This window comes from Phodopus roborovskii, unplaced genomic scaffold, assembly GCF_943737965.1.
Source record: "Phodopus roborovskii unplaced genomic scaffold, PHOROB, whole genome shotgun sequence".
NCBI lineage: Eukaryota > Metazoa > Chordata > Mammalia > Rodentia > Cricetidae > Phodopus > Phodopus roborovskii.
The window spans coordinates 3,201,094-3,342,307 of NW_026125554.1; the positions used below are offsets into that span (position 1 = coordinate 3,201,094).

Below are 141,214 nucleotides of genomic sequence, written 5' to 3' on the forward strand. Positions count from 1 at the left end.
TTGCACTCTCACCAGCAGTGGAGGAGTGTTCCCCTTTTTCCACATTCTCTCCAGCATAAACTGTCCTTAGTGTTTTTGATTTTAGCCATTCTGACAGAAGCAAGATGGTATCTAAGGGTTGTTTTAATTTGCATTTGTAGGAGTCATTGTTAATGAGAACAAAGGCTTTAAGGATGAGAATGTCTTGGAACTGGATATAAGTGATGGCTGTGCAGTGGTTCTACCCAATGCCACTGTCCACTTTAAAACAGTTAATAGGCCAAAAAATGGTAACGTTTTAACTCAAAATTCCGGGAGTAAGGAACTACTAAGTACACACAGTCATTCAGCTGTAGTCCCAAGTCTATGAGCCACCCTTTCAACAGTGCCAAATGGCTTAGTAAGAAACTGTGAAGGTGGGCCAGGTGTGGGTGGCACACACCTTTAATCCCACAGGAGGCAGAGGCAGGGGGATTTCTGTGAGTTCCAGGTTAGCCTAGTCTACCAAGTCAGTTCCAAGACAGGCTCCAAAGCTACAGAGAAACACTGAAAAAAACAACACAAGACTCATCAATTCACATACAACAAATCACTGTTTAACTTTTGTTGCAGATAGGAGTAATATTAACTCCTCACCATTAATGAGAAAGCCTACTCTATTCTGTCAACCCCAAGAGAAGGTATTATTTTTTAAATAATTGGTGTTTTGCCTGCATGTATGTCTATGTGAGGCTTTTGGATTCCCTGGAACTGGAGTTACAGTTGTGAGCTGCCATATAGGTGCTGGGAATTGAAGCCAGGTCTTCTGGAAGAAAAGTCAATGCTCTTAATTGCTGAGCCATCTCTCTAGCTCCTTAATTTTTTTTTTTTTTTTTTTTTTTTAAGTTTTTCGAGACAGAGTTTCTGTGGGCAAACCAGGTTTACCTCAAATTCAGAAATCTGCTTCTGCCTTCCAAGTTCTGGGATTAAATGTGTGTGCCACACAGTCCCCCTGTCCCTGAGTTACCCCATTTTTCAACCCATATAATTATTCCTCATTTTGACGAGTTTACTTATCTCCACGCACAAGAATAAAACAATCCATGTAGCTTGACATTGAGTGGGGGAACACACACTGAAAATTAATGTTTCTCAATGGCAGGCTGCCTGCCTACCTAAAAAATTCTTAAGTACTGCTGTACTAGAGGCAGAGGCAGGTGAAATCTCTTGAGGTCAGCCTGGCTTACACAGTTCCAGGGCAGCCAGGACTACATAGAGAAGACTGGTCTTAAAAACTTCGTAGTCTATTTTTCACACTGCTGTTCAATTGTCAACTTTCTTTTTTTCTTGGTAGCCCCAATACTTTGAAGGCTGAGGCAGGGGAGCTGCATAGCATAGGGAGACTGTCAAAAACAAAGCTGGAGAGATGGCTCACCAGGTAAGGGGGCTGGCTGCCAAACCCGATGACATGAGTTGGATCCTTGGGATCCATGACACTGTGGAAGGGAGGTTCCCCACAAGTTGTCCTCTGAACTCCATGTGCACACCATGTTATGTTCATGTGCTCGCACACTGTTAGAAAAGAATTCTGCTTGCCATAGAGCCCTACGTTCCACTCCCAGGATAACATTCAGTTTGCTTCTACACAGCAGCAATGGACAGAAGTTGTTTCAGTGGCATCACTTTATTGCTTATTAAGTTTTGACATTGATATTCCCATCACAGTTCATCTTATATCCCAGTAATGCTCCTTGACAGAAGTGCTGATGGAATTGTTGCAGTATTTTATTGCCTCTTTTATTGTAATTTCCCACTGGTTCATGTTTCCAAGATATGAACTGTGTATAGTCAAGGACAGGCACAGCATTCTAATTTCAAAAGAGAAAAATCATCATTCTGATCCTATCAACCTGGTACATGCTACCTTAAGACATGCTAAGCCTTCCTTTCTCAGATTCAGAACTGCCAAAGGAATACTACTTGCTTAAAATGGAAACATCTTCACTAACTGTATGAGTTTTTTACAGATAGATCCCATCTAAGGAAATTTATTATGTTTCCCATTGATGGAGTAATTTCATGTTTTCTTCCTAAATACTAAATAGGTAGAGATGGAATTAAGGGGAAAAAAGCTGTAAAATCCCACATTAGTGGAGAGGTGGAACACAAAGAGGTAAAACACAAAACTAATTAGCAAGCACTGAACGCGGAGAACCAATGCCCTTGGCAGTGTCATCATTCTAGAGGTTTAGGCGGGTATGCTTCCTATGGAACAGCACGAAGGGCTTTTCCAGACCTCTCAGACCTCATGCACAGGCCAAGGTCATTGCAGTGACAGGACAGATGTCCAGTGCTAACAGGATGCTGCCATGTCTGGTAAGGAACATACAATACAGTGTATTATAAAAACCAAAGCCCAGCATGGATGTATATACATGGTCCCAGTGCTCCAGAGGCTGAGACATGAGGATTAAATTGAGGTCAGAGTGAGGAAGCAACATGCTATCTCAATGCCAAGCTCCAAAAAAAAAAAAAAAAAAAAAGTCTGCTCATAGGCAGGACCATTTCCTGGACAGACAGATGTCGAGAGTGCACAATCTCAGCTCTCATCCACATGGATGATTGAACCATATGTCCCACACCACAAGGGAATCCCTCCTAAAACAAACAAACAAAAAAAGAACTACAAAACCCACAACCCCTCCAAAAAAATTAAGCAAGTTATATTCTTTATCAAGCTGTTTTCCAAGCAAACAACAACAAAAATCTCGACAAAACAAAACCCCACATTCTGTCAGTTGCTGTATTTAACAAGTATCAAGAAGGTCTTTTATTATTGTAACTGCAGTGCACAAACAGCCATCAAAGGCCACTTGGGAAAATGATTTACCTCTTTTTGTATTCTAACAGAGGTGGGAAGCCATCCACTGTATAGCATCAGCCCTTGAGGTATATTGGGAAGGAAATGGCTGAGTCTTTCCACCCAGTAACACACACCCTAGTACTGCCCATAAATCAGAGATAACACACACCCTGAAACAGGGAAGAAAAGGTCATTCTGTGGGAGTATCCTTAGAGTCTGCATCAGCTGGTCCCACTTCATCGTCCATGATCCCTGGGATAGCTGTAACAGGTATGGTGCTCTCTGTTTCTGCTGCTGGCAAAAAGGCCTCACTTCTGGCCTTGTCTTCAGTGTTCCCATTTTCAGATGCTGTTTCACAGGTTTGCTCTTCCAGCGGCTTTTCAGTGTGGGGGTCACACCTGGTCTCCACAGCACCTTCCACTTCATCTAGGACTTCATTACGCTCTGTAGCTGGTTCTCCTTCCCCCTCTACAGCTCTCACCGCTGCTGTGATCACCTCTGCTAAGACTTCTGCAGCTATCTCCTCTGGTGTCTCTTCTTTCTCCTCTCCTCCTACATTTTCATCTCCTTCTGTCTCAAGATCACCTGTCTCATTGGCAAAAGGATCCTCACCCTGGACAAAGAGGAAACACAAATCAGTGCTAGAGACAGAGAGGCCCAGTATGTGAGGAGCTCTTGTTTTTAGGAACAGAGGTTGCAAAGCAACATACTATAGCAGTACTGTAGCTTTCAGCTCTCAAAGCTTACACATTCAGAGTTCTATTGCTTCTATTATTGAGAATTTCACACATATAGAAGTACTTTATTTACACTATTTTCTTTTTCCTTGCTCCAACTCCCCCCCCATGTTTCCCTCTCTCTGCCCTCAAATTCATGTCCTCTTATTTGTTAATCGTCACACACATTCTGTCCTCACACATGCTAAACAAGTATACCACCACTAGTGCTACCCAGACTCTATTGCACTGTTTTCAGCTTGTTATTATGGCCCTGGCTGGTCTCTAATTCAGTAATCTTCTTGCATCTGGCTCCTGAGTGCTAGGCATCATAGGTGGGTGCCACCACATAACCTTCTTTATTACTTTTGACTTCTGCACCCAGTCTGGTGCTTTCTACAAAACACATCACCAGCATCTGCCTAGTACTTTACAGCTAGACAATCATGGCTTTTTGGGGGTGAATCTGAGCAGCAATGATTGAGCCATCTCCTAACAGCACCACAAGGTCACAGACTGGCAGGTACCAAGTCTCTAGAACCCCCCCCCATTGTCACAGATCCAGCTCTCATGTATTTTTAATATTCATTTTCCCCCCAAAATTCAGAAATTTTAGCCTGGTATGTGGCACATGACTTTAATCCTAGCACTCAGGAGGCAGAGGCAGGTGGATCTCTACGAATTCGAGGCTAGCCTGGTCTACAGAGTGAGTTCCAGGACAGCCAGGGCTGTTATAAAAAGAGGAACCTTGTCTTGGAAACAAACATATATATAAAAATTCAGAAATGCTAAACACTTTAGTCTGGCTATATTCCATACAAATCACTCCCAAGGCTTTTCTGGCTCACTAGATTCACAAATACAAACCTTGAGGTATTTTTCCAGCATCTTCACTATATGTTTGTTGTTCAAAACACTCTTAGCCACATGGAGACTTGTTTTCTTGAACTGCTCAGCAGCCAACTGTAAAAAGGCAACCGAAAAGCTTTTTATAATAGCCAAGAAAAACCAGGACTAGCCAGCATGTGTGATGGTTAATTTAATTGTCACTTGACAAAACCCAATCACCTGAATTAGAGTGGCAATGCTGTACTGTCTAGATCAAACTGGCTTGAGTCACCCCTGAGTTTGTAAGGAGAGGGAGCTAGCTGAGTAACAAGCATGCATGGACTATAGATGTGACAATCGACTTCCTTGAAATGACGCATTATAACCTGGAATTGTAAACCCTTTCTTCACTAAGTTGCTTTTGGTCAGGGTATTTTTTTTTTTTTTTTAATTCTTCTCTTATATATTACATACAGGCTGAAGTTTCCCCTTCCTTCCCTCTCCCAGATCCACACCCTCCCTCTGCCCTCCCTCAGAAAAGAGCAGGCCTTCCAGCAACATCAATCAAACAGGGCACAATACCAAGCACATACCATCATATCAAGGCTGGCCAAGGTAACTCGGTAGAAGGAAAAGGATCTCATAAATAGGTAAAAAAGTCAGTGACTGCCCCCACTCCCACTGTTATGTGTCCCACAAGAACACCGAGCTACTCAGCCACAACATATATGCAGAGGACCTAGGTCAGACTCCTACAGGCTCCCTGATCTCTGTGAGGCCCCATGAGTCATGGTCAATTGATTCTGTGGGACATGTTAGAGTATTTTATCACAGTAAGAAATGAAAACTAGGACACTATGCCAAGCTGTCATGACATGCAACAGCCATCTTTCTTCATTTTGGAGGAATACTCAAAAAGCCAAATATGAAAGAAAATACCAGAGAGCCCCTGTGCAACTTAAGTAGAAAAGTTGTACTCTAAGACAAAAATAGCTATGACACTAAGACCATGCATTGTATGCAGAGGTTAAGACTAAGGAGGGAGCACTTAGGCATGGTAGTGCATACCTTTAGCTTCAAGGATAGTCTGATCTACATGGCAAGTAGGCTGTCCTGTAGGACAGCCAACCTTATTTAGTGAGACCCTGCCACAGAAGGTAAGTTGTGTGGACTACACAGGGGAAAACGGCAAATCCTCTATCTATCTATCATCATCATCATCGTAGCCCTCATAGTAAATCTCAGCAGTACTGACTGCCAAGCATTGGTGCACATGTTTGAGCTCAGGATCTACAAAGTTAGATCTCAAACAACAACAACAACAAAAACAGCTGTTGATGGACCACTTGACTGCTTTGGGGCTTATTTTTTCATATACTAGCCCCTTGCCTATAGACTACTGTTCTGCTGATCTCTGAAAGCCCTAAGAGGAACTGGAGAGATGGCTTGGTTGGTTCTTAGCACCCATACAGCAGCTCACAACTGGAGTCTCTGCAGTTCAGGGATCTGGAGCTTTTCTGACATTCACAGGCAACAGACACCCACATGGTACACAGATACACTAACAAGCAAAACAATCATACACTTAAAATAATAAATCATCGGGTGGTGGCAGTGGAAACCTTAATTTCAGCATTTGGGAGGCAGAGGCAGATGGATCTGAGTTTGAGGGCAGTCTGGTCTCCAAAGAATGTTAGTTCCAGGACAGACAGAGCAGTTACACAGAGAAACTCTGTCTTGAAAAATTGAAACCAGGGGGCTGGAGAGATGGCTCAGTGGTTAAGAACACTAGCTGGTCTTCTAGAGGCATTGAGTTCAATTCTCAGCAACCACACATGATGGCTCACACAACCATCTGTAATGAGATCTGGTGCCCTCTTCTGGCTCACAGGGATACATGTAGACAGAACACTACATATAATAAATACATCTAAAACAAAACACTATATATAATAAATACATTTAAAACAAAACAAAACAAAACAAAAAAAAAAAAAACAAAACCTCAAGCAGTAGGAGATGGGTAGGTAACCACTGGTACTGTAACGTGAATGGGATGCTAGCTACAGCAGCTGTATCACACAGCACAGATCAGATGTTCTGGACCAGCAGAGCCCTTCTTAACTGCAGGGAACTTCCTGGTCCTTTCAGATAACAAAACATTCAAATAGCCTATAAATTGAACTGTGCATCTGCATAGGATCTATGTGTATCCTCCCTATACTTTAGATAACTTATAAGCCTAACATAACTCTGTGCAAACAGCTATGATAAGGTATTAGTTGGGGAACATTAGAGAATTGCAGTGTGAGCTGGGTGGTGGTGGCGCACACCTTTAATTCCAGGAAGCATAGGCAGGTAGATCTACAGCTTGGTGTACAGAGCAAGTTGCTCCAAAGCTACATAGAGAAAACCTGTCTTGAAAAAACAAAACCAAACTAAAGAACCCAAATAACAAAATAAATAAGTAAATAAATAAAAAATTGCAGGGTGTTCAGTACAGTTGCAATTCTACAATATGTCTTCAATCCCCCACTGGTTCAATCTGTGATTGTGGAATTCACAGATAAAGGCTAACTCTATGATCAGATATTTTACAAAAGAAACAATAACAACAGCAAAACTGTGCTAACCCTGGGTCAAGCCTTCAGCCTCAGCCTCATCATAAAGCAAAAACCAAAACAGAACTAGAATCTAGGTTGGTTACCTAGGCCACTGGGTTCTGGATGGCTCTTAGCCTCACCCCACAGAAATCCAATTTTTCAGTAACTGAGAAACTTCAGTGTGATTTGTAGGCAACTGCTTCAATTCAGAATTTCAGCTACTATATATAGCCAACCCACCCCACCCACCGAATTTCTATGCCCCTCCCCCAGGAGAGGGGCAGGATGGGCTTGGAAGCATACACCCTCTAACCCTTGGAAGCAGAGGTAGGTGAACCTTTTGAGTTCCAGGTCAGCAGGGACTACCCAGTGAGAACATGTCTGAAACAAGAGAACAAGAGAGAATGAAAGTCTGTCTCTCAACTCAGCCTCCAAGTAGGTGGGAAGCCCAACTTGTATTTTCAGTAAGATGACAGGCTCACTGCAAGACCTGCTAGTGATGTGAGCATTCCTGGGATAACAGTAGGGTCTAACCTCATTCAACTGGCAGCAGAGGCATGGTCACTCCAGGAGCCAGCTTGCATCAAAAGTAGACTTACCCTCCGATTATGGTTATGGTCCACAGAGTGCAGATGCCGCTGGAGGAGCTGGTGCTGTGCAGGAATCAGCATGTCACAGGCCAAGCAGTGTGCGGCTTCAATCTTCTTGAAGAAATGTTCCTGGCCAATCCCTGGAATGGAACCCAAATATGCCGCTTTCTCCTTTTCAGCAAGGTCCACACTGTCTCCCTCTGCCACCCTCTACAGACATCATTAGGACAGAAGCTGGGGGGGGGGAGGGTTCATATATATATTCCCTAAGAGACATGTCCTCACTGTGAGGAGTGTCATCCATGGCTCATCCTTCCAGCTGAGTCTACATCAAGTAGAGAACAGCAGCTTGTTTCACATCACTCTGGTAAGCAGTTATTGAGCTGTGTTCTCATTTCACTGCACCTAGGGTTTCTTTCCACTAAGTGCTTTCCCCATAGGACATGGAAGTCCTGAGCTATCTTTGCATTTTTTTTTGTGTTTGAGTGTAGCTTTGGAGTCTGTCCTGGAATTCTCTGTAGATCAGACTGGCCTTGACTTCAGAGATCTGCCTACCTCTGCCTCCCTAGTGCTAGGATTAAAGGCATGTGCTGCCACTGCCCAGCTGTTTTATTAAAACAAAACAAACAAAAAACCCAAACTTGTATTTCATTTGCATGTATGTCTGTTCACCAGGTGTGCCTGGCACCCAAGGAAGCCAGAAGAGGGCATTGGATACCCTAGAATTGGAGTTCTAGACAGTTGTAAACTGCCATGCTAGTGCTGGGTATCAAATCCAGGACCTCTGGGAGACCAGCCAGTTTTCTGAAATGCCAAGGCTCTATTTTTCATGGTGTAGGGATTAAACAAGGCATGCTAGCTAAGTACTGTAACATATACAAGCTTCTGCACATCTTTTTATTCTTCAATCTATTTATGCGTACAGATATATGTATGCCTATGTACACAGAAGACAAAAGGAGGTACTGGAGCCATAGATGGTTGTGACTGTGGTAACTGGAGCTAAACCTGAGTCATCTGAAAAGAGCAACCAGCCCACATGGAGCCATGTTCTGCTCCTTTCAGAGCATCTAGAATAAATAACTTGGACACTGGGATGGCAACTGACCTTTGAATGGATCTGGTTTGGATTTAGGGCTTTCCTTCTCCAACAATTCCTGACGCCGCTTCTCAATTTTCTTATTCCTATTTATTATGTACTCCTGGAAGGATGGAGAGATGCCACCAAATGAAATGAGAACACACTATGCAGGGTACTTATTTCTCAACTACACAAAGGGCGAGAAGATGCCACTGTGGTAGCTCCACAGGCAAAACCTGTGACATAGGAACACATACAGTTTAAATTTGGGAAAAGAAATTGGATCATGTTTAAGCCTCTTATTCCCCTTAACCCTTGAAGGCCCCTAACACTTGCATTGCAGGGTTTTCTACCAACACTGCAGCATCCTTTACCTGGAGGAATTCCACTGTCTTGTCAGGCAGTTTAGTACTTATAAACCGCAATGTCTCTTTGTGAAATTTACTTTGCAGATGCTTTTGGATTTCTTCATCTTCAAAACTACGAAACTTGCATACAGAACAGGCAAACTGAATCCTAGAGAGGGAACAAAGAAGGCAGTGGGATCACCAGCTCGTTTCTGGGTACAGAAATGTAAAAGAAAAGGGATTCTTGTCTTTAAGGGAGACAAGAATGTCTTCCAGTCTGTCTCTCAGGTGTTAAGCCAATAAGCCCAGCTAGGAAATAACTTATTGAACTGTCTGAAGAGTGGGATACAGTCTTGCAAACATTTCCTGAAAATGACATCAATTGTTCGGGGATGAAAGAGAACTCTCTAAAGTGAATGAAAAGGCCTTTTGAGCGACTGAGAAACTACTAAAGAGCTGCGGGGCTGACATTTCCTGCTGCAATTCCATTCTCCTCTCTGACAATCTTTAGTTTTTCGAGACAGGATTTCTCTCTGTGTAGCTTTGGCTGTCCTCAAACTCACAGAGACCTGGCTGCCTCAGCCTCAAAAGTGCTGGGATTAAAGGTGTTTACCATCATGCATGGACCTCTCTGATGATCTTTAAAACCCTTGGTTATTAGGCCACAAACGCAATTTAGTTATTAAAGCATTTAACTGGTATGCACTGGGTTCTATCCCTAACATCACAAAAAACATCATCTCACCCTCTGACTGGCTTGAAAACAGACCCAAACCTTCTCATGACTTAGAAGTCTGCCTGCTTGTGTGTGTGGGTATACACACCTATCCGGATTCTAGAGGTCAGATGTTTTATCATTCTCCACATTATTCCTTTAAGACAGGGTCTCTCACTGAACCTCGAGAGCTATGCTACCAGCCAGCAAATCCCTGTGATCCTTCTGTCTCATCCCCCAGTGTTCAGGTTACAGAGGTACATGCCTATGCTTGGCTTTTCTTGTAGGTGCTGGGAATTTGAAGTTAGGTCCTCAAGCTTACATAGCAAATGCTCTTGTTTACACAACCATTATCACAGACCAAATGGCTTTTTAGACATTTCATTAATTGGGGGTGGGGGTGGGGCATGTGTTTTTGTAGGTCAGAGGACAATCTGTGAGAGTTGGCTCTCTCCTACCATGTGGATCCCAGGAATCAAACCCAGGTCTCCAGGTGTGCTACAATTGACTTTATCCACTGAATCATCACACCAGTCCAAAATCAAATGTTTTGATGAGCTTCTAGGAAAAGATGGCTTTGTGTTTTGCTCTTAGATTCCTAAGTTTGAAGTATTTTTCTCTCTTTTTATTTCTGAGACAAGGTTTCTCTCTGCAGTTTTATAGATCAGGCTGGCCTCGAACTCACAGAGATCTGTCTGCCTCTGCCTCCAGAGTGCTGGGATTAAAGGTGGGCGCCACCACCCAGCTGCTAGGCATTTCTCTACACAGGAAAATTATGATAGTACCCTCCTAAGATGAAGGGTTACAGTCATCTTCATAAGCATGCTGTGGCAGATATACACTCATATGAGGGGGGGAGAGAAGACACCTCTCTGCACAAACACATGCCCTACCCCATAATAAATAAATAATGTAAGAGGTCATTTGGTCTGGGGGAGAGATGGCTCTGTAGGTAAGACCACCTGCTACGTAAGGACAGCGATAAGAAGCCACACATACTAATATAGCCACTAGTGACTCTTGATTTCTAGCCAGTAGCTGTGTAATGAATCATGAGGGGCAGACTCATGGTGCATCAAGGCAGCATTTTACCATTCTTCTATTTTGAAACAAAATCTGGCCAGTAGAATTCCACACACATGTATTCTCACTCTACTGAATTTGAGAGATTGTCTAGCTTTGGACAGGGAACCTCCTCTTGCCACCTCTGTTGAATGAAGGTCACTTTCTGGGAGGCTGAATGTCAAGTCAGCAGACAGACTGGGCAGCCCTTGAGCCTACTGAGGAGGAAAAGAGCCCTCTGATGGGCATGTCTGAGCCCCACAGTTCTAGCCTCAGGTGAATTCTCTGAGCAAAACCAGACAGCTAACTATACCCATCTTTCACACACTTCTCTATGTTGTAGCCCCAATAACCTGGCTAAGACTTCTTGATGGATGTTACATCAAACCAAACTCCTGTGAATTACAGAGGGAGGACTGGGTGAGCTTGGAGAGGTTGGAAGTGCCCAGACTCAACTAATTACCTTCAGTGGAGGCGATCTTTAAGTAGCCAGTCAACCTGCCTCACTGGCCCCTTACCTGTCAGCTGCTCGGTCCCGCATCCGGTCTCTCCTCCTTTGCTTCTCCCGCCTCTTCTTCACATCCTCGTCCTCATCTTCCTTTTCTCCTGTAACAGAAAAGTGTCCTCGAGACACTGAGGAGCCTGCAGGTGAGGCCAGCTCCAGGGCCAAGTTAGATGCTGCAGCTTGGCAGCCACACCTTGTACCCAATTTCCATTTCTTTTGTGGCAGAGCCAGGGTACCCCAGAGGCTCCTGATGTACCAGGACCTTTGATGAGAACCCAGAGGAGTTGCCTCACTCCGTCTATGGCCTGATGGGCAGAGGCCCATCCCACTCATGGCCACTACTCTGTTCTGTCCTAGCCTACTGGTCCAATATAGCACTCTTGTTGTTGGGTCTTCTCCCAAGTCATTCAAAGAGCAGCAAATAACCCACAGAGGCAGCAGTTGGAAGGCCTCAAGAAATAAAGCAAGCTGCACTGCCACCCTCCATCCCACCTCTAGGTGGGCTGAGGTGACCATCCAGTTGGCCTCACCTGAACTAAGGACTCAGCAGGTCTGACAGTCCTTGCTGGTCCGATCTCTATCTTCCACTCACAAAAAAAACCTTGGACTTTCCCAGGGCTGAGTGGGAAGCAATCCTAAAAATAAAAATGGGAAGAGACCAATTGGTCCTCCCATCCATTCTTTGGGGCTGGCATAGCTCCCAGAAGAGCCCTGCGGCCAGCATCTCAGCACAAGAGCACACTGGATCCCTAGGCTCAGGGCCAGGGCTGGATGCTGAAAAAAGGTTGGATAAGCATCTGAACTGTAACCCCTACCCCTGATGCCAGTCCCGAGACTGTCCCACGAAGATGGCGACCGGCGTGCGCTGCTCAGAAGCCTCTCAAAAGGACGTGTGGGACTTTTGGCAAGAGGTCACTGCCTGAAACTATGACTGCTGTTTAATAGCAAAGTCATCCCGGTTGGGTAGCAGGACCTGTGCGCAACAAACATGTCACCTTTGCTTTAGCATTTACCCGGCTGCATGAGCTGAATGCTGGGGGTGATCCCACGCTGTGGACAAGACTTTAATTTGCAGGGTGGGGACATCTGAGGATTAGCTAACCTGAGAATCTTAAAGGAATCAAGGGCCTTCACCTTATAAGGGGTGAGGGCTAGCCTGTGATCCTTGAGGGTAACCAGCTAGGTCAGGCCCACAGAACAGGGAGAAAGACCAAGCGGCTGCAGGGTGAACTTAAGACCTTGCAGCACAGGGTGCTGGAAGTCACCCTAGTGGTATAACCTTGTTGGGTTCTTACGTCTCCTGCCCTAGAACTGATCTGTTCAGTGGTTAACTGTTTTGAGATCTGGCCCTGAGAGTACTTTACAGGCCACCCTTGCAACCTCAAGACCAACCACAGCAGGTATTTGCTCTCTGTCCAAACATACCAAAGTTGCCAGTATTTCTGGCAGAGGCCAGGGCACAGACTGAGGCTCACAACTGAGAAAAACAAACAAAAAAGCTCCCAAAAATAAAAAAACCTAGATGGCAGGGATAGTGAAGATGGGCCAGAATATGGGATTAGAGAAACACACTTTCCTACCATGGGCATCACAGACACCCAGAGATAGGCTCCCCAACTCCTACTACCCGTATCTGTATCCACTGAGGCAAATGAACTCCTTTCAGGCGAATCCTGTCCCAAACATTGGACCAAAACTTTGGGGGTGGTTGCCACAGTGTAGGCCCACTGCACAGCTGCAGCTCCTCTGCCATGAGCCAAGGAGCTCAGCAATGAGTGTGGGTCAGATAGAGGAAGGCTGTATGGGATACTAGGCAATGCCTACCTCTCTGCTTCCTGGAGTCCAAGAGGTCATCCTCCTGAAAAGAGGTACATGCAGTGTTAGGCAGTGAGGTGGGAAGTTCCAGAATTCTCTATAAACAGAAGAAGCTCTAATACCTAGTGTGTGGTCTCCTCAAAGACCTTGGCCTACCAGGGTGCTGGGAAATGAGGCAGTGTAAGGGAAACCTCTTGGGATCTCCTGCCACAAAGGTGAATTCTTTTCTATAATAAACAACTTGGTTCTCTTTAAAGTGACAGACCCTGCCTCTGGAGGAGTGGTGGTAACTGTAAATTCCACACAGCTCTGTGTCACGGAACAAGAGCTCACCCACTAGTAGAAGAAGCTCTAGTTTGTGGAATTTGAATTCCAGCACTGGCAATGAGCTTTTCTAAATTTCCAAGTATGTGTTTTACATTTTAACAAATTAGGGTAAATACAGACCCAAGGATTATTTAAGCAGAGCCAATGCCTTGGGCAGGCCTAAGAGATCTGTAGAGACTTCCAGCATCAACAGCTAAGTCAACTGAACAGGGAGCAAGCAAGATTCAGAAAAGCTTCAAAGTTGTTGGTAATACCAGGTGGGGAGTGGAAGAGCACTTGAAGGGCATTGTTTAAGCCCTGGATTCTATATCCTGCCACATGAAAGAGAAAAGCTATTGAAGACCCTGTTAGCCCACCTTCACCCCTTCTCCCCACCCGACCTCTAGAAATACCTAGAGGAAATGTCCTAACATATGCAGGGAATAAGAATATCCTCCTCAGGAATGTGGTGTGGCCTGAGAACTGGTCTCTGCTGCCACTCCCCAGTGACCGGCTATCAGGAAAACAAGCTGCAGACAGAGTCAGTGGCATCCTATAGAGTCCCACTGTAGATGGCTGATGGCTAGACTCAACATTATAAAGGGGAAGAAGATGACGATGACACACACCACACACACACACTAACTGTGAGGAATGGAGGAAGGGGAAAACTGTGGTTCATATGTAACCATCCTGTATGAGAGAATTAGACATACACACTGAGAACAGTTGTTCCAGGGTGCTCCCAAGAGGTATGTGGTTGTGTGGTTGAGTCTACCAAGACAGCTATTTTCACCTCTGTGAGGAGGGAAGAAAGATAAAGGACAGAAGAAACTCCAGACACAAAGAATTTATAAAGGTGAACTCACCCCCCTGAACTCTTCATCTCCTGACCGTAGGTCACCAGCTCCATCATCTGTCAGACACAGGGAGCAAGAGGATTAGCCCCTAGGTGGGTGTGCCCCAAACTCCCTAACTCACTAACCAGACTGACAACAGGGAATAAAGCTGTATTAGTCAAACAATGCAACCTCAAGTCCTAAGCAGGCAACTGACTCATTTTACACCCACCCGGCACAGTGACCCCCAGAGCATACCGTTTTCAGATAAATCTCCTTCACTGTCAGCACGAGCCAGTTTGGCATCAGGCTCTTCATACAATGGAAACTGCTTTCGCTTCCTGCCCATGTTGTCTGGTCCAAAGCGCTCAAACCCTCTTCTTCTGGGCTACAGATACAAGCATATGCCATATACATGCTGACCTGGGCCAGTAAGATGCCCCAGAAATGAATATCAGAGTTTGCAAGGAAAGAGAGCATAGGCAGGAAAAAGCCTTTGAAAATAGAGATACTATGTTTGGAGTTCAAAGCTAGTGTCACACTTGAAGAAGCCAGACATACACGTGTGATTCTAATGCTATGAAATATCCACACCAGGCCAACCCAGGAACAGAACAGATGAGTCGGTAGAGATGATCTAAAACCAAGTGGCAAAAAGTGGAATTGCACAATGAGGAGTAAGGGCATAACTTTTACATCCATAAAGCTGTTAGGAAGAAAAGGCAAGGCCTGAGAGAAGTTGGTGAACTTACCCAATCTCGTATCCTAGTCTGGGACCGGCCATATCCATAAGGCATGGTGCTACCAAAATTGCCCACCCCCTGCATGCCCATCACGTTGTAGTCAGGGGCCATGGACTGGGAGAAGAGGGAAGGAGGTGGCCTGTTGGTGGAGGGCCCACCTAGACCACGTCCACCCATGTAGTTCAGCTCATTCCAGGTAGCGGGTAGGGGCTCCGAGGAGGCTGAGGGCGGCATGAAGGGGTCACTACGCATGAAGGTGTTGGAGTTACTCCGATCCTGGAAACGGCCCTGGCCCTGGCCCCGGCCTCTCATGAAGCCATCAAGAGAGCCCCGTTCTGGTGTCGGGTCCCGACAGTCGTTGAATGTCCCACCAAAGCTACCATTTCGGTCAGCCCCCAAGTCAAAGTCATAATCATAGCTGTAGCTAGGGCGGTAGGGATTATGCTCAGGCAAACAGGGTCTGGAGTCATAGGGCTCATAGGGCTGGAAGCGGAAGGAACTGCAAAGGAAGTATACAGCCTGTTAGGAGCAGTCAGGAGACTTGCTAAGCCACCCAGGCCACCCAATCATCAGCTCTCAGCTTAACTTCACACTAAGCTGACCGACCTCTTTACATCCAAAACAAGAAACCAAATCACACACTATCCACGGAAGTACCCAGAAGGCAAAGTAGCCCAAGACCCTCACTCAAACACCGCTAACAAGAAAGATCATGAAGCCCTTGCCAGATGAAGTCAGAGTCGGGAAATAACTAAATTAAATCAGCCAACAGCTCAGCCTTCAAGTCCTATTGCAGAAATCACCTCCCCTGTCTAAGATACAGGAGCAGGGAAGACATCTTTCTAAGAGTTGGTACCCATCCACCTCACAGTTCCTGAAAGTGACTCCACCAGGAAAGGCTTAAGGTAATAATCACCTGTCTCGGTCCTGCATGCCCTCCCCACCGCTGCTGGTCCCACCCCTGCCTCCTTCTTTGGACAACATGTCCAAGCGTTGGTTGATCTTGGCAATGAGTGAGTCAGAATTGTCCGTGCAAGGCTCAGGGGCAAAAGAGGCTATTTGCATGGCAGAGTTCCCAGCTGCCAGGCCACTATCACTGGGCTTGGTGGCCTCCCATGAGGCAGGACCGTAACTATAAGGTGCTCCTGCAGAGACAGTGGCAGTGGTGGTCTGGGCGTTGTAGTAGTTGTAGTTGTCATAACCTATAAGAAGAAAGAAGAACCATGTCAGAACTTAGCACATGAGGCTGGTCATGACATTATTGTGTTCAGGATCACTCTCTGCCTGCCAAGAAAGGAAAAGTTCATCAACATCATACCATAACACACAAGTGATCAAGACCAGAGACAGGTGGCCACAGGTTGTGGTAGCAGGTTTTCTTTAAAAGACACTAGGATTTGTTCCCTAAGCAAAGCCAGAGGTGACTATGAGCCCTGAAGCAGCAATTCAGTGACAAAGACTTCTGAAAGCTGCTGTTTTTGCACTGTATCCATAATCCCTCCCCATCAGGTTCAAACTCCGCCCTCAGGACAGCCTAGCTCTGGTACCCCTCAGCACCCAGTATCCCCTCAACTCTTAGCCACCCACAGAGCTGTGTACACAGCCAGGACAGGGAACGGGGACCTGTAACTCAGTCCCTCTGGGTGGTTGCTCAGAGTTTCACTTACCCATCTCAAAACAGCCTTCAAGTCTTACCTTGCCAGCTGGCCATACTGCTCCCATATGCACCTTAGGAGAGACAACATAGATGCGCTTCAATATCAGACTTACAGAGAGCTGTCAATTCACCACACCACAAAACAGGATGTGACAGTGGTCGCAGTGGTCCTTGGCATGCTCATGTTTTACAGAATGGGGACAAAGCATTATCAACATTTCTTTCCCAGGTAAGCCTGACTTCTCCCCTGAAAGCTAGGGAGAGAAAGGGAAACAGCAGTCCCCAGGATGCTGACTTAAACTACAATGCCAACTGAGAGGTCAGTCTGGCCTGTACCTTACAATGAGAGTCCCCTATATAGGCTCAGTTCCCACCAGGAGCCAAAACCTAGTTACTGCTAATCATACCAAGAGGGCATAATGGAAAACTACATTCTCTGCTGAACAAGAGCATATTATGTAGTATGGGTGTCCTAGAGACCACCTCCGGGGACACAAGAAGATAAACAGAAAAGTGGCTTGCCTCCAATGGTGCTAGTGACATGTCCAAGGACTGGAAAAAAAAGAAGCTTTTGTCCCTTGCAATGGGGCTGAGTGTGCCCCAGGCTCTAGACTCAGAAAACAAGGATGAGCAAAAAGCCTTGGTCATATCTAGCCCACCATTTTTTTTTAGAAAGAGTTCTTGAATTAAAAACAGGTTTTATCCCTCTAAACGGTCACAGGAAAAGTACCCCCAAACAAAAAACATTCCATGACATACCAAATATAAAAGGAAACTTACTGAGACCCTTCCAGAATTTAAAAGAAAACTGAGCACTGAGAGGGTGGTGGAGTGATACAGGCAGAATTCTATTTACTAACCAGCCTTTGCTCTCCAAACTATTCTTCCTTTTAAAAAAAGGAATTAAGAAAAGGGCAGGCAATTTTACCCCAGTGAAGGCAGATGTTGGATTCTACTAAGGGGCATCCATGATTCAACCCACTAAACAGGAACCACTTACCCTGGGTGTTGGCAGGCGCAGCACTCCATGCCCCATAGCCTGCAAAGAGACCATGTGTCAAGATTCTATCCACCACCAAGAAGATGTGCGTTCTAAGAATCTCCAGAAAGTCTAAAGGGATTTCCCTTTTCAGAAGTTAGTGTCGCCTAGTGGTAGAGGCAGGCAGATCTCTGTTAGTTAAAGGCCAGCTTGGTCTACAAAGCCAGTTCTAGGATAACCAGGGCTACACAGAGAAACTCTTGTTTCAAAAAACAAAACAGAGTAAGTGCCAACTTACAACGAAGGAATGTAATGTAGTACCCCCTCCCATCCATCCCGGAAACTACAGACTGTCCAGCTTTACCTGGCTGAGCTGGGGTCAAAGCAGAAAAATGAATGAGGAAATCAAACTTGGGAGGACCTAGGACCAGCTACCAGCCCCAGGTCATAGTGCCCACCCTACTGGTTCAGCCACCACATTAAGTGGAAAAACAGCTCAGATTGCTGCCAGAAGTGCCACATAACCGAGAAACAAGCTGGGAACTTGGTGACAAACTATAGGGTTTGTTTCCATGTAACTAAACACTCAATGCCTCAGCCAGACCTCCAGTGTTCCTTGCCTACCAAGTCACCCCAACAGCACTCACCTGGGCAGGAGGGGGTTGTACTGTCTTGTGTTCTTGGAGCCTAGCACATAGCTTTCCAGACAGCCCCTGGCTGTCAAACCACCTCACTGTTATCTCCCATTCCAGGATATTCCTTATCCACCATTAACATAGTTCCTTCAATGTGCTGACAGAACATGTGCCCAGCAAGTTCTGCCATACCTAGTAGCTACAGAGCAGAGGGAGCTGAAGCGCCTACCAACTGGTCCTGAAGCCGTTTGCCTTCTCACCTCAGCAGACTATGGCTTCCTGTCCCTGACCCACCCTGTCAACCAAGCTGTCCTTTTAACAGTAAATGAACTACCTCTGGGCACAAACAGTGTCCCCGTTGAGACACTGGTCTTTGTAATTGCGGTCACACAGTCCTAGAGAGGACTTCAGGCTGCAAGTGCTTTAACAGAGCCTAGGTAGAAAGTGGGGGTCAAAGTAGGGTTGTGAGCCAGGCGGTGGTGGCACACACCTTTAGTCCCAGCACTCGGGAGGCGGATCTGTGTTCAAGACCAGCCTGGTCTACAGAGCTAGTTCCAGGGCAGCCTCCAAAGCCACAGAGAAACCGTCTCGAAAAAAATCAAAACAAAACAAAAAAAGCTGGGTTGTGCCAGATATCTGGTGGGCAAGGCTAAGAATAGAAGACCTAGCTAGGATCTGAAAGGCAACGAACGCTGGGTTGTACTTGAAGATACCAAGCACATGTGTTCATTACACCTCAGGCCTCTGCCAAGTCCAGTTCCAGGGACCTCAAGATCCTTCCTCTAGCAGCTGTAAGTTGCTAACAATTCCCTGAGCACACTTCGAGCCCCACTCCAAGTGTTCCAACTGTCTCCTGCAGGTAAATTTAGACCCAGGAGGATCTCTTGTAGACCAGCCTGCCTCTGCCTCCCAAGGGCTGGGATTTAAAGGCGTGCGCCATCAACGCCCGGCCCAGGAGGATCTCATTCTAGAGATTAAAAGCAGGTAGATCGAGAAATGAGGTCTATTGCAAAAAGATGCTGAAATTTAATTTAGGAAAGGTAACGTTCCCGCTTTCGCCATCGTCTTGGCCCCCCTCCCTCCAGCCACTGTAATTTTATAGTTCAAGAGTTCTAGTCCCTCAGTAAACTGACACTTGGAGAAGGTAGACTAATCTGTGGTCCAGGTCGAACAGTAGGTTTTGCACAAAACGCGCAATGTCCGGCTCTTGGAGGAGTTCACCTCCCAAGAGAAGCACAGATCGCGCACACTGAAGAGACCCAAGCAGATTATTCCGGGCTGAACGCCCGCAGCCCGCAAAGCTCCGGAAAACAAGCCCCGGGGCACGTGCTCTCGTCGATGGCCGGCTGTTGATGAATTCCCGAGACTCCGCCCGCTGCCAGCCGCCTCAGACCCAGCGACCTTAGCCGGCCCCCACCCCCGCTGCGCCGTACGCCTTAGGTCCGCCCCTGAGCCGCCATTTTGTGGCGTCTTCGGAAGAGAAGGCGGGACTGAGACAGCCGGGGTGGTCGGGTCTGGGCCGCGACGAGATCCCCTAGGCTTGCGTAGTGAAAACGACCCAAGGCGCCTTCAGAAACCCGGCATGGCATCGACCTCCGCGCCTCATCCCTCCCCCACCTCCCTAGTCCTACCGGCCAATCCACACGCAGCGCCCCGGGAACGAGTGCGCGAAGGCCCAATAAGCGGCGCGCGCGCGTCCCGGCCGACATTCCGCAGGACTGGGCTGCGGCAAGTGTCCCGGCCACGGCGCAGCAGCCTTCCGTGCGTGCAAATAGTCCGTACTAACCTCCATAGCCTTGCTCCATGTCTCCAACGCGAACCGCCAGCAGACCCTTTTCTTAGCTTTTATCAGAACGCATGCGTTCAACGTGCAGTCTGCTACTGGAAAACGAAGGATTTACGTCTCTCCTCCTGAACACTATCATTGGTTGGCTCTCAGCTGAGCCCGCCCCCACCGTCCCACCTAGCCTTCCGGGTTGCTAGGCTCAGGAGTTGTGCCTCAAGGGTAAGCTAGTGCGCAAGAGCGTCCAGATTCGCGCACGCGTGCGCTGGTTTAGCGCGTCTCCTCGTGCGCAAGCGCATTAAGTCTCTGGACACTTTCCAGGGTCCCGCCCTCACTTCTCAGTTAAAGCACAAATGAAGAGCTGGTGTTGGAAAGCACTTTATTATGCTGGGCTTCGGCCTCGGCCACGCGAGCCCTGCCCGTTCTTGGTACGGGTTATGGAGCACCCCCACCTCCCTCCTCGTCGTCGTCCACGTCGAGGCCAGGGATCCCCCGGATCTGGCACTGCAGCGCCCCGCCCAGCAAGGGTACTGCGCCCTCCTCCTCTGGAGGCGGTGGAGGCGGCGGCATTGCAGTCTCTGGGGCGGGCTCCAGGGGCACTGGTGGCTGCGAGGGCACAACCTCTGCAAGCCCTGTAGCTTCTCCTGGTGTCCCCTCTTCCAGAGCGCCAGCATCCACCTCATCTTGGTCCTTCTCCTCCTCCGGGCTGTCGGTGAAAGGATTCTCACCCTGTGGAGATAGATGGGGATTTAAAAAAGAGAGTTTGGATTCACAGGGAGTGTGGGGACTAGGTCCACGAAGAGGTCCGGGCTAGGGTAGCACCTTTGCCTTTTTGCCTCACCTTCAGATAGCGCTCCAACTTCTTGCTAATGAGCTTGTTGTTGAGAATACTGCGGGCCACCATGAGAGAGGACTTCTTGGATTGCTCCATCATGAGCTATGGGTAGGGCAAACAGGGCTGTTGAGGCTGCTTTGGGAGCTCAGCAAACCCAGTTGAGGCTCATATTCTCCGCTAACTAGACCTAGCAGCTGTAAATGCACCAGGGACATAACTGTCCAGTCACTGTACACGCATGTCAGGAACTAGGACTGATACGATCTTACTGAAATGCTCCATTCATCCACACCGTATTTATTGTTTGTGAAATCTGATTTGCTTACACAGAAACGACAGTAAGTGCTAGGCCTACTGGCATAAGCTGTTAACTCCAGCTACCCAAGGCCAAATGCAAGGCCTACTTGGACTACAGAGTTCAAAGAGTAAGTGGGCAACTTAGAAAACAAAAAGATGGCGGCGGCGGTGGGGTGAGGTAGACTGGAGAGATGGCTCAGGTTAGATTTCCAGCACCCATAACAGTGGCTAATAGTGATCTCTAACTCCAGTTCCAAGAATCTGGTAACCTCTTTTGGTCACCATAGGCAACCACGCTCTTGCATAGTGAGCATACATATATGCAGACAAAACACAGAAAACAATAAATAAAAAGTAAAAAAAGGGGGGGTAGGAGCTGGAGGAAATAGTTCAGTGATAGACTGCTTACTTAACATTCCTGCAGCCCTAGGTTCAATTCACATACATCCCCAATACAGGTGTGATAAAACCTAGTAAAAGTAAAATGTAAAAACCATAAAGGGGCTAGCAAGATGGCTCAATGGGTAGAAGCATATGTTACTAAGCCTGACAAATTGATGAATTCCCAGGTGCCACATGGTAATGAGAACCAACTCCTTCGAGTTGTCCTTTGACACACACACCCCCCACATAAATAACAAGGAGCAAATTGCCCTAGCACACAAAGAGGTTTTTTTTTGTGTGTGTGTGGGTTTCCTTCCTTCCTTCCTTCCTTCCTTCCTTCCTTCCTTCCTTCCTTTCTTTTTAAAGACAGGGTTTCTCTGTGTAGCCCTAGACATCCTGGAACTAGCTCTGTAGACCAGGCTGGCCTCAAATTCAGAGACATGCCTGACTTTTTCTCCTGAGTGCTGGGACTAAAAAGGTGTCCACCACCATGCCAAAGATGCCTGAACTATATAGTCAGTTCCAGGACAATTTAGGCTACATAAGACTCTGCATCAAAAACACAAAAACAAGGAATACAGACGAAGTTATATTTAAATGTTGTCCATCTTTTTTGTTTGTTTTTTTGTTTTTGTTTTTCCAGACAGGGTTTCTCTGTGTAGCTTTGGAGCCTGTCCTGGAACTCACTCTGTAGACCAGGCTGGCCTTGAACTCACAGGGATCCACCTGCCTTTGCCTTCTGGGACTAAAGGCCTGTGCAGCCACCACCTGGCATTGTGTAACCTTTTAACCCACAGGATTTGGACATAAAGAAACATAAAACAGTGAGGCTGAAAAGAGACACTTCTCTACTGGTGGATCAATTGGTTACAGATGTTGAAAAGCTGTTTGATCAACTATACAAGTACAAATTTGCCTCAGTAATTCCTATCCCAAAGTTTAAAAGCTAAAAATGTGCACATTTACTAGTTGTAGGGGTAAAGAATTGGGAAGCATTTATGTTCTTTAGTGGAGAAGTAGGTAAAACACTCTAAAACAACACCCTGCAGCTCCTCCTCCCACAGTCTGGGCCTTTGGTTTTGTTTTGTTGAGACAAGGGCTTGTTGTGGTAGTTTAGAATGTTTTGGTTTTAGGGGGCTTGTTTTGTTTACTTAGGATTATTTTTGCTTGTTTGAGACATTTTGTAGGCCAGGCTGGTCTGAGCTCACTATGTAGGTCATGCTGGTTTCTCTATGTTGTAGCAATTCTCTTGCCTCAGTCTCCCAAATGTTGGGAACATCTGAATATGCCTGGTTTATAAACTGGCTCTGTTTTTGATCCTCTTGGCCTTCTTAGTGCTGGAATTACAGATTTTCACTATCAGTCTAAGTCATTTTGTCTGGAAGACTTTTTACATCAATATGCTGGGTCATTTCTTCAGAGGTAGGAGTACAAACATGATTATTAAGTCAATGAAAGTGAATTGGTTTTCTTTTTCCATCATGTGTGTACCAGGGCTCAAACACAGGCTGCCAGGCTTGGCAACAAGTACCTGTACTCACTGAGCCACCTCAACAGCCCTCAGAGTTTTATTTATACATTTTATCTATTAGTAGACTGACTGTACCCAAGGAACAGGTTAAGGTTATACAACCAGAATACTAAAGTTCCACAGTAATTCTCACTGGTCAACACACTGTCCTATATTCAACCCCCATGTGTCCAGAAGTTGTAACATGGCTGTTTCCATAGTGATCAAACATGAGAAATACTTTTAAAAAATCCTGTACAACTTATATTTCTTTCAGACTGGAGCTTTTACTTCTAACCATATAAGTATCCCAAGTGATAGTGACTGATTATCTAGCACTTCCTGTAGCTTCTAGTCCAATGTGCCTCACACTTAATAGCACTAGCCTTAAAACGACTGACTATACAGCACTCAGGAGGAAAACAGCCTGACCTGCTCAGTGGGGATGCAAGTGTAATACCAGCTACTGCAGAAGCAGAGGCAGAAAGATGAGGTGAACCCAAAGGCATTGGTTGTTATGTTTTTGGTGTTATATAAAAAGAAAGCTTTGCTCTTCTAGTGCCCTGGCCACCAGCAACCCTATGTACTCTGATGTACACGCCAAAATTGTCTGTGAGTTTCCATAAGGTTAACTCTCCTTAGCTTCTAGATTGCTTGGCCTGCTCAGGAAGATTTATTTGAACAGTCAAGGTAAACATATGATCTAATTTTCTCTCTGATCGCCTGATCTTTTATTTTTCACATTTAAAATCTCTAGAATTCAATACTTGGTATGAAGCAGGGCTACAACTTTTCCACAAGTTTATAAAATACATTTAGTATTTTCCTACTAAACTGAAATATAGGTCTATAATCCTATTTTTTTTTTTTTTTTCAAGCTAAAGTTTCTCTGTGTAGTCCTGGCTGTTCTGGAACTTGCTCTATAGTCCAGGCTGGTCTCAGATCTGTCTGCCTCTGCCTCCAGAGTGGTAGGATTAAAGGTGTGTACCACCACTGCCCAGCCCAGTCCTCCTTTTTTTTTTTTTTTATTTAAATAAATTTAAAATCCGGGGCTAGGATGTAACTTGGTGAAACAATAGCGATAGTATGTGTAAGACAGTGGACTTGATTTCAGCACCACCCCCCACAGACACCCTCACACTTCCATAAGGGCTCTAGAGAACAAGCACAGCCTCACAGCTTCTAAAAGGCTTTAGACAAATAAGCACCCGCCCCACCTCCATAAGGGCTTCATAAGAGAACAAGTTTTCTTCTCAGTCATTTGGTGGCTAAACATAAGCCAACCTTAGCTTTTTATTCCATCTTTATTTATCCTTGAATCATTCATTATTTAACTATAAGGTTTTTTTCTCAGATCCAGAAAGAGGTTAGTATAATACCAGATTGGTTTTCTGAAACTCAAAGAGATTCATTCATCAGAACCTCCTGGTCTTACCTGCATGCACTAACACCAAGTTAAGCAAATGCTGAGTTCTGAGACACACTGAGCTCTTGCTAGACTCTGTCTAGCTTTTAATCACTGGCCAATGTCAGCTTTTTAAATGTTAATTTGTATTGGCTTTGCAGTAAGTTTTAATCTGTTTAGCAAGTTCCTGAACTCACAACTGTCCTTTGTCCAGTACTTTTGGCTGCTGTTAAACATGCCATTATTTTCTTAATATTCCAATTCCCACCCCCTTACCACATTCCACTAACTTTAAGATCACTTTGCTATTAATCTCATGGCTTCTCTAAGAATATTACCACAGGGCTGGTAAGATGGCTTCAATGGGCAAAGGTGCAGCCTGTCAAATCTAGGGACTTGAGTTCTATCCCTAGGACCCACAGGATGGAGGGAGAAGACTCCAAAGAAAGTTGTCCTGAGACTTCCTTATTCAAGTAGAACTAGTGCATATGCATGCCACCACACACAAATAAACAAACACTAACTGTAACTTTTGATTGCTGTTACATTGTGTACACTTTCCCTCCCAGTATTTTATTGAGAATGTTACTAGATTCTTACTGAGTCATCCCTGCAGTTCATACACATACACTTGCACGCCTGCGCACATGCTGCGCGTATGCACACACACACACACACACACACACACACACTCAAAGCACTCATGCACACACACAGAGTAACAGAAAGCCTAAAATTTAGAGTGAGTTCTAGCGCAGGAGTCTGAGGCCTCTAGATTCCAAGCTCTAATGACACTGATGAAAACTTAAAAACAAAACCTACCATTTGACATCTCTGGAAATGTTCCAAAGGACAAATAGTAGATGACAAAATGCTTAATAAGGAAAATACTTTGACCAGTGACAAAAACAATTGCATTTCTCTTCCTGCCCCTGCTACTGAGGCTTAGTTTTAGATGCAGAAATAATAGCTTAGTTGTCATATAAGAGCCAAGGCTTGCCTGAGGGCACAGTATGCCAAGTTTATAATGGCCTGGGCTGAGAGAGACTATAGCCAGTTCATGTCCTCTCATCTGTTTCTTTTTTTTTTTTTCTTAGTTTACATATCGATCCCAGTTCCCTCTCCTTCCCTCCCTCCCTCCCTCTCCTACCCTCCCATGTCCCACCTACCGTCCTGCCCCCCCCCACTCCACATGTAGGGTGATGCCTTACAGCAGGGGTCATCTAAATCTGTCAAGTCATTTGGAGTAGGGACCAGGCCCTCCCCCCTGCCTCTAGGTTAAGGCAGTTATCCCTCCATGGGGAATGTGCTCCCAAAGTCCTTTTGTGCACCAGGGATCCTCTCATCTGTTTCTAAAAGCTGAGGAATAGCACAAAGAGAAGTGCTTGTCTTCATCCTTCAGTCCTTGGCTAAAAATCTGCCTTGGGAGAGCCTACCCTTAGAACAGTGAACTCTCAGTAGGACGGTGCTGGCACACACCTTTGGTCTCAGCACTCAGGAAGCAGAGGCAGGCGTATCTCAGTGAGTTCAAGGCCAGCCTGGTCTACAAAGGTAGTTCCAGGAACAGGCTCCAATGCTACGCAGAGAAACTCTGTCTCGAAAATCCAGCCCCCCCAAAACAAAACAAACAAACAAACAACCCACCCCCAAGAACAATGAACTCTCAGTATCTCCCCAAAGGAATGGACTTCATCACAGAATGAAGTTCAAGATGAGGGGCTCTCTCAAACCAATGGAGAATGTGGAGAAAGGAGCCTGGAAGATTGGAGAGTGATATACATTCAACTAGAGGCTGGCTATGATGACACAAAGAACCAACACAAGAGTTAAGAACAGTCCCTGGATTGAGAATAAATCTCAAACAATAATCTCAGAAACTAACCCTGTAAGAAGCCCCAACTGGGGTAATGGGTACTGGGGCTGAAATCAGGGTGTCAATGCATGCTAGAGAGACACTCTACCACTAATTCATACCTCAGTCCAAGAGCCAGGATTTAACTGGCTCAGATTAGAGAGCAAGTTAAAATCTGGGGCACTGCTGAAAACAAGAGGAAGCAGCCAGAAATTAATGTAGTTCATTAACTGATATGACTAGAAAAGAGATAGGTGGCTTAAAACTACGCTAGGTGATTCAGTCATCTCAGGGTAGCAATAATACATCTACGGTTTTCTCCCTCATCAAATTCTCACTATAGGAATGAAAGACCTCACTAGCAGATACCTCACTAAAGAATTTGGTTTAGCCAGGCAGTGGTAGTGCATAAATTTAATCTCAGCACTCAGGAGGCAGAAGCAAGTGGATCTCTGAGTTTGAGGACAGCTTAGTCTACACAGTGAGTTTCAGTACAGCCAGAACTACACAGAGAGGCCCTATCTCAAACAAACAAACAAAAGGGGCAGTCGGGTCAGTGGGGAGAGGACATTGAAAGCAACAAGAGAAAAACAAGTCTTCACTTACAAGCTGATATCTCACCAGGCAGGAAAAACGCAAAGGCAGTAAGAACACAATAGAAATGTTTTAAGAAAACAACTGTCAAGCTGGCTCTGGCAGGCCTGGAATTCACTCCTGTAGACTAGGCTGGCCTTGAACTCATAGAGATCTACCTGCCTCTGCCTCCCAAGCACTTGGATTAAAGGACTATAAATCATACTTTGAAAAACACTGTTGAAAGGAAAAAAAGATTAAAAACAAGCAAACTCCCAAAATAACCATCAATTAGAAGACACCACTGTTAACACTAATAATCTGCCCATTGCAGATTCAACAAGAATCAACAGAAAGCATATTATTAAAAAAAAAAAAAAAAAAATAGGACCTCCCAAATTTATCTAAAACTCAACATAATTCTACCAGAATATCAACTAGGTTTTTCAGAGAAAACGACAATTTAATCCTAAAACCAAATAGCATATAACCAAATCAATTTTTGAAACAATGTTGGATGTCACACATTTTGAATTTAAATTTAATAATGAAACTATAGTACCAGATAACATTAAGAACAAAAAGAGTCCCAGCATGTGGGCAGAGACACAAAGAATACTTCTAGTTCAAGGCTAGCCCAAGTTAGAGTGAGAATTCCTCTCAACAAGAACAAATAAGTAACTATCTTGCCCTGCCCCTACTCAAAAAAAACCAACAATGGGATAGGATTTAGAGTTCAGAAACAAACCCGTACAGGTATGACCAACTGACTTTCTACATGGGGAAAGAATTGTCTCTCAATGGTACTGGGATAACTATATCTATGTGCAAAAGAATGAATGGAATTAGGTCTTGACCTTATATGATAAAACAATTAAATGGTGAATTAAGGCCTAACTGTAATTGGTGAACCCAAAAAACTTAAGGGCTAGGCACAGTGGCTCATATCTGGAATATTAACACTCAAGAGGCAGAGGCAAGAAAACTGCCACAAGTTCAAAGCTAATCTCTCTACACAGCAACTTAAAGGTCAGCCAATGACATATACATAGTGAGACTCCATTTCAAAATGGAGTGGGAATGGAGGTGGGAGTCCTACATGACCTTATTTTAGTGCATTTTTAGACAATAACGCCCTAAGCATAAACAATAAAAAGAGAAATAGATACAGTGGATTTTTATCAAAATTAAACTTCTGGCTGGCTGTGACAGTGCATGCCTGTAGCTGGACCAGGATTCAGTTCCAGGTCATTTAGGAGCAGCCAAGCAAGTTTCAGTACAGCCTGACCTACACTGTGAGATCATGACTCAAAAGTAAAACAGCTAAGGATGTTGCTCCATGGTAAAATGCTTGTACAACAACATTGTAGGTTTGCTCATTACAGCATGGCAAAACAAGCAAGCAAGCAAGCAAACAAACAAACAAACAGGGCCATTTGTGTGGGGCTGGAGAGATGGATAGGGGTTAAGGGCATGAATTGTTTTTTTCAGAGGAGTGAGTATGTTCCTAGTGTTCATACCAGGTGATTCACAACCACCTGTAGGCCTAGCTTCAGGGATCTAATGCCCTCTTCTGGTTTCTACAGATACCTGCATGCACTCACATGCTTACGGCAGCATGGAAGGGAGGGGCACATTTAAAAATAACATTTAAATAATTTAAAACAATAACATAAACAAGTCCTTTTGTGAGGTAAAAGACACATTATTGTACAGGAGAAGAACTAGAACTCAGGAGCTAAGGAAGATGATGATGAAAAAATTGCTGGGCATCACTTGTAATAGCAAGAACCCAGAAGCAACCTAGATCCCCTCAACTGAAGAATGGATAAAGAAGAGTGGAATACTACTCAGCAGAAAAAAAAAAAAAAAAAAAAAAAAAAAAAAAAAAACAATAGAATCTTGAAATTCGTAGGCAAATGGATAGAACTTGAAGAAACCATCCTGAGTGAGGTTAAACCAATCACAAAAAGAGGAACATGGTATGTACTCACTCATATATGGATTTTAGACATAGAACAAAGAATCACCAGCCTACAATTCATACCACCAGAGAAACTAGGATACAAGGAGGATTCTAAGAGATTCATACAAAGTCCCTCACAGAAGGGGGAAGGGACAAGATCTTCTGAGCATAATCAGAGTGGGTGGGTGGGTCAATGAGTGGAGAGGAAATTAGGAGAAAGAGGAGAGGAGAACATGTGGGACTAGGAAGATTTGAGTCGGGAGACAAAAAGGAGATACCATAATAGAGGAAGACATCAGAGATTAGAAAATGGACTCTAGAGAAATGTCCAGAGACCTACAAGGATGACCCCAACTAACAAGCTGAGCAACAGTGGAAAGGCTACCTGAAATGCTCTTCCCTGATAATGAGATAGATGACTAACTTATATGCCATCATAGAGCCCTCATCTAGTAGCTGATAGAAACAGAAGCAGACACCCATAGCTGAGCCAAACTTCTGGAATCCAGCTGCAGAGAAAGAGGAGTGATAAGAAAATGGGGTCAAGACAAGGCTACAGAAACCCACAGAGACAGCTGTCCTGAACAAGGGGTAGCTCATGGACTCCCAGACTGACAGCTGGGAAACAAGGCTTATACCAACTCAGACCCCCCCTCCCCCCCGAACATGGGTCTCAGTTAGAAGGTGTGGGTAGTCTAAGGGACCTCTGACAGTGGAACCAGGATGTATCCCTGGTGCACAAAAGGACTTTGGGAGCACATTCCCCATGGAGGGATACTCCCTTAGAAGGAGGGAGGGCCATGTCCCTACTCCAAATGACTTGACAGATTTAGATGACCCCTCCAGGAAGGCATCACCCTACATGTGGAGTGTGTGGGGGGGGGAATGGGATGGGAGGGTGGTTGGGGGGCATGAGGGAGGGGAAACTGCAATCAATATATAAAATAAGAAAAATTATATATATATATATGAATGAAAAAATTGCTGGGCATGGCCAGCAATTGGAGGCAGAGGCAGGAGGATCTCTGTGAGTTCAAGGCAAGCCTATTCTACAGAGCAAGTTCCAGGACAGGCTCTGAAGCAATACAGAGAAACCCTGTCTCATTAAAAAAAAAAAAAAAAAAAAGCAAGAAAGAAAGAAAGAAAGAAAGAAAGAAAGAAAAAAGCTGGGCATGGTGGTGCATGTCTTTAATCCTGGCACTTGGGAGAAAGAGGCAGATGAATCCCTCTGGGGCCAGCCTAGTCTACATGATGAGTTCCAGGACAGTCAGCACTATATAGTGATACACTGTGTGGAAAAAATAAGGTAGAAAAACACACAAAATGGAAAAGTATCTGCAATATGAACAAGGTCCTAAATTCAATCCTCAGCAATGTAAAAAAAAAAAATCTAAAAACACAAAAACCATAGTAACTGAAAATAAAACAACTTTCAAATTTTCAAATGATCCAGGAGTCTGAGTAGACTTTCCCAAGAATAGCACTTTTTACTCACTAGGATGGCTGGACCAAGTTGAAAAGGCTGGGGACGTGGCTCAGCTGGCAGACTGCTTGCCTAGCATGTATAAGGCTATGATTCCATCTCCAGTAGTATATGGACTCTGCATGGGGACACATGGTATAATTCTAGACAGGAGGAGCAGGAGTTTTGCTACATAGAGGTCAGACTGGACTATATAAACCCTGTCTCAGATAACACTGGTGAGAATATAGATAAGCTTGAACACTCCTATGTTGCCTTTCAGTACACAAAATGGTGCAACTACTCTGGAAAACAATTTCATAGTTGCTTAAAGTTACACTTCAAGCCAGGTGGTGGTGGCACAGTAATCCAAGCACTTGGGAGGTAGATGCAGCCTGACCTACATGGTGAGTTCCAGAACACACAGAAACCTTGTCTCAAAAAAAAAAAAAAACCCAAGAATTACACTTTAATGTAGACATTCTATTCCTAAATATGTAGCCAAGAGAAATAAAAAATAAAAAAACCCCACAACCCCCCCTACATGTTAACCTGTAAATAAAGGTTCCTAAGAGCATTATTCATTATAGCTAAAAGGTGGAAACAACTGAAATGCCTGAGAGCAGTGGTTCATGGGAGGCAGAGGCAGGAGGATCATTTTGATTTCAAGGCCAGCCTGGTCTGCAGAGTGAGTTCCAGGACAGCCAAGCTACACAGAGAAACAAACAGACAGAGCCACATAAGAGAATTATACAGAAAAGAAAGTTTGCAAATGCCTAGAAGACATGGCCACAAGCCAAGTAAGCCAAGAAATGTCTATAGCCAGCGATCGGAACATAGGTCTGCACACTTGTACACCAGACTCTTTTATCAATTGAACTACCCTTCCACTCTTGCCTTCCCAGTTCCTCCCTCCCTCCCTCTCTTCCTCCCCCTTCTTTTATAACACTGTCTAATGTCATTCAGGCTGAATTTAAACTTGCAATCTTCTCAGTCTCTCCAGTGTAGGATTAGAGGTGTATATATCACCAACCCAGATAAACTCTAGTTATTGTTGTGCCAGGGTCTCATTATGCAGCCCGAGCTGGCCTCAAACTCACAGAAATCCACTTGCCTCAGCCTCCCAAGTGCTGGGATTAAAGGTGTGTGCCACCAGTTTGGCTAAACTGTACAGATTATGATTATTATTGTTGATGTACATCAACTACAATTTAGTAATCAGTTACCAAAATATTAGTATATGGAAGTTTTCTAGTCATCCTCTAGTCTGAAACATAATTTTGTTTTCTTTGCTTTTTCCCTTTTCTTTCTTAAATCAAGCATTCCTTTGCAGCCCAAACTGGCCTGGATCTAATAACCCTTCTGTCTTCTCTCCTTCCTATGTGCTGGGATTATAGGTGTGAGCCATCATCATATCCAACTAGTCTAAAATTGCCTCACCTATAATTTCATCAAAGGCAAAATCTCTGTCAATTCTGACTTTGTTTTCTTAGCTATTGCTATTTTTCCTTTCCCTAACTGGACACTTAAGACCTGTTCAACAGGATAGAAATCATGCCTGGTCCTGGAAACCTAGTTAACTACCCAGGGCTAAGGAAGTCATGGATCTTGAAGGAAACCCTACAACCACCACTAAAGCGGCAGCATCCTGAGCTATATTCTAAATGCTTGTCCTTATCGCCACAGTTAAGTGCAGCCTTCACTCCCCATCAAAGAAACTTCTCTTTGTAAAGTCAGGAACCATTACAAAAAAACACAACCAATTAAAATGCAGAGTTGTGGAGCCCAGTCCAATGGATATATTTACAACATAACATTTGTGTCTAAGGCTCAGGAATTATTGAGGAAAAAGGGTGAAAAGATTGTAAGAACCAAAGGAACAGAGTTTGCCGAGATTGTATCTTCTAGAAATATCAGAAGCTACATCTATGAAACCTTATAACTTGGCTGTCAAAACATAACTTGAAAAGGACAAGATAAAACCAGTAGACATGCTAATGCCAAACAGAAAACTCAAAAGGCCTCAACCTAGACAAAGAACTACAGGCAACTAAAGAATGCTGAGAGTGGGAGACATAGTCTTCCCTAGGGAAGAGTGCAGTACTTGGTTATCCCATTTTAGATCAGCCTTGAAGACATAAAATATAAAAATAACATTATGCAGACTGAGAAGGTTATGTTTATCTAGTTAGGAATGCATAAACACACATGCTCACATGTGCACTCGTGTGCATACACACGTACGCACATTCTCATATCTAACAACAATTAAAAAGAGACCATGAGCTGGGCAGTGGTGGCGCATGCCCTTGATCCCAGCACTCTGGAGGCAGAGGCAGGCAGATCTCTGTGAGTTTGAGGCCAGCCTGGTCTACAGAGTGAGTTCCAGGAGAGCCAGAGCTGTTACACAGAAACCCTGCCCTGAAAAACCAAATAAGTAAACAAATAATGCAAAAATTATAAGAGGCTATGGATTTGAAAGACAGGAAAGTAGGGGAGGCACACGGAGGAGAAGAAAGGGAAAAATGATAAGCTTAAAACAAAAACAAACAAACAAACAAACAAAAAAACAACACCAAAGCAAGCACACACCACATAGTTTTGCCTCAGAAAGGCCTAGGAACACATTGTGCCTCAGATTACTAATTTTTTTTTTTTTTTTTTTTTTACTAAGTGTGCCTCTCCCTGCATCACATCTCATACACTTCTGTCCACAATCATAACAGCAGCAAAGTCTACTCAGTTCCTAGGAAGGGGAATCATCCAAGGCTCTTGGTGCCTCCCACAGGCCAATGTCCTATTCCTGTATTTTGTCAGCATTTCTCTTCTTCATTTCCAAAGTCATTCTTATCCACATAGCCCCAGATCATCTCCCTGTATTCTTCATGGCAGATGTCTCTAGTTCATCATTAACTCTAATCCTTTTACACGACTACTCAAACATTACCAATGACCAAAACAAGCCTCTGAAGTTAATTCTCTTCTCTCTTTTAGCCACATCAGTACTGTTTGTTGGCTTCTGTTTTCTTTTCTTTTTCTTTTTTTTCCAGACAAGGTTTCTCTGTATTGCTTTGGAGCCTGTCCTGGCTCTGTAGACCAAGCTGGCCTCGAACTCAAAGAGATCCACCTGTCTCAGCCTTCTGAGTGCTGGGATTAAAGGCGTGGGCCACCAATGCCTGGCCGGCTTCTGTTTTCTGAAACTAATTCATCTGTTGATCCTTGTGCATATAAAGGACCCATATCCCAAGGTGATCCTTAAAAGTTCAGCTCAATGTCACCCGTCAAACAGTCTGCATGTATCTCCTTGGCCTTCCTTCTTGTCCCTCCCTTTCTCACAGTCCCCCATGGGCAAGCGGGGGCCACAACCCCCCCCCCTCAGAAGAGGACACCTGAGCCTCAACTCACCCTGCGGTTCCGGTTGTGATCCATAGTCTTGAGATGCTTTTGGATGATTCCAAACTGCATGGGGATGAAGAGGTCACAGGCTGCACAGTGGGCTGCCTCCACCTTCTTTACAAAGTGCTCCATAGCAATTTCTGTAGGAGCAGAAGAAAGCAATCATCACTGGTCTCAAGTGCCAAAGACCTAAGACTACCTTCTTAACTTTCCCTGCCACTTCTGAACAGAAGAGCATCATGTTACTGCACTGAGAAGCAGAGAAGGGCAGGCTGGGGGCCTACCTGGTGGCAGCCATCCTGGTGGGATGGAACTTCCTCACCTTGGGTCAGATCTTGGTCTCTGTAGATTTGCTGAATCAGACCATCAAGGTCCTCCACAGTTTTTCGGAGTTCCTCTGTCTTCTTGGTCTTGTTGGTGACATATTCCTATCAGAGAACAGATGTTTATGTGAGTACCCCAGTGGTTCCAGACACTGGAGAATCAGTAGAGGACATGCTGCTCAGAAGCCTACCTGCAGGAAGTCAGCAGTCTGCTTGGGAAGCTTGGTGCCTACATATTTGAAGTGTTCCTTGTGGAACTTGCTGTCAAGGTGGCTACCCATCTCATCCTCGTAGAAGGTCCGATATTTGCAGAGAGAACACACAAACTGGATCCTGCCACAGGAGAGAAACAAGCAGCTGAGGATGCAAGGGTCCCAGGGAATGTCACTGCTACTTCACCCAACCCAGCTGTAGGCCTTGAAACAGGCCTCAATCTGAAGTGTAGTCCCAGAAGAGGGGTAGGCTGGGGCTCATAGGGTCGGGAGCAGAAGGGGATAGTCTGCAGGCTGCAGTTACAGCAACGTAGGGATTAGGGGAAGAATTCTTCCTTCCCAAAGGCAGGAGGCTGAGACCCAAGGCAGCTGCTGCTACAACAGGCAAAGAGTCGCTGGAAGGTTGTCGGAGGGCCTCTCTACCAAGGCTGGGCAGGAGCTTGTGTATTTGGCCCAGCTGGGGACCAGAAGGAAGGATGCCCTGACGAGAGCCAGGAGGCCCTGAGGTGCAGAGTGGAGTACGCAGTCCCGAGGCAGTGCCTGAAAAGGTGCTGCATCTTCCTTCAGGGGTCGGGGGGGACTCAAAGGCCCAGCCCATCCTCTGCTCAGAATGCCTGGGGGTGGTGTCAGGAGGGATGGGAGGCAGCAGGCCTGGGCACCTGCTGCCTCATCTTCCTCTTCCAAGAAGAGACCAGTCTGAGCTGGAAGGAGGGTGCCCGCCTGGCCTGCCAGAGGGCAGCCTGGAATCACTGGGCGAGGTGCTCTGTCTGGGCCTCGTGTCCACCACAGCAGAAGCCTGGGGTCTAGGGCCTGGGCTGGAACAGGCCGCCGCGGCAAGGGGCGGAGGAGGCCAGCCGCCACCGAGGCCTCGGGGCGGGTCCCTACCTCTGCCGGACGTCCTTATCTGGGCCACGGGGTCAGCTTTGTCTGAAGAGCCCAGGGGCCGGGCGCCGGCGAGGCTGAGTGGAAGGTCCAGCAAGAGCAAGAGTCTGAGGCGGAGGAGGCAAGCGCCAGTGCGGGAGCCCTGAGGGCAGACAGACCCGACCAAGGGGCGTGAAGGGCTCAGCCACAGACATGCCCGGCCTGAGAGGGCCGGAGGGCAGGGCCAACAGCCGACCCAGAGGCTGCCATAGCCCACAGGTGCTGTCATCTCTCCTGGGCACGATGGTGGCCTCTTGGCAGCTAGCTGGGGTGGCACAGGCGCCTTGGACCTTGAGTCTCTGATGAGCTGGCCCCCTCCCTCAGGGGCATCGGCCCCCTGCGCACCTCAGGGCTTGTGCGCTGAGTGACCTAGCGCTGGAACTTCTGGGTAATGGTGCTGAGCAGTGCCAGGTCTCAGGCCACAGATGGCAGCGGTCGCCAGGTGGCCACAGAGGGGCAGGGTACGAGTCAGGACTTGGGAGCTGGGCCTGGCGGGAAGCAGGGTCCATGCACAGCAGAGCAGGTGGCGGCTCCCAAGGGAGGCCAGAGGGCGGCGAGATGGCAGAGCTATGGCCCTGCTCTCCTGGTGGCAGCCCCAGAGTGAGGCAGAGGCAGAGGGATGGAAGGAAGACAGTTACCTTTCCACCATACGATCTCGCTGTCGCTTTTTCTGCTTGTCTTGGCTCTTCTTGCTTGCCTGCAACTTGCGCTTGGCCTGGTTGCTCTCATCCTGGGCGGTCAGGGGCCCTGTGGTAACAGAAAGGCAGAGTTACCAGCAGGACTCTTAACAGATTAGACCCTGTGGCCTGTGGCTGAATCACCCGCTGTCCATGAAAGAGGGTCCATCTGAGAGCAGCTGTATACATAAAGCCTCAGGCCATGAGCAGGGCTGGGTGCCCTGGGCTGAGCAGGAAGTAGATTTGGCTTAGGCACCAGGAGAGGGGGAACATGTGTTGACCCCTCTATTTTCCGGAACACCCACACTCTCTACAGAGTGGGCACAGAGAAGCTGGAAGGCAAAGACAGGCTGTCTTGGTGGGAATACAGGCGTGTTCAAGGGACTGGGTGGCGGGATGCAGGGAGGCCGTTCACATGGCCCTGCCCACCCCCCACCGGGCACCGCGGCAACAGTGGGCTGAGGCTGGATTTACTGTTAGGTACCTGCTGGCGCTCATCACTCAGGTGGGGGGACACGGACTCCCAACAAGGGCTGGAGAGGCGCTAAGGGAGAGGACACGCAAACCAGAGCCGTAAAAACTGCACCAAGGGTCCCAGCTCGGACACCAGCCACTGAGGACTTGGAACTGTGTGTTACTGAGGGACCAAGGGGGAGGGGATGTGCCTGGGGAGCTCCCCACACTTTTGACTGCTGCCCCCACCTGAAGGCAAAACCAGAGTGCTAGGCTGGGGGTTACACCATCCATAACTTCCGCTTAGGAAAAACAGAAAGACTGGGAGGGCATAAAGTAAGAGGCCCTTGCTACACACACCCAGTTCCCTAAGGAAGGTCCCCAGCCAGCCATGTTTCTGCTACAACCCTGCCCTCAGCTGGATCCCTCCCACTTCAAGCACCTGGGAGAGCCTCCCCAGTACCTAGGCACCTCTGGAAAACTCACCTTTCTCTGAATCTTCTTTGCCTTCTTCTCTCCCATCCTCTTTTCCCTCCTCGTCCTCTCCTTCCTAACACACAATTTTAAAATTCAACTTTTAAAAGGGTAGTTACCTATACTGGCTCTAAAGGATGAAGGGTCAGGACTGAGGGCATCACCCCCTTCCTACCATCTGCTGTACAGAGGCCTACATATTCTCATCTCTCCCAAAGAAACACATTGCTAGTGAAGTGGTCTGTGCTTTCCCCTACATACACAGTCTCCTTGTGCTGGCCACTCACCACCCTTGCATACAGGTGACACCACATTGTCTGTGACCCCTGCCGCAAAGCCTGTGCTTCTTCAAGCCAGCTCCATCTTCCTAGACCCCACCTGCAGAGAGCAAGAGCCTGGGGTCCAGGGTTACTTACTGCTCGGGAGCCTTTCTCCATAGCCTCAGCACTTTCAGTACCCTCTGCAGTTTCCCCCTCGGTGCCTTCATCTGCAAGGGGAGAAGCGTCAAGCCCCATCCAGGAGCCCCTTGGGGGCGAGGGGCAGGGAACAGGACCCCAGGCTGCCCAATTTACCATTGTCTGAGTCACTGTTGTCTGAGCAGTCTGTTCTGGTGGCTTTGCTGTCTGGCTCATCAGGACTGCCACCCTGCTTTCTCTTCTTCTTTTTGGTCTGGGTCAGAAAGAAGGAGCCAAATTAGAGGTGATAGCTATACCCCAGCAAGAGTCAGGAGAGGTGCACCAGCTTACTCACCCGGAAGTCAGCTGTGCTCCAGGTCTTCCAGGTCCGCCTCATCTGCTTCATGCCATTGCCAAATCCGAAGCCAAATCGGGAGCCACCAGAGAAGGCACCCCCACCACGCATGCCCTGGAACATGCCATACTCGGGGATGATGTTCTGGGAGAAGAGGGAAGGCAGCCGGGAGGCACCAGGCATGCACTGGCCCCGGGCCCCCATGGGGTCTTCCCACATGCGCCCATAGCCCGAGGCCATTGGCCGTCCACTCCGGGCATCCCGGGCCCAGCCCTGAGCCCTTGGACCAAATGTATCTCCTCCACGCATTCGAAACTGGTCACGGTAGGCATCATATTGGCCCTCATAGGCCATTTCCATTTCAGGATCAAGCTCGCCATAGTCATAGCCCGACCTGTAGAGGTCTCGTTCACTCAGGATGGCCCTTGAGTCACAGGCCTCATAGGAGTCATATCTGTGGAGACACATGACAAGCATCAGGGAGAGCCCCTTGGAGTTCCTTGACTCCAACTGTCCCAGCCTACTGCTTCTGTCCTGTCCTGCTCAGTTACTCCCAGTCTTAGCCCTGGAACAGAAAATCCTAAAAGATAGGTTTACTGTTGTTCAGAAAGGCCATAGAATAGATCATCAGCGGCAGCAAGAGCTCCTCATAGGGAACTTGAACATCGCCATGCACTTGCTTGGGGACCCTAAGGAGTGACAGATAGCCCTTACCCAATTGAGGGGCAAGGCTGCCTCCACAGTCTTTCCAGAGTGTTTAGTATGTGGTAATTACAATGGCCAAGGCTGTTCCTTACGAGCAGAGCCAAGCATAGCAAATGCTTTTTCTATACCCGTGAGAACACTGGGCTTTCACCTTTGATGGTTGGGGGTACCGGTAAATCCTGAAAAGCTCTTCTACCCAGAACAAGTGGAACATTTCTCCAGAGATATTATGAGCTTACCAAGGGGTCAGAAATGGCTGGGTTTGTAGTTCAGCTATGGAGTACTTGCCCAGCTTCAAGGCTGGGGTTCTATCCCCAGAACAGAAAACAGGCAAACAAAATACTCAACACAGCACCTAGTAAGGAGGCTGCACCACCTGCCTAGGACAGAGATGGTTTACCCTCAGCTATAGCCTATGCTTAGGTTCTTTTCCCTCACACCTCACAGGTATGGGGCTCTCTCTGCACTTTCTTCTGCAAGCCTCACTGGGAACCATCAACAATTGCAGAAGATAAGGCACCTTCCATTTATCCTAGGCACCACTGCAAGCTCCAGTGTCTCTTGCTCTTCCATAGGAGCCCTGGGGCTTTATTTGGTCCTCCCAGTGACCAGCCCAGTCCCTCCTCACTGTCTGGTCTCCTCCACCTATCATTTGAAGCTATCCAGCTTCCCTTTGTCCTATGCTAGAAATATATATGTGCCCTCTTACTATGCACAAGTACTCCTAAACAAAACCAAAACCAATTCAGCCAATGACAACACATGGGAGATCCTCTACAGTGGGACAGACCTGAGGGTGAGGTAAAGTCCTACCACTGACTTAAATTTAGGCAAAAGGTGTGACCCGCTTGCACTTTAGTAGCTCTATCTACAAAACCAGAACAAAAGTTTTCCCCAGGGATGCTTTCAACAAGTACACATTTATAAGGCACCATTAAGTACTCCTCTGCCTAATCTCTTGGGTGGAGATGACCTGGTTCCCAGTGGTTAGCTCCAAAGGCTTATCTCACCCTTCTAACCAAACCTAATTTGCACTGCCCTGGTACTGTGCAAGACACAAAATCTAGATTGAATATCTAGCTGTCATGAAGGGAGACATTAGCTACTCTACTCTTGAGAAGCCATTCTGTGGGTATAGTCAAGACAACTGGGATCTGCTCATACCCCTGAACACAGGGGAGGTAGCCATGGGGGGGGTGTTAGCAGGGAGGTTATTAGGAACACAGCATCTGGGAAGCACAGAGCAAGGAGAGATAAAGCAGACACCAAGGAGCATTTAGGAAAGATTTCCAGCAGACGAAGTGTCAACCCTGAAGAGCCTTAGCCTCTAACAGCATCCCAACTCACCTTTCTCCACCTGAGCCGTACACACCTCCTTGTATCATGTCTGTCTCCAAGTGCGGCATCATATCTAAGCGCTGGTTAATTCTGGATAAAACGGAATCGGCACTGGCGCTACCCGAGGCACTAGGGTTTGCATTTGTGTCAGAGCTAGCCATTTCCCAAGAGTGTGAAGTGGCCATACCATACCCATAGTTGGTGGTGTTATCCTGGCCATAGCCATAGCCATAACCATAGTTCTCGTAGCCTGCAGTTAGGAAGATAGAGGGGCAGAGATAGCAGAGGTGGGGAGAAGGGAGGAGGAAGCAGACAGAGACAAACAGAGAGAGAGAGAGAAAAAAGCTGTTTTTGGTAAAAAAAAAAAAAAAAAAAAAAAAAAAAAAAAAAACAACAACAACAATCTAAGGGAACTTCTATGTAACAATCTTTTGGTAGACTAGGAATATGTATTACTTCCATTGGCTAATAGAAGAGTTCACTGGCAGGAGGAGGTTAGGTGGGAAGACCAGAGACTAATGATGCTGGGGAGAGGAAAGGCAGAATCTGGAGTCACCAGCAGACAGAGAGAGAGAGAGAAGCAAGATGGGCATGCCATACTGAGAAAAGGGAGCAAGCCATATGACAAAGCATAGATAAGAAATATGGATTAATTTAAATGTAAGAGTTAACTAGCAACAAGCTTAAGATATTGGTCAAAAATTTATAATTTATTATTTGGGAGCTGCTGGTGGGAGAGGAAAACTCAGCCAACAAGGAACTCTTAGCCATTTGAGGCTGGGCAGGCCCTTCTCATTTTAAGGACTTTCTGTGCCAGCCCTGGAGACACCCACCTAAACCCTGATTGACCACATGGGCAGTTAGAAAAACATAACTGGTACAGTTCAAAGGAGTTAAGTATGGCCAGATACTTGCCTCTATTTGTCCCAGAGTTCCAAGTTCCATATCCTACAAAATGCAAAGGAGGCAATTATTTCTACAGTAGCTTCTAGTACAACATGAACTTCAGCTTAATACAATTCAATTCAAAGTATAGTTGAGTACCTGAACTCAACTTTCCAAGGTGCTATATACTGAACAATACCACACAGACATACCTGACCACTCCCTGCCCTGATTCTCAGCCTTCTGAGGCTCTGGTACATGGTGTTTAAGGAGCCTTCTTTTTCTAACACTCTTAGGTAATAAATTTGGCATCTACACTCCTTCCCTACAGACTTAGAAGATGATTTCCCTACTCCTGGATCAATAATAACTGGAGGAAGAGAAGAGCTCACAGTGCCTCAGAGACCACAGGTCACAGTGTTGGCATACCATGTGCAAGGCCCTGAGAAGCCTTGTACATAAACATACCAAAAACTCAGAGATAGAATTTTATCCTGCATTACAAAATAACAAATGACTGGTAACTGACTTAATGAATGAATAAACATTACAAACTACTGTACAAAAAGTATGTATTTGAAGAGCCAGGCGGTGGTGGTACACACCTTGAGGGCAGAACCTACCCAAATTCTAAGCCACACCTTGTGGTGGCAGCCACATAAAAGGACATGGAAGAAAGCTTTTGCTTTCTGTCTGCTTGCCCTCACTCTCACTGGTGGGTTCATCTATCCTATTGCTGAGACACTCCTTCGATTGTTTGAGACCCTTATTCTTCTTCTTCTTCAGGACTCCAATGCAGATGAGGGACACCAGCAGTTTCCCAGGAATCCTCCAGGACTCCAGCACCAGATGAAAACTGCTGAGACATCTAGCCTTGTAGACACTACCAGATTCTTAGCCTTTCCATCAGGAGACAACCACTGTTGGATTACCTGGACCACAGCCTTAAGATCCTCTAATAAACCTCCTTTTAATATGTGTACACATCACACATATACACACACACAGTCAATTACTCCTGAATGCTAACTAATACACAGATATCAACACAGAATCCATGCTGTAATTCCAGTACTAGGGTAGTCAATGTCCTCTCCTAGCTTCTGAGGGCAGCAGGCACATAAGCAATGCACAGATAGATAGATATACATATAGGCAAAACATTCATATAAATGAAATTTTAAAAAAATGAAAAGAAATTAATGCCTTTAATCTTACTAGGCAGAAGCAGGCAAATCTGTGAGTTTAAGGCAAGCCTGGGCTACATACATAGCAAGTTCCAATCCAGACAGGATTGTAGAGTGAGACCTTGCCTCAAAACAAAACCAAAATCTCTTCAGAATTTACTTTGATAAAAAATGATGCAATAATTAAAAAATTTTATGCACAGAAGCAAGCAAATTATAAGCAAGACTATATTTTTTTAAAAAGTAAGAAATGGCTGGGTGTTGGTGGCACATTCCTTTAGTCCCAGCACTCGGGAGGCAGAGGCAGGCGAATCTCTGTGAGTTCAAATCCAGCCTGGTCTACAGAGCCAGTTCCAGGACAGTCTCCAAAGCTACACAGAGAAACCCTGTCTCAAAAAACAAACCAACAAACAAAAAAGTCAGAAATGCCAGATGTAGTAGTGAACGCCTTTAATCCCTGCACTTGGGAGGCAGAGGCAGGTGGATCTCTGAGTTTGAAGCTAGCCTGGTCTATATAGTGACTTCCAGGACAGCCAGGACTACACAGAGAAACCCTGTCTTGAAAAACCCAAAGAAGACAAGAAAGGTGGCACAAACCTTTATCTTAGTACTCAGGAGGCAGAAGCAGGCAGATCCTGTGAGTTCCATGCCAGCCAAGGCTACACAGTGAGACCCCCAGAATCCCGTATCAAACAAATAAAAAACCAGAGAAAAGAAAAGAAGGAATAAATCCAGGGGTTGAATTGATAACTCAGCAGTTAAGAACACTTGCTGCTCTTACATAGGACCCTATCAGCATCCACACAGTTAACTAATAACCATCTGTCCATTTCTACAGGATCTGATGCCTTCCTTCCATGGGCACTGCACACATATGGTACACAGACATACATGTAGGCAAAACACCCATACACATAAAATAAACACAAATAAATCTAAAAAAGAAAACTGGCAAAAAGATAAAATAAAAGGACAAATCCATGGAACTTAAGACTTAATAGATTTCAAGACATATCATCCAATAATTAACATAGACTAGGCCACTGAAAGAAAACAGACTTCAAAACAGTAATAGATAATTGATTTCCAATGGATACAAAGGCAATTCAACAGACTGACCTGAGTTTCATTCTGGAAGCCACACAAAGGTAGAAGAAAACCTATTCCTGTAAGTTGTCTCCTCTGACCTTCACATGCAGGCAGTAGCACATACATATAAATAAGTGCAAAGAAAAGGGAAAGGGAGGGAGGGAAACTGGCCAGAGAGATGTCTCAGGAGGAACCAAGTGGTGAAAGAGAACAGACTCCTGAGACCAGTCTTCTCAGTTCTGGGCTGCACAGGCAACAGAGCAGCCCCTGTGGCACTCACTGGGCGGCTACTTCTGCATATTCACAGTTGATTATCAATTGTGTGTCCACTGGCTTAGCTAGCCTAGCTGCAGTCTTTGAGATGCAGCTAGATAGTGGCACATGGAAGTCTCTTCCATGGCAGGCTACTGCCAAAACCCTGAGTTGGGGAGGCAGGGGGGGGCTGAAGAAACAGCTTGGCCTCTCCCCCATCAACCTTTTCCAGTTGTATTCAGCAGAATGCACAGAACGGCTCTGAATGTACTGAACACAAACTCATGTTTTCTCAAAGCACTATTTTTTTTTTTTTTTTTTTTTTTTACAAAATTTTGTATCTCAATGTATTGCTCTCTACTGAAAACTTTGTAGACAACAATGTCATATGTTCCAATGTGAAAAACTGCTAGACTTTGGCTTCTTTCCAGATCCTCAAGGCAGGTATACTGAAGCTGAATCTTTGGTCAAGAACCATATTAATTCTACAAAATGTGAAAAAGTCAAACAAGTCAATGTTTTACAGGTTAGCTTGCTCAGGAATACAGCTATCATTTACAAATTGCCCCAAAGAAGCACAAGCTATTCAATTGGACCTCAATTCCATTTATCAGTCTGGGCTTAATTAAGAAAGACAGGGTGAGGACAAAACCAAAAGCAACCAAGCAAGGACAGAACACTCTGGTTCCCACCAGGGCCACACTTACCATAATCACAGGTGGGCTGGGCACTGGTGTCAGAGTATGTCGATTGCAAAGTGGTTTCGGATCCTTGGACAAAACCTAAACATATGCACGAGGTGGTTAATTTCCCCCAAAACCAGCCATAGGAAAGCAATTAAGACAACATTTCAATAGAGACTAGCAGGCAGGTCTTCCTTCAGATGAGAAACCTCTAAAATCTGTAGATTCCATACTTTAATTAAATCTCTGAACATAACCAGTGGAAAGGCAGTCATGTTTAACTTGCTACAAGGACTACTAAAAATGTGTAAACATTTAAGTTACTAGTCTACTGTGGTGAATAAGTACTCAAATTATTCTGTTACAGAAGGAAAACGCATTACTGTAAAAAAGCTACTTCTAGCTGGGCGTTGGTGGCACACACCTTTAGCCCCAGCACTCAGGAGGCAGAGGCAGGCGGATCTCTGTGAGTTCAAGGCTAGCCTGGTCTACAGAGATAGTTCCAGGATAGTCCCCAAAGCTATACAGAGAAATCCTGTCTGAAAAACAAAAACAAAAAGTACTCCCATCTCAAATAAAAATGAGGTTAATTTTAAAATTATATTAATGTCAAAAACTCTGCCTTTGTCTGGCTATTTTGTTTTTTGAGATAGGGTCTCACTCTGTACCTCAGACTGGCTCAAATTCACAATATTTCTCTTTCAGCTGCATAGGCACCAGCTATCACAAGCGTAAGTCGCCATACCTGGCTTATAATTTTAGTTTCTCCCATATGCAGAAGTGTGTACCGCCTGACATGGTGGAACACATTTGTTAACCTGACACTTTAGAGGAAGGATTGGGGCTGGCAAGATGGTTCAGTGGGTAAGAGCACGGGCTGCCATTCCAGAGGACCTGGGTTCAATGCCCAGCACCAACATGGCAGCTCACACCTGTCTATAACTCAGTTCCAGGGAGTCTGACACCCTCAAACCAGTGTACATTAAAAAAAAAAAAAAAAAAAAAAAAAAAAAAAAAAGAGTAAGAACCAGAACCATTAGATGTTTAAGACCAGGGTTGACTACACGAGATCCTGCCTTAAAAAACAAACAAAAGTGTATATCAGCAGGGCAGTGGTAGTGCACACTTTTTATCTCACCAGATGGATCTTTGAGTTTGAGGCTAGCCTGGTCTACAGAGTGAGTTACAGGACAGCCAGGGCTACACGGTAAGATCTGTCTCAAAAAACAAAACAAAAAACAAAAACAAACAAACAAACAAACAAAAACAAAAAACCAAAAAAAAACATAATAATAAAAAAAAGTATGTATCAGCTTGGTGTGCTATTAAAGATGAAACCCAGGATATCAAGCATGTTAGGCAAGCATTCTATCTCTGAGTTTTATATTTAGACCTCATTGCTAAAACACAATTACCTGTGTTTGGCATGTTTATATGGAATTAAGTATACTATACATAGTATGAGCATATTTAACCTTAAATTTGGTTAGTTTGTTTGTAATTATTTTCCCCCAAGTCAGAATTTCTCTTGTTGTAGCCCTTGCTGTCCTGAAACTTGCTCTATAGATCAGGCTCTTCTAGCCTAATGAGTGCTGGGATTAAAGGTGTGTACCACCATAGCCAGCTCTAATCTAAAATGTTTAAAGCCTCGAAAACCCAAAACTTTCTGTTTTTTGTTTTGAAAGATTATTTATTTTATGTATGGGTCATTTTCCCTGAGCATGACAAGAGTAGTGGCTAGATGGCATCAGGTCCCTTGGAACTAGAGCTACAGACAGTTGTGAGTTGACATGTGGGTGCTAGAAATTAAAGCCAGTGCTCTTAACCACTGAACCATCTCTAGCCCCCTAGGTGTTTTTTTAAAGAGAGATCTGGGAATGTACTTGGAGCTGATCTTGAACTCATCACTCTGTCTTCAGTCTCCAGAGTGATGGGATTACAGGAAGATAACCTGATAGCAAAACTTAAACCTTTCTAACTGCCCACTTGAGGCTACAAGAGGAATATTCCACACCTGACCTGACCTTATATGACAGGTTGCAATCCAAATGCAAGTAAATGAGTATTATTTTATAAAAACTACCTTCAGGCAGCTGGGTGTGGTGTGGTGCTAACATATGTGTAATCTCAACACTCAGGAGGCAGAGACAGGGATCTTTTTTAGTTCAAGGCCCCTGGTCTACATAAAAGTTCTAAGCCAGTCAGGTGTACACAGTAAGATCCTGTTTCAAAAATAAAACCAACCAAAACAAAACCCTTTGGGTTACATGTACAGAGTGCATGTGGCTAATAAATGATTTATTGTTTAGGGATATTCCAAAATCAAAATAAATAAATAAAAATAAAAATCTGAAAGACTGTTTGTTCCCAGCAATTGGATAAGGGACATTCACCCACTCTGTAGGAGTCACTATGAAGCCGCACATGGCACACCTGTAACCCTATACTCTGGGAAAGCAGAGGCAGGAGGATTGTGAGTTCTAAGCATGCTTACTTACATAGGGAGGCCTTGTCTAATACAAGATATTATCTTTTCACACTTAGTGCTGAGATAATGATTAAGAACCATTAAGAGCCAGGAGATGGTGACGCACGCCTTTAATCCCAGCACTTGGGAGGCAGAAGCAGGCAGATCTCAGTAAGGACGAGGCCAGCCTGATCTACAAAGCGAGTTCCAGGACAGCTGGGACTGTTACACAGAGAAATTGTCTCAAAAAAAAAAAAAAAAAAACCAAAACCAAAACCAAAACACCCAAAGAAACAAAAACGCCGAAACCAAAACAAACCACTAAGCCCACAACTCAAAAATCAATAACAGCATCTCCAATCCATCTGGGTACAAATTCCTATACAGTTGTTCAGTGGAAGGCTTAAAGCCTAAGTACCAGCACTCATGAGGCTGCGGCAGAAGGAATGCCATGATTCAAGGCAGTGTGGAATGCAGAGTGAGATACCCCCCCCCCCACACACACACAAATTACAATAGCCAACAATGAACTCTGAACAAGTGCTTCCTTGCTAGATGCTTTAGCTACATAATATCTCACTTCATCCTCATCAAAGCCAGTATAGGGAGATCTCTTTCCCTGTCCAAAGTTCTTAAAAAGTATCTACTTTTCAAGTCCAAAATGTTCTGCAAATCAGGGACTCTCAGAACTGGGGATGAGGTTGGATAAATTGATTGATTACAATGCCTAAGACTTCTATCCCTAGCACTTCATGAACACAGCAAGTGCCCTTTGCAAATGTGAACAACCACACACTGGGGCCAAAGAGACATGGAAAAATGAATAGCGTATGAATGTGGTACAAAATTAATATGGTTCTCACTTTGTGATCCTTGGGATGATCCCAGGCCTCTGGCATGCTACGACAACACTATGTCACTAAGCTAGTGTATTTACTAGTAAATACTAGTGTATTTAATTACAGGGTACCACCCTGGCCCCAGCTTCCTTCTGCAAGCTAGAATTCCAAATACATCCAACTGTAAGGGCTGCAAATAAGAAAACTGTGGACTCAGCTTTAGTTTTATTTTCCATGGGAGAAACAGAGCCTGGCCTTGGGGAAGGAGAAAATACAAATACAGAGACTGACTCTTTGCTATCCTCCCTGAAGAGATTATGTTCAATTAGATTTCCGCCCCAGGGCTCCAGGACCTTCCCAAGATGCCTAAATTTCAAGTACTGATGATTTAATAACTGTAACGAATGGAGAGATGGATCAGTGGTTAAGAATACTGCCTGCAGGGAGCCATTATAGGTTTAAGGAGAAATTGGGCACTAGGGAAGTGTTCAGAGATTCACAAGGATGACCCCAACTAACAATTTAAGCAATAGTGGAGAGGCTATTTTAAATGCCCTTCCCTGATAATGAGATTGATGGCTACCTTAAATACCATCTTAGTGCCTTCATCCAGTAGATGAAGCAGAAGCAGACACCACAGCTAAACACTAGCCAAACTCCCGGAATCCAGTTGTAGAGAGGGAGGAAGGATGAGTAATGGGGGTCAAGACTATGCTGGAGAAACCCATAGAAACATCTGACCTGACCAATTGAGAGCACATGGACCCTAGTCATAAAGCTGGGGAACCAGCATTGGACAGAACCATGCGCTCTAAATGTGGGTATCAGTTGGGAGGCCTGGGCAGTCTATGGGGCCTTTAACTGTGGAACCAGTATTTATCCCTATTGCACAAATGGACTTTGGGAGCCCATTCCCCATGGAGGGATACTCTCTCAGCCCAGATACACGGGGGAGGGCCTAGGCTCTCCCCCCAAATGATGTGACAAGACTTTGATGATCCCCCACAGAAGGCCTCACCCTCCCTGGGGACTGGACAGGGGCTATGTTGGGGGATGGAAGGGAGAGGGAACTCCTGCCTGCTCCTCCAGAGGGAGCAGGGATTGAAATGTTTCTAAATTAAAAAAAAAAAAAAAAATACTGCCTGCTCCTCCAGAGGATGGGGTCCAATCCCAGAACCCATGGAGTGACTCACAATCATCTGTAACTCCAGTTTTATGGATTTGACACACTCTTTAAGACCAGGCATTCAAATAGTGGTGCATAGACATACGTTCATATGCACTAAATTAAACTAATTCATTTAACAAGCAAACAAACCCATGGAGGGGCTTGACAGATGTCTCAGGAGTTAAGAGAAACTGCTGCTTAGTCATGAGGACTAGAGTCAGATCTGAGAATCCACATCAGGCAGCTCACAGCCACCTGTTAACTCCAGCTCCAAGGGATCCAATGTCCTTTTCTGGTCTCAAGGGGCACCATCACACAAATGTGTGCTATACTCACACACAAACACATAAATGCACAAAGACACGTATAAATAAAATAAGAATTTAAATAAGCAAAACAAAGCCACTGAAAGCAGGGCTGGTGGTACAATTCTGAGAACTGGGTGAACATAGGTGAATCCTTGGGCTTGCTGACCAGCCAGCTTAGAGTCATCAGGAGGTTCCTGGCTAATGAGACCCTGCTCTAACAAACTAAGGTAGCTGAGACCAGAAAAATGACACAAAAGTTGACCTCTGGTTTACACACATACACCTGTACACATATGCATGCATATACAACACTAAACATGAAAAATATTTATTGGGAGTTGACGTAGAGAGAATAATCAGGATGACGTAACCAATCCCAACTTTTCCACCTTTTTTTTTTTTTTTAAATTTCCCTCCCTCCCAAATCTGTCTGTAACAGCACTGCTATCAAAATGCTCCCAGGCTCTATGTAATACAGTAATTTTTGAGGTCTCACTGCACTGCTTGAGCTATGGAATGTGGTTTCTTTTCAGGATTTCCTGCTGCCCAGCAGTGGGATCTAATCAGGGACCTCGACTCCACTACTGAGCCATATCTCTAGCCCTGTTTGGTTTGTTCAGTAGGGTCTAGGTACATAACCTCAAGTCCTTAATTATCCAGTCTCCAGCTCCCAAATGCTGGGATTACAGGAATGCACCATGGTTTGTTTATTAGGTAAGCACTCAATCACTGCACTGTACCTCTAGTCCTCTTTTTATTTATTTATTTATTTTGTATTTTGAGATATATTCACTTAGTTGCCCAGACAGGCCTCAGATTCACTCTGTAACACCTAGCAGGTGGAGAACTTGTGAGCTTGTATCATTTAGAACATAGTGGCAAGCAGTCTGTACATAGTTAATAGAGATACATCTCCCCTGCCCCCCACCCCCACCAAATGTTTTCAGTCCTCTATTGACTGAACCCACAAACACAAAACTTACAGATGTACAAGGCTAAGTATACTGTAACTAATGAAACACATTCTGAGTTCAGCAAGAAAACTGCAGGGCAAAGGATTTGTGTTTACTTATGAGACAGTCTTTAGCTTCTCCCTGAATAAAAAACTAGTGAAAGGGACTGGCAGGTGGGGTAAACCTGTATCCCCTATTAACAGACAGACAGACAGACAGATACACAGAGTGTGAACTTGTCAGGGGCATGCAGAAGACCCTGAGGTGCAAATTCAGAGAGGGATGGAGGATGCCGATAACCAACCTCTGAGATGAACTGCAAGGATTCTGCCTTCCTGAAATGGTACAGTCTTCCCCCACCCCCAATCTGGAGTAACAGAGGTAGTTAGTGTGATCACTAAGTCACGAAGAAATGATTGACTTTTGAGCCTTTGGGATTGTTCTATCTTAGATCTTTCTAGTCTGTTTAAAAACAGCTGCCATGTTGTTAGGGTTCTTCTGATGGCCCTACAGAGCAACCCACATGGCAAACGACCACAGCTAGAATTAACTGGTCAGATACAGGAGTTTGGGACATATTGGAGGTGGGGACAAGCTTTCAGATAACTCTCACCCTAAATGTAATCTAGGCTAGAACCACCAGCTACAGCACTTGTGGCATTCTGAATCTAATGAAGTTGTGAGATAAGTATTCTATAAAAAGACCAGTACATGCCAGACTTTGTTTGAAGGCTTGATTCTAGATTTTTTTCCTGCTCTTTTTCTCCTGTTCCCATCCTCCCCACTTCATACTAGAGATGGGTTCCAAAGCTGAATGTGTTGCTTTTGCAAAGAACTGAGTTCAATTCACAGCACCAGCCATATCGGCTCATCACCACCTATAACTCCAACTCCAGAGGATCTGACATGCTCTTCCGGCCTCTATGGGCATTCATACACATGTGCACATACCCACATATAGGCACACACACATACACATAATAATATACATAATAATAGCCTATACTTCAAAGCTTTCATGACCTAACCACAAAGTTATACTAAAGTGACTTAATTCAACACAAAGGAAAATGAGGCAGGAGGATTATCATGACCTCAAGGCTAGCCTGGGCTACATTTTATAAAAGATGGAAAGCCAGTCTGAGCTATAGTGTGAGACTCTTAACACACAAAAATGTCTTAAAATGTCATTGAATTTAGTAACCTTTTATGGGTTTTTGATAGAGTTAATGTAGCCCATCTTGAATTTACATTCCTATCTCTCGGAGTGCTAGGATTATAAGAATGTACCACAGAAATCCCAGCTTTCTGGATGGCTTCTTTAAAGGGGAAGAACCATATTATAAAGTTACTGCTGGCTTTTGAGTTTAAGGAGAGGAAGGGGAAACCAATGATCTCATTAGCTTGGCTACTTCAGTGCCCACAAAACCCAGGGTTACAGCCTATAAAACCTAGAGCTGAAATTAAAACTTGGCCATTTAGTGAACTAATTCCATTATCAAGCTATCCGATAAGATACAGTCATTCACCCTCTTGTTCTTCAGTAGCCCTGTTTCTAAATGCAGAACTGTTTTCAATTCTTCATCAGACCTGGTGAAGAGAGTTACATCTTAATTCTAGAGACATTAAGCATTAGTTCTACTTTATGATTTCCCTTTCTAACTAATATTGCTGCAAAACCTCCCAATACTCCTACTTAACCTCAGATGTTTAGCACAAAAAAAAAAAAAAAAAAGGCGGTGGAAGCCATACTTCAGGTTGCAGAGCAGCAGCCCTCCCCTTTATCCACTAGATGTCAGTAGCACTGCATACCAGCCCCTTCCACTCTCGAAGACGAACAACAAAACAGGACCCTAGATATCGTCAAATATCCCCCTGGGAGGTGGGAAGAACACAGAATCACCCTGGTTGAGAACCACAGGCCTAAAGGATGACTGTTAGAAAACCCAAGGTTCTTCGAAAGCTTTTGACCAAGGACTGGCATAAGGGGCCTATACAGAAGCTTAGGTTCCATTCAAAGCCTTGAACATTCCTAGCAGAATGTGGGTTACCCAGCAACCACATGAATTCAAGCCTGAAATATCTACAGGAAAGTGGGAGGCACTGTCTATGGCTCTATGGCGCTGACTGATAAGTTTCATTGGTCACTGCCAAGGCAAACCCAAGCAGCCTTGGCAACTCAATCAGGAATGATTTACAGTCAAGCATATTCCACACCCCCTCACCCCGTTCATCACCCACCTTCCTCTTTGCTCAAATACCACTTATCTCCCTATAGCAAGATTTAAGGAGGTAGGCTGTTCCAGTACAGGACGTTTTACATCAGCAGTTTATTAGGCCAGCGATCTTCACTCTTATTCCGCTTACATGTCTTCTTAAACCTCATCTCTTCCCAGAGGTCTCAAGCTCTCTATGCAATGGCTGGATCCCTTCAGGATACCCAGGGTCCAAGAATACAGTGAGCACTCATTTATTGGTCTACTGTCTGCCCTCGACTATAAGCTGCTTAAGAAATTTTGCCAGTATTCCCAGTGCCTACTCATGACCTTTTTTCGGTGAGTTGAATGAATTCATATGGAAAATAGTCATTCCTCGCCAAGGTTTCAAGCTCAGTCCCTAAAGCTCACTACATAGCTCAGACCCTTCATGTATTTACTGATCTCGCTCCTGGGGCCTGGCGCTTCTCCCAGCTTTGGACCAGATGAAGAGGGGAGTGGCGTGAGTAAGAATCGGCGACGTTTTGCACCGAAACTGTGCGGGGGAGGCAATGGCGACAGCAGCCGAGACAACGGACTGATCTCAAAAGCTCAGGCCTGAGAAGCGACGTCTTAGGACGTGGAGGTCCGTGGGGGCACTAGCCAGAGACGTGGGCAATGGAAGCTGAGACCTAACGCCGAGGCTCGGGGCCTAGGGTCACGGAAGACACAAGCAAGACAACGAGTAGCCAGGAGTCCGGGATGCCCGGCTGAGGTCCCTGGGAGCAGAGGCTTGAGGGATGCGACCCCGAGGCGAAGGGCCTGAGGCGCCATTTTGTGACCGCAGAGGGCAGTGACCGCGACGCCACGGAGGGGTGGGCGAGCCTGCCGTGACTCAGTCCGTCTTTGTCCCGCCCCGGCCCGGAGCGCGCCCTTCACCCTACTGGGCCTACCTGTGTAGCTCATGGCGGCAGCGAACAACCGAGCCGCAGACACAGACCGCTACTCTGCGCGTCTGACGCCACAACAATCTCTGGGGTCCTTGCCACACACGACCAGTCCGCCTCCTGGTCTCATTGGCTAGTGTCAGCCTCGGACTTCACGGCCATTGGGCTAAGTAGCTGTCTATTTCTATACCTCTTCGGAACAGTGGTTGGAGACACTGCCAACCCCGATGGCCCCGCCCCACCACCGCCTCCTGTTAACCAGTGTGCGCTGATAGGTCAAGTGGAGACGACAGAGAGGTAGAGTTCGAAGGGGAGGGGCTACGCGCAACCCAGGGGCCCTAGAGTACCGCTGGCGGTGCTGGGTGTCTCTTCCCTGGACACCCTCCAGCGATAGCCCTACTGATTATCCTGAGCTCCGGACATTGAAATGATAGTCAAAGCCGTTCATATATTCTTTTGGCCTTCAGTTCCTAAACGAGAATGGTAAAGCCACACTGAAATGAGAAAATTAAGATCTAACTGCTAAACAAGGTCCTAACAAACATTATGTGAGATATTTAAATAAATGAGCCGGGGCACGTGTAATTCCAGTAATTTGAAAACACAAAAGCCTGAGGCAGAAGAATGTCCTCGAGTTTGAGGTCAGATTATGCTATTTGAGTTCTAAAGCACTCCAGGTTACATTGAGACCCTGTCTCACGGTGGTGAATAAGCTGGGGCCAGTTTCACAAAGTATTATTTTCGCATTGTTCATCCCATAACAATCTTTGTTTTGCGTTGTAAGGGTTGAGGATGTAGCTCGGTGGTAGAGCACTTTGTCCTAGCATGTATGGAAGGCCTGTGGGAGGTCCCAAACACCGCAAAATATAAAGATTCGTTTAAATATACAAAACCTGGTCATGTTGGCTTACACCTGTAATCTCAGCACTTGGGAGAGAGAGTGTGGAAGAACATGGTGAGTATATAAGACCATGTTTCAAAAATTAGTATTTGGGCTTGTTGGCACATGTCTTTAATCCCAGCACTCAGAGGAAAGCATATCTCTGAGTGCAAACATAGCTTATTTTACATAGCAAATGTAAATGGCTATCCAGGGTCACCTGTCTCAAAAAATTGTTTTTCAGATGTTTGTGGATGGTATTTGTTATGCAGGTAATATCCCTAAATGTATCATGTATTATTGCAAATGCTTCACACATGAGAACTGGTGCTCAACATTTAGTTCCAACAAACAAAAAGCACAGCCCAGTATCAACCTTGTTCTAAGTACCATACCTGGCTGTGTGGAAAGTCACCATGAGACAGATCTCATAATTCCTGGGGTGGGGGGTACTGAAAATAAAGCTTTTCTTGGGAAACTACATGAAGCTGTGCTTCTATGATTCATGCGCCTTTTTGTGCTTTGGGAAAATTTTAAAGTAGGGTGTCATATTAGTATTACATAATGGCTATCAGTTAAAATTTTCAGGTTTATGTATGTTTTGCTTGAATGTATGTCTGTGCAACCATGTGCATCCCTAATGCCTGAGGTGGTCATAAGAGGGTGTTGGATACCCTGGATTAGAATTACTAGCTGTGGGCTGCCATGTGGGTGCTAGGAACCAAATGCAGGTCCTCTTCAAAAGCAGTATGTGCTCTTTGCCACTGAGCCATCTTTCAGTCCTTGTTACCAGCCAGTTTAGAGGCAATAATAATGGAATTCTTTAAGTCTACATCCTTCAAAGAAACACACTGAATTTACAGTTGATATGATAGCTAAAAATGTGTTTCACCATAATTTCGATAGGGAAGAGGAGGTAGAAAAGTAGTTGTGATTAACAAGGATTTATTTTTACCTTTTATCCAGGATAAAATGTCTGGATAATACTTCCTCCCCAAACAGACATTCCATACCCATGGAAGACAGCCATTTGCAGTGCACTCTGCTTGTGAATGCAGCAGAGGTCTGCTTCATGTGCATTGTGGCTTTGGGGTGCCACACAGTCTGGCATCCAAATAAGGTAAGGGCCCCATGATATCTCCTCTAGATCCTGTAGTTTGCTTTGTGGCATTTGCCACAGCCATCATTACATCCAAGATTCTTTAATTTCTGATGTCCTAATGGGTTTAGATTAAGCCATTCAAAGGTTAAGGCTGCTTCTTTTGAGATCATGGAGTCATTTAAGCAAAGATTTGTTATGCTCAGGACTTTTAGAAAAAGGTCCCTGTTGTAAGAATGGTAGGTGACTCTTGCAGAGACACAGCTATCAGTGTCCAGTAATGGATAAACCTTTCCATGTTGTGTGCAGTTAGTGTACGTAAGTGGGTATGAAGGCCTTCTCATGTTACTGTCAGGAACTTTCAAACTGCACTCTGTTGCTTTTATTTTTAAAAAATTGATTTTAGCTGAGTGGTGGTGGCATTCACCTGTAATCCCAGCACTCAGGAGGCAGACAGATCTCTGAGTTCAAGGCCAGCCTGGTCTACAGAGTGAGTTCCAGGACAGTCAGGGCTACACAGAGAAACCCAGTATCACCCCACATACATACATACACACACACACACACACACACACACACACACACACACACACACACCCACCAAACGCTAAAGAAATGTGTTTAGATCAGTTTTTGCCATGAGAAATACCACTTCTTTCCAGTCTTGGATATGATCAATGTCAGTGGATGATGAGAAAGGCCACCAAATAAAAAAACACACCTGGGCCAAGAACACCACCCCTGCTAGCTTAACAAAGCAGCTTGTTAAACCCTCCTCCCCAGGCAGAGAGGCATAGTAAGGGAGGCTGAGAAAAAAACAGTTGGGTAGGGGACTGCTGCTGTTCACACTCCATGAGATCATTCCCACTTGCCAGCACTTGGCTGGTTGGTGAAAATGAAAAATTGAAAAGACACGAGATAAAAAGTAGAAGCCAAAAGAATCTTGTCACCTCAGAAATGTTCAATAAACATTAGAAAATATGGTTAAACCAGGCGTGGTGGTATAGGCCTTTAGTCCCTTGGGAGACAAAGACAGGCCAATCTCTGTGAGTTTGAGGACAGCTTTGATTACAAAGTGAGTTCCAGGACAGCCAGAGCTGTTGCACAGAGAAACTCTGTCTGGAAAAATCAAAAAGCATTGTAAAAGTTAAAATCAGGCCAGGCAGTAGCAGCCCATGCCTTCAATATGAGCATTCAGATCTCAAAAGTTCAAAGCCAGCTAGCTCTACAGAACTAGTTCCAGGACAGTCAGGGCTACACAAACCCTGTCTTGAAATACCAAGTAAATGATTAAAACAAAAACAAAGCTGCTTTACCCTTGTTATTTGGGTTCATATGTCTCTTATTAACATTTACCTTGAATCTAGGGCGGTATAGCTCAGTGGCAGAATACTTCTGTGGAATGTTCGAAGCCTGGGATTAGGTCTCCAACACTGCATTTAAAGTCCTATCTTAAAGATAGCTGAGTCCAAACTCTGCAACCTCATTTTCACCCAAAGCTCCCAGCAGATGCGTGCTTCTACCCAACACCTCCAAGGAGTTCCTTCCCTTGGTAATAGCACCAAGGCCAGAACCACTTCTGCAGGCATGTTATTGCTGCTGGTTGAACATAACCAGCCCTTCTGTCTTGGCTCCCTTCCCAGACCAGCCAACCAGAGCTTTGGTTTCTCCACTCAGGGGAGCCACTTGACCCAGCAATGAGAGCCCCCCCCCCCCAGTACCAAGGGCCAACAGCTGAGAACTTGGGCTTATCCTCATCTGTGTCTGGTCAATTTGGTGGCCAGCAGGGAAATCCAGGGACTCTGGCCAGGCACAACACTGATCCCCAGCCCCAGCTGTCAGCCAGTGCCAACCTGTCCACTTGACAGAAAAACACACATTGGCTGCCTGCCCTGGGGTGTTTCCAGAAGAGAAATTTAATCTAATTTACATATTTCTAGGTACATTGTTAACCAAAAGATGGCCACTGAAAAAGGTTAAAAGGTCAATTAGCTCCCGGTATCTAGCTGGCCCAGGATTGCAAAATAAAAAGATCCACGTTCCTTATTCTCTACACAAAACGCATTTTTTAAAAAAGTGAAAGATCTAGGGAGCTATACATAGAAAGCAACAGTGAAAAGGGGGAGGGTGGTAGAGGTGGGGGAGGAGAGTCCCACCCCTCACTCTACCCTCCCAGCCCTGGAGCCCCTGAGGCTCTGACATGGCAGGAGGCAGCTGTCAGCTTTGAGCTCTTCCAAACTAGGAAGGCCCCTTTTGGGGGGGGCAGCCAACAAGAATTTCCGTGGCATTGTGGGCTCAGTGGGGGCTCCCAGGCCCTAGTGGGTTAGCAGAGGGAGCATGGATTCCCCTGAGCAAGCACCGTGGCATGATGTGGTCGTTTGACGTGGGAACTGTGGGGGCTAGAGCAGATCCCAGGTCTCACGAGGTGCGCGTGCGTGTATGCCTGTGCATGAGAGAGAATAGATATTCATGGGGACAAAAGGGAACAGGGGTCTTTGGGGTCTTTGCAAATGGCCACGGATGGCAGACATAGCCCTGGCTGGTTGCTAGACACAGGGAAGTGCTGTTCTTCCCTGTAACCAGATTGGCCACCACCAAAGGCCTGGCTACTACCCCTGCTGGACCAACCAGGTGGGCTCAAGGAGGGTACCCTTGGGGCCCCAGAGTCCTCACACTGGGGAAAGGGTGGCTAGCTGGCTCCCGGCGCCCAGGTTGTAGTGTGCCCGGCCCCCAAAGGGCGCCGGTTTGAGGTTTTGGCTTGCTCCTTTGGAAACGGAAAAGAAAGAGGGAAACGGGGGAAGAGGACACAGAGGAGAAACAGGAGGGGACAGGTGGTACAAGAGGGATCTGGAATGCTTGTATGTTAGGGTGCCTCTACAGCTGCTGTCTGTGCCTGCGGGGTCTGGGGCTCCTCAGGCGGAGGGTCTGCTTTGGAGAAATTCATCTCCAGGATGTGCCGCTGTAAATGCCGCACCCAGTCTTCCTGGATGGAGAGTGGGCCCTGGAATTCCACTTCACAGAACCTGCATAGAAAAATAGAATGGAAGTGGCCACTGCTTCAAAGAAAGGCAGGAGTATAGTCCAGTCCAAGTGCTTAGGCATATCTACCACTACTCAGTGTAGATATGTTAAGACCAGGACTCTAGAGAAGAGTTGTCTCCCAAAGGAGTCACCTCTTCTAGGGTGGAGTAATGCTGGACATGAAATCTATCTCCAAGTGGTCTGTCACCGATGTGTATGCTCTGAGATGGTGGTGGATACAGAGAAGCAAAGCCTATCTAACTCTCACAAGAACCGTCCTTCCTCTTCTTTATGGTAGCCTTAAGCAAGGCCTCCAATGAACATATACCTAAGAGCTTGAGCTCTGGGTATCCAGAGAGTTGGGTTAAAATTCTACTTTTTTTCCTTGTTTTTTTTTTTAGGAGATACAGTCTCTAACTCTGTAGCTCATGCTACAGCCCAGAAATTATGTAATCTAGCTGAATTTATACCAGGTGGCAATCTTGTCTCAGCCACCCAAGTGATCAACATGCTCAGCTTGGACACTACTTCTGACTTGGCCTGTATTATGTAACTTGAGTTGAATTGCCTCAGGTCTCAAAGTCCCTATGTGCTGGTGTCTGATGTGTCTGGTGCATGTATAACTAGGTCAGCAAGGTTCTCCGTGCTTTGCTATTGAATTCAGTACTCATACCTCTGTCAAGTAGGTCTGAATGAAATGTTTTGTTTTGTTTTTAAAGGGTTTTGCCTTGCAGCCCTAGCTGGCCTGGAACGCCCTAAGTAGACCAAGCTGACCTTGAACTCACAGATATGCCTGCCTCTGCTTCCTGAGAGCTGGAATTAAAGGTGTGCATCACCACACCAGGCAGCAGGTAAGCTCTTGTCTGAGGTCACTAAGCTGTGAATTGAGTTAGGCTGGTTATAAAGTTCAGAATATCAGGATGATATTCTGAAGTTCCACTATCAGTGAGCAGCTTTTTGTTTTGTTTTGTTTGATTTTTAGAGTCAGGGTTTCTCTGTGTAGAGTTGGCTATCTGGAACTCACTCTGTAGACCAGATTGGCCTCCAACTCACAGAGATCTGCCTGCCTCTGCCTCCCAAGTGCTGGGATTAAAGATGTTTGTCACCACTGCTCCATGAGAAGCCCTTAACCTGGGCCCTGTCATACCCCAAAACAGCCCATGGGACCCCACTTCCCAACCTGCACAGTGACTGCCACACTTCTAAGTTTCAAATAGCCAAGGCACAGCTATGTGTTAGCATACCTGCACTTGAGGGTATAGATGTTGCCCACAAACTTGACCAGTGATGTTTGGGGGGGGCGAGGCACCAGGGAGGGGACTGGCCGGACCCGGGGTGGGGGTTGCCGTACTTCTTCTAGCTTCTGTTGCAGGTCATTGGCCTCCTCACCACCCCTAGCAGTAGAGGCATCTGGGGGGCGGGCTTGTCTGCGTTCAAATTCTAAAGCAGAGAAAGGGATAAATGATGAACAGAAGGGCTGGGGCCATGGAGACATCCCTGTTTTCAGTGAGCACAAGGGGGAAGAGGTTGTTGGGACTCAGACTGGACACAGGTGGAGTGGGTATTAAGCAAATGAGATGTAGTGGTTGGATGAGGCCTAGAAGATGTTTACTGCCCTCCCAGTTCTCCTGCACCAGCACTTACTGTTGATATTCTGTCGTTGGTGCTCCTCTGACTTCACCATCCCAGGTGGGCTGGTGGCCAGAGGCCGTTCACCACTGTCAGCTGCCCTGCCAGTCTCAGGCCCTGGCTCTCCACCAGCACTTCGGCCAACCAGGGACAGGCCCCCAGGTGCCAGCCCCAGGGGTGGCCGCTTGTCACTGTCACGGCCATGGCCAGCGCTTCGGAACTTCTTGGTAAAGGGGCGACCACCCTGGATGTAGCTTCGGTAGGCTCCGGCTTTCTGAGGCCGGTGTTTGATCCACTCACTCAGCGTCTCGATAGGAGAGCCATTGACACACCACTCCGTCACACCGAACTGCCGAAGGTGCGCCCTCGCATGGCTGGCTAGGGCTTTTCGATTTTCAAAGTAAAGGCCACAAAGATCACAGCAGGCCTCGGTGGCTACAGACAGAGGAGGTTGCTGTTCTAAGAGTGCAGGCATACCCAGGTGGGCTAAGCAAGGTCAGGACTAATCCCACCTCCCACAGGGACCTTGCCTCAGGGGCCCTGCTTGCCCTGACAAATGCCATCCCAAGACCCTACCACCCACTGCTTACAGGAGTGGGAGGTCTTCTCATGGAGAGTCTTTGCCTTGAAGGGCAGTTCAGTCTGGATGTAGGTCTTGGTCTTGACCTCTGCTGGGAGGAAGCGGTCTTCCTGTAGGGGCCGTTTAGTTGCCACTGGGCCCAGGTAGCTGGTGACTGAGGGCTTAGCCCCTGTGATGGGTGACAGGCTGAGCTCCCGTGGAACCTGGTTTGGCCCAGCTCCTGGTTTTCCAGGCCGGCTAGCCAGGGGTGACAGAGGCAGTGGAGAATGCATGGCCCCAGGAGCTGCTGTGGGGGAGCCATCCTCAGCCAGGGCAGGAGCCAGGTCTCCAGCTGGAGGCTCCTTCTTGATGAGGCACAGCTTGGACTTCTTCTTCAGGATCTCCCGAAGTGTGTCAATGGGTGAGCCATTGACAGACCACTCAGTCACACCCATCTGGCGCAGGTGGGAGCGAGCATGGCTGGACAGGCCCTTGCGGTTCTCGAAGAACTCACCACAGAACTCGCAACGGATGTCACGCACTGGCTCTGCCCTGGATGCTGCAAGGGGTCCAGGGTGGGGGAAGAGAAGGAGGCAGTGACTATGGGCAGGAAGCACTGCCCAAGACAGTGCCAGCCTTCTGGCTGTCCCTATCCATGTGCCCCCTCCCTCCAGACTCCATTGAACTGAAGGTCATCTGGACCTTCAGAGGCATGGCATCTATCCACCCCTTCTATGTGTCTTATCACCTCAAATTCTAGCTTACTTCACAGGTTTCCCTGAATGAGGCTGGGCAAGCTACTTCCCCTCTCTGAGCCTGTTTCCTTCTCCGAAAGATGAAGAAGAAAATCCCATCTCCCGATGTTGCTGGGAGGGTCTAAAATCAGAAGGGTTCAGAGCACATGGCAGATGAAGCTTCAGCCACACTTGCCTGCTTATATAGTAGACAATCAACCCAAGAATAAAATGGTGTGACAAAGTGTCAGGGAAGCAAGTAATGGTGACATGATAGCAATTATGGTATGTAAAGAGCTTTTTGCAACTAGGCACCATGCTAAGTGCTTTATCATACTTAATTCTCAAAAGAATTGTATAGACACAGGGCAGGCAGGGATTATATTGATCTCCATCTTCCAAATGAGGAAAGTTGCCCAACTCACCACTACATGATGGTGAAACAGGGATTTTGACTCAAACTTGACTCTGAATGTCAAGCACTGGATTACCAGGAATGCTGTCCCTCCACTCCTGCCAGTGGCAGACATTACTAATGGATTCTTGCAGCTATTCTCCCCTAGGAATCTGGTTGGAGGCCACTACCAATTGGCCTAAGAGGGCATTAGATATAATTACATGATTCTGCCTCTTCTGCATGAATAACAAGTGGCAGCTTGGGCACAGGAGTCTAAACAGCCAAGTTCTATGTTCTCTGGAGTTATGTATCTTCCATTTCAGTCCTGTGATCTATGGATACTCCTAAGCAGGTATGGTGAGTAGATCCAGCCAATTGGTCTACCGGCCCTGACTTGGTCACACTTACACAGGTTCAAAGGTGCCATATCTTCTCGAGGCGTGCCCCAGGGACCCTCAGATGGGTGTGGCTCCCCGTGAAGGGACCCTGGCAGCATCTCCCGCTTGATCTCCACTCTCATTTGTTCAGGTTTCAGTTTCTTGGGCAGGGAAGGAGTAGCAAGGCCCGAGAACATCTTCCGGGCCGTGGGAGGAGGAGAAGTGGTTGGTGAATGACCCAGGGGACTGCCTGGTGGTGGTGGCAACTTCTTGGCCAGGGGTGAGATGTGAAGATCCGATGGACTGTGGGCTTCTAGTGAGCTGCCAGGACCTCCGCTACCCACCACCTTGGCTAGGGTTTTTGGGCTAGGCCCTGGTGGATGGAGGTGTCCACCTGGCCTGGATTGGGTCCGTCTCTTCAGGATCTCACGCAGTGTGTCAATGGGTGAGCCGTTCACATACCACTCAGTCACTCCCATCTGCCGCAGGTGGGAGCGTGCATGGCTTGACAGGCCCTTTCGGTTCTCAAAGAACTCACCACAGAATTCACAGCGGATGTCTCTTGTTGGCTCTGGGCCTGAAGCTGCAGAGTAAGAAAAAGGGGCATTTAGAATCATGGGCATCATCAGGACAGTGACCTGCAGGACTATCCTAGCCAGCTAGCTAGGCATGGGCAGCAATGTGTCCATAAGCTAGGGTGGTAGTGGAAGGCAGGTGCAAGTGAGGGGCTGATGGGTGGGGTCAGACACTGGGCAGCAGCAAGGTAGGGAAGGGGGAGGCTCTAGAGAGCTAAGAGGACCTCTGTCCTGACAGAGGGCAGTACTAACACTCCACAGCTTTGTGGGTCCCAACAAGGACAGGGCAGGAGACAGGATGCAGCCAGCCTAGGTACCACATGCTGTCCAGACCCAGGGCACCTTCCACACCAAAAGGGAGGACCTTCCCCTTAGCCTTCATTCTCAGGCAGGGTCATAGAAATAAAGGTCAAGACCAAGAGAGAGGTACCAGCAGCCCACTGCCAACAAAATCTCTGGGTTGAGCCGGCCCACTGCCAAGGGCCCCTATCTACTCCCTACAACAACAGGGAGGGAGTAGGGAGGGGGCCATGACCCCCCAGGGAGGGGCTCCAGGGCCCACAGGGAGGAAGGGCAGCTGAAGCGAGAACCTACAGAGGTTGAGAGGAGATGGCTCCACATCAGAGGCCCAGAAAATGCCGGCGGCCGAGAGGTCCTGCTTCCCCCAGGGGATGGCCATACCCGAGGCCTTCAGCTTGGCCTTCTTGGCCGGCGGTGGGGGAGGGAGCAAGGAGAGGGCCGTGGAGGCAGAAGGAGGCCGCCCCAGCTGGGCCAGGGCTCCCCGCCCGGGTGGGAGGCGAATCTGGATGCCGTCCCTCCTGATGAGCCCGTGGAGCACGTCTATGGGGGATCCCTTGGCATCCGGGTCGCTGACGCCCAGGTGGCGCAGGTGGGCACGGGCGTGGCTGGACAGGCCCTTTCGGGTCTCAAACCAGGCACCGCACAGCTGGCAGTCCAGCTCTCTGCCCCCGTCACTATCTAAAGCTGCGGAGACAAAACACAGGGGGGGGGGTTCACGGCCGCCACCTTGGTCGGCCCTAGGGGATGAAGGCAAGAGGGTCTGGTGTGATTTTCAGCTGCCCAGGTGGTTAGGGCTTCAAGTTTCATGCTGCAGACATGTTTTTGAGTTTTAGAGGTTTTAGGTAGCAGGGCAGCCGTTCCCTGCCTAGCTCATTGGCATCAAGTGAAGGTAGGGAGCTTAAGGATGTAGATCTGTGACAAATCCTAATGCTCCCAGGCCCTCTTCCTGGGACTTCGCTAGGGGAACTACAGGAGAAGACTGAAGATGAAGAGTAGGGGCCACCATCAGACTACAAAGCATCCCTACCCTAAAACCACAGCAGATTCAATGCAAGTGGCTGCTAGGAAACACAGGTATCACCAGGCTCTAATACCTGCCAACATACAGGAAAGCATGAAGGACACCTCAAAACCTGACTGCTGAACTTGGATTCTTTCCAAATCCAACTTGCCAAGTGCAAAGCAGCCACAGTGGAGGCCGAAGCCTCTGTACACATGGCCAGGAGACATGGAAAAAAAAAAAAAAAAAAAAAAAAGGGCAGTGTAAGAACTCCCTGTTTGGTAGACTGACTACCCATCTACTTGTATGATTCAAAATACCCCAAATTCCCACTAAGAAAGCCAGGTCCACAGGCACCCTTGTTCCTTTTGCCATCCCACCATCAGTGTAGAGAAGGGCAAGAGCTCAAGTGGTAAGTAGGACTCTAGCAGCCTCCAGGGAAGATCAGCAGAATGGGGAAAAGTGATCACCTAAGGACAGCCCAACAGGGAGATATGAGTATTACTGACCTGGGTTACCCAGGACCTGGGAGCTGTAGGCCTCAGTTCCTACCCTGTATCCTCCTCATTTGAGGACCATGTCATACCCCAGCACCCCCCTCAGCTCCTAGTACCCACACTCACTGAGATTCAGAGGCCCTTCATCCTCAGACTGAGACCACTGTGCCTTTGGGGAGGTCGGCCGGGGACTCAGGGATAGCTGGGGGCTCTTGTCCTCAGGATTCTTGGGTGTAGGAGATCCTGCCAGAGTCAGTGGGGCCTTCTTGAGGAGTGGAGAGCTGGATGGGTGGGCCAAGCCCTTGGCTGAGAAGCCTGGAGGTGACTTGATGGCTTTGTTGACAGCGGGGGCATCCATAGGTTTGGCCAGGCTGAGCAGGCCAGGCCTAGTGGCCCCAGCAACCAACTCCTTTGGTGAGTTGGACTTCTTGGTCAGGCTGGGGGGCAGCCCAAGGGGAGCGTCGGGCAGGCCCTTTTGCTTCACCAGCTCGTAGAGAAGGTCAATGGGAGCACCACTGCTTTCTGACTCTGCCACCCCCAGCTGCCGCAGATGTGAACGTGCGTGGCTGGACAGGCCCTTTCGTGTCTCAAAGCAGGCACCACAGACCTCACAGGTGGTCAGGCTCTGGGCTGGAGGGCGAGATGGAGGCCAGGAGATGAAAGGCTATGAGGCCTTATAGGCATACTAACTCCCATTCTCCTCCCCTTATCCAGGTTCAAAGTAAGTATTCTGCTTCTGCCAAATCCCTTTGATCCTGACAACAATTGTAATTTGGTGGGCATTAGTAGTTCCGGTTTGGAAGTAACGAAACTGAGGCTCAGAGAAGGTAAGAGTTGTGTCCAAGAGTGCACAGCAGGAGGCTGTAATCTCTGTGGTCCAGCCAGTGGGGATTCCTTTCAAGACCTGTAACATCCAGCAGCATGCTTACACAAATATGTGTACGCATACACAGACATCACATATGGAGTGGATATCTACCCTATTCTCTGTAACTTTTTTTTTGGTTTTTCGAGACAGGGTTTCTCTGTATTGTTTTGGAGGCTGTCCTGGAACTCGCACTGTAGACCAGGCTGACCTCGAACTCACACAGATCTGCCTGCCTCTTGCCTCCCGAGTGCTGGCATTAAAGGCATGTGCCACCAACGCCCGGCTACTCTCTGTAACTTAATGCATACTTCAAATGCTAAGTCAGAGGTCCTAGCCACAGCCCCTGCCCACTCCTCATCTACTTCTTGGCCTCCTTGCTCAACTTCAATGATGCAAAAGCAAGGTTGCTTTTGCTCCTCTTAACACACCTAGTAAATAGTAATATGCTTATCATTACTTTCAAAAGCCTTGTAGTTTAGAGAAAAACAAATACATATATGCAAAGCTTGAACTAACAAGGATGGCTAGTGACAGGTTTTCATGTGATCTCTTGCCTACCATGCCCACTGCTTCCTTAGATGCCCCTTCTTCACCTGGAAATGTAGTAGCTGAGGGCTACACATATGGCTGAAGCTATAGAAACTCAATGTAGAAGACAGCTGGGTGTCTATCTCCTGGGTGCCTTATAGTGACAGAAGGAAGACGAGTGCTAACCTGGGGACCCATGTTAATGGACCAGGTCACAGAGTGCTTCTGTGAGCATGACTACCCTGACCAGCATACAAGCCTTGTCACTTGGGCCACTCACCCTTGAGGTCTGGCAGCTCCTGTTTGCTGCCATGAGGAACCTCTGCAGCCACTTTGCTGCTTAGCCGACTGGCCACCTGTTCCAGGGTCCCAGAGACAGGCAGGCTCTTCTTTGGGAGTAAGGGAGACCCCAAGTCCATGGCCACCATTGTGTTTTCCTCAGAACAAAGGCCTGTGGGGTGGAGGAGACAGGCTCAGCCCAATCAATAGTCAGGCTATCCACCCCAAGAAGGGGACTGAAAGAATAGCACTTCTTCCTCATCCCTGGCACCTGCTTTCACTTCTGGAAGCCCCTCATTACATGAGAGTGGAGGCTGTACCCATAAACCCCCACAGCAGAACAATGCAGAGACACTGAGAACATCCAATGACAAGAAAGAGAAACAGCAGTTTCAGCCCAGCAGAAGACTCAGTGGTCTGGGAACACGTTGCAAGTTTGAACCAAGACTCCCGTCTGAAGATATGTTAAATGTCTCTTGGGATAGGACTAAAAGGGGGTAAAAGTGGGAACGTCAAAAGGGACAAAGACTAGAGTCAGAGGCAAGAAGCTGAGGACGACAAGGGAGCTGGAACTTCAAATTCAATAGCAAGTCCCAGCAGTAATTTATTCATCATCAGCTGAACTGTAAACGAGACAAGAATCTGGAGCCTGGACCAACTTTCCGACAGCAAGAGTGGGAATGTCACAAGTTTGCACGAAGTTACTTAAACTTCCATCCAGCGAGGATGCCTCCTCCGGTAAGAGGTATGTAGGGAGAAGGAATTAAGGATGGTTTTCTTAGTCTAAGTTTTCATTAAAAGGGGTAGGTATGAGGGGTACTGGAAGGCGATGAAGTCGAATTTTGACCAAGAGCTCTGAGGATGAAAGAACTGTGTCAGATGGGCTTCGGAGACGACCAGTAGAATGTAATAGGGCAGGGGGCTAGGAAGGTCGCTCCCTGCTCAATCTGAGTCCCACAGAGGCAAGAAGATAGGGCCAGGAGGCTACCGAGATCATGACACCGAGTACTTTGTCAAAGTCTCCAGTAGAAGTGGGCGCGTCTGTCAGATGGGGAAGGGCCAAAAGTGGCTTTCCACACCGAGGGGATCGGAACCGTGACAACTGGGAGCTTCCGAGACTCCAAAACAGGCAGGGGACTTCTGTCAGAGCCGGCGAGAGTCACGAAGAGCGGCGGCTGAGTGCTTCTGAAGCCTGGGACCCTCCGAGAAGCTGAGGGAGGCCCAGGGCCTGAGCGCCTGGAGGGGGGGGGGATGCCACAGAAACCGGACAGCGAGTGTTGCAGGAGGCGGCGGCACACACCGGAGGGCCTCCGACTTTCCCTTCCCGGAACCCTCCCCTCCGCAAACTCTTACCCGGAGCGGGCGCGGGCACGGGCCCGGGGCCGGGCCCCGGCTCCGGCTCGGCCTTGGGCCCGTCCCGCGACGGCGGCGGTGGCGGCGGGGGCGGGGGCGGGGGCGGAGGCGGCGGCGCCGGGAGAACCACCGGGCCTGGACTTGGGGGACCTGGCGAGGGCGCCCCCGTGGTCGCGCGCTCCCGGGAGACCCCCGCGCGCGGCCCCGCCGCCGCCTTGCTCTCCGCTTTTGTCACTCGGCACTGGGCGGTGGAGGCGGCCATCTTGGCTCCGGCGCACGCGGGGCGGCCGCCCCAGGCGAGATCAGCGGAGCGCCGTGCGCCGCGACCGCCGAGCATGCTCTGCTCCGCCCCTCCGGGCGCACCCAGGGCGACCTGATGAGCGTCGAGCGCCTCGAGCGAAATGCTCTGGGCGCTGAGCAAAAGGCTTGGCAGCTCTTGGGAGCTGCCTGGAGCGCTAGGGCTCATGCACGCACGCAGGCCAAGCTTCCAGCCGCCTCCAGCAGTCGCCCTAGACCAGGATCCGCACATCCCTACGGCTAGAAAGGGAACCATCCAGCCTCAATTCCTCTCAATATTAGCATTGAGAATTAGAACTCTGACAGCAGTGCTAGGACCTGCCTTGAGACCCTGTCCTATTATATTTTCCTACTCAAGTCCTTCTACAACAATCCTTAAAGACATTAGATCCTTGACCACGATGATCCTCCCCTCCCCATATCACTCTGGTATCTAAATAACTGATCTCGGATAGTGCTGTCCCTCAATTCAAGAAACTCGCTCCTTCCTCACCTATGATTCTAGCACTGCACACTCATCCCGCCCCAACTTCAAACAGCAGTGTCAGGCTGTTCCTTGACAGATGGGAGGGGCCAGAATCTGGCCGCTGCCCCGCCTCCAAACGGGTACCCTCCCCTTCTGGCTCACTTGGCAAAAGGGGAAGAACCTACTGAAAGAACTGCCACGCAGGGCCACTGCCCCAACCTGGCCCTGATTTGGGACACCATTACTTTGCAAAGTTTTTAGGATCGTTTCAGCTACTCCTTAACATCCCCCATCTCCATGTGTTCCCCGAACAGGCCATAACTCTCTTCTCCCTCTAGACAAAGCCAAGACAAAGCTGATTCGACTTCTTCACACCCCACAGTTTGGGTCAGCTCCCTCTGGGGATTGACACACTGTTTTTTTTTTTTTTTTTTGGGGGGGTGGAAATAGATTGGTCATAAGTGAATTTGGCTCTTGGGTACTTGGTCTCATCCTTGGGAATGTCTGGCCCAGATACCAGATAAGAAATGTGAGTATGATATACAGGCCTGTGGTGGGTTAACACAGAAAAAGGGGCCAGAGCTGAAGTTCTGATAGATTGCCTTCCTCATATCTAGACAGCTTTAGAGCTGGCTCTACCTTCCAGACATCATTGAGACATTATGAACCACAACAAGTGGGAAAGCTGAATCCCCGGTGAGCAATCTTTTACCAAAGGCAAGAAGTCCTATGTTCCATTCCTCTGCCTCTCTCTGAGGTATGGCTTCAGCCATCTACCAACCTATCTGTACCTCACTTTCTTGTTCAAGGAAGAGATGGACTTTTGACATCCCCATCCTGTCCTTTGAAAATTATCAAGTGCCTCAACCTGGCTTACAAATGGAATGGGTCCAGTCAAGCCCAAAATATCTAGGCAGAAGCCTGGAAACTGTAGGTAGAGGAACTATAGAAGAAATCCCAGTCCCAGTAACCTGCATTAATTCTGCTAGCTTAGATGTGTTTCATTCCTCAGAACCAAGGAGTTTGAATTTCATTCAACTATGTCTCACAGCTGAGTTCTCTGACCCCCATTTTTTTTTTCTTGAGACAGGGACTCTTTGTGTAGTCTTGTCTGTCCTAGAATTCACTATGTGCCTTGAACTCACAGAGATCCAGAGTGCTGGAATCAAAGGTGTGCACCACTATGCCTGGCTGAGTTCTCTGCCTTTTAAAGGCTCCCAGAAAGTCAACTCTTCCAAGACCAACTCCTTCACTTTTCCTCTAATTCTGCTGTGTCCAACCTGCAATCTAACACCAAATATTGATTCTAGAGTTCAAGACACCACTAAACAAGATACTCAGAAGTCCAGCTCTGCCTATGTGTGGCTGGGACGAAGCAAATAATCCACAGTTTCTTTGTAAGATGAGTACCGAACAATCCTAAGGCTAGGGGCATACCTTAGTGGTATTTGTCTAACATGCATGAGGCCCAGGGTTTCATGCCCTGCACATCAAAGCAAAAAAACAAAACAAACAAACAAACAAAAAAAAAAAACAATCATTTGCCCTACCAGCTTGTGTTTTTGTTTTTGTTTGCTTGTTTTTTGGCATATCTGAGATGACAGAGGTTGAAATCTTAGTGCATGCAATTGCTTGAGTATGGGAGAGGTTTGTCAGAGTTGTTAGACAGAACTGGTTAAATCTAGAGACTGGATTCTACTCTTTCTTTTATGTGTGTGCCTGGAACCAAACTAAGGGCCTTGCCCATACTAAGCATGTACTCTACATTGAGCCACATCCCCCAGTCTGGATTATAGATCTGTATCATCTACGACAGTAATATCACTAGCCACTCAGTACTAGCCATATCTGAAGTGCTCAATGATCATATGTAGTCAGTGGTGAGCCTCCAGCCCAGCACCAATTGTTAAAGACTATTTCTGGCATCTCACAAAGTTCTACTGAAAGTAGTATTCAATATAGAAGATTTTTCCAGAACAAAGGATTTGCGCCCAACTACCTGGATTGCAAAGCTTAGCTCTCTTTAGCTATGTAATTTGGGGCAGGTAAATTAAGTTCTCTGTGCCTCAGATTCTTCCTCTGTAAAATGGATATGATGAAAACACCCACCTTAATAGAATTGTTGTAAGGGGCTCAATGGCTTTGTGCTTGTAAAGTGCCATTGCTTCAGCCGGGCATTGGTGGCACACACCTTTAGTCCCAGCACTCGGGAGGCAGAGGCAGGCAGATCTCTGTGAGTTCGAGACCAGCCTGGTCTACAAGAGCTAGTTCCAGGACAGCCTCCAAAGCCACAGAGAAACCCTGCCTTGAAAAACCAAATCAAACAAAAAAGTGCCATTGCTTCTAGAAAGACCCACTGAGAAACTGGATTCAGAAAGGGCCATCAATCAACCTTTGAATAAAACAAAGTATGCCTATGTGCCAATACAGTGGTGAGAAAATTTGTTAATATGCTTTTCTTTTTCTTTTTTTTTTAAAATAGGGTCTGACTGTATAGCATAGCTCAAGCCTGGCACTTGCTATGCAGCCCAGGCTGGCCCCAATTCTCTTGCCTGAGCCTGAGAGCTAGAATTACAGGCAGATGAAATGCTTCCAGGAAAGCAGAGTGGACACCCTCCAACTCACCCATCCATCCCTCTGAACATCTGGGGAAGGATAAGGGCTCTGGCCTGGCCTGTACCCTCCCCTTACCATCTCCGTAGATTGGCCCAGGGTCCTCAGCCCAGGTGGGTGGGAAAGGCATGGTGAGAGGTAAGCGTGGCCGTCGTGAAGTCAGGAAGCTTCCAGATGGCCCACTAGGCTCACGGCCCAGGGGACTTGGGGGCAACTCAGCTGCTGAGGTGGCCAGCAGCTCTTGCAGGATGTTGATGGGTGAGATGGTAAGCTCCCAGTTGGTGATGCCAAAGTCACGAAGGTGGGCCCGGGCATGGCTGGAAAGGCCAGCCCGGGTATCAAAACCAGCCCCACAGAAGTCACATCGCATCAGGCTAAAGGTGCCCGGGTCGAAGTTAGCCACTGCAGAAAAAAGACAGAGACTTCCTGGGATGGGGCAGTGGTGAGGGGAGCCACTCTCCATCCCAACTCTACCTCCGTACCAGGACTCCTTCCTGCTCTGCAGATCCCTCTGGAATGCCTGCTTTTACTTCTGTTGTTGATGCTTCTGCCTGACCTGAAACTCAGCTTGTGCACCCTCCCCAAACCACACACTCAAGAAAGCCTGACTTCCCAGACCCACCTGCTTGCACATCAGGCAGCATTAGGGACATCTTCCTAGCAGAGGCTTCTCTGGATTTACAATATGAGAGTATTGGACCCTTTCTGTGTCTACTTTTGCTTGGCATTGCTCCAGTATTATACATTAAATGTAGGTTGTATGAAGAAATGGACAAGTGGAGGATGGGATGCCCACATCTGGGAGTCTCTGAGATCACATGGCAGAGTTAGGGTTTCTTCTCTCAGATTCTGAGCCCTGGTCACTTGATGTCAAAACTGCCTAGTTTCTTAGCTATCTACTACTTACCCAACACTCTAGCATCTCTCTCTCTCTCTCTCTCTCTCTCTCTCTCTCTCTCTCTCTCTCTCTCGTGTGTGTGTGTGTGTGTGTGTGTGTGTGTGTGTGTGTGTGTACTCTCATTCACTCAAACACCATGCTAGCACCTTCCCCAAGTAGGCTGTGAATTACCCAGGATCAGAACTACCCAGTGGACTCTCCCTAGAGGCAGCCCTCTGGAATCAGAACCTCTTTTCCTGGAATCTTCACATTGCACAGGGGTCCCATGTTCTGAAGCCTACCAATAGTCCAATTCTTGGCCCAGGCCATGAGTTCTAAGAGAGCAGAACTGTTGTCTAGCTCACTGCTGGGATTCTCAGGTCCCAGAGATGACCCAGCTCAATAAACATTTATTGCATTAATGAATTAAAAGAATTATCTGCCTATGGCTGATTGCTGTGCCCAAATTCCTTCCTCCAGCTGCCATTATGACCAGGGCACTGGGGCATCCCTGCACGCCCACCAACATTTGGTGGTGACATTGCCCATGGCTCCCAGGTCTCTCAAGAGGGGAGGCCCCCAGTTTCACCCTACAGGATGCTAAAGTAGGATTGAGAGTGAGGGTGGGTAAGTTTAGAACTCTGCTGTCCAGCTCTGTGCCTCCCAGGCATGGAGAGAGGGAGATGGATTCCCAAAGCAAGGCCGATGCCCTACCTTTTTTCTTCTTCTTCTGGAAGGAAAACCTGCGTTCAATAGCCTTTACCTCCTCTGCAGAGATGAAATGCCGAACATTGTAGCTGACACCCACACGGTTCAAGTGGCCTCGGACATGGTTGGCCAGCCCGATGCCATTGTGGAAACGATCAGGACAGTAGGGGCATTTCCGCTCCTCATGCTTTAGAGCCATGGCTGGGTCCCCTTCTAGGAGTGTATCCAGACCCAGTGGACCACCCAAAGGTGTATCTAGGAGCAGGAAGTCCAAGGGGTGGGTGCTTGACAGCCCTAGTTCCTCTGGTGTCAGCTTTGGGGATGCCCGGCTGGCTGCAGCCATGACTTGTGGTCTAAGCTTTGCCACCAGAACAATGGGCACCATTCCTTGGAGCTGTTGCTGCTGATCCTGTGAGGCGTCAGCTGCCTGCAGGGCATCTTGGAAAGTCTGCTTCAACTCTAGGGCTGATTGAGGGATGAGGCTGGGGATGGCTGGGGGTGGGAAGGTCCCATTTTCAGAAGTAAAATCCATTTCAGATATCAGCACTACAGCTTCATCTTCCTCCTCCTCCTCACTCCAAGGGCGACTCTTGTCATCCATTCTCTGAAGGCTGACAGTGTTTTTGTTTCTATTGAGCTGTATGGGGTAGGAAGCAGATGCCACAGGGGAAGGAAAGACCAGCTTTCCAAGAGGCCGCTGGCCTGAGTTTAGCAGAGGGAAATCGCTCATGCCTGGCTGCTGATAGTCTGGGCCAAAGGCTAGGCCTGGGTCATATTCAACAGAGTTCTCCTGGCACATAGCGGCCAAGAGAGGCTCAGATTTACTAAAATAGTTCATGGCGGCAGTGTCAGGGAAGTGGACATGTGCATCCTGGCTAGTACCTGGCTGGCTAGTGAGGATCTCCTCAAAGTCCTCACCATCTTCCTTCCAGTGGGCATGGGCATGTACTAGCCTTATGTGCTCCCTGAGCAGACCCTTGCTAGGTGCTGTGAAGCCACAGTAGATACAGGTATTGAGGCCTGAGGAGTCTCCATAGGAGGGATAGATGAGGGTGCTAACGTCTATGACTGGGCTGCCACCTCTGTAATGTGCCTTGGCCTGCTGGCTTGGCAGTATCTCACGCACATGCAGCTTGGCATGTTGCATGAAGACTCTAGAGGAATTGGTGCCAAAGACACACTTGGGGCACTGCAGCCGCGCCTCACGGCCTTCATCACCTGGAAATTGCTTCAGCTTTTGAATTTCTTCAATAATCTTTTCCCGGGAAGCCTGGTGCAGTTGCCAGTGCTGTTCCAAGGCAGTAGGCTCTGTGAAGGCCCAGCCACATTCGCTACAGGCCAGTGGAGCCAGGTCAGCTGGGGGCTCCTGGCCTGGTGCGCGGCGGTGCTGGCTCATGTGTTCTAGGAGGTGCTCCTTGTGCTTGAAGTAGATGCTGCACTCGATGCATGGAAACACAGCTGGCTCTTCCTCCTCCTCCTCATGGCTGTCCACCCCATCAGCTACTTCCTGCAACAGTTCACACAGGTATGGCTCTGTTGGGACGGAGGATAGTAGGGGCTGCAGTCGCTCCACAGATGCTTCAGAGTTCACTGTCCAGGTCTGTGTGGCCACTTCTGAGGCTGATGTGTGGAGACCCCACTCAGAAGGCTGGGCCAGTCCTGCAAAGCCCTCTAGGTCCTCTCTGGGACCCATGTCCAGTGGCTTGGGAGTGTCATCCACTGGCACAATTACCCTCCTGAAGGAAGTGACAGTTGGTGGCTGTGTAGGGAGGTCCAGGTGTAACCCTGCATCCTTCAGGGGCCCTGGCTCATCTGCATCTTGGAGCCAATCAAACTTCTGGTGGCTTGGAGGGTATTTCTCTAAGAAGTTCAGTTCACCCTGGTGGTTCAAGAACTTTCTAGAGCCTTTGAGCTTGGCATGGGGTTTCATAGTTCTCACAATAACTGAGTCCTCGAACCTCTGCTCAGACCGGATGCCCTCCCTGGCCTCCTGGACCATGGGGTGATCCCAAGACCCCTGAGCATCAAGGGATGCAGGGAAGGGACCCAGAAGATGGGGTGGTGGGGAGCCCGGCTGAAAGTCCAGGCTGTCTCCATCCCAGTAGCTGCAAGGAAGTGCCAATGGGGATAGGTTAGCATGAGCCTCAGTTTCCCTCCCTAGGGCAGAAGTGACTGGGAGTCCTCCTAGGCTGGCTGGAGCAGTTCCTTGAAATCCAGCTTAAGGGTGACTGTGGAAAGGTGAGGAAGTCCATGTAGACCTTTCCAGAGGTTTTGAATCACAACCAGGCACAACTCTTAGGGTGTACCTGTCTGTACATCCCAGCCCTGTCACATCATTGGGGAAATGTGCAGAGGCCACAGGTTGGGGGACAGAGCCTCAAGAGAACACCCCTAAATCTGGTGGTACAGTCAACTCTCACTTTTCCCCAGGGAGGATCCAAGGCTCTGACCTGGGCTCCAGGCTGCTTCTGTCTTGGTCCTCCCCAAACTGTGAGGTTTAGTTACATCTCTCCCCAAAATTTGGTGAAGGTCAAGGTCAGCTTTGTTCAGGACAGCTCAAAGGATGACCGTCCATCCTCCCCTTTTGGAGGGGGCAGAACCAGAAGCGACTAATGGTTCCAGTGACCCTGACCTTCCTGGGTGGGAGATAGGTAGGGCTGGGAGGTCAGAGTAGATGAGAAAAGTGTTCTCTGGGCCTCAGTTTGCCAATCCTAAAAATGGAGATGATTTCCAAGAGTCAGGAATCTTGTCTTCCTTATACAATATACAAGGAGTTTTCTGACAGTTGTTACCAATTAAAACTATCACATGAGGCAGGTGCTTATTTAGAAGCGTGCCAACCTTTCACATGGACACTATGACCCTATAAGTAGATATAGGATAAAGACAGGTATAATTCAAGTGCTTAGGAATCAGGGAACACTACCTCACCTGATGCCTGGTAAGCCTCCTTGGGACTGCAGAACTTTTTTCAGGGGGATACAATGTCTCATTATGTAGCACTGACTGGCCAAGAACTCATTATGTAGACTAGGCAGACCTCAAACTCACAAAGATCGGCCTGCCTTTGCCTCCCAAGTGATGGGATCAAAGTTGTGGCCCCTCGATCAGGTTCTGAAGCTTCTTTTTTATTTTAAACAGGGTCTCATTATGTAGCCCTGGCTGTCCTGGAACTCACTCTGTAGACCAGGCTGGCCTTGAACTCAAAGAGATCCACCTGCCTCTGTCTCATAAGTACTGGGATTAAAGTCCTAGCCACCACATCTGGTTCTAGGACTTTTAAATGCAAGTATTCCTGATCAATTCTCTCTTCATTTCCCCCCAGTGATGGGATTTAAACCTAAGACCTGGCTCATGTTAGGCAAGTACTCTACCATAGAACTACATTCCTAGGCCCTTTCCCCCTTTTAAAATTTTGAGACAGGATCTTGTTAAATTATGCTAATTTTACATTCACTCTATAGCTCAGTCAGGTTTTAAACTCAAGATCCTCTTCCTTCAACCTTTGCAGTAGCTTCAGATTATAGGTCTGTACTGTCAGGATGGGCTAGTACATTTATTTATTTGAGACAGGGTCCCACTATGTACTCCAAGCTGGTATTGAACACAAGACTGTCCTGTTTTAAACTCCCTGGTTCTGGGAGAACAGTATGTGCCATTGTGCCTACATATACACATACAATATACATATATTACACACACACATTTTTTTCTTCTTCTTTGAGACATGGTCTCAGGAGTCCATTCTGGCCTTCAATTCACTATATAGCAGAGGAGGATCCTCTTGCAGCTGCTGATTGCTGGAATTACTGATGTATGGCTCCCTTCATTTTAAAAGCCTGCCTTTATAAGGTGGGGTGGTGGGAGACTGATCCCATCCATGGATCAGGTGAGGAAATAGGTAGCACAGACAGGCCAAGTGGAGGCCATCGTGCCGCCACTCTAAGCCTCATTGGTGCCACGCAATATTAAAAGTACCTTGCTCTCAGTGCTGTAACAAAGAGTCAATGGGCTGAACTGAGAACCAGAACACGAGTTAGTATTTATTTCTACACCTGTTGTTAATCTTGAGATTATTAAAATTATATATTAGACCCACTAAACTCTTTAATAAAGAGTAACAAGGCTGGGGCTATAACTCAGGGATAGATGGTAGAGCTTTTGCATTAACCTTGTATGTTCTCCCTCCTTTTGAGTTTTGTCACCAGCACCACAAACAAACAAACAAAAGAATCACAGTTGTGGCTATTGAGGTTGACTCTTGTTCTTTCCCAGAGTTCCTTGAGTTCTCAAGGCAAATTTGTGAAACATATCTTGTGGCAGCTAACTTTCCATTTTGCAGACAAGGAAACTGAGGTTCAGAGAGGCATAGCATCAATCTAAAAATCACTTAACAGAGACTGAACTCCAAGGGTCCAACCTACAGACTTGTCCCTGTCTGGCCTGGCTCCTGGCAGGGGTAATGAGAGTTGACCTTCTGTGTTGCTATCAGACCTCCCACCTTGCCCTAGCACACACCCAGGAGCTGGTCTATGGGGAGCCACCTCCTCCTGCCTGGCCTCTTGATTCCCTCCTGTCCCCTTCTCATTCCCCAGAGGGCTTCAGTGGAGCCTAGACACTCCTGCTTGTCCCCCTGCCCTACCTGAGGTCAGGGCCAGCGTGGCACTCACCAGCTGCTGATCCGATGGGTAGCGGAGGTGGCACGGGGGAGGGCTTCGCTGAGGCCAGGATGGGGCTGCCCATCTGCAACAGAGAGGGGAGACCCTGAGGGGCTGGGGTCTCCCTGGCCAGGGCTGGGATTCCCCTGGCCAGGGCCCTCCATACCTCAGCTCCAAGAGCCTTGTTGGGTATCTCAAAAGGGCCCTGTAGGCCCCCAACCCTATCCCTCAGAGGCTTTTGACCTCTGTATTCCCAGTATCCTGGAAGCAGGTTCTTTGAAGGAATTCCCATAGGTCTCCTGGGGACTTGCTGCCTTTCAGTCTTCCCCACATTCAGAAACCAGGGTAGTGTTTGTTTTTAAGTCATACCCTGGGAAAATTCATATCCTTCTCATTCTAGCTACAGGTTAAAAGCTAGAGTCCCATCTGCCACAGCAATGACACACACGTGAGGTCTGGGTCTTTATTGGTTTCTCCAATTACCTTGCCTTTCCTAGACCCTTGCTGCTGTGCCCTGATTGCATTCTCCCCCAACTCCCACCCCATGAAACTTTGAGTCTTAACTCTCTCTGACCTCAGCCACCCCCTATGCTCTCTCTCTCTCTCTCTCTCTCTCTCTCTCTCTCTCTCTCTCTGTGTGTGTGTGTGTGTGTGTCTATGTAGCCCTGGCTGTCCTGGAACTCGCTCTATAGACCAGGTTGCCTCTGCCTCCTGAGTGCTGGAACTAAAGGTGTGTACCACTATACCCAGCAGCCTCAGGACTTCTGCACTTGGTACTTCTTTGATTACAAATGAGATACTATGATTGTTTCTCTTTTAACCTAACTTTTATTTTTGTGCTACATAAGTGGATTTCTATTGGTTGGTTTGATTATTTATTTATTTTATTTATTGTGGGCACAGAGTCTCATGTAGCTTAGGCTGGCCTTAAATTCAATATGTAGCTGAAGATGACCTTGAACTCCCAATCTGCTTCTACCTTCCAAGTGCTGGAACTACGGGTGTGTATACTATGCCTAGTCTTAGTTTTGCTTTTGAGGTAAGGTCTTTCTTGAGACCAGCTAACCTCAAAACTTACAATCATCCTGCCTCTGTTTTCTAAGTGCTGGGATAACAGGCTTGAATCACTTAGCTTTGTTTTGCTTTTTCTGAGACAAATCTTGCTATGAAGCTCCAGTTAGGCTAAAACTCATTATATAGCCCAAGTTAGCTCTACATTCATCCATCCTCCTGCCTCTGCCTTCTGAGCACTGTGACTATAGGCCTGTGCTACCATGCCTGGCACCTGCCTCATTTATATTTTAGCTCTCCCAGGTATTGCCAGGTTCCCTCTGTGGATAGTTGCATGTCTGGGTCCCCTATAAGCACATAAGCCCCCTGAGAACTGGGACATTTGCAGCCTCATTCATGGCAGCATTCCAGCACCTGGCATGCAAGTACTAAACAAACACATGCCAGATGATGAGTGGGGAGCCTGGTCACCCCGAGCTACACATGGCCCATGCCTGCCTTCTGGACCCTTTTCCAGGCCTAAATCCTAGAATGGAATCCTTCTTGGGAATGCCCACCATCCCACAACAACACAGATAGAGCCAACTCTCCATTATCCGCCTGTAGAGCCAATGCCTGGAGCCACCACAGGAATCCTGGCCTGCATCTCTACCCGCCACGCTTGCCTGACATGGCAAGCATGCCAAGCAGGGAGTATGCCAATTGCCTGGGCCAAGGTTAACACACTGGGGGAACTTGTGCCCTGGCCAGGGCCTGACAGATGTAATTGCTGGATCAACCTCAATTTGAGGATGGTCCAGAAAGGGTGAGGGCTGGCACAGAGTCTTCCAACCCTCCATCATCCAATTTTCCCTGGGAATTTAAAGCTGACCACTGGGGATAGAAGAATGAAAATGAGAGGGGGTGGTCAGGAAAGTGTTGTCTGTCTGCTGAGCCTGAGAAAAGAGGCTGTAACAATGGCATGGCCTCTAACATGTGGGGTGGGGGCACAGAAATTTAAGAGTGGTTTTAGTTTTGACACATGGATAGGGTTCCTCGCTGGGTGGAGGTAGTTCTGCACCACTGTAGGATGATTAACAATGTCCTTAACCTCTACCCACCCACAAGACACTAATACCTACCTACAATCATGTCATCCAAAAATGTCTCCAAAGTGCCCCCTGTGGGACCTGAGTGTCCCCATTTGAGAACCGTAGAGATAGACCCCATGGGGTGCAAGATATTCTTGGATTTAAGGGATGAAGTTATGATGGGGTACTGGAGAGGATAGTGGGGGCTAGGAAAACAACTACAAGAAACAGGGTCTCTTCTGGACACATCACAGATGAGAGCTAGTCAGGAGGGGGTGACCAATTAGTGTTTAACCAGCCCCAGAGCAGTCTAGAGATGTGGGTCTGAGGGTCCCAGGTGTCCTGCTTCTGAAATTCTGAGTGTCCCAGATTTGATGGCTGTGCGTAATGGCTGTTGTCTAAGAATTTCATGAGCCAGGAGGGCACACTGGCCTCTTTGTCTGAGCAGCTCCAATGAGGCTCCTATTTTTAGTGGCAGCAACTCTGGAGGAAAGAGACCAAGCAGGGCCTGTATCTGAGGTAGGGACTTTGCCCAGAAGCCTCCACACTGAAGGGGACCCAGAAGTCCCTATGGGTCATATGAGGCACCTGGAACACAACTCGGAGTTGGTGGCAGTGCCAGAATCCCTCACTGGCTCCTGTCATGTGGAGTTCCCGAGACAGCTTACAAATGAGAAGAAAGGGTGTCCATGAACCACTTACACTCTAAGCCAGGCATTCTGCAGTTTGGCAGAGTAGCCAAGAATATATACTTTGATATCGGATAGCTCCAAGTGCAAGGCCCAGCAGTGTTACCAGAAGTTGCCTTCCAGGCTCCAAGCGTCAGTTTCCTCCTCAGTATAATGTAAACAGCCATGAACTCAGCTTCAAGGGGCCACTGATGAAGACCAATTAGATCACAGGAAAAGTTCCATCCAGAGAAACCGCGATGGGGGGAAAGGAGGAGGTGGGTGTTCTGTGGTGTCAAGGCTGGTTTGATGATGTCCTGGGGTGGAAGCTGGAGGCTAGACTTGTAGCCTTAGGCTTGCTTTCTTCATGCTGGGATTCCTTCCCTCCATGAATCCAGAAATGGCACATTCTTTGTTCCCAGGACTCCTGCCCCTCCCAAACAATGGCAGGCATGCACCAGACTCTTCACTGATCTGAGTGGACCATGTAAGTCCCACAAGACTTTGTTGCACCTGTGAACTCCACCTCAGAGACTGCAATGGAGCTTTAGGCAGGGCCCCAACTGACAGCAGTAATGGAAGGCAGAGAAGGTAGTGGGAAAATCCTTGTCCAAGCCAAGATATTTGGGGGTGCCATTCCTGGGAGTCCTTGAGGGACTCAGAGCTACATGGGGACCAGGGGGCCCAGGATTCAGGGCAGAATAGCAGCCTCAGAGGCTGTTCCTATTTATAGACACCACAAGATTCCCAAGGCAAGTGTCTAGTCTACAAAGTTGTGGAAGGGGTTAAGAAGGCTGAGAGGATAGTGGGAGAGACATCCAGGCCTTCTCTAACATCCCTGTTATAATCCTGCTTCAATGGAGCCACCCCCACCTGTTCTCCCGTTTGCTCAGGGAGCTCATTAAGGGTGGCTTTGGTTCCCCTTGGTGGCCTCTTCCTCCTCTTACCTAGACTGTGAAATAGGTACACACATGAATCCCTGGTTGCCCTGGTGAAGACCCCCCCCCCTCACACACACACATCTACCTTCCCCATCTCTCCAGCCTGGGTCATCTGTCACATGGAGAAGATATGCCCAGTCTCTTGGGATCTACAGAAGATTCCTCAAGTTCCCAGAGAGTAAAGAGCCTAGCCCTGCCCTGGCTAGCTGTGTGGCCTGGGATAAAGTCCTGCTGCTCTCTGTCCTGAGGAGGGGACTGTTAAGGGATAAACTGCTCTCAGGATTTGTTACTCACCATCCCCCTGTTGCCTCACACTGGCAGGTGCCAGCAGTCCCCTCCAAACCTTTATAAGTCAGGGCTCTCTGTCTAGATATCTTTTGCCTCTTTGTTAGGTTGCTTCCTACTCATTCTACTTCTTGATTTGTCTTTATCTTCCCTGCCTAGATAAAGGGGACAGTAGGGATGGCATGTGCCCAGCCCCCACTTTACTTGCATCTATGAAGGTAGGTTCGTAAGTACCTGAGCAGTGGCAGATCAAGGATCTTCACAAGTACAGAGAGGGGGCTATGGGTAAAGGGACCTGGGAATGTGGCTAGATGTAGGAGTGCTTCCCTAACTTGTGGGTACAATGAAACAAAACAAACAAAACACAAGAAAAAAAAAAACAGAAAAGAGAAAAAAAGAAAAATTACTCAAAAACTAAAAAGGAAGCTAGGCATGGTGACACACAACTCTATAAAATGCCAGCACTTGGGAAACAGAAGCAGGGAGATTTCTGAGTTCAAGGCCAGCCTGGTCTATAGAGTAAGTTCAGGATAGCCAGGTCTACAGAGAAAGCCTGTCTCAAGAAACAAAAACAAAAGGAAATATATATATGGACTGGAGAAATACCTCAATGGTTAAGAGCACCGTCTTCTTTTCCAGAGGACCTAGGGTTCAATTCCCAACATCCACATGGCAGCTCACAACTGCCTATAACTCCAGTCCCAAGGGATCTGATTCCCTCTTCTGGCCTCTGAAGGCACTGTATGCAGGAGATACACAGACATACATGTAGACACAAAACCCCATACACATAAAATAATAATAATGAAAAAAAACACAAAAACTTAAAAAGTGGGGGCCCAGTGGCTCAGAACTGTCTATAACTCCACCTCCAGGTATAACTAATGCCCCTAGCCACTGCAGGCACCAGCATTCACATGCACATATCCACATGCATATTTGAATATCATTAAAAACCATAAAATAAAAAAAGATGAGGCTTGAAATTGTAGATTAGTGGTAGACTGCTTGTCTAACATGGAGAATGCACAAAACAAAATATAAGGAGAAAAAAAATCACTGGACAAAAGAAGAGCTATTTAGGATGGAGCTGGGGGGAACAGCATTTGCAGAGTGTGCACGGGCCTAGGTGCAATCCCCAGTTCTATAAAAACATAAAATAAAGGAGGAGGGTCATGAGGCCACATTACTGTCTGATTCTGTGACTTTGGGATACTTACTTCACCCCTCAGGGTCTTGAGTCCCCATTCCTAACATGAGATAATGAATAATCGAGGCTACCCCTACAAAGGTTCTGAGTATGACATGATTAGGTCACACATAGAATTTGACATGTAGGAACCACCAAAGAGGTGCTTGGAAATTCTTGGGGACCAGAGTTTTTGGGGGCCAACCAAGGAGATGAAGGAAGAAGTCTTTTCCAGCCACACCAGATTTCTGTTAGGTCCTTGAACCTATTACAGGTTCATGCCTGGTTCCTCCCTTCATAGACCTTTGCACTCTCTGTTTACACTGCCTGATGGGCATTTCCCACCATTCATTTAATGCTCTACCTCAAATACCACTTCCTCAGGAGGCTTTTCCCAGGTCTCCCAGGCATGATCCTGGCACTCTGTTCAATATCTGCATGGCCTCTGTCATCATCTCCCCTTATGACATTTGTTGTCCATCTTTCCTTCTAGAATGCCAACCCTGGAGGATAGGAACGCTTGCCTCTTTGTCATGATCATTTCCCCAGAACCCAGACCAGAAACTGGCACACAGTAGTTTGTGAGGTAAGGGACAGTGTGAGCTACCCTTGTACAGGGTAGATCAAGGCAGAAAGGGGTGGCAGGCTTCTCTAAGTCCCCAGTTTCTACCTTACCACTAGGGGGCACAAACTGTTTTGGTCCATAGATCAGGAGCTCCACTCTATTAAGACTGCACAAGGAGCTGAGTGAGATACACTGATAGGAATGGGCTGCCCCCGAGGAACAAGTGGACTTTGGGCAAAGAGTTCAGGGTGCTGGTATGAGTATTTGGATATAGCCGTTGTCTAGCACAGAGGAAGGAGCCAGTCTGCTCTATGTATGAATCCTAGTTCCTCTGAGCAACTGTGATTCAGTCATGGGCTCCCAAAGGCATCTGTTTTCATAAGGGGAAAAAAAAAACAAAAACAACAAACAAATAAACAAAAACCAAAAAACAAGACTATGCAGAACATCAAGAGAAGGCTCTGGACATCAAGTAGAATTTGAATCCCAACTCAGGGTAACCTGGCTCTTTCTGAGCCTCAGAAACTACATGGGATGCTTCTTTAGGGCTATAGAGCCCTCTTACCAGAAATGCCACTTCGGCCATCCAGAATGTCTCGTGGTCCTTCCTTGGTGATAGGCAGGTAATGAGTAGATCGAAAAATATCACCTTCCCCTTCAGCAGCCTCAGCCCCACCCTCGATGTCCTCCCTTGGAGCTGGGCCAGGCAGTCTCTCTGGGCCTCGAGGACGATCTGGGGCAGCCAGGCCACCTGCCAGTAACCCCTCCATGGGTGTTGCTGCTGATCTCTCAGTACCTGGCAGATTCAGCAAGACATTGTGGGCCTGGGGACAAAGAAAGGAATTCTGTCTCAGTTTCCCCTTCCTCAACACCCCGTCCTCACTTTCAAGACCGATTGCCTCAGTTTACCTCTCAGTTGAAGCCAGGGGATAAAAGGTGTTGAGATCCCATTCACATCTATCACAATCCAATCTGGGTCCACTGTCAGCATCACCAGCATGCTCCAGAACACCAAACCTTTCTCTTTTCCTGGTTTCTTCACAGCCTTCATCTACCTCACACATGCACACTCAGTCACCTCAGCCTTCCCTCATCAATCCTTCTACCGCCCTCTATCCCTCCCATTGCTCACTCATAGCTCAACTTCCCCTTTTCCAGCTGCTTCCTGGCTTTCCCGACCTGTACAACCGATGACCATGTGTCCAGTTTCCAGGATCCCGGCCACTTCCACACTCCCAGCTCATGAATGCACTGTCTCTAGTGCCCCCATCTTTGCCCCTATACTTTTCTCACTTCTGTTGCCCCATAACAATTGCCCTTACACTTTTCCCACACTTGGACCCTTCTCCCTAGCAGGGATATCCAGAGTTAACCCCTTACAACCTCAAGTGACCCCACCATTAACCCTTTCCCTTCTCAGCATGATCTCTCATGCATACCAAGCCTGGGTTCCTCCACCCTGCCACCTTCCCATAATATTGGTTGCATCCTCCACCGATATTGGTTGCTCTGGCCCGAGGATGAAAGGGACCGATGGGGCTCCTGTTTCAGAAATAAGGACCCTGGGGGGAGGGGGGCTGGCTGTCCTCTCCACCTATAAATACCTTCAAGGTAGAGCAGAAAGTGAAGGGCAGGAATGAGGCGCTCTCCCGGGGGAGATGGTGGTGAGGCCGGGCCCAGGCAACCGGGGCGGGGCCGGGTCTCCAGGCCTGATAGCAGGCGTTGCCCTAGGGGGCCTGGGTGCTCCCGGGGGTCCTATACGAAGTGGGTTGACAATCTTGGCAGGAGGGGTCCCTGCCCAGGCCTGGAGAAAGCACCTGCGGGTGCCCACTGGGGTGGGCACTGCCGGCGGGGATCGGGCAGGACCGCAACTTCAGAGCACTTTGGCAGCTTGGGGAGGGGGCTCCGGTCCAGAAGGTCGTTCCCTACCCTACCCCCGCAGGGGTCGCAGAGGTAGGGGTGGCGCTGGGCGGACGCACCCTGCGGGGGAGCTAGGGTCCCGGGAATGCGCCCTTCGCCCGTGCACCTCGGGGCGGGAGACCCCGCGGGACGAGCCGAGGGGGGGGAGAGACACCTGCCTCGAGACCCCCGCCCCTCCCCCACCTGTACGGCCCCGCCCCCGACCAGGCCCCGCCCCTGCAGGCCCCGCCCCGCCCCCCGCCCCAGGGGGTCCCGCCCGGCCGGGCAGGGCCCAGGCCTCCCCCTCCCCGCTCCAGCCCCGCCCCGCCGCGGGCTTCCCAGGCTGGGTCTGGCCTCACCCGGGAGGCGTCGCCGCCAGCTGGGAACTCCCCTCTTCGTGCGGCCGTCGCTGCCGCTACAGCTGCTGCCGCTCTTGGTGCCGGCGCCCCGGCCTCCGCAGCTGCCGCCGCCTCCACTGCTCGGGGGACATTGTCCCTTTAAATCGCTCCCCCCGCCGCCCCGCCCCCCGGCGCGCCGCCGTGACCTCAGCGCGACAGCCCCGCCGCGCCGCCATGATGAGGAGGTCTGCCCCCCCTTGTGCCACTCCGGGGGGTGGGGGTGTCCAACGGGCGCGCGGCCATATTGGGAGTGGCCAAGCAGGTCATCCTTAAAGGGTCCGCAGGACCTGAGCGTCTAGGGAGGGGCTCTGTTACTATAACAACATCCTGTCCTCTTGTACCCCACTGGTTCTTCCTATACTTGATTTGTTAGTAACACCAGACGAGTGGGAAGGAAGCAGAGAAGTTTTGCCTTGGGTCATTCTTAGATCATTGAGGAATCCACCCAAGTCAGCCCTTAGTTTCTCTTAGTCTCTTCCAATCACAAGGTCACTGGTCATTCTTCATTGTTTACAGTGAACTTCAACATCTCCAAAACCCTAGAACTACTTTATGTCTGTCCCGAATGCTAAGCTGTCCTTCACCTAGTCATCAAGATCTCAGCCTGCAGACTAGCTCATGTATACACATCACCAGCTGGTTGCTTTCTCCCATACCTCACCATTTGTCCACCCATTTATCCACGTGCTCAATCCATCAACCACTCAACAACCCAATAAACAAATCACCTATCTATTCAAACTTTTAAATACTTAATTCATCTATCCAAAAAGTCATTTAGCCTATCCAATCATATTCTGTGTACTGGCCCATTGCTTCACCAACTAAGTATCTATTTATTCATATAATAAAGGGATTCCACAATCCTACCAACATCCACCTATACAATCATCCATCAATTACATATTTTGTCTCTAAAAGTCCTGAAGAAGACAGGAGTTCAAGTCTATCTACTTTATTGCTTTTCCATAGCTCACTTGGGAGTTATGAAATATATGTATGTATGCATGTATGTATGTTTGTGTGTTAAATTTGATTACTCATTTAGTTCAAGTATTAATTTCCTATTATGGGTCAGTCTTCTCTAAATAGGCCTACCCATTATGATTAGTGACCTGCCTTAAATATTTACCAAGTGAAACATTCAGTGAATGCTAGCGTAGTCTTCTGCCTATTGTTTCATCTGCCTTACCCTTTTATCCATGAGTCAAACGCTTGCTCTTTTACTCAACCAGCCACAGAACTCAACTGTATTCTCCCCTTGCATTCCCATCCTTCATTTGCCTCCCAGACTCATTACCTCCCTGCCTGAATCCTGATTTGGAATCTAGAAAGATTCTGTCACATGGGGCCCAAGATACTGATAGAGAATGAAGTGGGATGGGGGCGGGGAAGACCTGTGCTTCACTGAAAAGCATAACTTCCCATAACAATGATTAATACCTTTTATTGAATACCTTTAGCTAAGAGTTGCCACTATGTAGAGAATTTTAGATACATTTTACAGATGAAAGAATGGAGTCTCCTAGAGTGATGGCTTAGATCACAACAATGGTGAGAGTCTGTTTATTCCACCTTCGAGAAACTTCAAATTAGGTAAGATTTGAGAGAGCTGAATGGAGACCTGGGTATGCCTCTGATTAATCATTTGTAGGGACAGAAAAGCTGGTGTTTTACTGGACAACCTCATAGTATCAGAGTGATTGGCACCTCCCATTCTGTCTCCCACTGATGACCATAAAGGGCTAAGGCAGAGGCATAAAACCCTGTGGCTCTCTTGGCTTCCAGACCACGTGTAATGGAATGAGAAGCTCAAGTGCCCATTGACAGCTCAGCTCCATTGATATGTGCTGTTTTGAGAGGCAGGGGCTGGCTCCGGGATCCTGTTGTCCTTGAAAGAAGCTGTAGGCTGTGGAGGGTATCCCTCAGCTGGTCCTGAGTACATTCCATCTCAGTCAGGCGGTGCTCCTGGGAAGGCCAAGGAAGTGGGTTTAGAGTCGAGGTGGGGGTGTTCACCAAACACACTTCCCACTCCCCTCCCATTTCAGGCAAGAGTCTCACCAGACTTTTTAGCCTGTGGCTTCCGTTGCTTGGGAGACCAACCTCAGAATCCAACTTTGAGATCCTGTGGGGGTCAGAAGCAAGAGAGGGGGCAGGAGAAAAGCTGAGAAACTCCCTTCCATCCTGGGTGGACAGCCAAAGACCTAATGGTTGGGGCTTGGAGTGGAGTTGGGATTTGTTCAGATTAGAGGGCTGGGTGTGTCTGAAGCAGGTCTAGCTCGAGCTTGTTACAACTAAAATGCAAAGACTAGTTAAGTGTAGTGCAAGCCTGTAACTCCAGCACTCAGGGGGCCAAGGCAAGAAGATGGGGAGATCATGGTTAATTTGGACTGCATAGGTAAATCTTGCTTCACAGAAGCGGGGGGGGGTGGGTGGGGGTGGGGAAGTGGGGGGAAGATGGAAGGATTAATCAATCACTATAAGGCAGAGGCTGACCAATGGGTGGGAAGGGCCTATGCTGTTAGGAGAGTCTGACTGAAGGGGTGTGGGGAAGTAAAAGGACCAGCCAAAGACAGGTGTGAGATAGGCAGGCAAGTTGTGAGAGAGGCTGCCTGGGCCTGGGCTGGTAACTAGGAGGTTGCTCTTCTAGAGGATGGAGCTGGTAGGACCTAGGGGGCGGGCCGTTTTAGGCGGGGAGGGACTTTCGGGTGAGTTTTGGGCGTCCCTAACAAGGAGGCGGGACTCACCCAGCTCCCAGTCTAGAGTCCAGGTCCTGCAGCTGACAGCGCAGCTGCTCCTGCTGCTCGGTCAAGGCCTGGATGTGGGTACTCAGAGACTCCACCAGACGGGACAGAGTTTTTTGTTCCTCACGGAGTGCAGCCACCTCGCACTGTATCTCGGCTAGCTGTGGGGAGGTAGCAGCTGTAATCCCAGCTATCTCCACGTTCCTTCCTCATTTTACCATCTTTCTATCATGTTAGGGAACTTGTAGGGCGGGAAAAGCCTTTCTTAGTTCTGGTTTCTATCCGCGGCCCGCCCCACGCCCAGGCTGGGATTTGGACCACCTTGCCCACTGGTCGGTGCGTTCCCAGAGCTTGGTATTGGTCCCCGGGCTGGTCCAGCTGGCGCTGCCATGGCACCGATGGCTTCCGAGGCAGCGAGGCAGAAGCTCCAGTCCAGGTCCGTCCGCCTGACGCGGGGCCAGTGCGTAGTGAGTCTTTGGGTCTCGTTCTGGGACCCGCAGAAGGGCGGCGGCGGGCAGGCCTTCTGGCAGGGGCGCTCTGTGTGCGCTGCACTGCACGTGGCCGCCGCTGAGACCGTTCCTCGTCTGGCCGCCTACGGGCCCAGCTTCCTGCCCCCTGAAAGCTGCGCAGAGACTGACTCTTGGAAACCAGAGGGGTGTGCTTGGGGAGGTCTCGGGGTGCCAGGAAACCAGGTTTCTCCCCTGAAGAGAAGCTGGAGGTGGCATGTGTAAGTTTAGATCCTCAGTTGGCCGCGGAGACCACTCCACCCCGCCCTAGGACCTGAAATGACCCCATCAGTATAACTCTGTCTCTTATGACCACACTTTAACTTATGTCTTTGATGAGACACTGTCCTTAACTTCTGACTACTGCTGGGCGGTGGTGGCACAGCCTTTAATCCCAGCACTCGGGAGGCAGAGGCAGGCAGATCTCTGTGAGTTTGAGTCCAGCCTGGTCTACAAGAGCTAGTCCCAGGACAGCCTCCAAAGCCACAGAGAAACCCTGTCTCGAAAAACAAACAAACAAACAAACAAAAAACAAAGAAAAAAACCAAAAGAAAAACTTCTGACTACCATCCTAATTTAATCTTTCCTCTCTGCTTTGGCACTGACTTCTGACCTTAACCTGACCTTTCCATGACTTTGATCCCAGTCTGACCCTGGCATCTACCCCTGCTCACAAGGTTACCCACTTTCTTCCCAACTGACCCTCTCCTCCCCAACCTCCAGGCTTGAACTGACCCTGTCCTTGCTTTTTGACAGAAATGGTCTCGAAGCCGGTGGTGGTGGCACACGCCTTTGATTCCAACACTCATGAGGCAGAGGCAGGCAGATCTCTGTGAATTTGAGGCCATTCTGGTCTACAAAGCCAGTTCCAGGACAGCCTCCAAAACTACAGAGGGAAACCCTGTCTCAAAGAAAAGAAAAAAGAAGGAAAAAAAAAAAAAAAAAAAAAGAGGAAAGAAAGAGGTCTCTAACCCTGTTACCTAGTCCTATTTTCCCTAAGTCCCTAATCTTGACCTTTGTAACATCTTTTCTGACTTGGCTCTCTGACATACAGCTACTTTCCCTAACTCTGGAGGTGACTCTTTCTTGATTCCCGACATGTCTCTGTCCCAATCTTGAACTCTTTCTGATTGTGAATATTTGCCTTTTGACCACACATTGGTCACTCCTCTGCCTGCCTCTTTATATGATGCTATCCCCAGCCTCTGACCTCAACATGATCCTGCTTCTGGCATTATTTTAACATAGGAACTCCTCCTGCCACCCATGAGAACCCAGGCCAGACTTGAGGTTACCTGGAAGGGACGTGGGTGGGGATCCGAGGAAGACGCATTGGTACAGACACTGGGACAGGCCGACCCTCTTCGATGGCTCGAAGTATGGTGGGTAGTGGTTCCAAGCTATCTTGGGTTGTCTGTCAAGGAAGATGCACTATGAACTCTCTGGCACCAGTGCCTCTCAACCTTCTTGGTTTTCTACCCTGCATCCAAGGTTCTGGGTCCGGGCCATACCTGGTCAAGTTCAGCAAAGATTGTGCAGAGCTGGACATGAAGAACTGCCAACTGGAGGGCCAGGTCTCCACTTCCCTGGTAGCCACTGGGTGTGGCATTTGCATCCACCACAGCCACCTGGTCCAAGAAGTGTTGCATGGCTGGCCCATGATCTTCCAGGAAGCTATTCATAAAGGCCATGTAGGCTTCCTTCTCACCAAACCTGAATTGGAGCCAAACTGGTTGAGTCATTACAGACACCTGCCAACCCCCTACTCCATGATCCCATCATTGCCCCACATTCTCCCAGCACCTACGGAGCACGGTTGGCAAGATTCTGGATGACCTTGGCGATGAGCGTAAGGGTTCGGGCTGGACCTGGCGCCGGGTGCTCTGATACCAGGCCAAAGAGGCTGGGTGCCAAGATGGCAGGGCATAAGAGCCTTAGGAAGAGGGAGGCACACACCAGCCGGGGACCCAGTGCCTCGGAGCCACGTGCTTTGCATGCCTCTCGCCAGCTTGAGAATACAGTGCCCAACTCTGCTGGGAACCAGCTGGGGTAGAAGAAGCAATGGTTAGAGGAAGGGGATAGGGACATAAAGATCAGAGGTCAGGTGTATAAGAAACACTACATGGCTTGTCTATGATCTATGATTTGTGAAGCCTGCATGTGCTTTCTTTTCAATGCTGGGTGGGGGTTACCTGGGATAGTAGTACTTAGGGCTTGGGTCCCAGAGGCTAAGAACTTACAGCGTAAGTGTGGCAACCTCAAGAGTCTATACTCTTAGATTTGGGCAGACAAGATCGTGTAGAAACAGAGGTCATGAGTTTGGGGTATAGTTATAATTCCATATGAGAGTGACATGCCTGAGTATAATATGACTTGAGATGGGGTAAGGGTTACAATGTTATCTGGGATGGTAAATCACAGGATTAAGCATGCAAGTTATCCTGGGAACAGAAGCTAAAGGATTGGATACTCACATTTTCTATAATCATTTTCATGAGATTTGGGACACAGGGTTTCTTAAGGTCAGGGATCGTGGGATTAGAAATATGCACCATCTGGGATTAAAATCTTTTGTTGGCCAAGGTTAAGTGGTTGGAATTACTGTGGTTAAGGGCAAAGGAAGTAGGTTTGTAGGTTCCTTGGGGTTAGGTGGTATAGCTTGAATGTAGGGTTTGCCAGATACAACAATATCAATATCTCAAATACTGAACCAATTTAATTGAGTGCCCTGCATTTTGTTGGTTGCTCAGGGCAGCACAATGGCTGAGAGGCAGGCTGGACTCTGGAGTTGAGTCCCTGGTTCTCACTTGTAAGAGTGGATGATGTTTTCAAAAACCTGCCCGCAGCTGTTTCGGAGTCTAGCTTGGTGTTTGGACAGCTCTGGTGTAGTGCACTTGCTGGGGTCCACTTCACAGTCCTCAGTGGAGGCACAGAGACACCGCACAATGTCCCCTGTGGTCCAGAACAGACAATCTGAGGTCATGAACTCAGACACATCTTACCCAGCTTCCAACCCGATCTTCAACTTATTCCAACCTAACAGCTTGGAAAAAAATAGCAACTCTCCACTCCCACCCCAAATACCAGCAGACCAAGGCACCACTCACTCCCAGAAGACAGGTCACTCGGGGCTTTCTGGACCTGTGGCACCAGCCCCTCCCTCAGCTTACCCAGGGTCTCCTGGAGGTACTCTTGTGCCACCAGTTTCATGTACTCATCAATGGCCTTGGTGGCTAAGGTATTTTCTCGGAATAGCAATGCTTCCCGGCCCCCACATCGCACCAGCTCTGCAGTGCCTAGATCTGTCACTAACGCCTGTGAAGGACAGGGGTCACATTGGATGAACTTGGGAATCCCAACCATTGACCCAGCTTCCATACCTAAGCACTGGCTGTGTCCCTTCTTGAGGATATCAGGCACAACACTCAGCTTTTAGATGAGGCCACAACCTCCACCTCTCACAGCACAGAAAGGAGGCTCACCTCCTGCCCCTCCCTGGGTGCTGAAGTTCAGCTCTCACCCCTCTCAAATGCAGTTCAGGGTCTGCCTCTCACGTTCAAATTAAGGCCACATCTGTAGCAGCTGAAATCCCAGACTAGCCTCAAGTAGTTGAAGTTCAGGAGTCATCCCTTATTGGTTAAGTATGTTCCCTGCCCCTCACAGTGCCCTGCCCTGATGGACACAGGCCCTTTCTCCCTAGTACAACTCAGAAAGCGCTACCTGTCCACCCCGGGCCACCTGTCTGCGTAGTCACGGCTCCTCACCTGCGCCCGGCCAGTGGCCCGTAGCACGCGCACCATGGCTGCTGCCAGTTCCTCTTTGGCCTGAGCAGACAGCGTGGACTCCAGCGCCTCGCACAGGCGCGCGTAGTGGAAGGTGAGGAACTCAGCCAGTTCCTTGTAGCGCTCCGACGGCAACACACGCAGACGCCGCACTCTTATCCGCGCTCGTAGCGACGCGCCGGCCGGCGCTCCTAGCACCGGGAACCAGCGCTCCAGGCCAGCTGCGGGCGCGCGGGGCATGCTCACCTCATCCAGCTGGAGCGCCACCCTGCCTACGGTTGCACCTGCCGGGCCTGCTCCGCGGAGCCTCAGTGACAGGCGACGGGCTGGCGGCAGCGCTTCAAAGTGGAAGCGCTCCGCCCAGAAGAGCTGACCTGGGCCGGCGCGCGGAGCAGTGCGTGCCAGTAGCGCCCCATCCAGCCACAGCTCCGCACGCACTCCGGGTGTTGCTGCTCGGGGCAGCCCCTTGGCTTCATGCACCCAGACAGTCAGCCACGTCTCTTGCCGCTCCACGTTGTCCTGCGTGTAGGAGGGGACAGAAGGAGTGTTTCCAAGGTGTCAGAACTCCAAGATGCGCACTGCTGCTACTCCATGATGCTCATCGCGACCCGGAGCTTAGACCACTGGGAAATCGCAGAGCCCCTTGGGGAAGAGGCTGGAGCTGTGAATATCTGGGAGCTGCTAAGCAGAACACATCTAGCTTTGGGGAGTGTCGCACATGTCGACGCTTAGGATATAAAAGGAGTAGCCCTGGACTTGGAGACTACTTGGTAGGGAGAACCTGGGGAACAAACAGACCCAGAACTGGATGTGGACGTGAGTTTGACATTCCTGGGGCTGGTGGTTGCACCGGTGTGGACAGGGCAGGTGTGTTGCACAGGAGGGTTTGTGGTAAACTGGGTGGCTTTAGGGGACAGGGCCTGGCTTGTGGAAGAGCTTTCTGTGTCCCTCTCCCCTCCCTGTCAATGACCTGGCTGGGCTGGAACTGCCGACGAAGGTCCTCGATCCACCGGTCTCGCTCAGCGCCGGAGCGACAGTAGAAACAGCGGCTCCCGCCCGTCCAAGTTACCTTTTGGGTACAGGATCCAAGGATTTAATAAAGCCTAACGTGGGGCTAAGGGTTTAGTAGAGGTTAAGGTAGGTTTCTCATTTACCTGGAAGCAGTATGGCTCCCCCAGGAGGCTAGGATGCAGTGGCCAGATTCGCACATCCCTCTCAGCACCCAGGTCCAGCTCAGAGAGTGTGGCCAGCGATTCCCTGGAACCCAGAGCACTGGGGGGTCTAGAGCCAGGGAAGGGGAACAACCGATCATTCCCTGCTCACTCGGACCTTAGCTTTCTAATCACTAGTCATCCTAGCTGCTGTCCCTTTCAGTCTCTTAGCATTTGACCTGCTCTTTCCTTTCCCCCAGCCCTTTATGGCTTAATTTCCATGCATTCGTTGGAGCTCCCAGATCCAGGGTGTTCAGTTAGCTTCTATCCCAGAGACCACACCCACCCTTCAACCAAGAGATGAAAAAATGGCTGGAGTCTATGTGGCTCCAAGTTCACCTGGTTTGGGGCAGAAAAGAGAGAACATGGAAGAGGTTGGGTGAAGGCAAGGATAAGAAACTCAGAGGTGCAGACTGGAGCAGCGTTGAGCCACAAGCCCTCCAGCTTCCTAGAGACTCTTACCCATCTCGAGGGCCATGGGCTCCCAGCTCTGACTTGGCCCTTTTCTTCTCTTTCAGCCTCTTGAGTAATCCCTAAGGGAGCAGAGAGGTATGTGAGCCAGATAAAACCCTGTGCTTCCAGGTGTTCTTTAGGATCCACTAGTCTTGGGGAACCAACCCATGTCCAGGCTGCATTAGTATCTGTAACCAGCAGATGATTTATATATATATATGTGTGTGTGTGTGTGTGTGTGTGTGTGTGTGTGTGTGTGTGCGTGTGTGTCACTGGCCAGCTCTGACCCTTTGTATCTATTGTTTGTTGAATGGAGCTAATAAGAAAATTCCTGTGTGGGTTTATTTTTTCTTGTTTGGAAATATATTTGGGGAGGTGTGAGGTTTGTTCATTGTTTTCCAGACAGGGTCTCTGTGTGTAACCTTGGCTGTACTGGAACTCACTATGTAGGCCACTGTAGCCTTGAACTCACAGAGATCCTCCTGCCTCTGCCTCCCGAACGCTGGGGTTAAAGGTATGCACACCACAGCCCAGAGGGTTTTATATTTTAAAAACAGAGTCTCATACTATAGTCCAGAGTCTCCTGTAACTTGGTATGTAGCTCATGCTGGTCTCTAATTCTCAGCAATCCACCTGCATCAGAATCCTAAGTGCTGGGATTATAGATTCGAGCCACCATACCCTGTTCCCTCTCTATTTTGCAAGTAGTCTATAGAGAAATCAGGAAAATGGTGTTTCAGAGATGCAAGCTGCTGAGGCTGGGGAGATGACTCACTCGGCAAGGAACTTGCCAAGCAAACATGAGGAGCAGTTTGGAGCCTCTGTGCCCATGCAAATGCTAGGTAGTGTGGCAGCTTGCCTGTAAGTCTAGTACATGGAAGGTGGAAACAAGGAACTCCCAGAACAAATGCAAAGCTATCAAATCAGTAAGTTTTGCCTTCAGTGAGAGACCCTGTCTCCTGGTAGAAGATTTTGTTTTGTTTTGTTTTTGATACAGAGGTTCTTTCTCTGTGTAACAGCCCTAGGTGTCCTGGAACTCACTCTATAGACCAGGCTGGCCTCAAACTCACAGAGATCCACCTGCATCTACCTCCTGAGTATTGGGAATGAAGGTGTGTGCCACCTTGCCTGACTCTGAAGATCTTGATGTCAGCCTCAGGACTCCACATACACATGTGCACACATGCTCACTTACATATGCACACATACATATCACACACAAGGGCATATGAAACAATATTGCCAGAATAAGATATAGAAGCCCGCCTTCTTTACTGAGTTCTAACTCAAAATGTAAAATGCTTCCTTTTCCTTCTTTCTATCACTGTTTTGAATATTGGACAAAAACCACCATGTTTTCCTTGACACTCTGGGCTGTTTCAGCAGCCTCTGCACCCTTATATCATGCAGATGCTCAATGGCCTCTGTTGTTAAACATGTTGGCTTTCTTGAACACTAACTTAAGAGGCATGAAAGACTAAGGGAGGGAGGGAAGGGGAAAAAATGCAAGCTGTTGGGCAGGGTTACCATCAAGATAGCTCTTGATTTATCATGAAGCTCTAGAGTTTGCTGTGTGTGTGTGTGTGTGTGTGTGTGTGTGTGTGTGTGTGTGTGCATAGTCTCCACATTGATGGCATAACATGTTCAAGGCCCAGGTCTGGGTTTACCTTGGCCACTCCCCCACCCTGCCACACTGGCTGTCATACCCGAACATTGTGGACCTGATTGGAACCAGTAGCTTCTGGCTCAGTTTTTCCAGGGGTCCGATCTGTGGGTGATCAGAGGTAGGAGATTAAGGGTAGGAAGCATGGTAGATTATGAATCACTTTGAAGAGCTCTCCAGTTCTACAGCCTCCCCAGTCTCCCAAATTTACCTGGATCCCTGAGGTTCCCCATGGATGCCTGTATGCTGCTCTCGGAGCTGGCACTTCCCATCCGGATTTGTCGAGGACCCTGTCCTCCCGTAGAAGTTGGCAATCAGCAAGGGGAGGCAGACAGGAGGGGGATGCATATGTCTCTGGTGTTTACCCCTCTGCCACTTCCTCTGTCCAATTCCCTTCCCTGTCCTTGCTCTTTCTTACCTCCTCCTCACCAAGCAGCACCAGTCTTCCTTCAATCAGGGTGAAGCCCCCAATGTCCCAAACAGGCATGTCAGGAGTGGGAGGCTCAGGGATCTGCATAACAGGTACCTCTGGGGCTGTGGCCAGCTCCGGCTCTGGGAGGAGGGGGGAATGCTGATTTCAGAGTCCCTCCTTTTGGACCAGGTGGTGGTAGTGCATGCCTTTAATCTCAGCACTTGGGAGGCAGAGGCAGAAACAGATGAATCTCTGTGAGTTCAAGGCCAGCCTGGTTTACAGATTAAGTTCCAGGACAGGCTCCAAAGCTACAGAGAAACCCTGTCTCGAAAAACAAAACAAAACAAACAAACAAACAAACAAACAAACAAAAAACCAAAGCCGCCTTTTCTCCCTCTGATCCCCTTCTGCATGTAGCAAATGCACATTGTTCAGCAACCATGTCAAGCTGGGTGCCATTGGGCAAGTCTCTTCCTGTGTGGAGTTTGTTCTCATCAACCCTAGAAGTGGACACAACCCACTTGTTCTGTGTCCAGTATTGTGTTTACCACTTTACATGCCCTCTCTCGCTCAGTCCTTTAAAAGCCATTAAGAGGGCTTTAGAACTGAGGCCCAGAGAGGTTGAGTGGCCTACTCAGAATCACACAGCTTTTGAGGGGTTAAGCCAGGCTTCTAACACAAGCATCATTCTCGTAAGCAAGAGAGTGGGTAAGGCTGAGTCTAGTAGGACACACCTGTAATGCCAGGACCTGAGACATTGATCTAGGAGGATAATGAGTTCCAGGCCAATTTGGGCTACTAATTGAGACTGTATCCCAAAAGGGGAGAAGGGTAGGGAACAGAGAATATAGGCAGAAGTCTTGGCCTCTTATATACTAACTAATCTGGGGCCAGCAAGGTGGCTCAACAGGTAAAGGTGCCAGCCATGAGGGTCTGATGTGAATCCAATCCCTGGAAACTATGTAAAGGTGGAAGGAGAGAACCAATTCTATAGAATTAGCCTCTGACTTCCGCATGCTGTGCACATGCCCACTGATAAAATAACCATTCGAAGGTAGAAAGTATTCAACTTGAGAAAGATGTAGGGGGGAAAAACTGGAAGTATATGAGAACTTTCTTCCTCGGGGAGAGGGTGCTGGGGTAGAGTGGGTCAGGGAAGACTCCTCTCCCTACCTGGAAAGAGTGCATTTGTATTAGGTTTTGAACTGAAGTTTGAATTTCACCCAGCCAAGATGGAAGGGGAAGAAAACAGGAGAGTCCAAACAAAGGCTGGCAGATGGGGAAGGCCCAGGGAAATAAAGGGAAGGGATAGACAGGCCGGAGGGACAGTACTGGCAGCAGGTTAGGAACTAGGGTTTGTTTGTGGTGCTGGGGAGTAAGCCCTAGGCATGGCTTTTACTAAGCATACCCTCCATCAGTGGGCTCCATTCAATCCCTGATCCATGGTGGGAAGAGGAGGAGTCAGTGAGCCACGGGAGATAAGAGCTAAGCAGGAGCAGGGCTGCTTGGTAAAATAACTCCGTCTGGGTCCTATGGAGTGGGCAACTATGTAGTGAACCCTGTAGGGCTTCAGAAAATGATTTTGCAGGGCTGGGGCTTAGCTCAGTAGTAGAGCACTTCTTTCATGTGTGAGCCAATTTAGAGGGGGGAAAGGAAATACTTGGGCATGGTGATGTTCAGCAAATGGGAGGCAGAGAATCTAAGGCTAGCCAGGTCTACATAGCAAGACCCTGTTTCGGGGAAAAAGTTCCTACAATATGAAATCATTTTTCTAAATGTACTATTAAATGGTGAGTTGTCTTTTATGATGCTTGTTTAGTTTGCACTTGTCATCACACAAGTGCTGGCCAGAGGACAGCCCGGATTTATTTATTTTTATGTGTAGTGGGAATGTACCTCATGCTTTACGTGGAGGTCTGAGGACAATTTTCAGGAGCCAGTTCTCTCCATCCACCCTGTGGGGTCTTCAGGTTAACCTCCAGACGTCTTCACATGCCAATTATCTTGTCAGAGCCTCATTTGTTTTGAGATAGAGTCTTGTTATATAGTTCAGATCCATCACCCTCCTGCTCCTGCCTTCCAAGTGCTGGGACTATAAGTGTGCATTACTATTGCTAGCTCCAAAATGAATGGAAGGTGTTTCAAGAATTTCTTGGAAAGAGCTGAGTTAACCTTGAGCTTCCAGGAAATAAGGGCTGCATCTTTTTAGATTATGTTCTATCCTGCTTCACCACTAGAGGCAATGTGTACAAGTTTTTCTTTCTTTTTTTTTCTCTCCCATGTTAAACAAGTGCTCTACCACTGAGCCACATCCCACATCTACAGCCCTAACTCTTTCTTGCTAATGGACGTCTTAGTATATGCTAGGTCCTGGGCTTGTACTACATTCGTGATCTCTAATCTTCATAGTCTCCACTAGTGTCCCAGTTCTCATTTGGCAGCATCTGTCATCTTTACATTGACTTTTTTTTTTCTTTTGTTCTGTAACACCCCCACCCACTACTCTGTGAACTCTACACGGCAGTGAGTGTAATTTGCTTTACCCACAGCTGCCCTCAGTGCCTCAGTTAGGGACTAGAACTAATTCAATATTCAACAAAACTGCTTGGGTGGTGGTACATGTCTTTAATCCCAGCACTTGGGAGGCAGTGGCAGGCAGACCTCTGTGAGTTTGAGGCCAGCCTGGTCTACAGAGAGAGTTCTAGGACAGCCTCCGAAGCTACACAGTGAAACCCTGTCTCAAAAAAACAAAACAAAACAAAACAAAACAAAACAAAAACAAACAAAAAAAAAAAACCCAAAACAAAACCAAAAAGCCAAAACAACAACCACAAAACCCTTCTGCTTGGGCCAACATAGTGGCTCAGAAAGTAAAGGTGTTTGCTGCCAAGGCTAACCGTCTCAGTTTGATCCCCAGAACCCAAATGATGGAAAGAGAGAACTGATTCCTGAAAATTGTTACCATCTGACCTTCTCACTGGAACCATGGCTTGTCCCTCTCCCAACATAAATTAATAAATGCAGGTTGTTCTCTGACCTCAACATATGTGCTGTGATAAGGGAGATGAAATGAGATTTGCCACATTCAGACACACACACACACACACACACACACACACACACACACACACACACTGAATAAATAAACATCTGAATGAATGAGTGTGCTCTTCAAAGCAGAGATGGGGAGTTTCAGAGTCAAGGAAACAAAGTAAGACATAGGCTAACAGGCAGCTGAGATCCACGTCCTGTCAATGCCTTGGTCAACTGGATACAGGAGACAACCATCAGGGCCAAGAGCCATTGGACATCCAGACATACTAAGGTACATCTGTTCAATGTCCCTTCCTCAGACTGAACCCCAGCTGCCTACTTTAGGGGGGAAGAGAGATGAGAGCTGCTGGGGGCCCCAGTCGTTTCCTGCTGGGCTTTCATACTCCCCACAACTTCCTGTGTCTAGAGGGCTGATGTTAGGATGTCAGACAAACACCCAGGCATCCGGCCACCCAGCCTGGCCCTTGCTGGGGTAAGGGAACGTACCTGGGGTTTGGGGATTTGGCTTGGGCTCCGGCGGTACCACTTTCTTGTGCCTCCTCCACAGGGTCTTGGAAAGCCAGAGGCGATTGGGCCGCGACTCTTCCTTAGGGGGTGCCGAGAGGACCCGACGAAATAGAGATCGAGGGGCTGGCAGGTTGCTCACCATGGGTTCTTGATAGCTCAGGGTCCTTCCCCAGCCCGTGAAGCGGCCCCATCGGAACCCTCCAACAGCCTTCTCCCCTCCACCTCCAGTGTGCCAGCGGTAGGATGTCAGCGGAGAGGGTGGCGTGGGCTGCGTTTGGGCGGCTTCGCTCGGCAACGGTGGGTCCATGGCGGAGTCTCTGCTATGAGACCAGAAGGTGACAGTTCTGCGCATTGTCTGCCCACATTCTGTCTTCATCTTCCCCTGTCTTTTCTTAGCTTTGACTCCAAGGAACACTTTTGACGGTGCCACACGCACACCCTCCCTTACCTTAATTTCCTGGTCAGTCCAAGAATCAGCAGCCGTCTGTCTGCACTGTGTCTAGCTTCCTTCCTCGGAACCTAGCTTCACGTGACCCTGTCTGTCTTCCCCCCCGCCCCGCCCCCATCCCCTTTACAGTCAGGCTGGGAGGGCATGATGGGGGCAGGATGCGGAGGTGCAGGGTGGAAGAGATGTGGTGGTGCTGGCTTCTGGCGAGAAGGACTGGGAGGCAGTACATACTTCTCTTTGAATTTCAGTTGCCTTCCTTAAATGGTAGTAGGCTAGTTAAATGGTGGCTAGCAAGGATACAGGGCTCGTAGAAATCTCCTGCTGGCCACCTGGGTAGGGAAGCTGCCATGGTTTTTATTGGAATGGACTTTATTGTCTATCTATCTATCTATCTATCTATCTATCTATCTATCTGTTTATGGTATGAAGTTTGCCAAAACAGGGTTTCCCTGTGTAACAGTCTCCTGGAACTCTCTTTGTGACCAGGTTGGTCTTGAACTAGCAGAGCTCTGCCTGCCTCTGCCTCCTGAGTGCTGGAATTAAAGGTGTGTGCCACCAATGCTTGGCTTGGAATAGATGAAAAAAGCAAAACAAAATAACAACAATAAAAAACATTTATTATTATTGTGTGTGGTTGCTTCAGTGCTCCTGTGGTGGCCAGAGGACAATCATAAGGAGTTAGTTCTCTCTTTCTACATTTAAGTGAGATCCCAGGATGGAACTCGAGTTTCCATGTTTAAATGGCAAGTGTCAATACTCCCTGAGCCATTTGTCACTGCCCTCCACCTTGGGGGTGGAACCTAGGGCCTGAGGATGCAAGGCCTATCTGTGCTCTATCCCTGAGGCACCACCTAACCTTCTTTTCCTTTTTCTTTCTTTCTTTCTTTTTTATTGCACAGTCTGGACCTTGAGCATGTGTAGCCCAGGATAGCCTTGAACTCTTGGTTCTTGAGTCTACAGATGTGGCTGTACAACCCCCCACCCCTCCCAGGGTTAGGGTAGAACCAAAGACTAAGCATGCTCAGCAACAGTTGTAGCACTTACTGAGCCATTCCTCCAGTCCTTATCCTCCTAGCATGATTGTCTAGGCCTCTTCTGACCCAGCATTTCCCCTGCTAGGAAAACATCCAATAGAGATGTTCACTGCAACTAATAACTCCAAATAACCCAGGTGTTCACTGATGGCAGAATGAACACTCAGTGACATCTCCATGCTGGAGTATCACATAGCAAGGAAAATGAGTAAATTCTTGAACTAATGGTGTTGAAAGAATAACAGTGCTGAACTCAAGCAAAAGCTAAAGAGTATACTCTGGGTGAGTCCATTCATATAGAGTTCTAAACCTTGCTGTGTGTGAGTCACACTCAAAACCTAGCACTTGTGAATCTGAAGCAAGAGGTTTCCACGAGTTCAAGGGCAGTCAGGCCTGTACTGCAAGACCTTGTGTCAAAGAATAAAAAGGAAAGACATGAAAAAAAAAAAAAAAAAAAGTAAAAAGTTCAGAACCAAGCAAATGAAGATGGTACGAGTCAGGGGTCTGGGGTTGGAGAGACTGCTCAGGCATGAAGGGCGTGCACTGCTTTTGCAGCAGACCAAAACCGGTTCAGTTCCCAGAACCCGACAATTACCAACCACTTGTAACTCCTGCTCTAAGGGATCCGGCATCTGTATCCACTTGCACACAAGTAGTACACACACATGCATACTCATACACTTGAACACACATACACTCATACACACAATTAAAAAATAGTAAAAAAGGGCTGGAGAGATGGCTTAGGGGTTAAGAGCAATGACTGCTCTTCCAGAGGTCCTGAGTTCAATTCCCAGCAACCACACGGTGGCTTACAACCATCTGCAATGAGTTCTGGTGCCCTCTTCTGGCCTGCAGTCTCTGTATACATAATAAAAACAAATCTTTGAAATAAAAATATTTTTTTTAAAAAAGTCAGGGAATCAGTTTCATTCAGAGGGGCTAGTGACTGAGTAAGGACATAAAGGGGCCTTTTTGGAGATGGCTTCCTTTGTTTTGTTTTAGATGGGAGACTGTTGTGCCCTAGGCTGGCCTTGTATTTGGTATGTAGACAAAGCTGGTCTTAAATTTCTGATCCTTCTGCGGATGCCTCACAAGTGCTGGGATTATAGGTGTGTACTAAATAACCAGCCTTTTTTATTTATTTGTTTGGTTTCATTTGGTTTATTTCCCCACTCAACGCCAGGGTTTCATTTGTTTTAGACAAACGCTTTAGCAACTTTGTAGCCCAGGCTGGCCTTGAACCTTTGATCTTCCTGATCACTGTGTTCCCTATTTAAAATGTATTTAAAATGTAACCCTCTGTGCATCCCTGCGTGGGTGTTCCCTCCCCCTCCCCCTCCCCTGTGTGTGTGTGTGTGTGTGTGTGTGTATGTGTGTGAGTGTGTGTGTATTATACGCTTGTGTGAGAGGGTGTCCATAGATGCCAGAGGCATTGCCTCTCCTAGAGCTGTAGTTTCAGCTGTGTTAGCTGCCACATGTAAGTGCTAAGAACTAAACTTGGGTTTAGGGGTATGTTACCTTAACTGCTGAGACATTTCTCCAGCCCCCATCCCAGATTTTTATTTATTTAGATTTATTTATTGGTTGTTAGAGAAAGTTTCTCTGTGTAGCCCTGGCTATTCTGGAACTTACTCTGTAGACCAGGTTGACCTCAAACTCAGAGATCCACCTGCCTCTGCCTTCTGATGTGTTCCACCACCACCTGGCCCAGATTTATTTTTAAATGCAAGTAAAATTCATAAGACATGAATTTAACATGCTCTATTTTTGAGTTTCAGTTCTGATGACACAGGGTATGTTCTGTTGTGAAATCTCTTTGAGGTAAATTTTGGTGTACTGTCCAGTCGGTATCTTTGATGTTTTGATAAATATTTACTTGAAAAAGAGGTGAGGTCATCCAGATAGCTTAGTGAATAAAAGGTACTTCGAAGGACCCACATAATAGAAGGAGATAACTGACTCTCAACAAGTTATTCTCGGAACCCTGCACTCTTCTGCATAGCACATGCCTGTGTGTACACATGCACATACAAAATAAAGAAAACACATTAAAAATGTTACAAAAAAGAAGTGGGTACATGTTCTGACAGGAGTGAGTCAGCATTGTTGTGACCCAGGTTGGAGTCCTGGCCAACCTCTTTCTCACTGTGACCTCAGACAAGTCATTTCCTCCCTCTGAGCTTCCTTATTTGTAAAGGATGATAGTATCAGTCTCAAAAAGCTCACATTCAAGGGCTGGGCAGATGGCTCTGAGGTTAAACAAGAACTGTTATGGCATGGCTGGTTCACAACCATCTGTATGTCCAGCTCCACATGACTGAAGCAAGGTCTGGCTTCTGAGTATACTTACACTCCACACTGCAGGTGCACATACCCATACACAGGTACACATAATTAAAAAAAAAAAATCAAAGCTTACCTCTGAAAAAAGGTTTCCTGAGAGTTCTGTCATAGTCTGGGGAGGGGGATAGGTCCTGAATTCAAAGGGACGTTATGAATTTGTGTGGAAGACTGGGCAGAGATAAATGTACTGGACAAAGAATGACCAGTTGAGCAGACATGCCACTCTTCTCAGGCTGGAAAAATCAGGGAAGGCTTCTCTATGGAGGAAGCACGAGAACACAGAAGATTGTACTAAGTAGAAGGAACACTATAGACAAAGGCAAGGATAACAAGAATCTATAGGGCAGTGCACACATGTATTCCCGGGTCTCGTTATGTGCACACAGGAAGATTTCTTGCCACAATTTGAAGCCAGCCTGGGCTACAGAGTGGACTCTGTGTGTGTGTGTTGCGGGGGCTGCTGGATTCATGGAGTGGGAAGGATAAGGATGACTCCTTGGGCATATAGTGTTGGTAGTCACTAAGTGCCCAGGCTCTGAGGTCCCAAACTTGGTTTAATGCTCTCCTTACTGTCCCTGTCCTGAAACTCCTGCTTTGAAAAAGCGAATATTGTACAAGGTGGTGGTAGCACATGCCTTTAATCTCAGCACTTGGGAGGCCAGATTGGGTCTACAGAGCAAGTTCCAGGACAGCCAGGGCTACACAGACAAACCCTATCTCAAAAAACAAACAAACAAACAACAACAAAACCAAGAAATTATACTCTTGTGTGTGTGAGAGCTGTTGTGTTTGTTATTTTGTTGCCTGAATGTATGTATGTATGTATGTATGTATGTATGTATGTATGTATACCACATGCATACCTGTTGCCTGTGAAGGTCGAAAGAGGGCATTGAATCTTCTGGGATCAGAGATACAGATATTGTTGTGAAACACAGTGTGGGTGCTGGCAATTAAACCCAGGTCCTCTGAAAGAGCAGGAAGAATACTCCTAATCATTGAGCCATGGCTCTAGCTTTTATTTGCATATATGTTTTTGAGATAAAATCTCATATATCCCAGGATATTTTTGAACTTAGTATATATCTGATGATGACCACAGACTCTCGATTCTTCTGCCCTTTGCCCCTGAGCCCTGGAATTATAGGTGTGCTTCATCATGCCTGATTTATGCAGTGTTGTATGGAGATGGAATGTGCTAGGTAAGTACTCTACTACTGGATTACACCCTCAGCTCTATTTTTATTTATTTATTTGTTTGTTTTTGAGACATGGTTTCTTTGTGTAGCCCTGGCTGTCCTGAAATTCACTCTGAAGACCAGGCTGTCTAGAACTCAGAGATATTCTTGCCTTTGCCTCCCAGGTACTAGGATTAAAGGCATGCTCCATGACCGAGAGGTGGGAACCTGCCTTTTTTTTTTTTTTTTTTTTTTTTTTTTAAGATTTATTATTGTGTACAGTGTTCTGTTTGCATGTCTGTCTGCAGGCCAGAAGAGGGCATTGGATCTTATTATAGATGGTTGCAAATCACCATGTGGTTGCTGGAAATTGAACTCAGGACCTCTGAAAGAACAGCCAGTGCTTTCAACCTCTGAGCTATCTCTCCAGCCCCCAGGAACCTGTTTTTAAATACTGCTGTCCCTGGCTACTTTTTCTCTAGGCTTTGATTTCTCACTCCCCAGCAGGAAGTTCTAGGGTTGCCTCCAAATCATCATTTTATACTAAAATTCATTTATTTGTTTTTGTTTTCTTGATTCTGTCGTAGAGGTTAGCTTCCAGCCTTGGTGGGAAACAAAATATAACGGTTCATTTTCAATACAAAAGTCTTTTAGATGGGCTTGGGTTTCAGATAAATAGGAGGCATTGGGTTCCTTGTCCAAACAGCTTGTGCCTTCTTGTGTGGCCTTTTGGCTAACCTTTTCAAACCAAATGTTATCTTGGGATTGGAGATACAGGCAGCTTGCTACATTATGACTAAGATCATACATTGAAAAATGGAGGAAAGGACTTTTGAATAGAATCAAATAAAATAAAAAAAGACAGTTTTTCTCCTAACTCAGCATCCTTGCCATTTTTGTTGGGATTTGACCTTGCAAGGTCATATATAAACTGCTCCCCTTTCACTTTCCATCTCTGGTGCTCATTGTTGTGACATGGCAGTTGCAGTACCCACAACTTCAAAGCAGTCCTGCTCCTTGGAGCTCCCAATGCTACCATTATGCATGTGAGCTCCACATCCAGCTTTATTTATTCTGTCATGCTGGAGTCAGGATCAGGAGCCTTGGCTGGGCGGTGGTAGTGTACACCTTTAATCCCAGCACTTGGAAGGCAGAGGCAGACAGATCTCTTGTGAGTTTGAGGTCAACCAGAGTTAGCTCCAGGACAGCCAAGACTACACAGTGAGGCCCTGTCTTGAAAAAATAAACAACAAAATAAAAATAAAAAAAAAAAAAAGGGAATGCTTCTTGTCAAGTAGGTTCCCTCTACTGCATTTTGGTCTGAGTTGACTTTTGAGCAAAGCCAAAGTGAGACGATGTTCACAGAGATTTCTTTTCAGAGGTCCCTTTATTGGAGGTCAGGGAACATTCAGAGCATCATCTAGGATAGCACCTCCTGAATCTCCAAGGTTCCCCCAGAGGAGTTCTTAATTTTCAGCCTGGAAGAGATAAGAGAATATGAAACTTAGGGTGTATGAATGGTTGGATCTGCCCTCCTTGCTATGGAATCTTGGATATGGGACAGGAGAGGGGCCCAAAGTGGAGGAGTGGATGAAAAGCTGACTGTAGCTGGGTGAACATCCGTAATCCAACACTTGGGAGACTGAGGCCAAAAGATATTGAAAGTTCAAGGTTAACATTGGGCCAAACGTGGTGGCCCATGCTTTTAACAGTTAATCCTAGCATTTAGAAGGCAGAGGCAAGTGGGTCTCTATGAATTTGAGGCTACATAGTGGAAACCCTGTCTCAAAAAAGAAAAAAAAATCCAGGTTATACCAATCCCTATTAAAACAAAATCAAAGCAAACAAAATCAATCTCAAACCTGTCTGTAGGCAAGGGCAGGCAGATAAATAGCTTAATGAAAAGGAGTAGAAAGAAGCAGAGTGGCAAGATGAGTAAAGGCTGGAGGATAAGAAGTTCAAAATCATCTCTCCTGGGCTTATCTTGTCTCAAAATGGGAGCCTTGTCTCAAAATCAAAACAATAGCTGGGGAATGGCTCAATCTGCAAAGGGTTTGCCTTGCAAATGTGAGGATCCCCAGTTTGATGCCCAGAACCCAAATAAAGATGCTGGCCAGAGTGGTAACTTTTAACCCCAGCACTGGGCATCTGGAGACAAGAGGATCTTTGGAGCTGACTAGCCAGCAAGCCTAGCCTAGCCTATTTGGTGAGCTTCAGGCCAATGAGAGACCCTGTCTCAAAAAAGTAGGTGGCTTTCCTGAGGATAACATGGGAAATAGTACTAAATACCATAGACCTCAGAACACACACATTCACACACACACATAGACATGCATTAAGAAAGAAAAAAGAAAAAAAGGAAGTAGCAGTTAGATGTGATATACTCGGACCATGCAATCTCAGCACTTGAGGCAGAGGCCACTGTGAGCTAGTGAGTTCAAGGCTAGTCTGGGCTAGACTTCAAGACTTTGTTTAACAAGGAAACAAAACAAGACACAGGTAATGAGACTGTCCTGGTGTGGACAGTTAGTGCTTGAAGTCAGAGGCTAGGATAAAGCTTTTAGACTGATGGTGCTGGCTGGCTATGTCTAGATTGCTCTAATGTAATAGTCTTCAGGAGTCTTGGCAGGAATCCTACACAACAAAATAAAACCCCAAGAATCTTCAGGAGTCAGAAGCTATCCAGAAACCTTAGGGTCAAGATGAGCAGAGGAAAACAACACATGGGTAGGGACTGGATTGATGTTATATGGTAAAGGGTCCCAGTTTAGGTTAATTATTGTTGTGTAAACAGAAGGGTTCTGAATGGGAGGCTGGAGTGAGTTCTAGGCTGGGTGGCCAGGGATAAGGTAATATAGGCAGAAGGGTTTTATCTTGGGCATCATCATAAATTAATAAAAGATGTCATAGGTTCGGTAGTAAGGACCTAAGACAAATTGCTCCTCAGATGAGAGCTTTATTTGAGTAACATCAGGGCACAAACAATTGTGATAGGGCCCTGAAGAGAGAAACTTGAGTTTCAAAACACCCCAGGAGTTCCTGGCTGAAATATTAGGGGTGAGTGTGGAGCTTGGGAGGTAGGAGTGGGTATTCACACCACGTGGTCTACTGCCAAGAGGCAGGAAAGTAGTCAAGCACTAGATAAGAAGGTTTTGTTAGGTGGGCAGTAGTAGCACACGAATAGCCGTGGATGTCTTTGAGTTCCAGGCCAGGTTGGTTTAGGACAGCTAGGGATACATAGAGAAACCCAGCCTCAGAAAAAAACAAAACAACAAAACAAATGAAAAATCTTCCCTGAAGGAAAGAATTAGGGCCCCGTCATCAAGGTTGGTTAGATGGAAGCTTAAACAAATGGTGGGGGGCAAGGTGGGGGGACAGGACTAACCAACACAGCTGCCAAAAATTGCCCAGAGGGGATTGTCCGCTAGTGAGATGCCAGCACGTCATGTAGGGGGTTGCAGCTTTCATGACTCATCACCCATGCTGAGGTGGCCATTTCCATGGCACAGCTGTTTTTAAGTCATCCCTGATCCTGTAAGGAACCCCTCATCCATACTCCTTTAATTAAGCCGAATAAAAACAACCAAGTTGGACTTTATAGGAATTGTTACTTTGGAAGGCTCTCTACTTGAGGTGTGTTCCCCCGCCCCCGGAAGTCTCTCATAACACTTGGACATGAGTGTCAGAGAGCATCAGAAAGGCAACAGTGCTCTGCTATACAATTTCGGAGAGACTTTCGGTGGGTGTGGCCTGATTTGGGAGAGAGAGCCGCGCAGCTGAAGGTCAGACTGAGATTATAAGTCAGAGGGGTGCCAGCAGAGGTGGTAGCAGTTAGGCAAAAGTCAAGCTGGCTGGGGCAGGGCCAAGGCTAAATAGAGAGGACAGATGATGCCATGGGCAATGACTGAAGGCTGGGCCTGGCTCATGCTTTGAAGGTGCAGGGATGACAGGCTAAATTCAGCACATGGACAGGCAGACTCACCTCTGCGAAGTGAGGCCAGGTGCGCAGCAGGTTGAAGAGCGCATCCCCAGGGCAGTCGCTGTGCACTAGTTGACGGTGGCCCAGCAGCTTGTAGTCTGGCTGCAAGTGGCCTGCGCGAATGGCACAGCTCGGGAGCAAGTCGCGCACCGTGTTCAGTGCCGTGTCTCTGGGCAGTGACCCAGTGTAGTTGCCCACGAAGGCCACGCCGAAGCCGCGGGAGTTATGGCCTCGTGTATGCGCACCCACCCAGTGCCAGCCGCGGCCCTCGTACACATAGCCGTCAGAGCCTACCACGAAACTGCAGAGGGGGTGGGACAGAAGTGTAACAGGATGGTTACGCCCCTTACCTGGCCACGCCCCAGATCCTGTCCCTATGTCACGTGACACCAAGAGCTGTACAGTGCTTCTATTTCATCCAATTCAGTCATTTGAGCACCACGTGCCACTCCAGAAACCGTTCTCTCTTGCAGAATTGTGGGGAATTCCTTAATCATTGTATTCAGAGAAAGAAGCAGGCAGAACTCTGAGTTCGAGGCCAGTTTTCCCCACATAGTGAGCTCCTGGCCCAACTATGAGACTTTGTCTTATTAAAACAAATAAATAAAATCAGCTGATAGACAGTGGCACACACCTTTAATCCCAGCACTCAGGATGCAGAGCAAGTTTGAGGCTAACCTGGTTTACAAAATGAGTTCCAGGACAGCCAGGACTACACAGAGAAACCCTGTCCCTAAAAACAAGCAAAAAACTTTACCTTTTCTGAATCCACCCCTAAGAACTGGCCAAGTCCCCTTTCACCTTTCTCCCCTCCCCATCCCTTACCGGATTCACAGTCCCACCCCAGTCCGGGACCTTGTTTTTCATCTCGACCACATTTTGGTTCTTGACCATGCTCACTATGAACTCCTACTTCTACTTTCCAGTCTCCTCTTGTTTTACTCCCTGCCTTCCAGACTCCCAAAGTGGCCTAGGCCAGGTCCACCTGTAGCCAATGTCATCCCAGTGTCTCTCGTTCTGGTGGAATCGCTGCATGGAGCGCATATTGGCAGCGCAGCTCTGGAAGGTGGTACAAGGTGGCGCTGGCACGTAGGTATGATGCACATATAAGAATCTGAGCGGCAGCTGGAGTGGCGTTGGGTTGCCTCGATAGGGTGCGGCTCCCCAGCGGCAGCGAGGGAGAATGGCTGGGCATCCTTCAGGAGCAAGGGAGATTCTGATCATTAAGCATTTCCTGTTGGAAGACTGAATTTCTATTAAAATAAACCCGTGGGCATCCCTCCAGTCTTGAGGATTTGGCAAGAGTCTAGTTTTAGTTCAGGGAGATGGCTCAGACGGCACACACATGGCAGATAGATAGAAGACAAACAGTCTTGGAATCTGCTATATGTCCCTCCACTTCCAGGAGAAAGCCAAAAAGTGTGAGTATGATGGTGCATCCCTCTTAATTCCAGCATTTGAGAGATTAAGGAAGCAGGCTTGCAAATTCAAGACCAGACTGGGCTATGTAAACAATTTTTTTTTTCCCAATAGAATAGGTTTAAAAAAAAAAAAAAAAAGAGTCTTCATGTGTTGACTTTCAATTGTGTGCTACTGTGTGTGTGTGTGGGGTGGTGGTGGTGTTTAGAGTTTTGGGTCTCATGAAGCCCTGGCTGATGGGAGATGTCATTTTGGATATGTTTCTCTTATTGGTCGATGAATAAAACACAGGGCCATAGGGCAGCAAGATAGGTGGGTTTAGGAGATATGGAGGATTCTGGAAAGTGTAGGCAAAGAACAGTTGCCATGTGATCCCAGGATGAGGGAACTCAAGTGAGGTGTTCTCCAGTAAGAGAAGACCATGTAGAAATACTTACATTAATAGAAATGGGTTAATAATTAAGACAGAGCTAGCCAATAAGAAGCCCTAGTCACTGACCAAGAGTTTCATAATTAATATAGTGTCTGTGTGTTCATTTGGGGCCCAAGGGCCACAGGACATGCTGGGCCAGAAAGCTCTGTAACACCGGGCAATGCTTGACATATATATATATCTTGGTCCTCTGGCCTCTACCTCTTAAGAGATGGATTACCAGCATGTACCTCTACTCACATTTTACTGTAGTGGTAGGGACTGAATGCAGCATTTTATGCATGTACGCTCCCAACCCCTCTTTTAAAAGAATTAAATCAGATAAACTCCTTATTTATTCTTCAAGGACCAACTCTTGCATTTCTTTGACCAGATAGCTGTCCCTATCTACAGACTCTGCTGTCCCCCCTGGGTTTCCTGGGCCTTGGATCCCACTGGGAGTGTATGTTTATGAGGGGCCAGGGGAACTCCTTACCTAGGAAAGTCTCAATGAATTCCTTGGTAGCAAAGGTGGCTACCTGAGCCAGCTCATCTTGGCTCATGTTCTGCAACTGTGGATGTCCTGGCTCTAGCCTCTGCAGCAGGACAAGAGCCTCCCGTACCTGCTGGGCCAGGGTAGGAACTGAAGTCAAAGCAGCCCCGTTCTGCCTTCGGAAGTTACTCCGGAACCTTGGATCTCCAGCCACTCCAGCTCCATAGTACTCTTTCAGCAGGTGGCTGAGGGGTGGCCGGGGCTTAGAGACCCGGCTCAAGTGGTCCCCAAGCAGAGCTCCATCCAAGGCACCATTGAGGAAAGCCATGGTGAGCCTGGATGCCTTGGGGTCCAACAGTGTGAAGACCCTGTGGGCAGAAAGCGGGTTCCAGCAACCCTCAGTTCCCAGGCCTGGAGGACTTGGAGTCTGGGAACTATTGAGGAACATTAGACTTAGGTCTCTGGCCAAGGTGATTGCCAGGAGTCTGTCCACAGTAGTGGGAGTCTTGGCTTTGTCATTTGGTAAAGTGGCTCCAACATCTGTAAGAGAGGCATTTGTGGAGGCATCCATGAGTCCTGGAGCGATGGCTCCAATATTTGTCAAGATGTCTCCAGCATTACAAGGCGTGGCCAGACACTCTGAAGACAAATTGGCGACAGTGTGCTCTTGCAAGCTGGCCTCTAGCCCAACCAGTAGAGGCTTCACAGCTACAGTGGAGCCATCAGGTGCCAGCACCACTCCGTATTCCTGCCCATCTTGTACATCATGTCGGGCCACCTCGGAAATCAGGGCCTGAAGCTCTGGGCTCAGTGAGTGGGGATCTGGCTCCAGAGTGTTGTGGCTCGGTGCTATCTGCAGCAAGTGCTGATGAAGAGAATTGTGGGGGCTGGAATTACCAGCTGACAGAATCCATGCAGAGGCAGTGCCACTGGCCTCAGTCACCAGCATCTTTTGCTCAAGCTCAGCAAGGGCCTGGATGATGGAGTCCATGACCAGGGGTAAGGAGGAGGCTGTAGGAGGGAAGAATGCATCAGCTCAGCAACCCAGGTTCACTTGTTCCTGAACCTCTCCCTGTTCAGGTCACATTTTCCTAATGTCCCTGCCTCTCCATCTGTCACCACTGTGGCCAGCACTACTGTTGCATAGAGGAGGAAACTGAGGCACCCAGACTATGGCCTGTTGGTGAAGGAGGTTGAACTGTCTGTGAACACTGGGGAGCCATGGCAAGATTATGAGCAGGAGAGAGGCCTGGTCAGGTTGGCGTTTGTGGTGGTTTAAGCAGGAATATCCCTCATAGGCTTACATATTTGAATGCTTGGTCTTTAGGGAGTGGTGCTACTTGAGAGGGATTAGGCGGTGTGGACTTGTTAGAATAAGTATGGCCCTGATGGAGGAAGAGTGTTACAGGGAGTAGGCTTTGGGGTTTCAGAAGCCCCCGCCAGGCCCGGCGGCGGCTTTCTCTCTTCTTCCTGCTGCCTGTGGATCTTAATGTAGAACTCTCAGCAACTCCAGCATGGTGTGCCACCATGCTTTCCACCATCCTAATAATGGACTAAACCTCTGGAACTGTAAGCCAGCTCCAATTAAATGCTTTCCTTTATAAGAGTTGTTGTGGCCATGGTACTTATTCATAACAATAGACTAAAACATCATTCTAAGATTGTTGTTTGGGCTACTACATGGAAATGTATTTTCAAGGTGCTGGGATAACCAAGGGCAGACAGCAGAGAGGTAAGGGAGTAATATGACTGGTGCTATAGTGTTGGCAATGAACAAAAGCATGGAGAATTTCTATGTATGTAGGGGCTGGAGAGATGGCTCAGAAGTTAAGAGAACCTGGGTTTAATGCCCAGCACCTACATAGCAGCTCACACCCATCTGTAACTCCAGTTTCAGGGTTTCTGATACCCTTACATAGACACACATGCATCCAAAGCATCAATGTACATACATAAAATAAAAATAAATTATTTAAAAATTATTATTCTTTTAAGTTTATTTTTAATTGTGTGTGTTGGGGTACTTGCATGCGGAGGCCAGAGGTTTTAGATATACTGAAACTGGAGTTACTGGTAGCTGTGCATTATCCAGTGTGGGTGCTGCATGGGTCTTCTGCAGCAGTGTTACACTGTCTTAACCACTGAGCAATCTCTCCAGCTCAGACAGTTTTTGCTGACAGATTAGAGTTGGACTGTTTTAGAAGGAAAAGTATATTGAAGGATGTCCAAGGGTAATGTAGCAGTTTTCTCTAATTAGAGGCTTCTTACTAAGGCTCAGGAAATAACACAACTTAGAAGTCTCAGGAAACTCCTAAAACCTACAAAATTTAAGGGGCTCCTCTCCCAAGGTTATATAAACAATAGCAACTGTAGGGAAAAAGGGCCCCTCCCACCAGCCAAGCTGCCTGCAGGTTCAGTAGGAAGCTACAGGAATGCAACTTTTGTGAGAAGTCATTAATGCTAGGGACAGGCTTTTTGGTGATGCAGCTGCATTTGAGTCACCCATATTCCTATAAGAAACCCCAATAAACTCAATGTTTTTTTTTTGACCTAGATTTAAATGGAATAATGTCTTTGGTCCACCATTCATACCCTACTGGTGGCATAAGATGTTAATTTTCACTTCAGAAGTAGTCACATGACACCAAGGAAGCTGAGTATGATGGCTCATGCCTATTATCCAGCACTCAAAAATGCTGAGGCAGGAGGACTACCAAAAGTTCAAGACTTGAACTACACAGTCCCAACCCATCCTGCCTACCAAGTGAGACCTTGTGTCAGGCAAACAGACACACAGATGGATGGACAGACAAACAACTCAAGGGGAGGAGGAGAATGGGTTTTCCCTTTTCAAAGAAAAGGAATCCAGATGTTAGGTTACCAGGTCCACTGGGGACCTAGGGGTTGTTAAATAATTGCCAGTATTTAAACATTTATTATGTGCCAGAGATCACTCCAAGTGACAAATATAACTTATTCAGTCTTCACCAAACATTATAGGGAATGTCTCATTAGCTTCCTGTCACAGGGAAGCATCTGAAATGGGGAGGACATGTTAGCTGCATCAGGTTACAGAGCTAGGAAGTGCAGGAGATACAGTTTGAATCTAGGAAGGTAAATTGTTTTGTTTGTTGCAGGGGCTTGCTATATAGTGCAGGCTGGCCTGTAACTCATTATATACCCCAGGCTAACCTCAAACTCATGGTTCTCTTGCTTTAGTCTCTCATGTTCTGGGGATACAGACAAGTGTTTCCACACCCAGAGGCTCCATGTCATTTCAATCACTATATCCTAGTGATTGGAATCTATGCTCCTCCTTGGTCAATCCATTCTGTAACTTTGTTTTTTTTCTGCTTAAATTATCCCATCTTTTCTGCTTCTCAATCAAACCCAGCTCTCTCTCCTCCCATCTTAGTTGTGTGAGTCCCTTCTTCAGGAAGCCACCCTTAATTTTGCCCCCAATTCTCCTCTCTGGCACCCTTTCCTTGACTCTACAAGAGCTGGAAACGTGTGGTGTCCTAATGGCAGTTTACTGAGATCTGGAGCCTTGCCTGGCCAATGTTCAGCAAAGCAAGCACCCCTCCCCTACCAGGGCTCTGCCTTTGGACTCACCTGTCCCTGTCTCTGGCCACAGTAGCAATGGAAGCAGGATCCAGAAGACACCCCTGGCCTTCATCATTGTGGGGTCCAGTTCCAGGGCAGAGGCCAACAGAGAAGCTCAGAGGAGCTGGGAGGAGAGGAGAGTGAGAATTGACCTGTTTTATCAAAGTGCAGCAGGACAACACGCTCACCACAGTGGACTGAGTGTGGGAGTAGAGTGTCTGGGTCAAGGTTATTTGGGTCTCAAAGTCTCCCCCATCCTGTTCTGTCCCCGCCCAGAGTGACATGATGGGTCAGGAAGAAAGATCTGTGATGTGCCAAGAGAAGCCTGCAGACTAGGAAGTTCAAACTCTAGAAACTTTGGGGTCCCCTTAAAAAAGATAATTATTTTTTTCCAGTGCTGGAGATTAAATCTAGGGCCTTATGTATGCTAGGCAAGCACTGTATCTTTGAACCATATCCCCTGCCACCCCCCTTTACATTTTATCTTAAAAGGGTTTAGTTAGTTCAAGGCCAACCTTATCTACATAGTGAGTCTCAAGGCAGCCAGGGCTATGTAGAGAGACCCTGTCTCAAAACAACAACAAAACCAACAACAACAACAATAAAAACCCACTCCTATGTTTAAGCATATGCCTTTAGTGGCATATGCCTTTAATCCCAGCAGAGAAAGGTGGGTCTTCAAGTTTAAGACCATCCTAGTCTACAGAGTGAGTTCCAGGACAGCCAGGGCTACACAGAGAAACCCTGTCTTGAAAAAGAACCCAAATATATAAATATACTTGTAAATTTAAATTTGAATGTGTTATTATTGTATGTGTGAGTAGAGTGTGTGTCCATGAGATGAGTGTGGATATGTGCACATACCATGGTGTGCAAGAGGACAGCTTTGGGGAGTCAGTCTTGCCTTCCGCTTCAATATCTAGAGATAGAACTCAAGCTGTCAGGCTTGCACCAAAAAAAAAAAAAAAAAAAAAAAAAAAAAAAACAAAACAAAAACCTTTACCCACCAAAACATCTTGTTAACTTGTATTTGTATGTATGTGGGTTTTTGTTCATTTGTTTGTTTGTTTCTTTTTTAAGACAGGTTATCACTATGTAGCCCTGGATGGCCTGGAACTCAGAGATTCACCTGCCTTTGCCTCTGGAGCACTGGATTCAAAGTTGTGCACAGCTGCCACCACCACCACTGGGCTGTCTGTGGGGTTTTGAATCAGACAGCAATGCTTATGAAAGACAAAGAAGGCATTGGATCCCTTGGAGCTGGGGTTGCAAGCTGTTGTGAGCTATTTGATGTGGGTACTGGGATCTGGATTCAGGTCCCCTGCAAACAAGTCAGTGCTCTTAACTACTGAGCCTTCTCTCCAGCCCCAAATCACGGTTACATGTAGTTTTCTCTGCCAGCCTAGTCCCAGAGCCACATCAGCCCCAAATAACACACAGAGACACTGTATTAGATATAAAACTGTTGGCCTGTTACTAGAATTTCTTATCAGCTAGCTGTGTCTTAAATATTAACCCATTTCTATTAATCTAAGTGTTTCCATATGGTCTTATCTTACTGGAGAGAGGGTTTTGATCTCTTCCCTCAAGTCTTTACATCTTAAATCTCCTCACAATATCTTCCAGAATCCTCCTTGTTTCCTAGTCCCACCTATCTTGCCTTCCTATTTGCCAACAGTGCTTTATTCATTAACCAATAAGAGAAACATATTTACAGAATGACATCTCCCATCAATTCATCTTTTTTTCCTTTGAGATAGTATCTCAGTAGCTCATCTGGTTTTGAGTTCCTATTCCTCCCTTTCCACTGCCCCACATTACTGGGATTAAAGGTGTGTGCCATCATACTGGTATCTTTTTATATCTTATTTTGAGACAGGGTGTTGCTATGTAACCTAGGCTTGCCTCAAACTCAGGGTCCTCCTACCTGAGACTCCTGAGTGTTGGGATTATAGACATGTACTGCTACACCCAGTTTAAGTTCTGTACATTCTTGGGAGTGATGCTTTGACATCACTCTTAGTACACTCTGTCCTGTCTCAAAAGTGACAGCTCTGTAGAAGAATCTCTCTGTTGCCTGGTAAGACAGACTGAGCTGGGCAAGGTGGACACTTATTTCTGTTATCTGAGATTTTCCCCTTCATTTCTCATTCCCTTTCTTCTTTCTTTTCTTTCTTTTTGCTTTCTTTCTTTCTTTCTTTTTTTCTTTCTTTCTTTCCTTCTTCTTCCTCTTTCTCTCTCTCTCTCTCTCCCTTAGAGGCCTTGCTATGTAGCTCAAGAACTTACTATGTAGACCTGGCTGCCCTCAAACACAAAGTTTCTACCTCCTGAGTACTAGAATTAGAGGCACAAACCATCACACCCAGAGATATGAACAGTTTTGAAGGAAGAAAGACAACTTTTGGCTTACAGGTTTGGTCGTTGTAATCCTTATTCAGTTGGCCTGACTGCTCTGCATCTGTGAGGAGAGAGGAATGTATGGTGGAGGAAGCTACTTACCTTATAGAAGCTGAGATGCAAGAACGGAGAGAAAGGAAGGGGCAGGGTCCCTCTAAGTGACTTCCTCCCACTAGCTCACTTGTCTTAAAGCACAACACATGCTGAGCACCCAGCCTTGAACATGTGGGACTTCTGGGAACTTTTCACATCCACATTTTAGCAAGCAGAGAGAGGAAGCCTGTGGTTAGTGCCACGCCTACCTCCTGTGCCACACCCCACACTCACACAGGATGCTGGAGAGCTTGGGGTCTTCCTCTTCTTCCTCCTCTGCTTTTAATGCACCACCCCTACCCCTGTGTGTATGCACAAGTGCCATAGTGCATGTGTGGCAGAGGACTGGAAATGGATTCTCTCCTACTATGTGGGTCCCAGTGGTGAAATGCAGGTCATCAGGCTTAGGGACAAGTGCCTTTAGCCTTTGAACCATTTCACTGGCCCCACTTTTTAAAAAATCTGAGTGTATAAGTCCATGAATCGTGTGTGTGTGTGTGTGTGTGTGTGTGTTTGTATGTGTGTGTGTTCATGTGTACTTACATGTGTGGTGTATGCACATGAGTGCACACCCCATGTGTGCACATTCCCAGGTGAGAGGAAAATATCAGTATTTTCCTCTATTCGTGTCTGCATTATTGCCTTTCGACAGGGTCTCTCCCTGAACCAGAATGTCATTGTAAGTGTTTGGCTGCAAGCTCCCAGGACCTGCTATCCATCCCTGCTTCAAATGCTGGGTTTACTGGCTTTTTAATATGGTGAAAGGAAGTTCTAACTCTGCCTCTCATGCACGAGTGCTCTGACCCATGGAGCCATCTTCCCAGTCTCCGGTGTTTTGTTTCTTGAGAAAGGGTCTGGCTTTGAACATAAAGCTTTCGATAGAATTACAGAAATGAACTACATGCCTGGTCCTCGAAGGTTGCTTCCTCCCAGCCCAGGTCCAGTCCCTGATTAAACAAAAAGCAGGGCTCTGGTTTCATCCTAGGGACCCACCTGGGTTGGTAGTGTGGGATCTGTCCTCTCCTCTGGGTGCTGACGTCTGAGACCTGCTGAATGCTCCTGTCTCTCTTCACTTCTTCCCCTTCCAGGCTGTCCTAGAACCTCTTACATAGCCTAGGTTGGTCTGGATCTAGGTTGAACCTCCTGCTTCCTCCTAAATACTGGGATCCCAGACCAGATCCAGCTCCCCTTTATTCTGGTGGGGGCGGGCTCCCCAAGGCTGGGCTTCCTTTTGGCTTCCCACCCTCTAACCAGCTTTACAACTAAGAGGCGCCCCCACCAGGCTAGGGACTCATCCTGAGGCAGGTCCCAGGCCATGGGGAAGCCCGGACTGAGCCAGACTTGGAATTCCCCAGGGACTCACCCCAGGGCCTGGTCACCTACCAGGTATTCTTATTCATGTTTGCTAGTGAGTGTTCTCTCTCTTGCACTCCCCAGCCCCACCAGGGTGTCATGTAGCTCAGGCTATGTAATTCCCTATGTAGCTAATAGTGACCTTGAATTTATGGCCTTCAGCATCCAAATGCTAGGATTATAGGTATGATCTACCACAGCTAGTTTACGTGGTGTTGGGGATCAAACCTAGGGATTCCTTCATGCTAGGCCATCTCTCTATCAACTGAGCTGCACCTTCAGGTCCAGTTATTCTCTCTAGTGAGCTATGATCACCCTGGACAAAGCAAGGGACACACAGAAAGGGCTCAGAAGGCAGATCACCGAGGTGTGGAATTGAGTGGGCTCTGCTTCTCAGGGCCTTTAAGCCCAGGTTTCCAGAGATTTAGAAGTGGGAGGCTTTGGCCCGCTGATGTATCTGAGTGGAGTCAGAGATGAATCAGCAGGTTAAGGCACTTGTTAACAAACCAGAGGGCCTGAGTTCAATCCCTGGGACCCACAAGATAGAAGGAGAGTACAGCCTTCTCAAGGCTGCCCTCTGACCTCCATATGAGTCATAACATGTGTCCCTACCTCCACAAAATAAATGTATATATAGTCAAATACATGTAACTTCAAAACAAAGTATGTAGGCTTCTCCCAGGGCAGACCCTAGGGTGAAGCTTTTGCTTTGGTAGCTCTGATTAACACCAGTTACCAAGACTAATTGATTTATTTTACATTTTATTTATTTATTTTTTTTGTGTGACCCTGCCCACCAAGTACTAGATTAAAGGTGTACCCCATTACACCTGGTTCTTCCTGGTTTCTTGAGATAGGGTCTTATTATAGAGCACTGACTAGCCAGCCTGGTATTTGATACATAGCCTAGACTGGTTTGCTCATGGCAACCGTCCTTCATAAACCTCTTTTTTTGACTTTTTGAGACAGGGTTTCTTTGTATTGTTTTGGAGCCTGTCCTGGAACTAGCTCTGTAGATGAGGCTGGTCTTGAACTCAAAGAGATCTGCCTGCCTTTGTTTCCCAAGTGCTGGCATTAAAGGCGTGCATCACCAACAACTAGCCTTCATAAACCTTTTGAGTGCTAGAACTACTGGCATTCACCAAAATACTTAGGTTTATCTTCGTTTCCTCCCTTCATCTCTCTCTCCTTTTCTCCCTCTATCTCTCTTACAATATGTACTGGGAATTGAACTCAGGGTCTTGCACATGCTAAGCAACTGATCTATCATTGAGCTATGTTCTCAGCCCTTTTAATTAAAAACAAGTTTTAGTTAGGTGTGGTGGCACAAGTTTAATACTAGCACTCAGAAGGCATATGCTCTGCTATGAGTTCAAGGCCAGCCTAGTCTGCATAGTGAGTTTCAAGACAGCCAGGGCTACACAGTGAGAACTTCTTTCAAAAAACTTGTGTGTATGTGTGTGCATATATATATGTGTATCTTGATGTATATGTTCATATGGGTGTGGACATGAGTGTGTAGATGCACATGCAAGTGTGTGTTCCTGCATGTAGAGGTCAGAGGCTGACATAAATTATTCCTCAATTGCTCTCAAATTACTTTTTGAGATAGTGTTTCTCAGTGAACTTACAATTTGTAGAGTCAGCCAGGCTGGCTAGCCAAGGAGCTCCAAAGATATGCCTGTCTCTGCTCCCCTAGTTTCGGAATTACAGACAGGAGTCATCATGTCTAACTTTTAGAATGATGCTAAGGTTCTTATGATTTTGTGGTAGAGACTTTACTGACTAAACCATTTTCCCAGTGCTTTCTCTTTCCCTCTCTCTCTCTTTCTTTCTCTCCCCCCCTCTCTCATATTGAGATAGGACTTTACTGGGTTGACCAGGCAGACTTGAACTCATTCTGTAGCCTAGACAGCCCTTGAACTGTCAGTCTTCTGAGTCAGCCTCCTTAGTAGCTGGAGTTAATGACATGAAACATTAGATCCGACTTTTTTGCTTTCTTTGTCTTTGCACACCTCACATAGCTCAGCCTGCAGGCCTGTCCTCTTCTCTTTTCTCTTTTCTTTAATATTTTTATGTATGCTATTTATTTTGCCATGGTGTGTGTGTGTGTGCGTGTGTGTGTGCGCGTATGTGTGTATACATGAGTGCATATAGGTTAGAGGACATCTTGTGGGAGTTGATTCTTTCATTTCACTAGGTGAATCCTGGTCAAACACAGGTAGTCAGGCTTGGTGACAAGCACCATTATCTACTGAGCCATTTTACTGTCTTTAGGCCTATACTTCCATATCTTATCTCTGATCAGCTCTGTTGCCCTAAGATAAGGACATGACTAGTTCTGGAGTGCCTAGGGAACAAGTAGGTACCAGGGATTGTTTGTTGAGTATGTGAAAACTTAAGTAAGAAAGGCTTCAGGGACAGGTTAGGCTGGGCTCTGAAACACACGGGCACACATGCCCACACATCAGATACCCACTCACCAACGTATATGGGCTGGGCCAGGCCTGGGTGGCAGCAGAAAAGCTGGAGATTCCATGATGAATCACCCTATCCAGCAAGCTGCCCTCCTAATTCATGAGGCTTGCCCTAAGGAGAGGTCAGCTCCTCCAGGCTGTTAGTAAGACAGGGTTTCAGGAGAAATAACCCTGATCAGAGCCTGGAGCACTAGCAAAGATTAGCAGAGCCTTGAGGCCCTCAGAAGGACCAGAGTCAGAGAAGGAACTTGAAGCAGGGCTAAACTTGGGGTCACAGTCATAATTAAAAGCATCCATTGTGGGGCTTATGAGGTGGTGCCTACTGCCAAACCTGAGTTATATCTCCAGGATGTAGGGGTTAGAAGGGGAGACTTGCATGTATACTATAGGGAACCTGCAAACACACACACACACACACACACACACACACACACACACACACACACACACACACACACACACAAAGAAAAAGGAAAGAAGGCTAGGGATGTAGCTTAGTGGTAGAGTGTTTGCTTAGCATATGCAAGGCTCTGGGTCCACTCCCCAGCCCTACAAATTCTGCCTCCTAGAAACAAATCAAGTTAAATCCCACTATGTTAACAGCCATGGTAACCACTTCATATCCCTTGACAATAATAATGAAGGCATCCAGGTTGAGTGTGTGGATGTCCCTCAGAACTAATGTGGAGGTCAAAGGACAACCTGTGTGAGTTAGTTCTCTCCTTCACAATGTGGGTTTGTCCCAGGGATTGAACTCGGGCTATTAGGCTTCGCAGCGAGGACCAGCTCAAGATTTTCAATTTGATTTTGTTTGTTTGGTTTTGCTTTTCAAAACAGGTTTCTCTGTGTATCCCTGGCTGTCCTGGAACTCACTCTGTAGATGAGGCTGATCTTGAACTCATAGAGATCCACCTGCCTCTGCCTCCCTGAGTGCTGGGATTAAAGGTGTACATCACCAGCACCCCGATGATTTTTTTTTTCTAAGTTGGGATAAGGATTCACTATGGAGACCAGGCTGGCCTTGAACTCATAGAGATCCATCTGTCTCTGCTCCAGACTGGTAGGATTAAAGTGTATGCCATCACACTCAGTCCTGGGTTGAATTTTTTTTCCTAGATTTACTTATTTATATTTTATATGTATATGTGTTTTGCTTACACGCATGTTTGTGTATCACATTCAGGTGGAGCAGAAAAGGATGTCAGACCCCTTGGAATTGGACAGTTGAGAGCCACTATATGGGTGCTAGGTATTGAACCCCGGGTCCTCTGAAAGCTCAGCCAGTGCTCTTAACCACTGAATCAACTCTTTAGCCTTTGGGTTGAAATTTGATGAAGTTTTGTTTTTTGGTTTTTTTTTTTTTTTTTTTTTTTTTCAGTGCTAGGTGTGGAGTCGTGGACTTCCTGCATGATAGGTCAGAGCTCAATTAGGGAGTCAAGTGCCCAGCCCCTCACTGGGGGCTCCAGGCTAGGGCTCTTTTCTCAAGCTATTCTCCTAACTTTTGTGTCTATATTTTAAATTCAGCTCTCAACTTTACTTACATGTATCCCTGACTGGAGTTAGCTTATGGGTTGATTGTTTTTGTAAACATTTTGGGGAGGTTGTGTGCACAAACTTTATCTATTATAACTGTGATGGTGGCACAGGCCTTTAATCCCAGCACTCAGGAGGCAAAGGCAGGTAGAGTTCTGTGAGTTCGAGGTCAGCCTGGTCTGTAGGGTGAGTTCTAGAATAGCTAGGTCTACACAGTGAAAACTTGTCTCTAAAAATCCTAAAAAAAAAAAAAAAAAAAAAAAAAAGTTTTTTTCCTAATATAAAATTACATTGTTTAAGTGGTTTTTAAATAGGTTAACTAATTTTATTTAAGTTTTATTGCTAGAAATGGAATCATCATGTCTGCTAACCATTTGCTCTTCCCTCAGAATATACCCAGTTCAAAATTTTTAGTAGACATAAAAAACAAACTTTTTTTTGGGGGGGGGTATCTTGGTCACTGTTCTATTGCTGTGAAGACATACCATGACTATGGGAACTCTTATAAAAGAAAGCATTTAACTGGGGGCTTGCTTATTATCATGGCAGAGAACATGGCAGCAGGTATGGTAGGCATGGTGCTGGAGAAGTAGTTGAGGGCTACATCCTGATCCACAGGCAGAGAGATGTGGCATGGGCTTTTGAAACCTCAAAACCCACCCCCAGTGACACATGTCTTCCATCCAGGTCACACCTCCTAATGCTTTCAAGTAGTGCTGCTCCCTGGTGACTAAGCATTCAAACATGTGATCCTGTGGGGGCCATTCTTATTGCTCAGTGGACAAAGGCACCTGCTATAAAGCCTGACAATCTGATTTCACTGTATTCCCTCCTCCACCCCACCCCCTACCCATGATGGAAGGAGAGAACTGATCCCTTAAATTGTTCTCTGATCTCCATATCCATAAGTATGCACACACAGGTATCGGTCAATAAATCAGTTAGTACAACTTAAAAAGACAGTTCAACAGTCAAGAACACTTGTTCTTGCAGAGGACCTGGGTTTGGTTCCCAGAATGTACAGGCTGGCTTACAACATCTGTAACTCCAGTTCCAGGGGATCTGATGTTTACTGCTGACCTCTGAAGGCACCAGACAGGTATGCAGTGCACAGATATACATGCAGGCAAAACACTCATGCAAATAAGGTAAAGAAATCATATGTGTATACAGGATGGTGAGGCAGCTCAGTAAGTAAAGCTGATTACCCTGAAGCCTGAAGACTTGAGTTCCATCTTGGAAAACTACATGGTGGAAGTGAAGGACTAACTCATGCAGTTGCCCTCTGACCTCCATGTGTCCCATGCACATGCCCTCACCCAATACGTAAGTAAGTAAAAATTTAAAAGTACTAATACATGGGCTGGAGAGATGGCTTAGCAGTTAAGAGCAGTGACTGCTCTTCAGAGATCTTGAGTTCAATTCTCAGCAACAATATGGTGGCTCACAACCATCTTTATTGAGATTTGGTGCCCTCTTCTGGCCTGCAGGCATACATGCAGGCAGAACACTATATAAATACGCAAATCTTTTTCTTTTTTCTTTTTTTAATAAGTGTTAAAAAAAAAAAAAAAGAGTATTGATACAGGAGCTGGAGAGATGGCTCAGAGGTTAAGAGCACTGCCTGCTCTTCCAGAGGTTCTGAGTTCAATTCCCAGTAACAACATGGTAGCTCACAACCATCTGATACCCTCTTCTGGTGTGTGTATCCATAATAAATAAAGAAATCTTTGGGAAAAAAGCCATTGATTAAAAAAATATTAACACAGAGTACTACAACTAGTCAGTGTGGGAAGAATAAGGACTTTAGAGTGTTAGGCACTAAATGGGTCATCTATGTCACACACCCTCCTCCCGGGGCTAAAGATTGCAAGAGCCAGAGGTCATGGATGACTGCCACGAAACTGTTTTCTGGACACAACAGGGGACACCTGACACACATGAACTCGTGGTGGCTGGAACTGGAGCAAGATCAAGCCAGACAAAATCCCAGCATGAAGTGGAGCAAGATCAAGCCAGACAAAATCCCAGCATGAAGTGAGGGGTGGAGGAAATCCCAGCCCTAGCTGAGAAGCTAGCTGTGGGTGACAGCTGTTGGGAGAGGGTGAGTCAGTTTTATTGGGGTTGTGGCAACTGAGAGGCTGTCCCTATATCCATGCAGGTATAGGCAGCATGTGTATGTGAAAGAATGTGAAATTGGGAAGGAATTGAAGATACTTGATCAAGACACACTGTGTGAAATTCTCAAACAGTAAAACAAAAATAATGAAAAAGATAACAAATTCCCTCTAATTGCAGTAAGGAGTTTCAGCCCTTGCCCTCATTCTGTGCACCTTGAGCCTGGGAGGAGAGGACCTCCTTTAGTCACCACGAGGACGAAATCAGGGCATAGGGATGAAATGCTTAGAGCACTGTGTGGGAAGCGATTGAGGAGCAGAACACCAGGAGAGTGTGCTCAGGGTCCTGTGTCCTACACACCTGTATCAAAGGCCCCAGCTGTGGCAGAGTCTAGCCAATCGGAGTAATCCATTTCATTAACCAGATGCCTGGACTCCCACATCTGAGGTGAATTCAAGCTCACAGTAGACCATTATTTCCACATCTGGAGTGCCCCCAGCTTCCTGCAGGCTGCCGGGCCTCGGGGCTGGGACTGGAGCCCATCTGGAGCAGCTGCCAAGCCATCTTAAGCTGGTTTAGGCCAGCCCAGAATTGAGAGGAGCCTAGAATGCCGAAGGGAAAAAAAGCTGTTGGTGTTTGGAGCTGCTGACCCTCTGCCTCCAGCAGCCTCCAACACGCAGTAGGTGGCTTGAACTGAATTTCTGGAAGGGAGGGGACAGATTTAGTCATTAGGGCACCTCAGGAGAAATTTTGTAATTGAAGATGTGGAACGTTGCGCTGACCATGATCAGGGTGCTGGGGGCCCAGGATCGGTGGGGTGAGTGGGCCTGGAGGCTGATGCTTGGAGAACAGCACCACATGCCCACAGGCTAGCTGCCATCTCTCCCTCAAGAGAGGGACGCAGAAGTTGGGTGCATTGACACTGGAGAGGGGGAGGTAGGAGGATCAGAAGTTCAAGGCCACCAGCTTCAGCTACACATTGATTCTGTTGCCATCGTGATCTGCATGAGATACAGGGTTTAAGAAACAGGGTTTCTCTGTGTAGCCTTGGCTGTCCTGGAATTTGGTCTGTAGACCAGGCTGGCCTTGAACTCACAGAAATCTGCCTGCCTCTGCCCCTTGAGTGCTGGGATTAAAGGCACATGTTACCACCTCCTGGCTAAGGCAGTATTTTTTTTTTCTTTTCAAGACAGAGTTTCTCTGTGGCTTTGGAGGCTGCCCTGGAGTTAGCTCTGTAGACCAGACTGGATTTGAACTTACAAGCATCCTAGACTGAGCCTCTACTTTTTCTTTTTTCTTCCCAAATAGTGTCTCATATAATATAGACTGTTCTTGAAGTATGTTTGAAGATAATGTTGAACTTAAAAAAAATTAAAAGAAAAAAAGATTAGCTCAGCACTTGGGAGGCAGAGGCAGGTGGAGCTCTGTGAGTTCAAAGCCAGCCAGATGTATAGATGTACATAGTGAGTTCCAGGACAGCCAGAGCTACATAATGAGGCCCTATTTCAAACAAACAAGCAAACAAACACACAAATATACAAGCAAACAAACAAGATTTATTTATTTTATATGAATGAGAGTTTTGATCACATCTATGTATGTATGTGCATATGAATGCCTGGTACTCAAGGCAGAAGGAGGGCATTATATCCCCTGAAACAGGACTTAGGGATGGTTGTGAGCCATCATTGGGTAATGGGGCTTGAACCCAGGGTCCCTGCAAGAACAACAAGTGCTCTTAACCACTGAGTCATCTTTCTGCTCCCTTTTTAAATAAAGATATTATTTATCGTTATGTTTATAGGTTTTTTTTTTTTTTTTTTTTTTTTTTTTTGTATAGCCAGGCTGTCCTGGAACTTGCTTTGAAGACCAGCTGGCCTGCCTCTGCTTCCTGAGTGCTGGGACTAAAGTTGTCCATCACTACCACCCCACTAATTAATTAAATTTTAAAGGAAAATAAATGACAACAAATTCTGGAGAGCACGTGGGGAAAGAGGAACCTTTATAAACTGCTGGGGCAGGGGTTTGAGCTGGTGCAGTCACTAAGGAAATTTGAAAAATCTCTCAAAAAACTAAAAGTGGGAATTTCATAGGATTCAGCTCCTGGGCATAATTCAGAGGATTCTAAGTCAAAATGCCACAGAGACACTTGTTCACCCATTTTCACCTAGATGTTTATTAATAGGTGAATAGATAGTAAAAATGTGGATGAGTATGTTCGTGTGTGTGTGTGTGTGAGTTTTTGAGACAGGGTCTCACTCTATAGCTCATGCTGACCTCTGCTTAGTCTTAGTTCTGACTTCACAGGTGTAAGTCTACATATCTGGCTGAAAAAAAAAAAAAAACAGTATATAACACAACACAGATTTTTCCAGAAAAAAAAAAAAAAAAAAAAGACTTCATGCCATTTCCAGGAAAATGGATAGAATGGGAGATTATTGTTTTAAGGAATGGAAGTCTGACTCAGAAAAGCAAATATCAGCAAGGGGTGATAGTGTTTGCCTGTCATCCTGCCACTTGGGAGGCAGGAGCAGGAGCATTTCCATGAGTCTGAGCCACCATGATCTGCATGGTGGTTTCCATATCAGACAGGGTAGCATAGTGAAGCTGTAGGCAAAGAGAAGTATCAGACTTTTTAAACACACAGAACCATGTGTGTGTGTGTGTGTGAGAGAGAGAGAGAGAGAGAGAGAGAGAGAGACAGAGACATAGAGATGGAGAGAGAGACAGAGAGATAGACTATAGAACATGAAAGAAGAAGGACTATTTGGGAAGAAGAAGGGGGATGGAAGACAGTAATGTGATAAATCAAATTAACCTGACTGACTTGAGTGGATGACATGACAAACCCTGTAATGTTTCCAATATGTTGAATGAAGACATATGCTAAGAAAAATCCAAAGCATACTCACAAGCTTTTTAACTTGACCCGGTAGGCTACTATATAGTCTTCAAAGTCCTTTCACAATAGCCCCCTTTCCAGAACGCCTTCCTTTCTTCTCTGGTGTCCCCAGTTCCTTTGTTTCCGGAGGCTCTGAAAAAGGCTTAGCCTTAACTTTGACAAGTTAGGTCCATGTTATTCTGGCTTCATCAACTGCAGACCATGAGTTCCTTGAGATGTAGCCCAGGACCAATGCTGAGAGCATTCAGTGACAGGGGTGATGGTGACAGGAAGCAGAGCAGGGCAAACACTACAAAGGTTCACTTCCTGAACAAAGGGCCTGCCTCTCAGCTGTGGGCCTCTCCAGCTGGGCAAAGAAAAAGTTCTAGGTCAAGATGGCCAGCCTCCTGAATTCTTCCTGTTCTCTTTCTGAGTCATTGTGCTGGGATGTGGCTTCACTGTGGGTGTATATCACCTGTGTCAGTCCTTGGCCAAAGGAAATGTGCATTAGGCTCAAGGAGACCCCAGTTTCGATACAGGCTCCCCAGCTGCCTAGGCAGAACCTTTCCTTTCTGTGTGCCTTGTTTTCTCCATCTCTACAGTGGGCACAGTAGTGTGCTTATCTCTTGGCTGTGGCAAAGGAATATAAATCTATCAACTCATTTCCCACCACTTACCTGTTACTGAGAGACATTCACAGGACAACTAACTAATAAATATTGTTTGAGACAGGATCTCATATAACCCGAGTTGATCTTCAATTTCATGTATCCTGAGACTGATCTTGCTTGTCTCCTAAATGCTTTGGTGTATAAGCATGTACCATCATACTCGATTTATTTTATTTAAAAACATTTTAAAATCTTATATTTTGGCTGGCACTATGGCTGTGGGGTAAAAGCTGTGATGACAAACCCCACGATCTGAATTCAACATCAATACTCTGGATCCACATGATGGAAAGAAAAAAAAATCAACTCACAAAAATAATTCTCTGTATACTCATATAAACAAATAAATAAAAGAGAAATTATATTTTATATAGTGTGTGTGCAAGTGTGTGTGTGGAGGTCAGAAGATAGCTTTTAGGATTTGGTTCCTTCCTTCTGCCATGTGTCTCAGAGATCAAAGTTAGATTGTCAAGCTTGGCAACAGTCACCCACAGAGCCATTTTGCCACCTTTGTTTTGTTTTCTTGAGACAGAGCTTCAAGGAGCCTGGGTTGGACTTGAACTTGTGACACTTCTGACATTCCCAAGTGCTGGGACGGCAAGCATGTGCCACCATGCACAAAATTAATCAAAGTAAAGCAAACAACTTAAAAATGTAAACCCAGCAATCAGTGACATTTAGCACACCAATAGAGTTGTGCAAGCACCACCACTTCTATCCAGAGCCAAAGCAGTTTCTCCATCCCGAGGAAACCCCAACCACAGTGCTCCTTGTCCCCATCCCTTCACGCCCAGGCAGCCTCTGCTCTGCTCTCTGTGGATCTACCCAGGCCCACATTTCATACAGATGTCACCGCACAGTGTCTAGCCTTCTGGATTTGATGTCTTCCAGTGTCACCATGCTTTCAAGGTTCAGTCATGTTGGTGCTTCGTTCCTTTCTACAGTTGCACTGTATGGCTAGATGACATTTGAGTTCTTTCTGTCCTTGCTCATCTGAGCTGTGCATCAATGAATGTTGCCATGTACATATGTTCTTACAACCCAGTGGGAGGTCTGTGTGTGTGTGTGTGTGTGTGTGTGTGTGTGTGCGTGCGTAGAGGTCAGAGGACTACTATTTTTGGGAATTGGTTTTCTCCTTCCATCACAAGGGTTCTGGTGATCATACAAAGATTGTCAGACTCGATAAAGGCCCTTTTACCCACAGAGGCATCTTGCTGGTCCTCTTTTGTTTTGTTTTTAAATACAGGAACTCACTAGGTAGCCTAGACAGGCTTTAAACCCTCAGTCCTCCAGCCTCAGCCTCCCAAGTGCTTCTGCAACCAAGTAAAACTGTGAGCCACCAGGCCTAGTTCTGTTTTGGCTTTCGTTTGTTTGTTTTTCTTCCCCACCTCTTTCTTTTTCTTTTTCTACTGTTTATTGAACCAAGTCTCATGTAGCCCAGACTGGCTTTGAATTCGCCAAGTAGCCTAGTGTGGCTACAAACACTGACCCTTCTGCTTCATCCTTCTTGAGAGCTGGGATTATAGAAGTGTGCTGCTTGGCCTAGTTTTGCCTTTAGACATTTATTGTTATTATTATTATCTGGTGTGGGCTCATGTATACATCTTAGTGTGTTTATGGGGTTAAGAAGACAAATTCTGGGAGTTGGTTCACTTTCTGACATGGGTTCCAGGGACTGAACTCAAATTGTCAGGCTTGCACTGTAAGCCCTTCTTTTTTGTTTTTGTTTTTGTTTTTTTTTAAGATTTATTTATTTATTATGTATAGTGTTCTGCTTGCATGGATCCCTCTTTCATTACATTTTATCCATTTATTTTGGACTGGCTATGTGTGCTCTGTTTGTGTGGAGGTCAGAGGATAATTTGCAAGAGTTGGTTCTCTCCTTCCATTATGTGGGGCCCAGGGATGGAATTCCTGGGCTCTAAGTGACTTTTCCCACTAACAATTTCCTTCCTGTTTCTGCCTGGCACACAGTGGCATCATTCAAGAACATGGACAATTCAGTTTCCACTGTCTCCTCTGACTTCTCCAGGCCTCCACACTCTGTCTTCTTGAGAATGCTCTTCTCTCACTGGTCTGGACTGGATACACTGACAATATTCCACATTAGATTTCCAGGTCTTCCTGGCTACCCTATCCTATTAACACAGACCCTTATCTGACATTTCTTAAGCTAATTAATTAATTAATAGATAAGGTCTCTTGTAGTCCAAGTTGTAGCCAAGGATGACTTTGAATATAGAATACTGAGATTTAATGTATGTGCCATGTGTGTACTGGTGCTTTTGGAGGCCAGAAGAAGAAGGCATGGGATCCCCCCAGAACTGGAGTTACAGATGCCTGTAGGCCTCCTGATGTGGGTGCTAGGAGCTGAAGTTGAATCAACTGCCATCTCTCCAGTAGTCTATCCCTCATCTGACTGACCCTCTGTAGTTATTATTACTATTTCCTGCGTTGGGATTGAACCTAGGAACTCATGCATGTCAGGCAGATGTTTTACCAACTGAGCTACACCCACAGCTCCCTCCCTTTAGTTTATTACTAAACATATAAAATGTCTTTCTTCTGAAATGAGTTTATAAAGATGAAGGGTTCTTCCATGCTCAGCCTCACAGCCTAGTAAGTTTTCTCAGATGGGTGATGTGTGGGTACCTTGCCCCTCTCTAGCCATCCATCACTCATAAGCTTCTTTCTTCCCTGTGGTTTCTGAGGACACGGGCCAACATCTCAAGGCATCACTCTACAATACTGCTGCCCCCTTTAACACATACTTCCATTAAACTGTCAACCCCCCCCCCACTGTAATGTTCCTCCAGGAATCTTTCCATGCCCCTTCCAGGTCTCACTGTGTAGCCCATGCTGACCTGGAACTCATCCATGTCCCTCAGATTACCAAGTGCCACCATGCTCAGTTTTTGTCTGGGTTTTTATTGCTGCTCTGCTTCTCTGGAACTGCTGCCACCCTCTCCTCGTACTGGTTTTTCTGTTCCTAGTTCTTAACCTTTCATCTCCTGGTCCCTTCTAGAAAACTTCAGCCTATAATAGTCTTCGGGCCAAAAACTTTCTGTCGCTACTAGTTGTCCTCTGACATCCCTGCATCCAATCTGTCTGCAAATCCCATTTGTTTCATCTTTGTGAAAATTCTAGAGGCAGAATTGGTTCAGTGCTGGAGTGGTTGTCTGGCATGTGCGAGGCCCTGGTTCTGTCTCTAACACTGGAAATAAAACCAAAATCAAAACCAAGAGAGCCAGGTATGGTTCCAGCACTAGGGATGCAGAGGCAGGAGACTCTCTGTGAGTTTGAGGCCAGCCTGGTCTACAAAGCAAGAGTTCCAGAATATCCAGGACTACATGGAGAAACCCTGTCTTGAAAAACAAACAAAAACAAACAATATCCACTCACTGCCTTAGGCAGACCAGGGCTAGATACTGGGAGCTCCTGTTCCTCTGTCAACTTATTCATAATTCTGCAGCCAGAGGGCGCCTGTTCCAATTTTTGCTTTAGAGCTCAGCTCAGAGCCTTGTGTAGCTCCCACCTCCCCTAGAGTGATAACCTTAGTCCAGGGCAGGTGAGATAGTGCAGAGGATGCTTTAGTTAGGGTCTTATTGCTGTGATGAAACACCATGACAAAAATCAACTTGAGGAGTAAAGGGTTTATGTCAATCACAGTTCCGTATAACAACAGTTCATCTTCGAAGGCAGTGGGGGCAGGAACTTGTAAGGGCAGGGACCTGAGGCAGGAGCTGATGCAGAGGCCATGGAGAGGTGCTGCTTACTGGCTTGCTACCCATGGCTTGCTCAGCCTGCTTTCTTATAGAATCCAGGACCAGTAGCCCAGAGATAACACCACTCACAATGGGCTGGGCCCTACCCCATTGATCACCAATTAAGAAAATGCCCCATAGGCTTGCCTACAGGTGGATCTTATAGAGGCATTCTCTATATCTCTGTCTCTGTCTCTCTCTTTCTCTGCCTTTGGAGACAGGTTTTCTTTGTGTATCCTTGGATGTCATGCAACTTGCCTTATAGATCTGCCTGCCTCTGCTTCCTGAGAGCTGGGATAAGAAGTATGTCATCTTGGAGGCATTTGCCCAATTGAGGTTCTCTCTTTTTTAGATAAACTTAGCTTGTGGTGAGTTGACATAAAACTAGCCAAAACATCAGGTAAAGGTAGCAGATAAAGGCCCTTGCCACCGAGGATGATGACCTGAGTTTCGTCCCCAGAGCCCACATGGTGGAAGGAGAGTACTGACTTACGCAACATGCCCTCTGATACTCACACACATAGGAACACAAAATAAATAACCTCTAATAAGAGCCCACAGGGCAGGGCCTGGTGAACTTTACAACTTTCCTCCCCCTCTTCCTGTCCTTCACTCAGCTCTAGCTGTACCAATGTCCTGGCTGTTCTTCAAGGCAGAGTGAAATCCCTGGCCTTCACACGAGCCCTATTGTCTACCTGGAATGCTCTTCTTCTTTCTCTTAAAGTCTGTGCCCAAACCCTACCTCCTTAAAGAGGTCTCTCCTGGTTGGTTTTTCCTTCCTAGCAGGTTGTGTGCAGAATTTGCCTTAAGTTGCCCATTTTTAATTATTCAGTGTAGAAGATAGTCAGCATTTATTGAATGAATATATGTTGCACAGCAGGTGTAGTTGGGGAAAGGCAGAAAATGAATGAGAAAAACCTTGTCACAGGGTGACAATTATGGCCTGACTTAGGGAGCTGGTAAGCAAATGTTGCCAAGAGCAGTTTTGTCAGTTGTAAGTCAGTTAAGGACTGAATCAAGCACTCAGGCACTGGGGAAACAGTTTTAGCTGACCCCTAGAGCTGGCCCCTATAGATGACTCTGTGGGGGTTGGAGGATGGGTTGCTTGGCCTTGTGGATTTCCATTTGGCTCAGTTAATAGAGCGTTAGGGAGAGGGAGAAGAGTGAGGCTTTCCCTGTGTGGCTCACATTTAGGTCCCTGTCCCTGGAAGGAAGGTGTGTGGCTCTGACAGCTTTGTTCACATAGCCCTGCTTGATTCAGCTCCAGTAACTGCCAAAGACCCTTGATCCAGGGTCTAGGACTAATAACTTGTAGCTGTTTCTATCCTCCAGGGTGTTTCTTCTCTTTTCTTTTTTCAAGATAGGGTTTCTTTGTGTAGCCCTGATCATTCTGGAACTCGCTCTGTGGATCAGGTTGGCCTTGGGCTCAGAGATCCACCTGTTTCTCCTGTCTCTGCTTCTCGAGTGCTGAGATTAAAGGCGTGCACCATCTATCACCACCCAGTTCAAGCTTTCTATTAAGCCAGCTTCACCGTTTCAGTGTTCTGTCTAAATCTATTGGTAAACCCAGGGCTTCATACATACTGTGAAAGTGATCTACCATCAAATCACCCCCTAGCTCATAAAATCTTTTTAAAAAGTAATAAACTGAGGGACTGGAGAGTTTGCTCAGCCATTAGGAGCACTGATTGCTCTTACAGAGGACTGGGTCTCAGTTCCCAGCACCTACATGGTGGCTTACAACCATTTGTTACTCCAGTCACAGGCGATCTTATTAGGAATACGGCTGGAGCAGGCACCTTGGCATATCCCATGGCAGATGAAGGACAAATGGTGGGTGAGAGATCGACAGAGACCTACTGACAGAACTGTGGAAAGTTTATTGGGGGAAGGGAAGAGAAAAAGAGAAACAGGGCGGGGAGAGAGAGACAGAGACAGAGACAGAGAGAGAGACATAGAGGGCTGCCTCCTCAGAGAATCAGCAGAAAGAATTGAAATGGGTGGTGCTTGCCTCTTAAAGGGACCTCTGCACCTACGTACAGAGCCAGGGTACTGTCTGCTTGCTATTCGAAGAGGGTTGATGCACACCTCTTCAGGTTCCCAAGGGATGGAGCCAGGTTTGTCTGGATTATTACAGATCTGATGCCTCCTTCTGGCCTTCTCAGGCACTGCATGTATGTGGTACACTGACATACATGCAGGCAAACATTCATATACATACACATTAGATAAAAATCCCCCCAAATCGGAGCAGGCATGGGCTTGCATGTAATACCTGTACTTAGGAGGCTGAGGCAGGTGGATTGGTTCAGGGGCAGTATGGACTATAAAGTGAGACACTGTCTTAAAAAAAACAATGGTGAGGGCTGAAGAGTTGGTTCAATGATTAAGAGCATTCATTGCTCTTGCAGAGAACCTGGTTCAGTTCTCAGCACCCACATGATAGTTATAACTCCAGCAGGGAGATCTGACACCTTCTTCTTGACTCCTTGGGCACCAGGTGCATACATGGTGTACAGACATAGGTGCAGGCACAGCATTCATAAACATACAAAATTTTAAAAAGGCAGGGTGGTGCTTGCCTTTAATCAGAGCACTCAGGAGGCAGAGGCAGGTGGATCTCTGTGAGTTCGAGGCCAGCCTGGTCTTCAAAGACAGTTCCAGGACAGGCTCCAAAACGAAACCCTGTCTCAAAAAAGAGAAAAAAAAAAAAAAAAAAAAAAAAAAAGGAAAGCAGATAAAGCTATGTGGCACCAAATCTGATGACTGGAGTCTGGTTCCTGGGAGGAGAGAACCAAGTTCCATGGTCGTCATCTGACCTCCATGCACACTTGCGGCCTCCCCACATGCATATATGAACACACACAGAAAAAAAATAAACAGATGTAAGAATAGAGAGAGAAAAAAAGAACAAGAAAAAAAAATGAATTTGGGGCTAGATGTAGTAGCATAGGCCTTTAATCCCAAAACTTGGGAGGTGGAGGCAGGAGGGTCAGGCATCTGAAAAGACCATCTCCAGACACACAGTAAATATGAACTACACGAGGCACTGTCTCAGAGACAGAAAGAAAAACATATCACTAGTTTTTATGACTGGTTCCTATGTTATCACCCAGATGAGCTGTTTTACTGTTTTCTTTGATTGGTCAATTAATTTTTCCACCTTTTTATTGATCGTGTGTAGTGCTACTGTAAATACAAAAGTGAACATGTGTGTGTGTGTTTTCAACTCTTCAGGGTCTGTACTTAGGAGTAGAATCTCTGAGTGACATGATAATTCTATGCTAAGCTTTTTTTGAAAAGATTTATTTATTATATACACACTGTTCTACCTGCATATTAGAAGAGGGTGCCAGGTCTCATTATAGATGGTTGTGAGCCACCATGTAGTTGCTGGGAGTTGAACTTGGGGCCTCTGGAAGAGCAGTCAGTGCTCTTAACCTTTGAATCTTCTTCTCCAGCCCCTATGCTAAACTTATGGAGCCTCTGCTGTACAATTTTACATTCCCATCAGCAGTGTCAGAGGAGGGTAAACTCTTGCTCTTGTTTTCATCTGATGTCAGCTTTGGGAGCCCTTGGAAATATATTTTTACTTCATTTTTTAAAGTTACATTTATTTATCGGAGGAGGTATATTATTGGTAGTGTGGAGGTTAGAGGACAGCATGCAGGAGTTTGGCTGCCTCTCTTTATCATGTGTGTCCTAGCTAGGGTTACTATTGCTATGATGAAGCAACATGGCCAAAAAAAAAAAAAAAAAAAAAAAAGCAAGTTGGAGAGGAAAGGGTTTACTTGGCTTACACTTCCATATTTCTGTTCCTTATTAAGGGAAGTCAGGACAGGAATTCAAGCAGAGCAGAAACCTGGAGGCAGGAGCTGATGCAGAGGGCATGACAGGCCAGGGGGTGCTGCTTATTGGCTTGCTCAGCCTGCTTTTTTTTTTTTTTTTTTTTTTTTTTTTAATATAGAACTCAAGACCACCAATCCAGGGGCAGCACCGTCTGCAACTGGCTGAGCCTTCCCTCTTGAATTACTATTTTAGAAAATATCCTACAGGTTTGACTACAGCCTGATTTTATAGCGGGACTTGCTTAACGGAGGATTCCTCCTTTCTGATGACTCAAGCTTGTGTCAAGTTGACATAAAACTAGCCAACGTAATGTGGGTCATGGGGGTCAAACTCAGGCCATCAGCCCTGTCAGCAAGTATCTTTACCCACTGAACCATCTTTTTGGCCTAAAATACAGTTTTTAGAGACAGCCTCTTTATTTAGCCTGACTGGCCTAGAATTCACTATTTAGACCAGCCTGGTCTTGAACTCACAGAGACCAGCCTGCCTCTGCTTGTCTGTCTGTCTGTCTATCTATCTATCTATCTATCTATCTATCTATCTATCTATCTGTCTATCTATTTATCCACCCATCTATCTATTGGGGTGGTTTTGAGACAGGGTTCCTCTGTATAGCTTTGGAGCACTTGCTGTGTAAACCAGGCTGGCCTCAGACTCATAGAGATCCTCCTGCCTCCAGAGTGCTAGGATTAAAGGCATGTGCTACCACCGCCTGGCTGCTTCCCAGTATTTCAAGATTAAAATAAAATTTCATTATGTTTATTTATGGTGGAGTACATGGGTGCACATGGGTGCAGTGCCTGTCCGGTCAGAAGACAGAGCTGGAGTTACAGTGGTTGTTTAGCATGAGTGCAGTGAACTGAACCTGGGTCCTCCTGAATAGCAAGTGATCTTAACTGTGGAACCATCTCTCCAGGCCTTGGGAAGACTTTTAAAAAAATTGTGCTGGGATAGTAGCACACACCTTTAATTCCATGGAGGCAGAGGCAGGTAGATCTCTGAGAGTTCATGGCCACCTGGTCTACCCAGTGAATTCTAGGACAGCCGGGATTACATGGTGAGACCCTGCCTCAAATACTATTTTTAAATTAATGCTTTGAATTTCATACATGTCTGTATGTTCATCCCTCCTTCTGGCTCTCACCCCTTTATTCTCAACATTTCCCCTTCCACGTTCTCATTTTTTTTTTTTTTTATGATTTAACGAGGCTTCTTGCATAAGCATGGGTCAGGGGGTGTCATTTTCAGGAGCACTGACTAGACCCTGCTGTGCTTTGTGGTCCATGAGCTGTCCTGAACCATCTCCTCATCCATCTGTCTCATCCAGTTCCGTGGTCTTGCCCTTCCTGTCTCCTCTCTTTTGCCCACCCCCATTCTATGAAGTGGGAGGTGACCAATGAGAACTCCTCTGTGTGGGCATTGGATTCAACCAATAGGGAGCCACAGCAGGCTTTAGAGGGAAGGAGGAAAACGAAGGGCTCATCCCAGGGATCCTTTTGTGACATGGTGACCACATAGCTTTATATTTTCTGAAGGCCCTGGGTCCTTGTGATGGATCATCATGTGATATTACCTGTCACTACCCTTCCTTAATCTCCACCTCCAGTCCTGCCTCTGCCTGTGCTCATTGTAAATGCGTTGTCACCCACACTTGTCTCCATCCACAACTCTGCCCTCCTTCGTCAACCAAATGACCCATCCACCCACTCCCATGTTGTCTACTTTCTTCCCAGTCAGGTGACTCATACTCTCACATATGTCCTGCTGCCTACCTGAACATCCCACAGCCCTTGTGGACTGAAGGTGACTGACTTAATGTTTTCCTCAGCACTGCTGACACTTGTGACACACAATTCCCTGTTGCTGGGGTGTGCTGTGTGTGGTAGGACATTGAACAGCGTCTCTGGTCTCCACTGATGACATGCTGGTGGCACCTTTTACACCAGTGTGATGACCACAAGTGTCAGGAGATACTGCTCCATGTCTGCTAGGCTGGCACAGATCACTCCCCAAACTCAAAGAGTCAATATTTGCTCCATGCCAGATGTAGAGTCTAACGGCCTGCAAGCACCACCCAATTTCACCGTCTATTTCATCTGTACAAGAATGGGTGGCTCAGAGCAGTTGTGTGACATTTCCAGCACCACACAGGCAGGAAGCCCATTGCCAGTGCCTCTACACCCAGACTGTTTGGCTCATTCCTCTTTCCTGGCACCCATTTCTCTGTCTCCTCCAATCCCACATCCAGCTTGTGACTGCAGCTAAAAGGTCTTAGGTCTCAGCCCCAGCAACACCCCTCCTCCCCCGCTCGCAGCCAGGCCTCTACTAGCCACCTTTAGCCACTGGAAAGATCCTTCTCAAGTTCTCTGCCTTTGGGAATTTGTGTAAGGTCTTTTTCAATGGCATCATCAGCGAAACTAACTCTAACACAGCTAAAAAGATAATCAAGTTCTAATACATTTTAAAACTAGGCAAGCAATATGGAGGCTCTTCTGCTCAGACACCGTTCGTGACTCTCCATTGCCCACCAGATCAACCCATATTCATTGAAACTAACCCTCAAAGCCTTGCTGTCAGCTCCTGGGCCCTTACACCCCAGGCTGGAGCTACCTGCCAGGTGTTGGGCTATACCTTCTGGTTTCTCTGCACCCGAGCCCCACCCCCTCTGGTGAACCTGTTGAAATCCAACCTCTCCCCACAGGCCTAGCTCGAATGTCACCTGCTTCAGGCCACCTGGTCTGCCCTCTCTTCTATGACTTCCAAGCAGGAAAGCTTCCATTATTTCTAACTGTTGCTCTTTACTTCAAATTCCACCTTCTCAGGTCAGAGTGAGAGAAGCTTACAGGAGACAGAAAGGCCGAGTGGGCCTTCTTCACTTGGTTCTCCCCTCTGTCTGCCAACTGGCCCAAGTCAGCTGACTGCCCATCCACCAGTCTGGCCAGCCCATGGCTGGACACCTCTGGAGCACATGGTCTGGCCAAGGACAACATCCTGGTTCAAGGTCAGGGTGCCTGTGAGTGGGTGAGTTGGGTTGAGATGGGAATGGAATGGTCTAATGGTTCTGGAGACCCTCCCCTCATCTTTCTTTTTCTCATTTATTCATCTAAAATTTTATACCTTTTAGATTTATTATTTATTTTGTTTTGTATACATGAGTGTTTTTGCCTGCATGTATGTTTGCACGTCATGTGCATGCCTGGGCTCTCAAGGTCAGAAGAGGGTGTTGGATCCTTTGGAACTGGAGTTACAGATGGTTATGAGCTGTCTTGTGGGTGTTCCTAACCTCCGAGTCATCCCTACATTTCTGTGTTTATTTATGTAGTGCATGGGTCACAGTGGTCTGTGGTGGGCCTGTAGAGGTTAGAGGACAGCTTGTGGGAATTGAGTCTCTCCTTCCATCACATGAGTCCTGGGGATTGAACTCGAGAAGTTGTGCTTGGTGGCAACTGCCTTCAGCCTGATGAGCCACATGGTTGCCCCCATACTTTGTTTTTTTTTTTAAAATTATTATGCTTACTTAAAAATTTAATTTTTTAATCATTGTCGATTTTATGTGAGTGTATGCATCTATGTGAGGGCACATAGGCATGCGTGCAGAACCTCTAGAACTGTGAACAGCAAGTACTTCAAATCTCTGAGCCATCTTTCCAGCCTTCTCATATATATATATATCTATATATCAACATATATCAACATATATAAATAACTATAACACACGTGTACTTAAGCACGTGCGCGCGCGCGCGCGCGCACACACACACACACACACACACACACACACACACACACACACACTTCAGCAGGGTTTCTTTCCTTAAGTAGCCCAGGCTGGCCTGGAGCTTGTGATCCTCTTGCTACCAAGTGTTAGAACAACGCAGGAGGGAGGGGTTGGGAGGACTGGAAGAACAGCTGTAGAATCCTATCCAGGAGGGCAGATAGGGCCAGGTCGGAAAAAGCAGGTAGCTCCCACCTCAGCCTGGTGGAGCCTGAGAACTCTTGAGAGGCCCCAAAGAGCGCTCCTGTGGGACAGTGATGGTCTCAGAGGTGAAGGCTTAGGGACTCCTGTGCAAGCTTGAGAACTAGTTCTGCCTTGGAGCTCTGAGGGGTTGGTGTGAGAGATGGGTAACCCTGAGTGGAATTGAAGCCTAATGGAGTCTGAAGGTTCGGGGCTGTCAGGTGTCTGAGTCTTCACGTCTCTGTCTCTGTCTGTTAAGATCTTGCTTTTGGCACCAGTCCCTGCCTCCAGGTCTTGTGTCTATAAGTGCTCTGGATCTTGGGGGCCAGGCTAGCGAAAGACAGGGCAGGGGCGTTGCCATATGGGCGTGGCCCTGCCGCTGAGAGGAAGGGCTCAAGGCTCATCCTGGCGGGTTTAAAGGGCTGGGGCTGTCAGATCGCACTGTCAGAGCAGAGGTGGCTGGCGGCACCTACAAATTTGGATCTGGATCCAGGCATCAGGACCCGGGTGAGTGAGCCAGTCCAGCGGCTGTGGCCTAAGAGGAGCGGGGCGGGGCGTGCATCTGTGGGTGCAGCCAGTCCAGGACCCCAAGAGCAGAGGCTGAGCTTGAATGACCAAGATGCTTGGTGGAGCGAGATGCTGGTGTAGCCCAGACAGCTGGGGTTATGCCCTTTTAAATTTTCTGAGTGCTCCCTGTGTCCTGGAGTAGCTCATTTTTGAGTGCCAGTGGTGGAGAGAGTGGGGAAGCTTCTTGGGCCAAAGACTTCTGATCTGGAACACCTCATCAGCGGCTGCCTGAGTCGCTGACATATTATCTTGAAGAGGAGGCCTGAGCTGGCATGTAGTTCAGTGGTACCCACTTTTCCAGCATACTTGAAGATGTTTATCCTGCGGATGAAGCCCATCAGCTTGTAGATGCCCAGTTCACCACAGAAGTACCAGCACCTCCAAGTTCCCTTCTTTTCAGATAAAATGGTGGCCCACTCCCTCTACTTTGGGCTATGAGCTCTGAAAGTCAGTCAAAGGTGGGATTTATTCCATAAGTGCTGATTGGTGTCTCTAAGGGCCTGGCCCACACCCTTTTAGAACCATTGATGGGCTGGCCAGCATGTGCCTTGCAAGGGGCTGTAGCTCACTACCTTGGGTATCTCTGGCTTGAGGTGAGAGATAGGGAGGAAGAGGCTGCCTTTGGCCTCTGCACAGGCAAGTGTGTGTGTGTGGGTCCTGACTCACAGTCCTTTCTTGGTCCATCTACCTTCATAGTTCATCATGCATCCCTTGCCCCACAGTGAAGCCCTCTCTCCATGTTTTCCCATCCTCTCCCAATTCCTCTGTCTTGACTCCAGCAAAAGCTTGTAGCATCTAATGTCTTGAAGATGAACAGTCTGAGATCCCTGCTCAGACTCTGATGTGATTGGTGTGTGTGTGTGTGGGGACTGAGGGCTAGAGAAAGGGAACACCTACCTATGGACACTCAGTGGGCAAGCTGGGATCGGAACAAACAAACCCTGTCTGACCTCAAAATCCTGGACCACTTTCTAATGGCCTCGGCACCTTTGTAGGGCCCAGATTAGGTTTCTGAGTGGTAACATTAGCTGAGGGCTCCGGTCTGGGCGATGACCAGAGTTGGGAACCACAGAGAGGTTCAAATGACCTGGGAGATATTCAGAGTGAGACCTCATCTTTTCTCTGTGACTAACTAGCCTTGTGCTTTTTTCTGTAAATCCCAGATGCCCCAGTAGCAGAAATGAAAATGTTTACAGTAACAAGTGGTAGTATGCTTGATAGTGAGTGAACACTTTGACTATTCTGTGCTTTTTGTTTTCTTTTAATTTTTATTTGTGTGTGTGTGCACGCGCACACGCGCACGCTCACGAGTGTGTGTGGTGTGGCATGAGTATGGAAGTCATAGAACAGTTTTCAGGAGTCTGTTCTCTCCTTTAAGCATGTGGGTGTCAGGGCCTGAGCCCAGGTTGTTAGGCTTGGCAGAAGGTACTTTAACTCACTGAGCTATCTTCATGACTCATAAATATTTTGTGTCATCATAGCTCTGTGAGGTGGAGAAATATGGTACCTGTCTGAAGCAACCAAGGCTCATAGAGGCACAGTCACCCGCTTCAAGTTACACAGCTACAAGAGAGCACTATAGAATCCCTTCTGTGGCTTATGTCCAAGTGTGGCCATGTTTGTAATGGTATGCAGAGGTCATAACATCCCAGGTTGCCAGTGACTTTAGAGCCTCTTTTAGGCTGGGCAGGGGTGGCACATGCCTTTGATCTCAGCACTCAGGAAGCGTAAGCTGGAGGAGCTCTGTGAGTTCAAGGCCAGCCTGGTGTAAGAATGAGTTCCAGGACAACAAGGCTACACAGAAAAACCTTGTCTTGAAAAATCATAACAATAAATAAATTAATTAATTAACTAATAGTCTCTTTTAAAGGCAGGACCTATTTGGGGACAAGGTGTCTATGTGCTTCAAATATGTCCTCTACTTTTCTCTACTTGCTTTGACAACTCCCTTCTGTCCTCGTTCGTTATAGCTGATCCCAAGCTTTCTGTCTGATTTCTAGAAATTTGGGGTGCTCAGTGCGGAGAAACAGACCCAAAAGG

The 141,214-nt window shown here is 47.1% G+C and overlaps 5 protein-coding genes across 17 annotated transcripts; all 5 read right to left on the reverse strand.

Moving 5' to 3' along the window:
- Positions 1-2,760: 2,760 nt before the first annotated feature.
- Akap8 (A-kinase anchoring protein 8) lies at positions 2,761-20,140 on the reverse strand. Its single transcript, XM_051177481.1, has 14 exons — positions 20,029-20,140; positions 17,629-17,667; positions 16,667-16,699; positions 15,888-16,173; positions 14,981-15,470; positions 14,487-14,616; positions 14,259-14,305; positions 13,093-13,126; positions 11,282-11,369; positions 9,014-9,155; positions 8,667-8,760; positions 7,568-7,698; positions 4,405-4,500; positions 2,761-3,434 (listed from the first exon to the last, which is right to left on the reverse strand). Exons 1-14 carry the CDS (start codon positions 20,045-20,047, stop codon positions 3,012-3,014), a joined length of 2,052 nt encoding a protein of 683 aa, XP_051033438.1. The 5' UTR covers positions 20,048-20,140; the 3' UTR covers positions 2,761-3,011.
- Positions 20,141-20,391: 251 nt separating this feature from the next.
- On the reverse strand, positions 20,392-52,756 carry Akap8l (A-kinase anchoring protein 8 like). Of its 3 annotated transcripts, XM_051177505.1 has the most exons (15): positions 52,538-52,756; positions 43,679-43,753; positions 40,474-40,506; positions 39,751-39,808; positions 39,568-39,648; positions 37,516-37,969; positions 37,338-37,434; positions 37,182-37,252; positions 36,778-36,841; positions 35,800-35,908; positions 34,220-34,361; positions 34,028-34,133; positions 33,715-33,845; positions 20,867-20,962; positions 20,392-20,754 (listed from the first exon to the last, which is right to left on the reverse strand). In XM_051177505.1, the coding sequence occupies exons 1-15, from the start codon at positions 52,548-52,550 to the stop codon at positions 20,461-20,463; spliced, it is 1,824 nt and encodes a 607-aa protein (XP_051033462.1). In that variant the 5' UTR covers positions 52,551-52,756; the 3' UTR covers positions 20,392-20,460. The 3 variants fall into 3 exon arrangements, with proteins under 3 accessions (XP_051033462.1, XP_051033463.1, XP_051033461.1); XM_051177506.1 differs by lacking the exon at positions 39,568-39,648; XM_051177504.1 differs by having other exon boundaries at positions 39,568-39,808; positions 52,538-52,755.
- A 3,647-nt stretch (positions 52,757-56,403) lies between these two features.
- Wiz (WIZ zinc finger) lies at positions 56,404-84,377 on the reverse strand. 10 transcript variants are annotated; one of them, XM_051177510.1, is made up of 13 exons: positions 84,234-84,377; positions 82,541-82,799; positions 76,259-76,331; positions 71,595-73,693; positions 70,082-70,405; positions 65,276-65,446; positions 63,726-64,229; positions 62,484-62,786; positions 61,259-61,810; positions 59,751-60,278; positions 59,176-59,595; positions 58,776-58,971; positions 56,404-57,533 (listed from the first exon to the last, which is right to left on the reverse strand). In XM_051177510.1, exons 2-13 carry the CDS (start codon positions 82,743-82,745, stop codon positions 57,374-57,376), a joined length of 5,535 nt encoding a protein of 1,844 aa, XP_051033467.1. In that variant the 5' UTR covers positions 82,746-82,799; positions 84,234-84,377; the 3' UTR covers positions 56,404-57,373. The 10 variants fall into 10 exon arrangements, with proteins under 10 accessions (XP_051033467.1, XP_051033464.1, XP_051033465.1 ...); XM_051177507.1 differs by having other exon boundaries at positions 62,397-62,786; XM_051177508.1 differs by lacking the exon at positions 84,234-84,377 and adding an exon at positions 83,580-84,053 and having other exon boundaries at positions 62,397-62,786.
- Positions 84,378-85,703: 1,326 nt separating this feature from the next.
- Positions 85,704-99,110, reverse strand: Rasal3 (RAS protein activator like 3). Of its 2 annotated transcripts, XM_051177519.1 has the most exons (18): positions 99,053-99,110; positions 98,584-98,924; positions 95,050-95,183; positions 94,843-94,921; positions 94,675-94,736; positions 92,978-93,048; positions 92,459-92,585; positions 92,275-92,373; positions 91,287-91,823; positions 90,693-90,837; positions 90,330-90,474; positions 89,330-89,566; positions 89,034-89,235; positions 88,818-88,936; positions 87,338-87,728; positions 87,020-87,177; positions 86,334-86,397; positions 85,704-86,240 (listed from the first exon to the last, which is right to left on the reverse strand). In XM_051177519.1, exons 2-18 carry the CDS (start codon positions 98,909-98,911, stop codon positions 86,085-86,087), a joined length of 3,054 nt encoding a protein of 1,017 aa, XP_051033476.1. In that variant the 5' UTR covers positions 98,912-98,924; positions 99,053-99,110; the 3' UTR covers positions 85,704-86,084. The 2 variants fall into 2 exon arrangements, with proteins under 2 accessions (XP_051033476.1, XP_051033475.1); XM_051177518.1 differs by having other exon boundaries at positions 98,584-99,104.
- A 5,868-nt stretch (positions 99,111-104,978) lies between these two features.
- Positions 104,979-115,971, reverse strand: Pglyrp2 (peptidoglycan recognition protein 2). The gene is made up of 6 exons (XM_051177520.1): positions 115,927-115,971; positions 113,526-113,640; positions 109,917-110,924; positions 108,575-108,785; positions 107,593-107,890; positions 104,979-105,088 (listed from the first exon to the last, which is right to left on the reverse strand). Exons 2-6 carry the CDS (start codon positions 113,590-113,592, stop codon positions 105,077-105,079), a joined length of 1,596 nt encoding a protein of 531 aa, XP_051033477.1. The 5' UTR covers positions 113,593-113,640; positions 115,927-115,971; the 3' UTR covers positions 104,979-105,076.
- Between the last annotated feature and the right edge of the window lie 25,243 nt (positions 115,972-141,214).

Bases quoted from the DNA above. Each gene is read 5' to 3' on its own strand.
- Akap8 (XM_051177481.1), bottom strand. The intron at 16,700-17,628 runs GTAAGTGGTTCC...GTCTCTCCTAAG, and splicing joins TGCGCCTGCCAACACCCAGG to GTGCATATGGGAGCAGTATG. The intron at 7,699-8,666 runs GTCAGTTGCCAT...GTTCCATTCCAG, and splicing joins CAAACCAGATCCATTCAAAG to GGATTGGCCAGGAACATTTC.
- Akap8l (XM_051177504.1), bottom strand. The intron at 37,435-37,515 runs GTGAGTAAGCTG...TTTCTGACCCAG, and splicing joins GGAGCACAGCTGACTTCCGG to ACCAAAAAGAAGAAGAGAAA. The intron at 20,755-20,866 runs GTGAGGCAAAAA...CTATCTCCACAG, and splicing joins AGTTGGAGCGCTATCTGAAG to GGTGAGAATCCTTTCACCGA.
- Wiz (XM_051177507.1), bottom strand. From the start codon at position 82,745: ATGGAGGGGTTACTGGCAGGTGGCCTGGCTGCCCCAGATCGTCCTCGA. The intron at 61,811-62,396 runs GTAGGTTCTCGC...CTTACTCTGCAG, and splicing joins GCCATCTCCTCTCAACCTCT to CTTCAGGCCCAGAGCCAACA. The intron at 60,279-61,258 runs GTAAGTGTGACC...GACCCCTTGCAG, and splicing joins TATGGCACCTTTGAACCTGT to CATCCAGGGCAGAGCCAGTG.
- Rasal3 (XM_051177518.1), bottom strand. From the start codon at position 98,980: ATGAAGACAGAATGTGGGCAGACAATGCGCAGAACTGTCACCTTCTGG. The intron at 94,737-94,842 runs GTAAATTTGGGA...GATCACCCACAG, and splicing joins GGGGAACCTCAGGGATCCAG to ATCGGACCCCTGGAAAAACT. The intron at 90,838-91,286 runs GTGAGGAGCCGT...TGTCCTTCACAG, and splicing joins GGGCCACTGGCCGGGCGCAG to GCGTTAGTGACAGATCTAGG.
- Pglyrp2 (XM_051177520.1), bottom strand. From the start codon at position 113,592: ATGATGAAGGCCAGGGGTGTCTTCTGGATCCTGCTTCCATTGCTACTG. The intron at 110,925-113,525 runs GTGAGTCCAAAG...TCCCTCCTACAG, and splicing joins GTGGCCAGAGACAGGGACAG to CCTCCTCCTTACCCCTGGTC. The intron at 107,891-108,574 runs GTGGACCTGGCC...CCCCCTCTGCAG, and splicing joins TGGGATGACATTGGCTACAG to TTTCGTGGTAGGCTCTGACG.